Source organism: Canis lupus, chromosome 2 (genome assembly GCF_048164855.1).
Source record: "Canis lupus baileyi chromosome 2, mCanLup2.hap1, whole genome shotgun sequence".
NCBI classification, from domain to species: domain Eukaryota; kingdom Metazoa; phylum Chordata; class Mammalia; order Carnivora; family Canidae; genus Canis; species Canis lupus.
The window spans coordinates 920,196-1,064,374 of record NC_132839.1 but is presented as its reverse complement, the minus strand read 5'-3'; the positions used below and the strand labels follow the sequence as shown (position 1 = coordinate 1,064,374).

Below are 144,179 nucleotides of genomic sequence, written 5' to 3'. Positions count from 1 at the left end.
AAAAATCTAATAAAACAATCGAATCAAATCGAAAAGGATCAAATCGAATCAAATCGAATAGAAAAGAATCAGATCGAATCGAAAAGAATTGAACCGAATTGAATTGCAAAGAATCAAATCAAATCAAAAAGAATCGAATCGAAAAGAATCGAATCGAAAAGCATCGAATCCAAATGAATCAAACCGAAAAGACTCGAATCGAAAAGAATTGAATCAATTCAAAAAAAACCGAATTGAATCGAATCGAATCGAAAAGAATTGAATCGGGATCCCTGGGTGGCGCAGTGGTTTGGCGCCTGCCTTTGGCCCTGGGCGCGATCCTGGAGACCCGGGATCGAATCCCACGTCGGGCTCCTGGTGCATGGAGCCTGCTTCTCCCTCTGCCTGTGTCTCTGCCTCTCTCTCTCTCTCTCTCTCTGTGACTATCATAAATAAATAAAAATTTAAAAAAAGAAAAGAATCGAAAAGAATCGAATTGAATCGAATCGAAGAGAATCGAATCCAAATGAATCGAATCGAAAAGAGTCGAATCAAAAAGAATCGAATCGATTTAAAAAATGAATGAATCGAATGGAATCGAATCAAAAATAATCGAATCGAATCGAATCGAAAAGAATAGAAATGTATCGATTCAAATCGAAAAGAATAGACTCGAATCGAATCGAAAAGAATCAAATCGAATCAAATTGATAGAAAAGAATCGAATAGAATTGAATTGAAAAGAATCGAATCGAAAAGAAATCGAATCAAATCGAAAAGAACTGAATCGAATCAAATTGAAAAGAATCGAATTAAAAAGAATTGAAGAGAATAGATTCAAATTGAATCGAATCGAATAGAAAAAAATTGAATCGAAAAGAACCAAATCAAAAAGAATCAAATCGAATCGAATCGAAAAGAACTGTATCGAATCAAATAGAAAAGAATCGAATTGTAAAGAACTGAATAGAATAGATTCAAATCGAATCGAATCGAAAAGAATCAAATCGAATCGAGAAGGATCAAATTGAATCAAATTGAATATAAAAGAATCGAATCGAATAGAAATCGAATCGAATCAAATCGAATAAAAAAGAATCGAAAAAATCAAATAAAAAAGAATCAAATCGAATCGAAAATAATCGAATAGAATCAAATCGAATCGAATCGAAAAGAATCGAATCGAATCGATTTGAAAAGAATCGAATAGAATCAAATCGAAAAGAATCAAATCGAATCGAAAGAACTGAATCGAATTAAATCGAAAAGAATCGAATTGAAAGGAATCTAATCGAATAGATTCAAATCGAATCAAATCGAAAAGAATTGAATTGAATCGAAAAGAATCGAATCGAATTGAAAAGTATCGAATAGAATTGAAAAGAGTCAAATCTAATCTAAAAGAATCAAATCGAATCGAATCGAATTGAAAAGATCATATCGAATCGAGTAGAAAAGAATCGAATCGAATCAAATACATTAAAAAACAATCGAAACAAATCGAATCGAATTAAAAATAATTGAATCGAATCGTATCGAATCGAATCGAAAAGAATCGGTAAGAATCAAACCGAAACGAATAGAATCGAATCAAAAAGAATCGAATTGAATCGAATCGAGTAGAATCAAATCAAAGCTAGGCGAAAGAATCGAATCTAATAAAAAAATATCTAAACGAATCCAATTGAATCCAAAAGAATCAAATCGAATTTAATCGAAATGTAACAAATTGAATCCAAATGATCGAATCAAATCAAATCGAAAAGAATCGAATTGAAAAGAATCGAATCGAAAGGAAAAGAATCGAATAGAATCAAATTGAAAAGAATCAAATCGAATCAAATCGAACAGAAATGATTCGAACGAAAAGAATCTTATCGAATCGAATCAAAAGAATCAAATCGAATCGAATTGAAAAGAATTGGATCGAAAAGAATCGAATCGAAGAGAATCTAATTGAAACAAAAAGAATCAAATCGAGTCGAAAAGAATCGAATCGAAAAGAATCGAATCGAATAAAAAAGATCGAATTGAAAAGAATCGAATTGAATTGAATCGAATCAAATCGAAAAGAATTGAATCGAATCACATCGAATCGAAAAGAATCAAATTGAATCGAATCGAGAAAAATCGAATTGAATTGAATCGAATTGAATCGAAAAGAATCTAATCGAATCAAATCGAAAACAATTGAATCGAATGCAATCAAATCGAAAAGAATCGAATCGAATCGAATTGAAAAGAATCAAATCGAATTGATTGAATCGAAAAGAATCGAATCGAATCGCATCGAATCGAAAATAATTGAATTGAATTGAATAAAAACTAATCAAATCGAATCGAAAATAATTGGAATTGAATTGAATCGATAATCGAATCGAATCAAATCGAGTCGAATCGAAAATAATCGAATCGAATCAAATTGATTCGGAAAAAATCGAATCAAATTACGTCGAATCAAAAATAATCGAATCGAATCGTATTGAATCGATTCGAATTGAAAAGAATCTAATCGAATCGAATTGAAGTGAAAAGAATCGAATGAAATCGAAAAGAATCGAATAGAAACGAAAAGAATCGAATCGAATCGAAAAGATCGAATTGAATCGAATCGAAAAGAATCGAATTGAATCGAATCGAATTGAAGAGTCGAATCGAATCGAATCGAAAAGAATCGAAATGAATCGAATTGAAAAGAATAGAATCGCATAGAATCTAATCGAAAAGAATCGAATCGAATTGATTCGAAAAGAATCAAATCGAATTGAATCGAATCGAATCGAATCAAAAAGAATCAAATCGACTCGACTCGAAAGGAATCGAATCGAATCAAAAATTATCTAAAAGAATCCAATTGAATCCAAAAGAATTGAATTGAATCGAATTGAATAAAGAAGAATCGAATGGAACATTATCGAATTGAATCCAAAAGAATCGAATCGAGTCAAATCGTAAAGACTCGAATCGAATAGAATCGAATCGAAAAGAATCGAATCGAATGAAAATAATCTTATAGAAGCGAATTGAAAAGAATCGAATCGAATTGAAAAGAATAGAATCGAAGAGAATCGAATCGAAAAGAATCGAATCGAATCGAATCAAAAAGAATTGAATCGAAACGACAAGAGTCAAATCGAATCGAATCAAAAAGAATCAAATTGAAAAGAATCGAATCAAATTGAAAAGAATCAAATCGAAAAAATCGAATCGAAAAGAATCGAATTGAATTGAATCGAATTGAAAAGAATCGAATCGTATCGAATCGAAAAGAATCGAATTGAATTGAAACGAGAAGAATCGAATCGAATTGCATTGAATCGAAAGTAATTGAATCGAATTGAATAAAAAATAATCGAATCGAATCGAATCGAAAATAATTGGAATTGAATCGAATCGATAATTGAATCGAATCAAATCAAGTTGAATCGAAAATCATCGAATCGAATCAAATAGATTCAAAAACAATCGAAACGAATCGAATAGAAAAGAATTGAATTGAATCGAAAAGAATCAAACTGAGTCAAAAAGAATTGAATCAAAAAGAATCGAGGGATCCCTGGGTGGCGCAGCGGTTTGGCACCTGCCTTTGGCCCAGGGCATGATCCTGGAGACCCGGGATCGAATCCCACGTCGGGCTCCTGGTGCATGGAGCCTGCTTCTCCCTCTGCCTGTGTCTCTGCATTTCTCTCTCTCTCTGTGTGACTATCATAAATAAAAAAATAAGAATCGAATTGAAAAGAATCGAATCGAATCAAAAAGAATCAAATTGAATCGAAAAGAATTGAATCAAAAAGAATCATATCGAATCAAATCGATTGAAAAGATCGAATCAAAAAAATCAAAGAGAATCGAAACGAATCAAAACGAATCAAATCGAATTGAAAAGAATCATATTGAATCAAATCTAAAAGAATCGAATCGAATCGAATCAAATTGATTCGCATCGAAAAGAATCGAATCGAATCGTATCGAATCAAAAAGAATCAAATCGAATGGAATTGAATCAAAAAGAATAGAATCGAATCGAATTGAACCGAAAAGAATCAAATTGATTCGAATTGAAATGAATCGAAAAAAACAAAACTAATCGAATCAGATGGAGTGGAAAAGAATCGAATCGAATCGAACTGAATCGAAAAGAATCTAATAGATCGAATCAAAAAGAATTGAATCAATTCGAAATGAATCGAGTAGAATCGAATCGAAGTGAAAAGAATCAAATCGAATTGAAAAGAATCGAATCGAATCGATCGAAAAGATCGAATTGAAAAGAATCGAATTGAATCGAATCAAATCGAAAAGAATCGAATCTAATCACATCGAATAGAAAAGAATCTAATCTAATCGAAAAGAATAGAATCGTATAGAATCTAACTGAAAAGAACTGAATCGTATTGAATTGAATTGAAAAGAATCGATCAAATTGAATCGAAAAGAATCGAATCGAATCGAAAATAATCGAAACGAATCGAATCATAAAGAATCTAATTGAAAAGAATCTCATTGAAACAAAAACATTCGAATCAAATCAACTCGAAAAGAATCGAATCGAATCAAAAAGAATCGAATCGAATCGAAAAGAATCGAAACGAATCGATTCATAAAGAATCAAATTGAATGAAATCGAATCGAAAAGAATTGAATCAATTCGAATTGAAAAGAATCAAATCGAATTGAATTGAAACGAAAAGAATCGAATCGAATTGCAACGAATCGAAAATAATTGAATCGAATTGAATAAAAAATAATCGAATGGAATCGAATCGAAAATCATTGTAAAAAAAGAAAATGTAATTGAATCGAATCGATAATCGAATCGAATCAAATAAAATTGAGTCGAATCAAAAAGAATCGAATCGAATCAAATAGATTCAAAAACAATCGAAACAAATCGAATCGAATTAAAAATAATCGAATCGTATCGAATCGAATAGAAAAGAATCGAATTGAATCGAAAAGAATCGAACCGAAACTAAAAGAATCAAATAGAGTCGAATCGAAAATAATCGAATAGAATAGAATAGAATAGAACAGAATTGAATCGAACGAAAAGAATCTTATCGAATTGAATCGAAAAGAATCGAATCAAATCGAATGGAGAAGAATCAAATCGAATAGAATCGAAAGGAATTGAATCGAAAAGAATCGAATCGAAGAGAATCTAATCGAAATGAAAAGAGTCAAATCGAATCGAAAAGAATCGAATTGAAACGAAGAGTCGAGTCAAATCGAATCGAAAAGAATCAAATCGAATCGAATCGAAAAGAATCAAATAGAAAAAATATAATATAAAATATAAAAAATATAAGAGTCGAGTCGAATCGAATCGAAAAGAATCAAATCGAATCGAATCGAAAATGATTGGAATTGAATTGAATCGATAATCGAATCGAATCGAATCAAATCGAGTCGAATCGAAAAGAATCAAATCGAATCAAATAGATTCAAAAACAATCGAAACAAATTGAATCGAATTAAAAATAATCGAATCGTATCGAATCGAATAGAAAAGAATCGAATTGAATCGAAAAGAATCGAACCGAAACTAAAAGAATCAAATAGAATCGAATTGAAAATAATCGAATAGAATAGAATAGAATAGAATAGAACAGAATTGAATCGAACGAAAAGAATCTTATCGAATTGAATCGAAAAGAATCGAATCAAATCGAATGGAGAAGAATCAAATCGAATAGAATCGAAAGGAATTGAATCGAAAAGAATCGAATCGAAGAGAATCTAATCGAAATGAAAAGAATCAAATCGAATCGAAAAGAATCGAATCGAAACGAAGAGTCGAGTCAAATCGAATCGAAAAGAATCAAATTGAATCGAATCGAAAAGAATCAAATATAAAAAATAATCGAATTGAATCGAAAAGAATAGAATTGAAAAGAATAGAATCGAAAAATTCGAATCGAATCGAATAGAAATGAATCGAATCAAATCAAATCAATTGAAAAGATCGAATCAAAAAACATCAAAGAGAATCGAAACGAATCGAAAAGAATCGAATCGAATCGAATTGAAAAGAATCATATCAAATAAAATCTAAAAGAATCGAATCGAAAAGAATCAAATCGAAATGTAACAAATCGAATCCAAATGATCGAATCGAATCAAATCGAAAAGAATCAAATCGAAACAAAAAGAATAGAATAGAATCGAATTGAAAGAATCGAATCGAATCGAATTGAAAAGAATCGTATCAAATCAAATCTTAAAGAATCAAATCGAAAAGAATCGAATCGAAATGTAACAAATCGAATCCAAATGATCGAATCGAATCAAATCAAAAAGAATCGAATCGAAAAGAATCGAATCGAAATGCAAAGAATCGAATAGAATCGAATTGAAAAGAATCGAATCGAAGAGAATCGAATCGAATCGAATAGAATCGAACAGAATTGAATCGAACGAAAAGAATCTTATCAATCGAATCGAAAAGAATCGAACCTAATCAACTCGAAAAGAATCGAATCGAAAAGAATTGAATCAAAAAGAATCAAATCGAAGAGAATCTAATCAAAACGAAAAGAATCAAATCGAATCGAATCGAAATAAATCGAATAGAAAAAATCGAATCGAATCGAATCAAAAAGAATCGAATTGAAAATAATAGAATCTAAAAATTCGAATCGAATCGAATCGAAATGAATCGAATCGAATCAAATCGATTGAAAAGATCGAATCAAAAAACATCAAAGAGAATCGAAACTAATTGAATCGAATCGAATTGAAAAGAATCGTATCAAATCAAATATAAAAGAATCGAATCGAATCAAATCAAAAAGAATGGAATCGAATTGATTCGCATCGAAAAGAATCAAATCGAATCATATCGAATCGAAAAGAATAGAATCGAATCGAATCAACAAGAATCGAATCGAAAAGAATCGAATCGAGAATCTAATCGAAACGAAAAGAATCGAATCGAATCGAATCGAAATGACAAGAGTCAAATCGAATCGAATAAAAAAAAATTAAATGGAAAAGAATTGAATCGAATTGAAAAGAATCGAATTGAAAAAATCAAATCGAAAAGAATCGAGTTGAGTTGAATCGAATTGAAAAGAATCAAATCAAATCGTATCGAATGGAAAAGAATCGAATCGAATCGTATCGAATCAAAAAGAATCGAATTGAATCGAAAAGAATCGAATGGAATCGAACCGAATTGAATCGGAAAGAATCAATCGAATCGAATCGAATCGAAAAGAATCGAATAGATTTGAATCAAAACGAATCGAAAAAATTCGAAACAAATCGAATCATATCGAATGGAAAAGAATTGAATAGAATCGAAAAGAATCAAATCGAACTGAATCGAAAAGAATCGAATCGAACAGAATCGAAAAGAATTGAATCGAAATGTAACAAATCGAATCCAAATGATCAAATCGAATCAAATTGAAAAGAATCAAATCGAAATAATCGAATCGAAACGAAAAGAATCGAATAGAATCGAATTGAAAAGAATCGAATTGAATCAAATCGAATAGAATAGAAGCGAACAGAATTGAATCAAACCAAAAGAATCTTATTGAATCAAATCGAAAAGAATCGAATCGAATCGAATGGAGAAGAATCAAATCGAATCGAATCGAAAAGAATTGAATTGAAAAGAATCGAATCGAAGAGAATCTAATCGAAACGAAAAGATTCAAATCGAATAGAAAAGAATCGAATTGAAACGAACAGAGTCGAATCGAATCGAAAAGAATCGAATAGAAAAAAATCGAATCGAATCGAATCGAAATGAATCGAACCGAATCAAATCGAATGAAAAGATCGAATCAAAAAACATCAAAGAGAATCGAAACGAATTGAAATGAATCGAATCGAATCGAATTGAAAAGAATCATATCAAATCAAATCTAAAAGAATCGAATCGAAAAGAATCGAATCGAAATGTAACAAATCGAATCCAAATGATCGAATTGAATCAAATCGAAAAGAATCGAATCGAAAAGAATCGAATCGAAATGTAAAGAATCGAATAGAATTGAATTGAAAAGAATAGAATAGAATAGAATCGAAGAGAATTGAATCGAACGAAAAGAATCTTATCAATCGAATCGAAAAGAATCAAATCGAATGGAATCGAAAAGAATTGAATCGAAAAGAATCGAATAGAAACAAAAAGAGTCGAATCGAATCGAATCGAAAAGAATCAAATCGAATCGAAAAGAATCGAATAGAAAAAAACCAAATCGAATCGATTCGAAAAGAATCGAATTGAAAAGAATAGAATCTAAAAATTCGAATCGAATCGAATCGAAATGAATCGAATCGAATCAAATCGATTGAAAAGATCGAATCAAAAAACATCAAAGAGAATCGAAACGAATCGAAACAAATTGAATCGAATCGAATTGAAAAGAATCGTATCAAATCAAATCTAAAATAATCGAATCAAAAAGAATGGAATCCAATTGATTCGCATCGAAAAGAATCGAAACGAATCTTATTGAATCAAAAAGAATCGAATCGAATCGAAAAGAATCAAATCGAATGGAATCGAATCGAATTTAATTGAAAAGATTCGAATCGAATCGAATTGATTGAATCGAATAGATTCAAATAGAAACAAATCGGAAAAAATAGAAACGAATTGAATCAGATAGAATGGAAAATAATCTAATCGAATCAAAAAGAATCGAATCAAATCGAACTGAATCAAAAAGAATCGAATAGATTGAATCAAAAAGAATCAAATCAAATCGAACTGAATCGAAAAGAATCGAATCAAAGCAAATCGAATCGAATCGAATCGAAAAGAATCGAATCGAGGGGAGAGGGGCAAGATGGCAGAAGAGTAGGGTCTCCAAATCACATGTCTCCACCAAATTACCTAGAAAACCTTCAACTTATCCTGAAAATCTATTAATTCGGCCTGAGATTTAGAGACCAGCTGGAATGCTACAGTGAGAAGAGTTCGTGCTTCTATCAAGGTAGGAAGACGGGGAAAAAGAAATAAAGAAACAAAGGCCTCCAACGGGGAGGGGCCCCGCGAGGAGCCGGGCTGAGGCCAGGGCGAGTGTCCCCAGGACAGGAGAGCCCCGTCCTGGAGACGCAGGAGCTGCACCAACCTTCCCGGGCGGAAAGGCCTCACAGGGAGTTGGAGCAGGACCCAGGAGGGCGAGGATACCCTCGGGTTCCCTGGGACAGTAGCAGCAACTGCGCGCCCAGGAGAGTGCGCCAAGCTCCCTAAGGGCTGCAGCGCGCACGGCGGGGCCCGGAGCAGCTCGGAGGGGCTCGGGGGGGTCGGGGGCGGCTCCGCGGAGGGGGCTGCATGGCGCAGGAGCGCGAATCCAACAGCGCAGGCCGGGAGCACAGGGCGCCGGGACACAGCCCAGGATCCGGCCTCCCCCAGGACAGGCAGAGGCCAGGAGGGCCCAGGACAGCAAGGACGCTCCTGCCCCAAGCTGAGCAGATCAGCGGCCCCGCCCCGGAGCCTCCAGGTCCTACAGATGGACAGCTCCGGAGTTCCTGCCGGAGCTGAATCCAGGTTTCCAGACCTGGCCCCGCCACTGGGGTTGTTCCTCCTGCGGCCTCACGGGGTAAACAACCCCCAATGAGCCCTGCACCAGGCAGTGGCACAGCAGCTCCCCCAACTGCTAACACCTGAAAATCAGCACAGCAGGCCCCTCCCCCCAGAACACCAGCTAGACGGACAATTTCCAGGAGAAGCCAAGGGACATAAAATACACAGAATCAGAAGATACTCCCCCGTGGTTCTTTTGTTTTGTTTTGTTTTGCTTTTTGATTTGTTTCCTTCCCCCACCCCCTTTTTTTCTTCTTTCTTTTTCTTTCTCTTTTTCTTCTTTTTTTTCGTTTTTTTCTTCCTTTTTTTCTCTTTCTCTTTTCTTTCCTTCTTTTTCTCCTCTCTTTTTCTCCTTTTCCCAATACAACTTGCTTTTGGCCACTCTGCACTGAGCAAAACGACTAGAAGGAAAACCTCACCTTAAAAGAAAGAAACAGTCCTCTCTCCTAAGAATTACAAAATACGGATTACAATTCAATGTCAGAAAGCCAATTCAGAAGCACTATTATACAGCTACTGGTGGCTCTAGAAAAAAGCATAAAGGACTCAAGAGACTTCATGGCTGCAGAATTTAGAGCTAATCAGGCAGAAATTAAAAATCAATTGAATGAGATGCAATCCAAACTAGAAGTCCTAACGACGAGGGTTAACGAGGTGGAAGAACGAGTGAGTGACATAGAAGACAAGTTGATAGCAAAGAGGGAAACTGAGGAAAAAAGAGACAAACAATTAAAAGACCATGAAGATAGATTAAGGGAAATAAACGACAGCCTGAGGAAGAAAAACCCATGTTTAATTGGTGTTCCCGAGGGCGCCGAAAGGGCCAGAGGGCCAGAATATGTATTTGAACAAATTCTAGCTGAAAACTTTCCTAATCTGGGAAGGGAAACAACATTCAGATCCAGGAAATAGAGAGATGCCCCCCTAAAATCAATAAAAACCGTTCAACACCTCGACATTTAATAGTGAAGCTTGCAAATTCCAAAGATAAAGAGAAGATCCTTAAAGCAGCAAGAGACAAGAAATCCCTGACTTTCATGGGGAGAAGTATTAGGGTAATAGCAGACATCTCCACAGAGACCTGGCAGGCCAGAAAGGGCTGGCAGGATATATTCAGGGTCCTAAATGAGAAGAACATGCAACCAAGAATAATTTATCCAGCAAGGCTCTCATTCAAAATGGAAGAAGAGATAAAGAGCTTCCAAGACAGGCAGCAACTAAAAGAATATGTGACCTTCAAACCAGCTCTGCAAGAAATTTTAAGGGGGACTCTTAAAATTCCCCTTTAAGAAGAAGTTCAGTGGAACATTCCACAAAAACAAGAACTGAATAGATATCATGATGACACTAAACTCATATCTGTCAATAGTAACTCTGAACGTGAACGGGCTTAATGACCCCATCAAAAGGTGCAAGGTTTCAGACTGTATAAAAAAGCAGGACCCATCTATTTGCTGTCTACAAGAGACTCATTTTAGACAGAAGGACACCTACAGTCTGAAAATAAAAGGTTGGAGAAACATTTACCATTCGAATGGTCCTCAAAAGAAAGCAGGGGTAGCCATCCTTATATCAGATAAACTAAAATTTACCCCAAAGACTGTAGTGAGAGATGAAGAGGGACACTATATCATACTTAAAGGATCTATTCAACAAGAGGACTTAACAATCCTCAATATATATGCCCCGAATGTGGGAGCTGCCAAATATATAAATCAATTATTAACCAAAGTGAAGAAATACTTAGATAATAATACACTTATACTTGGTGACTTCAACTAGCTCTTTCTATACTCGATAGGTCTTCTAAGCACAACATCTCCAAAGAAACGAGAGCTTTAAATGATACACTGGACCAGATGGATTTCACAGATATCTACAGAACTTTACATCCAAACTCAACTGAATACACATTCTTCTCAAGTGCACATGGAACTTTCTCCAGAATATACCACATATTGGGTCACAAATCAGGTCTGAACCGATACCAAAAGATTGGGATCGTCCCCTGCATATTCTCAGACCATAATGGCTTGAAATTAGAACTAAATCACAACAAGAAGTTTGGAAGGACCCCAAACACGTGGAGGTTAAGGACCATCCTGCTAAAAGATGAAAGGGTCAACCAGGAAATTAAGGAAGAATTAAAAAGATTCATGGAAACTAATGAGAATGAAGATACAACCGTTCAAAATCTTTGGGATGCAGCAAAAGCAGTCCTAAGGGGGAAATACATCGCAATACAAGCATCCATTCAAAAACTGGAAAGAACTCAAATACAAAAGCTAACCTTACACATAAAGGAACTAGAGAAAAAACAGCAAATAGATCCTACACCCAAGAAAAGAAGGGAGTTAATAAAGATTCGAGCAGAACTCAACAAAATTGAGACTAGAAGAACTGTGGAACAGATCAACAGAACCAGGAGTTGGTTCTTTGAAATAATTAATAAGATAGATAAACCATTAGCCAGCCTTATTAAAAAGAAGAGAGAGAAGACTCAAATTAATAAAATCATGAATGAGAAAGGAGAGATCACTACCAAGGAAATACAAACGATTTTAAAAACATATTATGAACAGCTATACGCCAATAAATTAGGCAATCTAGAAAAAATGGACGCTTTCCTGGAGAGCCAGAAACTACCAAAACTGGAACAGGAAGAAATAGAAAACCTGAACAGACCAATACCCAGGGAGGAAATTGAAGCAGTCATCAAAACCTCCCGAGACACAAAAGTCCAGGGTCAGATGGCTTCCCAGGGAAATTTTATCAAACGTTTAAAGAAGAAACCATACCTATTCTCCTAAAGCTGTTTGGAAAGATAGAAAGAGATGGAGTACTTCCAAATTCGTTCTATGAGGCCAGCATCACCTTAATTCCAAAACCAGACAAAGACCCCACCAAAAAGGAGAATTACAGACCAATATCCCTGATGAACATGGATGCAAAAATTCTCAACAAGATACTGGCCAATAGGATCCAAAAGTACATTAAGAAAATTATTCACCATGACCAAGTAAGATTTATCCCTGGGACACAAGGCTGGTTCAACACCCGTAAAACAATCAATGTGATTCATCATATCAGCAAGAGAAAAAGCAAGAACCATATGATCCTCTCATTGGATGCAGAGAAAGCATTTGACAAAATACAGCATCCATTTCTGATCAAAACTCTTCAGAGTGTAGGGATAGAGGGAACATTGCTCGACATCTTAAAAGCCATCTATGAAAAGCTCACAGCAAATATCATTCTCAATGGGGAAGCACTGGGAGCCTTTCCCCTAAGATCAGGAACAAGACAGGGATGTCCACTCTCACCACTGCTGTTCAACATAGTACTGGAAGTCCTAGCCTCAGCAATCAGACAACAAAAAGACATTAAAGGCATTCAAATTGGCAAAGAAGAAGTCAAACTCTCCCTCTTCGCCGATGACATGATACTCTACATAGAAAACCCAAAAGTCTCCACCCCAAGATTGCTAGATCTCATACAGCAATTCGGTAGCATGGCAGGATACAAAATCAATGCCCAGAAATCAGTGGCATTTCTATACACTAACAATGAGACTGAAGAAAGAGAAATTAAGGAGTCAATCCCATTTACAATTGCACCCAAAAGCATAAGATACCTAGGAATAAACCTAACCAAGGAGGTAAAGGATCTATACCCTCAAAACTATAGAACACTTCTGAAAGAAATTGAGGAAGACACAAAGAGATGGAAAAATATTCCATGCTCATGGATTGGCAGAATTAATATTGTGAAAATATCAATGTTACCCAGGGCAATATACACGTTTAATGCAATCCCTATCAAAATACCATGGACTTTCTTCAGAGAGTTAGAACAAATTATTTTAAGATTTGTGTGGAATCAGAAAAGACCCCGAATAGCCAGGGGAATTTAAAAAAAGAAAACCATATCTGGGGACATCACAATGCCAGATTTCAGGTTGTACTACAAAGCTGTGGTCATCAAGACAGTGTGGTCCTGGCACAAAAACAGACACATAGATCAGTGGAACAGAATAGAGAACCCAGAAGTGGACCCTGAACTTTATGGTCAACTAATATTCAATAAAGGAGGAAAGACTATCCATTGGAAGAAAGACAGTCTCTTCATTAAATGGTGCTGGGGAAATTGGACATCCACATGCAGAAGAATGAAACTAGACCACTCTCTTTCACCATACACAAAGATAAATTCAAAATGGATGAAAGATCTAAATGTGAGAAAAGATTCCATCAAAATCTAGAGAAGAACACAGGCAACACCCTTTTTGAACTCGGCCACAGTAACTTCTTGCAAGATACATCCACGAAGGCAAAAGAAACAAAAGCGAAAATGAACTATTGGGACTTCATCAAGATAAGAAGCTTTTGCACAGCAAAGGATACAGTCAACAAAACTCAAAGACAACCTACAGAATGGGAGAAGATATTTGCAAATGACATATCAGATAAAGGGCTAGTTTCCAAGATCTATAAAGAACTTATTAAACTCAACACCAAAGAAACAAACAATCCAATCATGAAATGGGCAAAAGACATGAAGAGAAATCTCACAGAGGAAGACATAGACATGGCCAACATGCATATGAGAAAATGCTCTGCATCACTTGCCATCAGGGAAATACAAATCAAAACCACAATGAGATACCACCTCACACCGGTGAGAATGGGGCAAATTAACAAGGCAGGAAACAACAAATGTTGGAGGGGATGCGGAGAAAAGGGAACCCTCTTACACTGTTGGTGGGAATGTGAACTGGTGCAGCCACTCTGGAAAACTGTGTGGAGGTTCCTCAAACAGTTAAAAATAGACCTGCTCTACGACCCAGCAATTGCAGTATTGGGGATTTACCCCAAAGATACAGATGCAATGAAACACCGGGACACCTGCACCCCGATGTTTATAGCAGCAATGGCCACGATAGCCAAACTGTGGAAGGAGCCTCGGTGTCCAACGAAAGATGAATGGATAAAGAAGATGTGGTTTATGTATACAATGGAATATTACTCAGTTATTAGAAATGACAAATGCCCACCATTTGCTTCAACGTGGATGGAACTGGAGGGTATTATGCTGAGTGAAGTAAGTCGGTCAGAGAAGGACAAACATTATATGTTCTCATTCATTTGGGGAATATAAATAATAGCGAAAGGGAATATAAGGGAAGGGAGAAGAAATGTGTGGGAAATATCAGAAAGGGAGACAGAACGTAAAGACTGCTAACTCTGGGAAACGAACTAGGGGTGGTAGAAGGGGAGGAGGGAGGGAGGTGGGAGTGAATGGGTGACGGGCACTGGGGGTTATTCTGTATGTTAGTAAATTGAACACCAATAAAAATAAATTAAAAAAAGAATCGAATCAAATCGAAGCAAAAAGAATCGAATTGTATCGACTCGAATCGAAAAGAATCGAATCGAATCGAAAAGAATTGAATCGTATCGAATTGAAAAGAATCAAATCAAATAGAAAATCATTGAAAAGAATCAAATTGAATCGAATCGAAAATAATTCAATTGAATCGAATCGAATCAAATTGAAAATAAAAGAATCAAACCGAATCGAATCAAAAATAATCGATTCGCATCGTTTCGAATCGAAAATAATCGAATCGAATGGAAAATAATCGAATTGAAAAGAATAGAATTGATTCGAAAAGAATCGAATCGAAAAGAATCGAATCGAATCGAAAGGAATCGAATCAAATCCATTCGAATCGAATCGAAAATAATTGAATCTAATCGAATCAAAAATAATTGAATCGAATCGAATCGAAAATAATCGAGTCAAATCCAAAATTATCGAATTGAATCGAAAATAATCGAATTGAAACGAAAATAAAGGACTTGAAAGGAGGCCAATCGATTCGAATCGAAATGAATCGAATCGAATTGAAAAGAATCGAATCGAATCGAAAATAATTGAATAATATTGAATCGAATGGATTCGAAAATAATCGAATCGAATGGAATCGAATCAAATCGTAAAGAATTGAATCGAATTGAATCGAAAAAATGGATTCAAATCAAATAGAATAGAATCGAATAGAATAAAAAATAATAGAATCGAAAATAATCAAATCGAATTGAAAAAAATCGAATCGAATCGAAAATAATCGAATCGAATCAAATCCAAAATTATCGAATCGAATTGAAAAGAATTAAATCGAAAAGAATCGAATAGATTCAAATCGAAAATAATGAAATACAATCGAAAAGAATCAAATCGAATAGAAAATAATCGAATAGAATAGAAAATAATCGAATCGACTCAAATCAAATCGAAAATAATCGAATCGAATGGAATCGAATCGAATCGAAAAGAATCAAATCGAATTGAATAGAAAATAATGAAATCGAATCGAATATAATCAAATCGAATCGAAAATAATCGAAACGATTTGAATTGAAAATAATCGAATCGAATCGAAAAGAATTGAATTGAATCCATTTCAATTGAATCGAATCCATTTCAATCGAATCGAATCTAATAGAATCTAACCGAATCCATTCGAATCGAATCGAAAAAATTGAATCGATTCGAATCGAATCGAAAATAATCGATCGAATCAAAAATAAACGAATTGACTCGATCCGAATCGAAAATAATAGAACCGTATCGAGTTGAATCGAAAATAATTGAATCAAATCTAATTGAATCGATTAAATTGAAAATAATCGAATCGAATCGAATTGAATCGAAAATACTCATTTGTATCGAATCGAATCGAAATAATAGAATCGAATTGAATCAAAAATAAATGAATCGAATTGAAAATAATCGAATGGAATCGAATCAAAAATAATCGAATCGAATCGAATTAAAATGAAAATAATCAAATCAAATCGAATTGAATCACAAATAATCGAATCGATTCGAATCAAATTGAATCGAAAATAATCGAATCAAATGGAACCGAGTCGAATCGAAAAGACTCGATCGAATCGAAAATAATCAATTCGAATAGAAAAGAATCGAATCAAATAAAAAATAATCAAATCAAATTGAATCGAATCAAATATAATCGAACCGAATCGAATCGAAAATAATCGAATCGAATCAAATAGAAAATATCGATTCGTATCGAATCGAATGGAATCGAAAATAATCGAATCGAATTGAACGAAAAATGATCAAATCAAATCGAAAACGAATCGAATCGAAAATAATGGAATAGAAAAGAATGGAATGGATTCAAATCAAAAATAATCAAAACGAATAAAAAAGAATCAAATCGAATCGAAAATAAACGAATAGAATCGAAAATAAACGAATTGAATCGAAAATAATCGAATCGAATTGAATGGAATCGAATCGAAAATAATCGAATCGAATTGAATGGAATCTAATCGAAAATAATCGAATCGAATTGAATCGAATTGAATAGAAATGAATCGATTCAAAAATAATCGATTCATATCGAATCGAATCGAAAATAATGGAAACAAATAGAATCGAGTCGATTCGAATCAAAAATATTGAATCGAATCGAAAAGAATCGAATCGAAAAGAAAAGCATCGATTCGAATGGAAAAAATCGAATCGAATCGAAAGGATACTAATCGAATTTAAAAGAATCGAATCGAAACGAATCGAATCAAAAATAAGGGAATTGAATCGAATCTAATCGAATCAAAAATAATAGGTTTGCATTGAATCGAATCGGAAATAATCGAATTGAATTGAATTGAAAATAAGCGAATCGAATTGAAAAGAATCGAATCGAATCTAAAATAATCTATACGAATCCAATCGAATCCAATCGAAAATAATCGATTCGAATCGAATCAAATCGAAAATAATCGAACCGAATCGAACCAAATTGTATCTAAAATAATCGAATCGAATCAAACCGAATTGAATCGAAAATAATCGAATCGAATTGAACCGAATTGATTCGAATATAATCGAATCGAATCGAAAATACTCGAATCGAATCGAATCGAATTGAAAATAATCGAATTGAATCAAATTGAATCGAAAAAAATCGAATCGAATCGAAGACAATAGAATCGAATCGAGTATAATCAAATTGAATAGGAAATAATCGAATTGAAAAGTATTGAATTGATTTGAATCGAAAATAATAGAATCGAATCGAATTGAATTGAAAATAATTGAACCGAATCGAAAATAATTGAATCAATTTGAATTGAATTGAATCGAATAGAATTGAGTGGAATAGAATAATAATAGAATTGAGTGGAATCGATTGGAATCGAAAAGACTCGATCGAATCGAGAATAATCGAATCGAATCAAAAATTATCGATTCAACTCGAATCGAATAAAAAATAATCGAATCGAATCAAATCGAATCTCAAATAATGGAACTGAATTGAAAATGATCGAATCAAATCAAATCGATTCTAATCGAAAATAATCGAATTGAATCGAAAATAATCGAATTGAATCGAATTGAATCGAATCAAAAGTAATCGAATCGAATCAAATCGAAACTACTCGAATCGAATCGAATTGAAAATAATCGAATTGAAACGAATTGAATAAAAAACAATCGAATCGAATCGAAATTAATCGAATCGAATCAAATGGAAAATCATCAAATCGAATTGAAAAAAATCGAATCAAATCGAATTGAATCGAATTGAATTGAAACGAATAGATTCAAAAATAATTGATTCACATCGAATCGAATCGAAAATAATGGAAAAGAATAGAATTGAAAATAATCTAATCGAATCGAAAAAAATCGAATTGAATCTAAAATAATCGAATTGAAAAGAATCGAGGCAATACGAATAGAAAAGAATCGAATCGAATAGAATAGAATCAAAAAGAAAATAATCGAATCGAATCGAAAATAACCGAATCAAAACGAATCGAATCGAAAATAATCAAATCGAAAAAATAGAATCAAATCAAAAATAATCGAATCGAATCGAATTAAAAGTAATCGAATCGAATCAGAAAGAATTCATTATAATCGAATCGAATCAAATTGAAACGAAAATAATCATATAGAATCGAATTGAAAATAACCAAATTGAATCGAAAATAATCGAATCGAATCATATCAAAAAAATCAAATCGAATCGAATCGAATCGAATCTAAAATAATCCAATCGAATCCTTAGAATCGAAAACAATCAAATAGAATGGAAACGAAAACAATCGAATCGAATCGAAAATTATCAAATCGAATCGAAAATACCGAATCAAATCGAATCGAGCCAAAAATAATCGAACCAAATCGAATCGAAAATAATCGAATTGAATCGAATCGAATCGAAAATATCGATTCGTATCGAATAGAATTGATCTAAAATAATCGAATCTAATTGAATCCAAAATAATCAAATCAAATCAAAAATAATCGAATCGATTCTAAAATAATCGAATCAAAAAGAATGGAATCGATTGGAATCGAAAATAATCGAAACGAATCAAAAAGAATCTAATCGAATTGAAAATAATCGAATCGATTCGAAAATAATCGAATTGAATCAAATTGAATCAAAAATAATCGAATTGAATCAAATCGAATCGAAAATAATCGAATCGAATTGAATCAAATAGAATCGAATTAAGACGAATCGATTCGAAAATAATCGATTCACATCGAATCGAATCGAAAATAATGGAAACGAATAGAATAGAAAATAATCGAATCAAATTGAATAAAAATAATCAAATCGAATCTAAAATAATCGAATCGAAAAGAATCGAGTCGATTCGAATCAAAAATATTGAATCGAAGCGAAAAGATTCGAATTGAAAAGAAAAGAATTGGGATCCATGGGTGGCGCCAGCGGTTTGGCGCCTGCCTTTGGCCCAGGGCGCGATCCTGGAGACCCGGGATCGAGTCCCACGTTGGGCTCCCAGTGCATGGAGCCTGCTTCTCCCTCTGCCTGTGTCTCTGCCTCTCTCTCTCTCTGACTATCATAAATAAATAAAAATTAAAAAAAAGAAAAGAATCGATTAGAATTGAAAATAATCGAATCGAATCGAAAGGATTCGAATCAAATTGAAAAGAATTGAATCGAATCCAAAAGAATCGAATTGAATCGAATCAAATCAAATCGAAAATAATCAATTCGCATCAAATCGAATCAGAATTAATCGAATTGAATTGAAAATGAAAATAATCGAATCGAATTGAAAAGAATCGAATCGAAAATAATCTAAACGAATCCAATCGTATCAAATCGAAATTAATCTAATTGAAATGAATCAAATCGAAAATAATCGAACCAAATCGAACCGAATTGAATCTAAATTAATCGAATCGAATCGAATCGAACTGAATGGAATCAAAAATAATCGAATCGAATTGAACCAAATTGATTTGAAAATAATCGAATCGAATCGAATCAAAAATAATCGAATCAATTGAATTGAATCGAAAAGAATTAATTCGAATAAAAAATAATCGCATCGAATCGAAATTAATCGAATCGAATCAAATCGAATCGAATCGAAAATAATTGCATTGAATCGAAAATAATCGATTCGAAAAGAATCGAATCGAAAATAATCCAATCGAATTGAATCAAAAATAATCAAATCGAATCGAAAATAATCAAATCGAATCGAAAATAATCCAAACGAAAAGAATCGAATTGATTCAAATCGAAAATAATCGAATCAAATCAAAAAGAATCGAATCGAATCAAAAAGAATCAAATCGAATCAAATCCTTAACCCAACCCCTAACCCCTAACACCTAACACTAAACCTATCCAAACCCTAACCCTTAACCCTAACCCTAACCCTAAGTGTAACCCTAACCCTAACCCCTAACCCCTAACCCTAACCCTAACACTACCCAAACCCTAACCCTAACCCCTACACTAACCTTGACCCCTAACCATAACCATATCCCTAACACTAACCCCAACCCCTAAACCCTAACCCTAAACCTAAACCTAACCCTAACTCTAACCCTAAACACTCACCCTAACCCTAAAACTAAAGTTAACCCTAACCCTAACCCCTAACCAGTAACCCTAAACCCTAGCCCTAACCCTTAACCCTAACCCTAACCCTAATCCTAACAAAACCCAAACCCTAGCCCTAACCCCTAACCCTAACCTTAACCCCTAACCTTAACCCTAACCCTAACACCTAACCCCTAACCTTAACTCTAACCCTTAACACTAATAATTAACCCTAACCCCTAACCCTAACCCTATCCCTAACTCTTAAACCTAACACTTAGCCCTAACCCTAACCCTAACCCTAAACCTAACCATAACCCTAATCCTAACCCCTAAAACAAACCCTAACCCTAACCCTAACCCCTCACCCTAACCCTAACCCTAACACTAACCCTAACCCCTAACTCTAAAACTAACCCTAAACCTAACCCGAAACCTAACCCATAAACTAACCCGTACCCTAACCCTAACACTCACCCGTAACCTAACCCTAACCCTAACCTGTACCCTAACCCTAACCCGTATCCTAAACCTAACCCTAACCCTAACCCATAACCTAACCTGTACCCTAACCATAACCCTATCCCGTACAATAACCCTAACACTAACCCTTACACTAACCCTAACCCGTACCCTAACCCTAACCCTAAACCATACCCTAAACCTAACCCATACCCTAACACGTACCCTAACCCTAACCCAACCCTAACCCGTACACTAACCACTACACTAACCCTAACCCTAACCCGTTCCCTAACCCTAACCGTAACCCGTACCCTAACCCATACCCGTACCCTTACCCTATCCCGTACCCTAACTCTAACCCTAACCCGTACACTAACCCTAACCCTAACCCTTACCCTAACCCTAAAGAGTAACCTAATCGTAACCCGTACCCTAACCCTAACCCGTACCCTTACCCTAACCCTATCCCATACCCTAACTCTAACCCTAACCCGTACTCTAACCCTAACCCTAACCCTTACCCTAACCCTAAAGAGTAACCTAACCTTAACCCGTACCCTAACCCTAACCCGTACCTTAACCCTAATCTTACCGATACCCTAACCCTAACCTGTACCCTAACCCTAACCCGTACCCTAACACCAAACCATACCCTAACCCTAACCCGTAACCTAACCCTAACCCGTACCCTAACCCTAACCCGTTCCCTAACCCTAACGGTAACCCGTACCCTAACCCTAACCCGTACCCTAACCGTAACCCGTATCCTAACCATTAACCCTAACCCTAACCCTTACCCTAACCATAAACATAACCCTAACCCTAACCCCTAACCCTAAACCTAATCCTAACCCTAACCCGAAACCTAACCCATACACTATCCCGTACCCTAAACCTAACAGTCACCCGTAACCTAACCCTAACCCAAACCTGTACCCTAACCCTAACCGAACCCTAACCGTAACCTGTACCCTAACCCTAACCCTTACCCTAAACCTAACCCATAACCTAACCCATACCCTAACCCTAACCCTAACCCATGCCCTAACCCTAACCGAACCCTAACCATAACCCGTACCCTAACACTAACCCGTACCCTAGCCCTAAACCAGACTAACCCCAACCCTAACCGGTACACTACCCTAACCCATATCCTAACCCTAACCCATACCCTAACCCTAAACCGTAACCTAAACCTAACCCATACCCTAAACTTAACCCGTACACTAACACTAAACTTAACCTGTACCTTAACCTTAACCCATACCCTAACCATAACCCGTACCCTAAAACTAACTTGTACCCCAATTTTAACTCATACACTAAACCGTACCTTAAACCAAACCCGTACCCTAACCCATATACTAACCCATCCCCTAACCCTAACCCTAACCCTAACCCTAAAGAGTACCCTAACCCTAATCCGTACCCTAACCCATATCCTAACCCAAGGCCGTACCCTAACCATAACCCTAACCCTAACCCCTAACTCTAACCCTAACCGTAAACCCAACCCCAACCCCAACCCTAAACCTAACCCAACCCACTAAATCCTAACCCTAACCCTAAATCAAAACCTAACCCTAACCCCTAGCCCTAACCTTAACCCCTAACCCTAATCCGAACCCGAACCCCTAACCCCTAACCCCTAACCCTAACCATTAACCCTAACCCTTAACCCTAACCCTAACCCTAACCCCTAACCCTAACCATTAACCCTAACCCTTAACCCTAACCCTAACCCTAACCCCTAAGCCTAACCCTAAACCCTAACTTCTAACCCTAACCCTAACCCATAACCCATAAACCCTAACCCTAACCCTAACCAGTAAACCTAACCCTTAACTCTAACCCTAACCTTAACCCAAACCCTACCCTATCCCCTAATCCTAAACCGAACCCCTAACCCCTAAACCTAACCCTAACCCTTAACCCTAAACCTTAACCCTAACCCTAACCCTAAACCAAACCCTAACCCTAACCCCTAACCCTAACCTTAACCCCTAACCTTAACTTTAACCCTAACCCTAACACTACCCCTAATCCTTAACCCCAAACCCCTAACCCTAACCCCTAACCCTATCCGTAACACTTAACCCCAACACTTAACACTAACCCTAACCCTAACCCCAACCCTAACCCGCACACTAACCCTAACCTGTATCTGAATCCTAACCCGTACCCTAAACCTAACATGTAACCAAAATCTAACCCTGACCCTAACCCAAACAAGACCCTAACCCTAACCCGTTCCCTAACCCTTACCCTAACCCCAACCCTAAGGCAAACCCGTACACTAACACTAAATGGTACCCTAACCCGTACCCTAACCCTAAACCGTACCCTTCCCTAACCCTAACCATAACCCGTACCCTAACACTAAAACTACTCCTAAACCTAACCCTAACTCTAATCATAACCCTAAACCTATCTCTAAACCTAACCCTAACCCTAACCTAACCCTAACCCTCACCCTAACCCTATCCCTAACACGTAAACTAACCCTAACCCTAACCCTAACACGTAAACTAAACCTAACCCTAACCCTAACCCTAATTTGTACCTCAACCCTAACCCTAACCCTAAACCTAACCCTAAATCATTGGATTGGGCTAGGAGACACTTGCCTCTCACAAAACTTGTGTCCCGTATCGAACGACGTCCTTTCGAAGTGAAAGGTACAGGCGGTCAGCATGTGGGAGGAACAAGCCATAAGCTCATCCAAAGGAGTGTGCATCACGTGGAGGCAGGTGTCCGGTAGTCGCGAAATTGACAATGCAGACACTTGGTTCTCACTTGGCTACTGTCCTGCATAGAACGGAATGATGTGGAAGCGATCCGCACAGGCCGTCAGATTGTGGGAGGTACAGGCCATAAGCTCAACTCTGAGAAGCGTGTATGCCTTGCAGGCTCTGCTAGCCACTCTTTTATGGGAGTTAGAACCCAGCTACAGTTTAATTGAACAAGGCTGTTGGAAATCGCTGTATTGAACTCAGTTACACGTGACTACAAGCCTGAAACGTCTACATGCTTTTCACAACCTTTTCCAGCACCTAACATAAGGATGTTAGGACCTATGTCTACAGGCAGTTAGGTTGCGGGAGGGTCCCGCCCTCACCTCAACTCTCACAAGGAAGCATGTCTAGAAGCCAGCTTTCAACTAGCTGCATTCTTCTGGCCCTGAGAACACAGCAGTATTCTAACTCAGGAGGTTCCAAGAATACCACTCTACTCCACCTGGAGACACCTTCCAGGCCTGCATTATTCCACTTACGTCTCACAAGCTTCTGACAAGCGTCTCTGATGAAGACGTTGGAAAGACATTCTGCAGGCAGTGTGGAACTGTGAGGGACTGCGTGTGAGCCCAACTCTCGGATGTAAGTTGCCGTTGGATGCAGGGTTCAACTAGCTAGTATGGAACTTAAAATGTAGCACCAGTCTAAGACAGGTATTACTAGGAAATCGCGGGATTGACCTAGGAGGCACTACTCTTGTGGGCCTCACCTGGACGAGGTGACTGGTTCCCACAGAGACCTCACCTGGACCTGCTGAATCTGGTCCTCATATGGGCATCATGGGACCTGGTTACTCAGTTCCACATCGGGGCCTCACCTGGACCTAGTGACTCTTGTCCCACTCTGGGCCTCACCCCAAGGTGGTGACTCAGGTCCCCACCTGGATATCACCTGGACCGGGTGACCCTGGTCCCCCTCTGGGCCTCACCCAGAGCTGGGGACTCGGGTCCTCAACTGGGCCTCAACAGGACGTGGTGTATCTACTCCTCACTTAGGCCTCGTCTGGACCTTGTGACTGTGGTCCCACATGGGCATCAATGGGACATGGTTACTCTGTTCCCCACCTGGGACTCACCTGGACCTGATAACTTTGATCCACACTTTGGCCTCACCTTGCCCTGATGACTCTGGGCCACCCACCTAGGACTCAATCTGGACCTGGAGACTGTGGTCCCCACCTGGGTCTCACCTGGACCTGGTGACTCTCGTTCCCACATGAACCACACCTGGACCTGGTGACTGTGGTGTCCTTCTAGCCTAACATTTACCTGGTGACTCTGGTCCCCACCAGGGCCTCACCTGGATCTGGTGACTCTGGCCTGCAGGTGGGCCTCACATGGACCTGGTGAGTGGGGTTGCCACCTGTGCCTCACCCATACCTGGTGATTCTGGTCCCCACCTGGGCCTCACCGGGAACTAGTGAGTGTGGTTGCCACCTGCACCTCACCTGGACCTGGTGATTCTGGTCCCCACTGGAGCCTCACCATACCTGGTGACTTAGGTCCCCACGTGGACCTCACTTGGACCTGGTGAATCTGGTCCTTGCCTGGTCCTCACCCGGACCTGGTGACTCTGCCCGGGTGTTGGGCTCCGTTTCAGTGAGACGTTTCCGAAGCTCACAGGCCTCAGCTGGAGCCTGGAAGGAGGCAGTTTGGCCCCAGGGACGGAGATGCCTCTTCCTGCACGACCTCCTGCAGTGCGTAAGCGTTCTGAAGATGGCGCCCGACCCCAGTCCCCGCGCAAGGTGCACGCATGCGCAGTAAGCCTCCTCCGCCTGCACTAACAGGAGCCCGCCTGTGCTTGGGAGACCTGAGGAGGACGTGGGGTCACGTCCACGCTGATGACCCCAGCCTCCTCAGAACCCGCGGTGAGGCTTCAGGAGGACATTGGGCCGCGTTCACGCTGTCAGGAGCCCTGGTCTCCTTAGGACCTGCGGTGAGGCTTCAGGAAGATGTGGGCCCGCATCTACGCTGACAGGAGCCCCTGGGCCTCCTCAGGCCCCGCGGGGAGGCTTCAGGAAGATGTGGCGCCGTGTCCACTCTGGCAGGAGTTCCCGGGCTCCTCACAACCCAAGTTGAGGTTTCTGGAAGATGGGGGCCACATCCATGTTGACAGGAGCCCCGGCCTCCTCAGAACCCACGGTGAGGCTTTGGGAGGATGTGGGGCCACATCCACACTGACAGGACGCTGACCTTCTCAGGACCCCCGGTGTACACTTCGGGAAATATGGGGATGTGTCCATGCGGACAGAAGACCCCAGCCTTGTCAGGGCTCGTGGTGAGGCCTAAGAAAGATGTGGGGACTGCATCCACACTGACAGGTCTCCGGCCTCCTCAGGACCCACTCTGAAGTTTTGGGAAGATTTGGGGCCACGTCCATGCTGACAGGATTCCCCAACCTCCTCAGGTCTTATGATGAGGATTGAGGGAAATATGGGGCCACGTCAACACTGACAGGACCCCCGTCCTCCTCAGGACATGCACTTGGCTTCGGGACATATAGGGCTGCGTCTATGCTGACAGGAGCCCACAGCCTCCTCAGGACCTGCAGTGAGTTTTTGGGGGGACGGGGGGCCACGTCCAGGCTGACAGAAACCCCCGGCCTCCTGAGGACCTGCTGTGAGGCTTCCAGAAGATGTGAGCCATAGTCTACAGTGACAGGAGCCCCGTCGTCCTCAGGACCCACTGACTATGACTCAGGAGCACATGGGGCCCCGTCTGCACTCACAGGAGCCCGGCTTCCTCAGAACCCCCTGGAGGACTCTGGAGGCGCTGTTGGGGGCCACGTCCACATCAGAAGGGACTACTCAGAACCACAGGGTAAGTGAATGGGTAGAATGTATGGTAGGGTCAGTGGAGGGGAGGCAGTTAGTGGTTAGGGTTAAGTTAGATATTAGGGGTTAGTGATTAGGCTTATGGTTACAGATTAGAGGTTAGGGTGAGGGATAAGGGTAAGGGTCAGTGGTTAGGAGTTAGGATGGAGGTTAGGGATTAGGGAAAGGGGTTAGGGTTAGGGTTTAGGCTTTAGGGATTAGGGCAGGAGGTTAGGAGTTGGGGTTAGTGTTATGGTTAGAGTTAGGGTTGGGCTTAGGTTTGCAGTTAGGGTTAGGGGTAGAGACAGGCTCCCCAAAGGGAGGGCGATGTGGGACTTGATCCTGGGATCCCAGGATCACACCCTGAGCCAAAGGCAGATGCTCAACCACTGAGCCACCAGGTGTCCCCCAGGGTTTGTTTCAAATCTAGTTTGTCTGATATAAGTACGGGTCCTCCAGCTTTCTTTTGCTGTCCATTAGCGTGATAGATGATTTTCCATCCCCTGACTTTCAATCTGCTGGTGTCTATAGGTCTAAGGTGAGCATCTTGTAGGCAGCATACAGATGGATCTTGTTTTTTAAATAAAGATTTTATTTGAGGGGGGGGCAGAAAATTAGGCAGAGAGAGAAGCAGGCTCCCCACCAGGAGCCCAATATGGGACTCAATCCCAGACTCCAGGATCACACCCTGAGTCAAAGGCAGAGGCTCAACCCCTGAGCCACCCAGGCATCCTGGATCCTGTTTTTTAAGCCACTCTGATACCCTATATCTTTTGATTGGAGCATTTAGTCTATCAGCATTCAGAGTGATTATTGAAAGATATGAACTTAGTGCCTTTGTGTTACCTGTAGAGTTGGTGTTTCTTGTGATGTTCTCTGGTCCTTTCTAGTTTTTTGCTTTTGGTCTCTTTTTTTCCCCCACTAGAAGAGTCCCTCTTAAAATTCCTTACTGGACTGGTTTAGTGGTCATGAACTCCTTTATTTTTTGCCTGTCTGAGAAACTCTTTATCTCTCCTTCTATGCTGAATGACACCCTTGCTGAAGAGAGAATTCTTACAAATTGAACTCCAATTAAAAAAAATTTAAAAACATAAAATAAATTTTTGCTATTATGATTGAGGAAAATGGCATTTTATGTTCAGAAATTTTTAGTTTCTACCTAGGGAGATTAAATAAATTTTGATGATTATTCTTTAAAAAAAAAACAAAAGAAAGAATTCTTGGCTGCATACTTTTCCCATTCAGCATATTGAATATTTCCTTCCACTTCCTTCTGGCTTGCCACGTTTGTGGACAGATCTGCTGCAAACTGATTCATCTTCCCTTGTAGGTTAAGGACTACCTCCCCCAAGCCCCACCTCCACTGCTTTCAGGATTCTTTTCTTGTCTGTGTATTTTGTGACTTTGACTCTGAGGTGCCTGGGTGATGGTCAGCTTCTGTTGAATTTATTGGGAGTTCTCTGTCTCTCGATTTCAGTGTCTGTGTCCTTCCTCAGGTTATAGAAGTTTACATAATTCATTCAAATAAAACTTCTACCCCCTTTTCTCTCTCTTCATCTTCTGAGTCTCCTATGATATGAATGTTATTGTTTTAATAAGTGGCTGAGTTCCCTCAGTCTGCCTCTGTGGTCCATAACCTTTCTTGTTTTTAAGGCTTCCACTTGGGACTGCATCTCAGTTATAGCATTTTTAACGTTTGCCCGACTAGATTTTAGTTCTTTTATTTCTACAACAAGGGATTCTCTAATTTTCTTCTGTGCTCTTTTTCCAGCCCAGCTGCTATCTTTCTAATCATTGTTTTAAACTGTAGTTAGACATCATATATGTGTATTGATGAACTTCCTGGCTGTGAGTACTACCTCATGTTATTTTATGGAGGTGAATTTCTCCATCTCATTATTTTTCCCAGAAAAGAAAGAAGGAAGAAAAAGAAAACCAAGAAAAACAATAACAACTGCCCTCCCCCAAAAAACACAAGATTATTTTGGCCTGCTTCTTAAAAGATTCTAAATCCCAAAATAAGAAACACAATTAAAGTACCATGAAAGTAAAAATAAGAAATATATAAGGTACATACATAAAAATTAAAATAAGGCAATTAATAAAAAAGAATCAAAGAAAATAAATGAAAATAAAGCACAAAGTACAAAGGAAGCTAGACCCTACTTTCCAGGCAGAGCTGAAGCTCGGCAGCCTCTGTGGTCCGACAACTTGGTGGCAGCGAGTGGTCTGTGCGGGGTCTGGGGATGGGCCTTGGCGCTGATTCTCAGGTGCACATCTGCGGGGTCAGAGGCGGGGTGGGCGTCAGCGCCTCTGGCCTCCAGCGGGCAGTGCTGTGCTGCTCCCTGAGACTTGGCGCTGATGGGCGGGATATGGGTGGGGACGCTGGGTCCTCTGGCTCTGGGGCTGAGCATCCTGCCCCCCAGTCTGCATGGGCCTCCACAGAAGAGTCCCCAAGCCCCCGGGTCTCCGCCGCTTCTCTCAGAACCCTGCGTTCACTCTGCCTGCGTCCGAGCTTCTTTTGGTTTTGTTTTTTTATCTCAGATTGTTGTGCCCAAGATTGCGAATCCGAGAAACCACTGAGAAGCCAACACCGATGCAAACGCACGAGGGTTTATTTACAAGCTGGAGCTTGCATCCAACTACACCCGACACAGCGCAGCAGGGACTTGGACCCCGAAGTGGGTTTTAGCTTAGTTTTAAGGGCTGGTCTCAGGGACCTCCAGAAGAGCTGGAGCAATTCCTCAAGTTCTGTTTACATTTTGATATGGGGCCTTCAAGGGCATTGAGCTCTGTTCTCATTCTAATAGGGACTTCCTGCCCTAGGCCTGGGCCCAGTTCCTATGCTAATATGGGGCTTTCAAAGATATTAAGCTGTAAACTTTTGTTTTTTTGCTGTAACTGAAGTAATGGAAATTTCAGCTCTTCTTTGCAGGAGCCTGGGATGGCTGGACATGTGCTAACACTGGATTAAAGTGGAATGGCCTTAATTTTCTTGGCCTCCACGCATCCCGTCTTCCTATCTAGCTCCTTCCCCCTTCCAGGAGCTCCTAAGAGAGCAATTGCAAATGACCTCTGGTGGCAGCCTGTGTTGGGGGACAGGCCCAGGGATTTGGGATCAGGAAGACCTGGAGCGGGTGTCCCTGCTGTGCAGCCGGATTCAATGCTGCAGACTCTTATTCCCTAAGGCTATCTTGACAACTGACTTTGTACATAGAAAAGCTCTCCTTTGTCTTTAAAAATTGGAGAGCAAGTCAAAGCGGTTTTTCTCTGCCCATCTGATTGCTCAGATTCCAAACTGAGACGTATTTCCTGTTAATAAGGATAATTTACTATCCGTGGTACTATGGTTAAAATATTCTGACACAAGTAATTCAGAGGGATGAGGGTTTCTCATCTCTTTCTTCACAGCTCAGTCACTCATCAGGAAATGGATCTTTATGGATTTGGAAAGAACTGAGAGACATTATTACCAATGGTCATATTATTAGGTTAAGGATTCTTCTCTGAGATCCCATCATTGGGACCTGGATACTCTATTCCACACCTGGGCCTCACTTTGACCAGGGACCTCTGATCCCACTTTGGGCCTCAAACTAAACTGGTTACTCTGGTTCCCCCTCTGGTCCCCCACTGGGTTTCACTTGGACCTGGTGAATCTGGTCCTTACGTGGTCCTCACCTGGAGGACCTACGTCTACCGTGGGTCCCACCTAGACTTGGTGAATCTTGTTGCCACCTGGGCCTCACCTGGACCTTGTGACTGTGGTCCCCACCTGGACCTCACCTGGATCTGGTGGCTCTGGTTCCCATATGGGGCTCTCCTGGACCTGGTTCCTGTGGTCTCCTTCTGGCCTCACCTGCAACAAAACGACTCTGATCCATACTTGGGCCTCACCTGGACCTGGTGACTCTGGTCCTTACCTGGGCATCACTGGGACCTGGTTACTCTCTTCTCTACCTGGGCCTCACCTAGAGCTGGTGACTCTGGTCACCCTCTGGACCTCACCCTGACCTGGAGACTGTGGTCCCACCTGGGACTCACCTCAACGAGGTGACTGGTTCCCACAGGGACCTCACCTGGACCTGGTGAATCTGGTCCTCACATGGGCATCATGGCACCTGGTTACTCATTCCACATCGGGGCCTCACCTGGACCTAGTGACTCTTGTCCCACTCTGGGCCTGATGTGGTGACTCAGGTCCCCACCTGGATATCACCTGGACCAGGTGACTCTGGTCCCCCTCTGGGCCTCACCCGGAGCTGGGGACTCTGGTCCTCAACTGGGCCTCAACAGGACCTGGTGAATCTACTCCTCACTTAGGCCTCGTCTGGACCTTGTGACTCTGGTCGCACCTGGGCATCAATGGGACATGGTTACTCTGTTCCCCACCTGGGACTCACCTGGACTTGATAACTTGCTCCACGCTTTGGCCTCACCTGGCCCTGATGACTCTGGGACCCCACCTAGGCCTCAATCTGGACCTGGTGACTGTGGTCCCCACCTGGGTCTCACCTGGACCTGGTGACACTTGTTCCCACATAAGCCACTCCTGGACCTGGTGACTGTGGTGTCCTTCTAGCCTCACATTTACCTGGTGACTCCGGTCCCCACCAGGGCCTCACCTGGATCTGGTGACTCTGGCCTGCAGGTTGGCCTCACATGGACCTGGTCAGTGGGGTTGCCACCTGGGCTTCAATCACACCTGGTAACTCAGGTCCCTACGTGGGCCTCACTTGGACCTGGTAAAACTGGTCTTTACCTTGTCCTCACCCAGACCCGGTGACTCCGGTCACCACCTGGGACTCACATGGACCTGGTGAATCTGGACCCCATCTGGACCTCACCCAGTCCTGGTGACTTTGTTCCCCATGTGGACCTGATTGCTGTGGACTCCTTCTTGGCCTCACCTGGAACTGGTGACTCTGATCCTATCTGGGCCTCACCCATATCTGGTGACTCTGGTCCTCACCTGGGCATCACTGGGACCTGGTTACTCTGTTCCACACCTGAGCCTCACCTGGACATGATGACTCTGGAACCCCTCTGGACCTCACCCTGACCTGGTGACTCTGGTCCCCATCTGGATGTCACCAGGACCAGGTGATTCTGGTACCCTTCTAGGCCTCAACCCGACCGGGTGACTCTGGTCCTCAACTGGGCCTCACCTGGACCTAGTGAATATGCTCCCCACCTGGGTCTCATCTGGACCTGGTGACTCTGGTCCCTACCTGGGCATCATGGTTACTCTATTCCCCACTGGGACTCACCTGGACCTGGTAACTCTTATCCTCACTTTGGCCTCTTCTGTACCAGGTGACTCTGGCCCCACCTGGGCCTAACCTGGAATGGGTGACTATGATCCTCAGCAGCATGCCTCGAATGCACCTTTCCACTAGCTGCGTTCTTATGGCTGTGAGAATATATCTACAATGTAAGTCAGGAGGTTCCATGTATACCGCTCTACTACACCTAGAGACACAAGCATTGAAGCCTGCAGCTAGCTCCTTTTGTCCTATGAACTTCTGACAAACATGTCTAGTGAGGATGTTCAAAATTTCATCTGAAGGCTGTGTGGAACTGTGAGGGACTGGGGGTGAGCTCAAGTCTCAGAAGCAAGTACCCTTTGGACACTACGTTCCACTAGCTTCTCATGTATGGAACTTAGTATGTACCACCAATCTAAGTGAGCAATTCCTCACATATCTCTGGATTGGGTTGGAGACACTAGTCGTGTGGGCCGGCACCTTCCACCAACCTCTAACAACCCTTCTGTTACGCATCAAGCCTAGGCCTGATAGGAGCGAAGTGTACCTGCAGTCAGCATGTGGGAGGTACAGGGCATAAGCTCAACACTCAGAAGTTTGTATGCCTGGGTCGCAGATGTCTGCCACCCACTCGGACATGGGAATTAGAACCTAGCTACAATCTGATTGAAGAAGGCCTTTGGAAATCGCTGTATTCAACTGAGATACAGGTGAGTTCAGGACCGGCGCTTCCACATGCTTTTCTCACAACCTCTCCCAGGACCTAACATAAGGATGTTAGCAGCTACGTCTACAGGCAGTCAGGATGCCGGATGGTCCTGTCTTGAGCTCAACTCTCAAATGGAAACAAGCCTCGAAGGCACCATTCCACGAGGTGCGTTCTTATGGCCGTGAGAACATAGCTACATTGTACGTCAGGACGTTCTGTCAATACCGCTCTACCGCACCTGGAGACACAACCATTGAAGCCTGCAGCTTGCCCCTTGCGTCCCATGAGCTTTTGACAAACATGTCTAGTGAGGATGTTTGTAACTCCATATGTTGGCAGTGTGGAACTGGGAAGGACCACGTGTCAGCTCATCTCGCAGAAGGATGTCCCGCAGAGAGACAGCATTCAACTAGGTACTCAGGTTTCGAAGTTAGTATGTAGCTCCCTTCTGAGGGAAGAATTCCACAGAAGTCGCTGGATTGAGCTAAGAGACACTTGCCTCTCACAAAACTTGCATCCCGTATCGAACGACATCCTTTAGAAGCGAAGCGTTCAGGCGGTCAGCATGTGGTCGGTACAAGACATAAGCTCAATCCAAAGGAGTGTGCGTGCCTTGGAGGCAGCTGTCCCCTAGGAGCGAAATTGACAACACAGACACTTGGTTCTCACTCTGCTACTGTCCCGCATAGAACAAAATGCTGTGGAGGCGAATCGCACAGGCAGTCAGGATGTGAGAGATACAGGCCATAAGCTCAACTCTCAGAAGTGTGTATGATTTGCAGGCAGATGTCTGCTAGACACTTATTGACGGGACCTAGAACTGAGCTACACTCTAATTGAACAAGGATGTTGGCAATCGCTGTATTGAACTCAGATACACGAGAGTGCAGGCCTGTCACTTCCACAAGCTTTTCACACAACCTCTTCCAGCACCTAACATAAGGATGCTAGGACCTATGTCTACAGGCAGTCAGGATGTGGGAGGGTCCTGCCCTGACCTCATCTCGCACAAGGAAGCATGCCTAGAAGCCAGCTTTCAACTAGCTGCGTTCTTATGGCAGTGAGAATGTAGCAGTATTCTAAGTCAGGAGGTTCCAAGATTACCACTCTACTGCACCTGGAGATACCGTCCTGTTCTGCATTGTTCCACTTGCATCTCAGTAGTCTCTGAAACGTCTCTGGTGAAGACGTTCGAAACTCACTCTGCAGGCAGTGTGGAACTGTGAGGGACTGAGTGTGAGCTCAACTCTCAGAAGTAACATGCTTTTGGACAAGGCGTTCAGCTACCTTCTCACGTATGGAACTTAGTACGTAGCACCAGTCTAACACAGGAATTAAGAAGAAATCGCTGGATTGAGCTTGGAGGCACAAGTCTTGTGTGCCAGGACTTTCCACATACCACTCACAACACTTCAGTCCTGCATCGAGCCTAGGCCTGTTAGGAGCGACGTGTACCTGCAGGCAGGATGTGGGAGTTACAGGCAATAAGCTCAACACTCAGAAGTGTGTATGCCTGGAAGGCAGATGTCTGCTACCCACTCGTACATGGGAGTTAGAAACTACCTCCACTCTAATTGAAGAAGCAGTTGGATATCGCTGTTTCAACTCGGATACTCGTGAGAACAGGCCTCACGCTTCCACATACATTTCTCACAACCTCTCCCAGCACCTAACATAAGGATGTTAACAGCTATGTCTACAGGCAGTCAGGACCCGGAGGGTACTGTCTTGAGCTCACTTCTCAAAAGGAAGCATGCCTCGAAGGCACCTTTCCACTAGCTGCGATCTTATGGCCGTGAGAAGGTAGCTACATTGTAAGTCAGGAGGTTCCATGTATACCGCTCTACTGCACCTGGAGACACAAGCCTTGCATCCTGCAGCTAGCTCCTTGTGTCCTATGAGCTTCTGAAAAACATGTCTAGTGAGGATGTTCGAAATTCCATCTGAATGCCGTGTAAAAATGTGAGGGACTGGGGGTGAGCTCAAGTCTCAGAAGCAAGTTTCGTTTGGACACTGCGTTCAAATGGCTTCTCATGTATGGAACTTAGTTTGTAGCACTAATCTATGAGAGCTGTTCCTCACAAATCTCTGGATGGGCTTGAAGACACTAGTCGTGTGGGCCGGCACCTTCCACTATCCTCTCACAACCCTTCTGTCATGCATCGAGCCTAGGCTTGATAGGAGCGAAGTGTACCTGCAGTCAGCACGTGGGAGGTACAGGCCATAAGCTCAACTCTCATAAGTGTGTATGCTTTGCAGGCAGATGTCTGCTAGACACTTATTGATGGGAGCTAGAAACGAGCTACACTCTAATTGAACAAGGACGTTGGCAATCGCTGTATTGAACTCAGATACACATGAGTAGAGGCCTGTCACTTCCACATGCTTTTCACACAACCTCTTCCAGCACCTAACATAAGTTTGCTAGGACCTATGTCTACAGGCAGTCAGGATGTGGGAGGGTCCTGCCCTGACCTCATCTCTCACAGGGAAGTATGCCTAGAAGCCAGCTTTCAACTAGCTCCATTCTTATGGCAGTGAGAACATAGCTGTATTCTAAGTCAGGAGGTTCCAAGATTACCACTCTACTGCACCAGGAGATACCGTCCAGGTCTGCATTGTTCCACTTGCGTCTCAGAAGCCTCTGACAAACGTCTTTGGTGAAGACATTCGAAACTCACTCTGCAGGCAGTGTGGAATGGTGAGGGACTGAGTGTGAGCTCAAATCTCAGAAGTAAGATGCTTTTGGACAAGGCGTTCAGCTACCTTCTCACGTATGGAACTTAGTACGTACCACCAGTCTAAGACAGGAATTACAAGGAAATCGCTGGGTGAGCCTGGAGGCACTAGTCTTGTGTGCAGGACTTTCCACATACCACTCACAACACTTCAGTCACGCATCGAGCCTAAGCCTGTTAGGACCGATGTGTACCTGCAGGCAAGATGTGGGAGGTACAGGCCATAAGCTCAACTCTCAGAAGTGTGTATGCCTGGGAGGCAGATGTCTGCAACCCACTCGTACATGGGAGTTAGAACCTACCTACACTCTAACTGAACAAGGAGTTGCATATCCCTGTATTGAACTCAGATACAGGTGAGTACAGGTCTGACGCATCCACTTGAATTCCTCCAACCTCTCCCAACAACTAACATATGGATGTTAGGAGCTACGACTATGGGCAGGCAGGATGCGGGAGGGTCCTGCCCTGAGCTCAGCTTTCAAAAGGAGCCATGCCTCGAAGCCAGCTTTCTACTAACTGCGTTCCGATGGCCATGAGAACGTGGCAGCATTGTAATTCAGGATGTTCCATGAATACCGCTTTACTGCACCTAGAGACACTACCTTGAGCCTGCAGCTTGCCCCTTGCGTCCCTTGAGCTTATACAAACATGTCTAGTGAGGATGTTCGTAACTGTATCTGCAGGCAGTGTGGAACTGGGAAGGACCACGTTTCAGCTCATCTCCGAGAGGGATGTTCCCCAGAGAGAGAGCTTTCAGCTAGGTACTTAGGTTTGGAAGTTAGCATGTAGCTCCCATCTGAGGGAGGAATTCCTCAGAAGTTGCTGGATTGAACTAAGACACATTTGCCTCTCGCAAAACTTACGTCCCGTATCGAGCGAAATCATTTGGAAGTGAAGCGTACAGGCGGTCAGCATGTGGGAGGTTCAAATCCTAAGCTCAATCCAAAGGAGTGTGCATGCCTTGGAGGCAGCTGTCTGCTAGGCGCGAAATTGACAAGGCAGACACTTGGTTTTCACTCCGCTACTCTCCCGCATACAACGAAATGCTGTGGAAGCAGAACGTACAGGCAGTCAGGATGGGGGAGGTTCAGGCCATAAGCTCAACTCTCAGAAGTGTGTATGATTTTCAGGCCAATGTCTGCTAGACACTTATCGAGGCGCGGTATACCCGAACTACACTCTAATTGAACAAGGATGTTGGCATCGCTGTATTAACTCAGATACACGTGAGTACAGTTCTGACACTTCCATTCGCATTTCTCCAACCTCTCCCAGCACCTCAATTAAGGATGTTAGCAGCTATGACTATGGGCAGGCAGGATGCGGCAGGGTCCTGCCCTGAGCTCTGCTCTCACAAGAGACCATGCCTAGAAGCCAGCTTTCAACTAGCTGTGTTCCAATGGCTGTGAGACCATAGCAGTCTTCTAACTCAGGAGGTTCGAAGAATACCGGTCTACTGTACCTGGAGACACCTTCCAGGCCTGCATTATTCCACTTGCGTCTCACAAGCTTCTGACAAACTCTCTGGTGAAGATGTTCAAAACTCATTGTGTAGGCAGTGTGGAACTGTGAGGGACTGGGTATGAGCTCAACTCTTGGGAGAGAGATGCTTTTGAACTCGGGGTTCAGCTAGCTTCTCCCGTATGGCACTTAGTATGTAGCACTTGTCTAAGACAGGAATTACTAGGAAATCGCTGGATTGAGCTTGGAGGCAATATCTTGTGTGCTGGGACTTTCCACTTACCTCTCACAACACTTCAGTCACGCATCGAGCCTAGGTCTATTAGCACCGAAGTGTACCTGCAGGCAGGATGTGGGAAGTACAGGCCATAAGCTCAACTCTCAAAAGTGTGTATGCCTGGGAGGCAGATGTCTGCTACCCACACTTATATGGGAGTTAGAAACTAGCTACACTCTTTGAAGAAGGCCGTTTGAAATCGCTGTATTCAACTCAGATAACGTGAGTACAAGCCTGACACTTCCACATGCATTTCGCCACCCTCTCCCAGCACCTAACATAAGGGTATTAGCAGGATATGTTTACGAGCAGGCAGGATGCAGGAGGGTCCTGCCCAAAGCTCAGCTCTCAAAAGGAGGCATGCCTAGAAGCCAGCTTTCTACTAGCTCGTTCTGGTGGCCGTGAGAACGTAGCAGCATTGTAAGGCGGGATGTTCCATGAATACCGCTCTACTGCACCTGGAAACACAACTTTTGAGCCTGCAGCTGGCTCTTGCGTCCCATGAGTTTCTGACAAACATGTCTAGTGAGGATGTTCGTAACTGCATCTGCAGGCAGTGTGGAACTGGGAAGGAACGCGTGTCTGCTCATCTTGTAGAAGGAAATTCCCAGAGAGAGAACCTTCAGCTAGGTACTCAGGTTTGGAAGTTAGTATGTAGCTCCCATCTGAAGGAGGAATTCCTCAGAAGTCACTGGATTGAACTAAGAGACACTTGCTTCTCGCAAAACTTGCGTCCCGTATCGAACGAAATCCTTTGGAAGTGAATTTACTGGTGGTCAGCATGTGGGAGGTACAAGCTATCAGCTGAAGCCAAATGAGTGCGCATGCCTTGCAGGTAGCTGACCGCTAGGCGCGAAATTGACAAGGCAGACACTTGGTTTTCACTCCCCTATTGTCCTGCATACAACGAAATGTTGTGGAATTGGAAGGTACAGGCAGTCAGGATGGGGGAGGTACAGGCCATACACTCAACTCTCAGAAGTGTCTATGCTTTGCAGGCCGATGTCTGCTAAACACTTATCGAGGCGAGGTATACCCGAGCTACACTCTAATTGAACAAGGACATTGGCAATCGCTGTATTGAACTCAGATACACGTGAGTACAGTCCTGACACTTCTACTTGCATTTGTCCAAGCTCTCCCAGCACCTAACATAAGGATATTAGCCGCTACGACTAGGAACAGGCAGGATGCGGGAGGGTCCTGCCCTGAGCTCAGCTTTCAAAAGGAGGCATCCCTCAAAGGCAGCTTTCTACTAACTGCGTTCTGGTGGCCATGAGAATGTGGCAGCATTGTAATTCAGGATGTTCCATGAATACCGCTTACTGCACCTGGAGACACAACCTTGAATCCTGCAGCTTGCCCCTGGCGTCCCATGAGCTTCTGACAAACATGTCTAGTGAGGATGTTCGTAACTGTATCTGCAGGCAGTGTGGAACTGGGAAGGACCACGTTTCAGCTCAGCTCCAAGAGAGATGTTCCCCAGAGAGAGAGCTTTCAGCTAGGTACTCAGGTTTGGAAGTTAGTATGTAGCTCCCATCTGAGGGAGGATTTCCTCACAAGTAGATGGATTGAACAGAAGGAAAGAAAGAAAGAAAGAAAGAAAGAAAGAAAGAAAGAAAGAAAGAAAGAAAGAAAGAAAGAAAGAAAGAAAGAAAGAGTGGCACCTGGGTGGCTCTGTCAGTTAAGCTTCTGCCTTATGCTCAGATCATGATCCAGGTCCCAAGGCACACTCCCAGTTCAGCAGGGAACCTGCTTCTCCCTCTCCCTCTGCCCCTCTCGCTCATGCTTTATCTCTCCTCTCTCTCAAATAAATAAAAAACATCTTTGAAAAAGAAACAAACAAACAAACCCACAAGGAAGAGAAATCGCCCATGTAGAAGAATTTCAAACAATTTTTGAGGACATTCCACCTTCAAGTTCATGAGCATAGCTTCCCACTCTTAAGTGTGGAAGACACATAGTAACTTCCATCTACAAAATATAATATGAAAAACTTAAAATCATATTGATAATATAATAATAATAATTAATAATAATAATAATCAGTTTACTTCTGAGAAAGCTGACAAACACTACCTCAGCAAGATGATCAGATCGATACCAAGACTGATAAATCATGTTGATAGTATCTATCCTTTATATGATATAATGAAAATGGCAGTATGTCTCTGTATATAATCCACAAAAACAGTTCAGTCATGAGATAAACAACAGATATGTCCCAACTGAGGGAAATTTTACAAAATCTCTACTTCTCAAAGTGTTCCAGTTCAACAACAACAAGGAAAGGCAGAAAGACTGTCACAATCGAGAGAAGCCTAAGGAAACAGGAGGACAAATGGAATATGATATGAGGGATGGTAACTTAGCAAAAACTAAGGAAATCTGAATAAACTATGGTCTTTGTTTTTTTTTTTTTTGGTCTTTGTTTAATGCGAATTTTTTAATATTGATTCATTAGCCAATATTTGTACCGTAGTAATATAAGGTATCAATAATTGGAGAAATTTGGTGCAAGTGCATGTGAATGCTCTGTACTATCTTCTCAATTTCCCTATAAATCTTTTTTTTCCTAATAAATAAGATTCATTTTGAAAATTGACTTAAATGATTCAGTCTCCAAGTGTGAAGACATTTTAAGAATCGTTGAATTAACTTTTGCCTTATTCTTAAAGAGTTTCTTTGATGGGAACAAAGTAATTTTATATCAGAAGGAAAGAAAAACACTTATGAACACGTATAATGCCTCCTCAACCTGAAAAGCAGGAACGGATAATAAATAGCAAAAATCAGATAAGAATACTTGTATTATAATAGACACCATATTGCCAGGGCATTTAAAATTAGCAATGCATAACATTTATTTCCTTGACATTTGTCTTCCAGAGAGTTCAAAGTATTTCAGTGTCAGTTGAAATAGCAGAAGAATCTCAGGGAAGAATCCGTTGCATAATAATAGGACCATTGGTATTAATGCCTCTAAGTTGTTTCCAGATCTTTAAAGATGCATTTCCTGAGGAGTGACTGAGCTGTGAAGAAAGAGATGAGAAACCCTCATCCCTCTGAAATACTTGTGTCAGAATATTTTAAGCATAGTACTACGGATGGTAAATTATCCTTATTAACAGAAAATACATCTCAGATTGCAATCTGAGCAATCAGTGGAGCAGAGAAAAAAGGCTTTGACTCGCTCTTCATCTTTTATTTATTTTTTTTAATTTTATTTATTTATGATAGGCACACAGTGAGAGAGAGAGAGGAAGAGACACAGGCAGAGGGAGAAGCAGGCTCCATGCACCGGGAACCCGACGCGGGACTGGATCCCAGGTCTCCGGGATCGAGCGGTGGGCCAAAGGCAGGCGCTAAACTGCTATGCCACCCAGGGATCCCCATGCTCTTCATCTTTTAAAGAGAAAGGACAGTTTTTCTACCTACAAAGTCAGTTGTCAAGATAGCCTTGGGAATAAGAGTCTGCAGCATCGAATCCAGCTGCACAGCCGGGATGCCCACACCCCAGCTCTTTCTGATCCAAAATCTCTAGGCCTGACCCCCAACAAACACTGCCATGCTGAGGTCATTTGCAATTGCTCTCTCAGGAGCTCCGGGGAAGGTGAAGGAGCTAGATAGGAGGGGAGGGGATGCAATGAGGCTGAGAAAATGAAGGTCTTTCCACTTTAAGTTCAGCGTTCGAACAAGTCCATCCATCACAGGCCCCAGTGAAGAAGAGCTGAAATTTACATTACTTCAGTTACAGTAAAAAAAAAACAAAAGTTTACAGCTTAATGTCCTAGAAAGCCCCACAATCGAATAAGAACTGAACCCGCGCCAAGGGATGGAGGTGTCTATTAGAATGAGAACAGAGGTCAATGCCTTGAAGGCCCCATATCAAAATGTAAACAGAACTTGAGGAATTACACCAGCCTTTCTGGAGGTCCCCGAGACAAGCCCTTAAAACTAAGCAAAAACCCACCTCGGGGTCCAAGTTCCTGCTCTGCTGTGTCGGGTGTACTTGGACGCAAACTCGAGTTTGGAAATCAACCCTTGTGGGTTTGCATCAATGTCAGCTCCGTAGTGGTTTCTCGGATTCGCAATCTTGGTCACAACACCCCCATGTCACCTCCCACCTGGCTGAACCCCTTTCCCCTTCCACCCAGGGTGACACTCAGTCACATCCCTGCCCACAACAGCTGGGCACAGGCCCTCACACAGGTCCCACGGGTACAGTGGGCACTCCTGCCATGCCCGGACTCCCAGAGGAAGGAAGGAGGTTTCAGCAGGACACACTCCCATGGTGGCCACAGGGCTCCCTGCCCAGCATGGCAGCTCGTGACAGGTCGGGGTCTGTGTCCCTGACGCCTGCTCCTCCTCCCCCGTTTTCCCAAAGGAAATGAAGGAGGAGGCCCTGGTCTCCTCCAGGGACATCACGCAGGTAGACCTGGACGTCAGCAGGACGTTCGGCAGCCACACCATATTTTGGGATGGCTAGGGAGTCAGGTGAGGCTGCTGGACCAGGGGACTTTGGGGCCCTGAGGGAGGCCTGGGGCCTTCTGGGTAGGGAGAACTGAGCTTCTGAGGCCGAGGGGAGCAATAGCAGCCAAAAACACACTGCTCCATGGTAGGATGCTGGGGATGACTACCATGCCCACACTCCCAGTGCCTCGGGGATGAGGAGGCCACTAGGATGGGGCCTCCAGGGGTTGCCGTGGGAGCTGAACGCCAAAGGGGAGAGGGACGGCCCCATGAGAAGCAGGGGATGGGGTGGGGGTCGTGGGGGGAGGAACCAGACCTGGGGGCCAGGAGGCATGGCTACGGCTAGAGCAGGACACACATCATCCCATGAGGGTTGGACGGGTCAAAGTGACACCCACTCTCGGTGCTTTATATTATTCTAAATTCTATGCATTTAACTTGAGACAATTTGCAATTTGAAAACATACATATTATCATGACCCCCAGATGATGCCCCCGGTCCAGCCAGGGCCCTGCACTAACAACACGGTGCCCCAGGGGAGGTGTCACTGCAAACCCCAGACTAGTCGCCTTTAATTAAAGACGTCTCCTTGTGCATCTTAGAGGAAGGAGATGCCCTGTGTCCGCAGGCCCCCCACGACATCCCCCTTATTCCCCACTCCCACACCATCCCCCTACATCATCATTCCCAATGGCATCCCACATACACCATCCCCCTAACACTCACACAGCCCCACACAATTCCCACTCACACTATAGCCCAACACCATCACCCCTACACCTTCCCCCACACTCCACCACCTTCATACCCATGCCCCCACAACTTCCACCACCACACCATTGGCCCCCAGCAAGGACCTGGTGCAGGTACCCCTGTGGGACATGCTCAGACTCCCCGGGATTCTCTGGATACCCTGCTCCCATCAGAAGCCCGGGTGTCCCATAGAGTACCCAGGGGTTGCATGGAGGAGGGAAGAAACAGAGCCCTCAACAGGGTGGGTGCAGGTGAGTGGTGCAGAGGACCCACTGTGCTCTGCCTCCGCCCACTGTCCCTCATTTAGGGCGGCACACCCTGCACAGGACACCAGCCCCTAACCCATGGAGATCTGGGCTGGCCTGGCCCTGGGCTCTGTGAGGGCTGGGGTGATTTGAGCCCCCGCCCTAGGCCCAACACAAAGACCAATGGGATCCAGCCCACATGGCCCTGGCCAGCCCTGGATTCTGGTCCCGGGCTGAGCGAGCCCTCTCACAGCTGGATGTGGCCTGCTGGGCCCTGGGCATGCCCCACTGATCCAGGTCGCTGACCTAGGGCAGCCCTGGGGATCCCAGGACACCCCAGTGCGGGTTGTGGAGGGGTAAGCCGGTGGGCCCCACCTGCACCCACATCAGGATGCGGGTTCCTCCATGTGCTGGGGCCCAGAGGGCCCGAGGCCAGTGTACAGCTGCCCTGCAGGGACCCAGCACAGGTGCCCATGAGGTGCAGGTCCAGGTCAGCTCTGCTGTCCTCAGAACCATCACTAAGGCACTCAGGCTGAAACCTCAAGACACATATCCCCAACCGGATTCCACACATGCTCCCAGGTGGGGGACTCCAGCACCCACCTCCCACCCTGTGTGATTCTTGCCCCCTCTTAAAAGACAGAGAGGTCTCCCTCCCCAGGGGAAGGCACGCACCCATAGCTCTGAGCCCGTTTGCTGTAGAAAGTCAATAAAATGTTGTGGTGTGAAAATGCACAGCCAGCCCGTTTCTGTGTTTCCCAGAACTCTGTGCACGGGGCGTGGAGAGACCCCCAGAGAGGAGGAGGGGGAACCACCTAGGCCCCAACTAGCCCCTGCAGGGGCGCCGCCAGGCACACACAGCTGACGACCCCACGTGCCTTCCAGGGCGGCCAGACCCACTGCTGGACATGAGAATGTGGCAGAGCCGGAACATCCAGCTCAGCTGCCCTCCAGCTGAAAGTAACTGCACGAGCGAGCCCCGGGTCTGCCAGGATAGCCCAGCTAACCGCCCAGTGCAAACACCAGAAATGATGTTGTGCCAACCATTTTGGTGTTTTTTGGTGACCCAGCCAGCGGATCCGATAGCTGCATGTGATAGCTGCATGTGATAGACACACACACACACCTCAAAACCAACAAAAGTCGGAATCCCCCCAATGTTGTCAAACAGCAGCCAGATGCTTACATACACAAAACTGTGGTCTCCAATAGGATACATGGATAACGCTATAAGCCATGACTGCAGAGGTGCTGGAGGCACGGAGATGTGCCTGCTGTGTTCCAACAAGGAGGGCAGAGGGGCAGGAAGCATCTTCCGGAGGGGGGGCCCCACCTTGGAAAGGACACCAGGTTCCTGTGAAGGCTACGGAGGGTGAAATCTGTCCTCCTCTCTTTCTGCTTCTGGTTTTCCTCCTAAATGCCATTTTCCTCAATCATATTAGAAGAATTTATTTTATGTTTTTAAATTTATTTTTATTGGAGTCCAGTTTGTATGAATACTTTCTTCAGCAAGGGTGTCATACAGGACAGAAGGAGAGATAAAGATTTTCCCAGACAGGCTACATATAAAGGAGTTCATGACCACTTAACCAGTCTAGTAAGGAATTTTAAGAGGGACTCTTCTAGTGGGGGAAAAAAAGAGACCAAAACCAACAAAGACCAGAAAGGCCCAGAGAATGTCACCAGAAACACCAACTCTACGGGTAACACAAAGGCACAAAGTTCACATCTTTGAATAGTCACTCTGAATGCTGATAGACTAAATGCTCCAATCAAAAGATATAGGGTATCAGAGTAGCTTAAAAAGTGGATCCGGGATGCCTGGGTGGCTCAGGGGTTGAGCCTCTGCCTTTGACTCAGGGTGTGATCCTGGAGTCTGGGATCGAGTCCCATATTGGGCTCCTGGTGGGAAGACTGCTTCTCTCTCTGCATAATTGTCTGCCTCTCTCTCTCTCTCTCTCTCTCTGATAAATAAAATTATTATTAAAAAAACAACATCCATCTGTACGCTGTCTACAAGATGCTCACCTTAGACCTATAGACACCAACAGATTGAAAGTCAGGGAATGGAAAATCATCTATCACGCTAATGGATATCAAAAGAAAGCTGGAGGACTCATACTTATATCAGAAAAACGAGATTTGAAACGAAACCCTGGGGGACACCTGGTGGTTCAGTGGTTGAGCATCTGCCTTCGGCTCAGGGTGTGATCCTGGAATCCCAGGATCGAGTCCCACATCAGCCTCCCTTTGGAGAGCCTGCCTCTCACTCTGCTATGTTTCTTCCTCTGCTCCTCTGTGTATCTCTCATGAATAAATAAATAAAATATTTAAATTTCAAACAAGAAAGAACAAATACTGTAAGAAGAGATGAAGAAGGGCATTATTTCATAATTAAAAAGACTCTCTATCAAGGTCAAACAACAAAATATTTATGCTGCCAACATGGCAGTATCTAAATATAGAAACAAATTAACAACAAACGTACAAGAACTCACTGATAATAATACAATGACAGGGGATTTTAACACTTATGGCAATGGACCAATCGTCTATGCAGAAAATCAAGAGGGAACAATAGCCTTGACACACCGGACCACAGGGACTCAACAGATATATTCTGAACATTTCATCCTAAAGCAGAATGCACATGCCTTTCAAGTGCACATGGGACATTCTCTAGAACAGATCATATCATGGTCCACAAATCAGCCCTCAACAGGTACAACAGGTAGAAGAAGGTTGATATCACACGCTGTACATTTTTGGAACACGACGCTATTAAACTTGAAGTCGACAGTAAAAAAAAATTTGGACAGACCAAAAATATGTGGAGATTATTAATATCCTACTAGAGAATGAATGGAGCAACCAGGAAATTAAAGAGGAAATTTAAAACAAATGAAAATGAAAACATGTTTCTCCAAACGTCTGGGATGTAGCAAAGGCAGTCGTACGAGGGAAGTACATAGCAATAGAGGCCTACCTCAAGAAACAAGAAGTCTCCAATACACACCCTAACCCTACACCTAAAGGAGCTGGAAAAGGAATAGGAAACAAAGCCTAAAGCCTACAGAAGAAGGGAAAGAATAAAGATGAGAGCAGAAATAAACAATACAGAAACAACAAAACAGTAGAATGGAATAAGGAAACTAAGAGCTGGTTCTTCAAAATAATTAATAAAATGGATCAAGCCCTAGCCAGCCTTATCAATGAGAAGAGAAAATACCGAGCAGCCCTGGTGGTGTGGTGGTTTAGTGCTGCCTGCAGCTCAGGGCGTGATCTGGAGACCCTGGATCGAGTCCCATGTCGGGCTCTCTGCATGGAGCCTGCCTCTCCCTCTGCCTCTGTCTCTGCCTCTTTCTCTCTCTCTGCATCTCTTTGAATAAATAAATAAAATCTTAAAACTAAAGAGAGAAAAGAGAAAAGACCTAAAGAAATAAAATCACAAATGAGAGAAGAGAGATCACAATCAACACCAGAAAAATTAGACAATTAAAAGGGAATACATGAAATTATATGCTAACAAACTGGGAGACCTGGAAGAAATGGACAAAATACTAGAAATGTGCAAACAAGCAAAACTGAAATAAGAAGAATTAGAAAATGTGAAGAGACCCATAACTAGCAAAGGAATTGAATCAGCAAGGCACTTGGTTGCCTCAGTGATTGAGAATCTGATTTGGCTCAGGTCATGAACCCGGGGACATGGGGGATAACGTCCCACATCAGGCTCCCCGCATGGAGCCTCATTTTCCCTCTGCCTATACATCTGCCTCTCTGTGTCTCTCATGAATACATAAATAAAATCTTTAAAAAAGAAAAAATAAAAAGATGAGAAAGGACCCAAATAAAATCACGAATGAGAAAAGAGAAATAACAACCAACCCTAGAGAAATACAAACGATTATAAGAGAACATTATGAAAAATTATATGCCAGCAACCAAGAACCTGGAAGAAATAGATCAATTCCAGGAAATATATAACATAGCAAAAATGAAGAAGGAAGAAATAAGAAACTTGAAGCGACATATAACCAGCAGAGAAATTGAATCAGCAATCAAGGATCTCCCAACAGGAGACGCTTGTCAATAGAACAGAATGGAAGGCCAAAACAAGATACAAACCTGTAACTCTATGATCCATTAATCGACAACGAGGCAGGAAGGAATATCCAAAGCACAAAGACAGTCTCTTCAACAAACCCTAACCCTGATCCCAGGATAAGAACAAATGGTGTTGGGAAAACCAGGCAGCCACATGCAGAAGAATCAAACTGGACCACTTTCTTATACGATATATATAAAAAATAAATTCAAAATGGATGAAAGACCTAAATGTGAGACCTGAAACCATACAAAGAAGAAAAGATAGGCAGCAACGTCTTTGACATTGGCCATTGGATGTTCTTTCTAGATATGCCTCTGAGGTGGGTGAAACAAAAGCAAAAATACTATTGGGACTTCATCAAATTGAAAAGCTTCTTCAAAGTGAAGGAAACAACCAAAGCTAAAAGGCAACATAGAGGAGGAGGGGCAAGATTGTGGAAGTTTAGTGTCCCCAAATCACCTGTCCCCACGAAATTACCTAGATAACCTTCAAATCATCCTGAAAATCTACGAATTTGGCCTGAGATTTAAACAGAAACGAGATCGAATGCTACAGTGAGAAAAGTTCGTGAGTCTATCAAGGTAGGAAGATGGGAAAAATAAAGAACAAAAGACATCCAAGGGTGAGGGGCCCTGCAAGGAGCCGGGCTAAGGCCGGGGCGAGTGGCCACAGGACAGAAGAGCTCTGTCCTGGGAGAAGGAGGAGCTGCACTAATCTTCCAGGGTGGAATGGCACCTTCAAGGAGTCAGAGAAGGACCCCAGGAAAGCGGAGATGCCCTCGGGCTCCCTGGGACACTAACAGACACAGCACTCCCAGAAGAGTGCACCGAGCTCCCTAAGGGCTGCTGGGCACATGCATTGACCCCGGACCAGCTCTGAGGGGCTTGGGAGGTGACTCTGTGTGGAGGGGTTTGCATGGCCCCAGGCGCAGCTTAGTGGCAGCGCCTGCTGCAGAGGAAGAGGCTCCATGCGGAGGGGGCTGCGGGGCTCCGGGAGCAACTCAAGAGGCAACCCAAGAGGGGCTTGGGTGGTGGCTCTGCAGTGAGGCGGCTTTGCGGCCGGGAGTGAGAATCCAACAGGGCAGGCCCTGGAGCACAGGGCGCCGGGAAACAGCCCAGGATTCACCCCGAGAAAGGAAGTGGCCCGGAGGGCCCAGGACAGCAAGGACGCTCCTGCCCAGAGCTGAGCAGATCAGCGGCCCTGCCCCAGAGCCTCCAGGCCCTGCAGATGGACTGCTCCCAAGTTACTGCGGGGGCTGAATACAGGTTTCCAGAGCTGGTCGGTGCCACTGGGATTGTTCCTCCTGGAGCCTCATGGGTTAAACTACCCACACTGAGCCCTGCACCAGGCAGGGGACAGAGCAGCTCCCCCAAGTGCTAACACCTGAAAATCAGCACAACAGGCGCCTCTCCCAGAAGACCAGCTAGACGGATAATTTCCAGGGGAAGTCAAGGGACTTAAAGTATATAGAATCAGAAGATACTCCCCCATGTTTTTTTTTTCATTTCTGTTTGCTTCCCCACCCTTTTCCCCCCTTTCTTTTTCTTTCTTTTTGTTCTCTTTTCTCCTTCTTTCTTCCTTTATTCTTTTTCGTTTTTCTCTTTTCTTTCCTTCTTTCTCTCCTCTCTTTTTCTCCTTTTCCCAATACAATTTGTTTTTGGCCACTCTGCACTCAGAAAAATGACTAGAAGGAAAACCTTACCTCAAAGAAAGAATCAGAAACAGGCCTCTCTCCCACAGAGTTACAAAATCTGGATTACAATTCAATGTCAGAAAGCCAATTCAGAAGCACAATTATACAGCTACTGGTGGCTCTAGAAAAAAGCATAAAGGACTCAAGAGACTTCATGACTGCAAAATTTAGATCCAATCAGGCCGAAATTAAAAATCAATTGAATGAGATGCAATATAAACTAGAAGTCCTAACGACGAGGGTTAAGGAGGTGGAAGAACGAGGGAGTGACATAGAAGACAAGTTGATGGAAAGAGGGAAACTGAGGAAAAAAGAGACAGACAACTAAAAGACCAGGAACAGATTAAGGGAAATAAATGACAGCCTGAGGAAGAAAAAGCAACGTGTAATTTGGGTTCCCGAGGGCGCCGAAAGGGGCAGAGCGCCAAAATAAGTATTTGAACAAATCCTAGCTGAAAACTTTCCTAATCTGGGAAGGGAAACAGGCATTCAGATCCAGGAAATAGAGAGATCCCCCCCTAAAATCAATAAAAACCGTCCAACACCTCGACATTTAAAGTGAAGCTTGCAAATTCCAAACATATAGAGAAGATGCTTAAAGCAGTAAGAGAAAAGAAATCCCTGACCTTTATGGGGAGGAGCATTAGGGTAACAGAAGACCTCTCCACAGCGACCTGGCAGCCCAGAAATGGCTGGCAGGATATATTCAGGGTCCTAAATGAGAAGAACAAGCAACCAAGAATACTTTATCCAGCAAGGCTCTCATTCAAAATGGAAGGAGAGATAAAGAGCTTCCAAGACAGGCAGGAACTGAAAGAATATGTGACCTCCAACCAGCTCTGGAAGAAATTTTAAGGGCGACTCTTAAAATTCCCCTTTAAGAAGAAGTTCAGTGGAACAATCCACAAAAACAAGGACTGAAGTGATATCATGATGACACTAAACTCATATCTGTCGATAGTAACTGAACGTGAACAGGCTTAATGACCCCATCAAAAGGCACAGGGTTTCAGACTGGATAAGAAAACAGGACCCACCTATTTTCTGTCTACAAGAGACTCATTTTAGACAGAAGGACACCTACAATCTGAAAATAAAATGTTGGAGAACCATTTACCATTTAAATGGTCCTCAAAAGAAAGCAGGGGTAGCCATCCTTATATCAGATAAACTAAAATTTAACCCAAAGAGTGTAGTGAGAGTTCAAGAGGGACACTAAGTCATACTTAAGGGATCTATCCCACAAGAGGACTTAACAATCCTCAATATATGCCCCGAATGCGGGAGCTGCCAAATATTTAAACCAATTAATAACCAAAGTGAAGAAATACTTAGATAATAATTATCTTATACTTGGTGACTTCAATCTAGCTCTTTCTACCCTCGATAGGTCTTCTAAGCACAACATCTCCAAAGAAACGAGAGCTTTAAATGATACACTGGACCAGATGGATTTCACAGATATATACAGAACTTTACATCCAAACTCAACTGAATACACATTCTTCTCAGGTGCACATGGAACTTTCTCCAGAATAGACCACATACTGGGTCACAAATAGGGCCTGAAGCGATAACAAAGGATTGGGATCATCCCCTGCATATTCTCAGTCCATAATGCCTTGAAATTAGAACTAAATAACAACAAGAAGTTTGGAAGGACCTCAAACACGTCGAGGTGAAGGATCATCCTGCTAAAAGACGAAAGGGTCAACCAGGAAATTAAGGAAGAATTAAAAAGATTCATGGAAACTAATGAGAATGAACATACAAGCATTCAAAATCTTTGGGATCAGCAAAAGCAGCCTTAAGGTGGAAATACATCACAATACAAGCATCCATTCAAAAACGGGAAACTACTCAAATACAAAAGCTAACGTTACACATAAAGGAGCTAGAGAAAATACAGCAGATAGATCCTACACCCAACAGAAGAATAGAGTTAATTAACATTCGAGCAGAACACAAGGAAATCAAGACCAGAAGAACTGTGAAACAGATCAACGGAACGAGGAGTTGGGTCTTTGAACGAATTAATAAGATAGATAAACCATTAGCCAACCTTATTAAAAAGAAGAGAGAGAATATTCAAATTAATAAAATCATGAATCAGAAAGGAGTGGTCACTACCAACACCAAGGAAATAAAACGATTTTTAAAACATACTATTGGCTATAATATTATTATATTATTGGCTATAATTATTATTATATTATTGGGTATACACCAATAAATTAGGCATTCTAGAAGAAATGGACGCATTCCTGGAAAGCCAGAAACTACCAAAAAATGGAACAGGAAGAAAGAGAAAAAATGAACGGGCCAATAACCAGGGAGGAAATTGAAGCAGTCATCCAAAATCTCCCAAGACACAAGAGTCCAGGGCCAAATGGCTTCCCAGGGGAATTCTATCAAACGTCTAAAGAAGAATTCATACCTATTCTACTAAAGCTGTTTGGAAAGATAGAAAGAGATGGAGTACTACCAAATTCGTTCCATGAAGCCAGCATCACCTTCATTCCAAAACCAGACAAAGACCCTGCCAAAAAGGAGAATTACAGACCAATATCACTGATGAATATGGATGCAAAAATTCTCCACAAGATCCTAGCCAATAGGATCCAACAGTACATTAAGAAAATTATTCACCATGACCAAGTAGGATTTATCCCCAGGACACAAGACTGGTTCAACACTCATAAAACAATCAATGTGATTCATCATATCAGCAAGAGAAAAACCAAGAACCATATGATCCTCTCATTAGATGCAGAGAAAGTATTTGACAAAATAGAGCATCCATTCCTGATCAAGACACTTCAGAGTGTAGGGATGGAGGGAACATTCCTCGACATCTTACAAGCCATCTACGAAAAGCCCACAGCAAATATCATGCTCAATGGGGAAGCACTGGAAGCCTTTCCCCTAAGATGAGGAACAAGACAGGGATGTCCACTCTCACCACTGCTATTCAACATAGTACTGGAATTCCTAACCTCAGCAATCAGACAACAAAAAGACATTCAGGGCATTCAAATTGGCAAAGAAGAAGTCAAACTCTCCCTCTTCGCCGATGACATGATACTGTACCTAGAAAACCCAAAAGCCTCCACCCCAAGATTGCTACAACTCATACAGAATTTGGTAGCGTTGCAGGATACAAAATCAATTGCCAGAAATCAATGGCATTTCTATACACTAACAATGAGACTGAAGAAAGAGAAATTAAGGAGTCAATCTCATTTACAATTGCACCCAAAAGCATAAGATACCTAGGAATAACCCTAACTAAGGAGGTAAATGATCTATACCCTAAAAACTATAGAACACTTCTGAAAGAAATTGAGGAAGACACAAAGAGATGGAAAAATATTCCATGCTCATGGAATGGCAGAATTAACATTGTGAAAATGTCAATCTTACCAAGGCAATGTACAGGTTTAATGCACACCCTATCAAAATACCATGGACTTTCTTCAAGATTTAGAACAAATTATTTTAAGATTTGTGTGGAATTGGGATCCCTGGGTGGTGCATCGGTTTGGCGCCTGCCTTTGGCCCAGGGCACGATCCTGGAGACCTGGGTTTGAATCCCATGTCAGGCTCCTGGTACATGGAGCCTGCTTCTCGCTTTGCTTGTGTCCCTGCCTCTCTCTCTCTCTCTCTCTCTCTGTGTGACTGTCATAAAAAAAGACTTATGTGGAATCAGAAAAGACCCTGAATAGCCAGGGGAATTTTAAAAAAGTCAACCATATCTGGGGGCATCACAATGCCAGATTTCAGGGTGTACTACAAATGTGGTTCAAGACAGTGTGGTACTGGGACAAAAACAGACAAATAGATGAGTGGAACAGAAAAGAGACCCCAGGATTGGACCCTGAACTTTATGGTCAACTAATATTCGATAAAGGGGTAAACTATCCATTGGAAGAAAGACAGTCTCTTCAATACATGGTGCAGGTATAATGGACATCCACATGCAGAAGAATGAAACTAGACTACTCTCTTTCACCATAAACAAAGATAAACTCAAAATGGATGAAATATCTAAATGTGAGACAAGAGTCCATCAAAATCCTAGAGGAGATCAGAGGCAACATCCTTTTTGAACTTGGCCACAGTAACTTCTTGCAAGATACATCCAAGAAGGCATAAGAAACAAACGCAAAGGGGGATCCCTGGGTGGCGCAGCGGTTTGGCGCCTGCCTTTGGCCTAGGGCGCGATCCTGGAGACCTGGGATTGAATCCCATGTCGGGCTCCCGGTGCATGGAGCCTGCTTCTCCCTCTGCCTATGTCTCTGCCTCTCTCTCTCTCTCTATCATAAAAAAATAATAATAAAAAAAATTTTTTTTAAAAAGAAACAAAAGCAAAAATGAACTATTGTGATTTCATCAAGATAAGAAGCTTTTGCACAGCAAAGGATACAGATAACCAAACTAAAAGACAACCTACAGAATGGGAGAAGATATTTGCAAATGACGTATCAGATAAAGGGCTAGTTTCAAAGATCTATAAAGAACATCTTAAAATCAACACCAAGAGACAAACAATGCAATCATGAAATGGGCAAAAGACATGAAGAGAAATCTCACAGAGGAAGACATTGATATGGCCAACATGAACATGGAAAAATGCTCTGTATTACTTGCCATCAGGGAAATACAAATCAAAACCACAATGAGAACCACCTCACACCACTGAATGGGGATAATTAACAAGGCAAGAAACAACAAATGTTGGAGAGGATGCACAGAAAAGGGAAGAGTCTTACACTGTTGGTGGGAATGTGAACTGGTGCCGCCACTGTGGAAAACTGTGTGGAGATTCCTCAAAAAGTTAAAAATAGACCTGCCCTACGACCCAGCAATTGCACTGTTGGGGATTTACCTCAAAGATTCAGATGCAATAAAACGCTGGGACACCTGCACCCTGATGTGTATAGCAGCAATGTCCACAATAGCGAAACTGTGGACCGAGCCATGGTGTCCATCGAAAGATGAATGGATAAAGAAGATGTGGTTTATGTATACAATGGAATATTACTCAGCCATTAGAAACGACAAATACCCACCATTTGCTTCAATGTGGATGGAACTGGAGGGTATTATGCTGAGTGAAGTAAGTCAATCAGAGAAGGACAAACGTATGTTGTCATTCAATGCGTTAATATAAATAATAGTGAAAAGGAATATAAGGGAATGGAGAAGAAATGTGTGGGAAATATCAGAAATGGAGACAGAACATAAAGACTCCTAACTCTGAGAAAGTAACTAGGGATGCTGGGAGGGGAGGAGGACAGGGAGTGCGGGTGAATGGGTGACGGGCACTGAGGGCGGCACCTGACGGGATGAGCACTGGGTGTTTCTGTATGTTGGCGACATGAAAACCAATAAAAAATAAAATTATTATTAAAAGAAAAAGAAAGAAAGAAAGAAAGAAAGAAAGAAAGAAAGAAAGAAAGAAAGAAAGAAAGAAAGGGAAAGGAAGGAAGGAAGGAAGGAAAGAAGAGTGGCACCTGTGTGGCTCAGTTAGTTAAGCTTCTGCGTTAGGCTCAGATCATGATCCAGGTCCCAAGGCAGGCTATCTGTTCAGCAGGAAACCTGTTTCTCCCTCTCCCTCTGCCCCTCTCGCTCATGCTTTTTCTCTCCACTCTCTCTCAAATAAATAAAAAATATATTTGAAAAAGAAACAAACCCACAAGGAAGAGAAATCTCCCCTGTAGAAGAATTTCAAACAATTTTTGCAGACATTCCACCGTCAAGTTCATGAGCATAGCTTCCCACTCTTATGTGTGGAATACACATAGTAACTTCCTTCTACAAAATATAATGTGAAAAACTTAAAATAATATTGATAATATAATAATAATAATAATTAATAATAATAATAAAGGATCAGTTTACTGCGGAGAAAGGTGACAAACACTACCTCAGCAAGATCATCAGATTAATACCAAGACTGATAAATCATGTTGATAGTATCTATCCTTTATATGATATAATGAAAATGGCAGTATATCTCTGTATATAATCCACAAAAACTGTTCAATCATGAGATAAATGAGACATGTCCCAACTGAGGGAAATTTTACAAAATACTCTACTTCTCAAAGTCTTCCAGTTCAACAACAAAAAGGAAAGGCTGAAAGACTGTCACAATCCAGAGGAGCCTAAGAAAACAGGAGGACAAATGGAATGTGATATGAGGGATGGTAACTTAGCAAAAACTAAGGAAATCTGAATAAAGTATGGTCTTTAGTTATTGTGACTATTTTAATATTGATTCATTAGCTAATATTTGTACCGTACTAATATAAGATATCAATAATTGGAGAAATTGAGTGCAAGTGCATGTGTATGCACTGTACTATCTTCTCAATTTCCCTATAAATCTTTGTTTTTTTCCTAATAAATAAGATTTATTTTGAAAATTGACTTAAATGAATCAGGCTCCAAGTGTGAAGACATTTTAAGAATAGTTGAATTAACTGTTGCCTTATTCTTAAACAGTTCCTTTGATGGAAACATAGTAAGAATTTTAGATCAGAAGGAAAGAAAAACACTTATGAACATGTATAATGCCTCCTCAATCTGAAAAGCAGTAAAGGATAATAAATAGCAAAAATCAGATAAAAATACTTCTAGTACAATAGACACCATATTGCAAGTGCATTTAAAATTAGCAATGCATAACATTTATTTCCTTAACATTTGTCTTCCAAAGAGTTCAAAGTGTTTCAGTGTCAGTTGAAACAGGGGAAGAATCTCAGGGAAGAATCCTTCACATAATAATAGGACCATTGGTAATAATGTCTCTCAGTACTTTCCAAATCCATAAAGATGCATTTTCTAATGAGTGAATGAACTGTGAAGAAAGAGATGAGATACCCTCATCCCAAGGGGATCCCTGGGTGGCGCAGCGGTTTGGCGCCTGCCTTTGGCCCAGGGCGCAATCCTGGAGACCCGGGATTGAATCCCACGTCGGGCTCCTGGTGCATGGAGCCTGCTTCTCCCTCTGCCTGTGTCTCTGCTTCTCCCTCTGCCTATGTCTCTGCCTCTCTCTCTGTGACTATCATAAATAAAAAATAAAAAAAAGAAAAGAAACCCTCATCCCTCTGAACTACTTGTGTCAGAATATTTTAACCATAGTACTACGGATAGTAAATTATCCTTATTAACAGGAAATACGTCTCACATTGGAATCTGAGAAATCAGATGGGCAGAGAAATAACACTTTGACCCGCTCCTCATCTTTTAAAGACAAAGGAGAGTTTTTCTATGTACGAAGTCAGTTGTCAAGATAGCCTTAGGGAATAAGAGTCAGCAGCATCGAATCCTGCTGCACAGCTGGGACACCCACACACCAGGTCTTCCTGATCACGATCACTGGGCCTGTCCCCCCAACACAGGATGCCACGCTGAGGTCATTTGCAATTGCTCTCTTAGGAGCTCTTGGGAAGGGGGAAGGAACTAGATAGGATGGGACAGGACACATGGAGGCCGAGAAAATTAAGGGCATTCCAATTTAAATTCAGCATTCGCACACGCCCAGCCATCCCAGGCCCCTGTGAAGAAGAGATGAAATTTACATTACTTCAGTTACAGGAAAAAAAAAAAGTTTAAAGCTTAATGTCCTAGGAAGCCCCACAATAGAATCAAAACAGAGCCCAGGCCAAGGGCAGGAAGCCCCTATTAGAATGAGAGCAGAGCTCAATGCCCTTGAAGGCCCCATATCAAAATGTAAACAGAACTTGAGGAATTGCTCCAGCCCTTCTGGAGGTCCCTGAGACCAGCCCTTAAAACTAAGCTAAAACCCAACTCCGGGTCCTAGACCCTGCTCCGCTGTGTTGGGTGTACTGGGACGCAAACTTGAGTTTGGAATTCAACCCTTGTGTGTTTGCATCGGTGTCAGCTCCTTAGTGGTTTCTCGGATACGCAATCTTGGGCACAATACCCCCATGTCCCCTCCCACCTTGGCTGCACCCCTATCCCCTCCCAACCAGGCTGACACTCAGTCACCTCCCCGCCCACAACAACTGGGCACAGGCCCTCACAAAGGTCCCACGGGCACGGTGGGGACTCCCCCATCCCTGGCATCCCAGAGGAAGGAAGGAGGTTTTGGCAGGACACACTCCCATGGTGACCACAGGGCTCCCTGTCCAGCACGGCAGCTCGTGAGAAGTCGGGGTCTGTGTCCCTAATGTCTGCTCCTCCTCCCCGGTTTTCCCACAGGAAATGAAGGAGGAGGCCCTGGTCTCCTCCAGGGACACCATGCAGGTAGATCTGGACATCAACAGGACGTTCGGCAGCCACATCATATATTAGGACTGCTAGGGGTCGGGTTAGGCTGCTGGGCCAGGGGGCTTTGGGGCCCCGGGGGCTTCTGTGTAGGGAAAACGGGGCCTCTGACACCAGGGGGAGCAACAGCAGCCAACAACACACCACTCCATGGTAGGGTGATTGGGATGACCACCGTGCCCACCCCTCTGGGCCTCAGGGATGAGGAGGCCACTAAGATGGGGCCTCCAGGGGTTGCCATGGGAGCTGAACACCAAAGGGGAGAGGGACGGCCCCATGAGAAGCAGGGGATGGAGTGGGGGATATGGGGGGCAGGAACCGGACCTGGGGGTCAGGTGGCATGGCCGCGGCTGGAGCAGGATACACATCGATCCCATGAGGGTTGGACGGGTCAGAGTGACACCCACTCTCGGTGCTTTGTATATTTCTAAATTCTATGCATTTAATTTGAGACAATTTGCAATTTGAAAGCATGCATATTATGTTGACCCCCAGATAATGCTCCCGGTCCAGTCACGGCCCTGCACTGACCACACCGCGCCCCAGGGGCAGGTGTCACAACAAACCCCAGACTGGGGTCGCCTTTAACTGTAGACATCTCCTTGTGCATCTTAGGGGAAGGAGATACCCTGTGTGCACAGGCCCCCCATGACATCCCCCTCATTCCCCACTCCCACTCCATCCCCCTACATCATCATCCCCAAAGGCATTCCACCTAAATGATCCCCCTCACACCCACACAGCCCCACACAATCCCCACCCACACTATACCCCAACACCATCCCCCCTACACCATCCCCCACACTCCACCACAATCATACCCCTGCTCCCATAGGATCCACCCCCACAACATTTATCCCTAGCAACGACCTGGTGCAGATGCCCCCTGTGGGACATGCTCAGCCTCCATGAGTTTCTCTGTATACCCTGATCCCATCAGAAGCTCGGGTGTCCCATAGAGTACCCAGGGGTTTCAGGAAGGAGGGAAGGCAGGGAGCCCCAGACAGGGTGGGTGCAGGTGAGTGGTACAGAGGACCCACTGTGCCCTGCCTCCACCCACTGTCCCTCCTGGAGGGCGGCACACCCTGCACAGGACACCAGCACCTAACCCATAGGAATCTGGGCTGACCTGGCCCCGGGCTCTGTGGGGGCTGAGTTGATTTGAGCCCCCCCAGGCCTAACACAAAGACTAATGGGATCCAGCCGCCCATGGCCCTGGCCCGCCCTGGATTCTGGCCCCGGGCTAGGCAAGCCGTCTCACAGCTGGATGTGGCCTCTTGGGCCCTGGGTGTACCCCACCGATCCAGGTCGCTGACCTAGGGCGCCCTTTGGATCCTGGGACACCCCAGTGTGGGGAGAGCAGGGGTAGGCTGGTGGGCCCCACCCATACTCACACCAGGAGGCAGGCTGCTCCAGGTGCTGGGGTACCTGGGAGCCCGAGGCCGGGGTCCAGCTGCCCTGCGGGGACCCAGCACAGGAGCCCATGAGCTGCAGGTCCAGGTCAGCTCTGCTCTCCTCAGAACCGTCTCTCAGGCTGAAACCTCAGGACACGCCCCCACCCGGATTCCACACATGCTCCCAGGTGGGGGACTCAGCACCCGCCCCCCCAACCCGTGTCATTCTTTCCCTCCCCTAAAGGACAGAAAGCTCTCCGTCCCTAGGGGAAGGCGTGCACCCTCGGCTCTGAGGCCATTTGCTGTAGAAAGTCAATAAAGTGTTGTGGTGCGAAAATGCACAGCCAGCCCGTTTCTGTGTCTCCCAGAACACTGTGCATGGGGCTTGGAGAGACCCCCAGGGAGGAGGAGGGGGCACCACCCAGGCCCCACCAGCCCCTGCAGGGGCGCCACCATCCACACCCAGCTGACCTCCCCATGTGACTTCCAGGGGTGGCCGGATGCCAGGTTCAGGACCTGACAGACTTTACTGGGACTCAGGCTGTGCCCCGCAGGCCAGGAGGGGCTGGGACAGAGTGACAGCCAGGAAGCCTCAGGTCACCAGTTTCTGTGCAAAGCCACCCAGATGTCTGTGCTCCCTCTGTCAAGAGGGCCGGGGCAGGCCGTGTTCCGGGGCCCCTCCTCCACCCATCATCCCCGTGCCTGTATGCCTGGGGATCCCAGGACCGAGTCCCACATCGGCCTCCATTTGGGAGCCTGCCTGTACTACTGCCTATATTTCTACCTCTGCTTCTCTGTGTATCTCTCATGAATAACTAAATAAAATATTTACATTTCAAAAAAGAAAGAACAAATACTGTAACAAGCGATGAAGAAGGGCATTATTTCATAATTAAAAAGACTCTCTATCAAGATCAAACAACTATATATTTATGCTGCCAAAATGGCAGTACCTAAATATAGAAACCAATTAACAACAAACGTACAGGAACTCACTGATAATAATTCATTGAGAGGGGATTTTAACACCCACTTATGACAATGGACCGATCGTCTATACAGAAAATCAACAAGGGAAAAATAGCCTTGACACACTGGACCACAGGGACTCAACAGATATAGTCTGAACATTTCTTCCTAAAGCAGAATACACATTCCTTTCAATTGCACATGGGACATTCTCCAGAACAGGTCATATCATGGGCCACAAATCAGCCCTCAACAGGTACAACAGGTACAAGAATGTTGATATCACACCCTGTACACTTTCGGACCACGACGGTATGAAACTCGAAGTCAACAGTAAGAAAAAATTTGGACAGACCAAAAATACGTGGAGATTATGAACATCCTACTAGAGAATGAATGGAGCAACCAGGAAATTAAAGAGGAAATTTAAAACAAATGAAAATGAAAACATGTTTCTCCAAACATCTGGGATGTAGCAAAGGCAGTCGTACGAGGGAAGTACATAGCAATACAGGCCTACCTCAAGAAACAAGAAGTCTCCAATACACAGCCTAACCCTACACCTTAAGAAGCTGGAAAATGATTAGTAAACAAAGCCTAAAGCCTATAGAAGAGGGGGAAAAAAAAGATGAGAGCACAAATAAACAATACATAAACAACAAAGCAGTAGAATGGAATAACGAAACAAAGAGATGGTTCTTCAAAATAATTAAGAAAATGGATCAAGCCCTAGCCAGCCTTATCAATGAGAAAAGAGAAAAGACCTAAATAAATAAAATCACAAATGAGAGAAGAGAGATCAAATCAACACCAGAAAAATAAGACAATTATAAGGGAATACTGTGAAAGATTATATGCTAACAAACTGGGAGACATGGAAGAAATGGACAAATCCCTAGAAATGTGCAAACGAGCAAAACTGAAATAGGAAGAAATAAAAAATGTGAACAGACCCATAACTAGCAAAGGATTTGAATCAGCAAGGTACCTGGGTGCCTCAGTGGTTGAGCATGTGCTTTGGCTCAGGTCATCATCCAGGGGTCTTGGGGGAATCAAGTCCCACATCAGGCTCCCCGCATGGAGCCTCAATTTCCCTGTGTCTATACCTCTGCCTCTCTGTGTCTCTCATGAATCTATAAATAAATCCTTAAAAAAGAAAAAAGATAAAAAGATGAAAGGACCCAAATAAAATCTCAAATGAGAAAAGAGATATTACAACCAACACTAGAGAAATACAAACGATTATAAGAGAACATTATGAAAAATTATATGCCAGCAACCTAGAACCTGGAAGAAATAGATCAATTCCTAGAAATATATAACATAGCAAAAATGAAAAAGGAAGAAATAAGAAACTTGAACAGACAGATAACCAGCAAAGAAATTGAATCAGCAATCAAGAATCTCCCAACAGGAGACGCTTAGATCAACAGAACAGAATGGAAAGCTGAAACAAGATACAAACCTGTAACTCTATGATCCATTAATCGACAACAAGGCAGGAAGGAATATCCAAAGCACAAAGACAGTCTCTTCAACAAACCCTAACCCTGACCCCAGGATAAGAACAAATGGTGTTGGGAAAACCAGGCAGCCACATGCAGAAGAATGAAACTGGACCACTTTCTTACACCATATATATAAAAAATAAATTCAAAATGGATGAAAGACCTAAATGTGAGACTTGAAACCATACAAAGAAGAAAAGATAGGCAGCAACGTCTTTGACATTGGCCATTGGATCTTCTTTTATATATATATATATACAAATTTGTTTTTTTAATTTTTATTTATTTATGATAGTCACACACACACACAGAGAGAAAGAGACATAGGCAGAGACAGAGCAGGCTCCATGCAGGGAGCCTGACGTGGGACTCGATCCCAGGTCTCCAGGATCGGGCCCTGGGCCAAAGGCAGGTGCTAAACCGCTGCGCCACCCAGAGATCCCTGGATCTTCTTTCTAGATATGCCTCTGAGGTGAGGAAACAAAAGCAAAAATACTATTGGGAATTCATCAAATTGAAAAGCTTCCGCAAAGTGAAGGAAAAAACCAAAGCTAAAAGACAACATACAAAATGAAAGGAGTAATTGGTAAACAACACATCCAATGAAGAGTTAGTGTGCAAAACACATAAAGGAAATATAAATCTCAAGATCCTAAAAACAAATTATGCAACTGGAGATGGGCAGAAAAATGAATGGACTTTGTCTCTGACAAGACAGCCAGATGGCCACCGCTCACGGAAAGACACTAAGCGTCACCCATCATCAGGGAAATGCAAACCAAAGCCACAATTATATGTCACCTGACAACCATCATAATGGCTAATATTAACAACACAAGAAACAACAGGTGTTGGTGAGGCTATGGAGAAGGGGTAGCACCTTTACACTCCTGGTGGGCATGTAAAAAGATGTAGCCACTGTGGAAAACAGTGTGGATGGTCCTCGAGAAGTTAAAAAAAGGGGATCCCTGGGTGGTGCAGTGGTTTGGTGCCTGTCTTTGGCCCTGGGCGCGATCCTGGAGACCCGAGATGGAATCCCACTTCGGGCTCCCAGTGCATGGAGCCTGCCTCTCCCTCTGCCTGTGTCTCTGCCTCTCTCCTTGTGACTATCATAAAAAAAATTTTTTTAAAAAGAAGTTAAAAATAGAGCTACCCTACGATTCCAAAATTGCAGAGCTAGGTATTTACCCCGTGGATACAAAAGTACTTTAGTAGATTCTAAACACGCAGCACAGTGTTTGTAGCAGCGTAATCAACAACAGCCAAACTGTGGATACAGCCCAGATGTCCATCGGCAGATGAATGGGCAGAAAGATGTGGTAAATATACACACTGCGACATCACTCGGTCATCAGAAGGGATGAAATGAAGCCATTTACAATGACGTGGAAGGAGTGGAAAGGATTTATGCTAAATGAACTCAGTCAGAGAAAGACAGATACCAAATACCATACAATTGCATTCACAGGTGAATTTTAAGAAACCAAACAAACTGGCAAAGGGGCTCAGGGGGGATGAGAGAAGCAAACCAAGAGACACACTCTTAGTCACAGATAATAAACTAATAAATACCAGAGGAAGGTGGGGGGATGGGGAATCAGGGGATAGGGACAGTGGAGGGCACCTGTGACTAGTACCAGGCGTTGTATCCAAGGGTTGAATCACTATGTGGTAAACCGGAAGCTATATCATACTGTGTTTACAAACAGGAATTCAAGTAAAACTTTAAAATAATAATTGGTAGTATTGATGAAACATGGGCGCAGTAGAGATAATATCAGAAAGACAACTGAAAATCCAAATAAAGATTCTTTAGACCCACAAATCCCCTCCTTAGCTCAGCTCGGGAGAAGCCTGCCATGTCTATTGTGACCCCAGCAGAAGCCTGTATTTTGATTCTCCGGGGAGGCCACTGACTTGGTGGAGTCATGCTATCTTTGAACCCAAACCCTGAGTGCATAAAACTAAACTGCCCAATACTAGGAGTCCCAGTGCAGGCACATGCCAAGACCCAAACTCTAACCATACACAGACATTACCCTAACCCTACACTTAAGCCTAATGTTAACCTAACCCTTAAACAAAACCCATCACTAATCGAAAACCAAACACAAATCCCAAGACCAAAACACATTCACTGAACCTTTCTGCCAACCCTCACCCTAAATCCTAAACCTATTCTAAACCCTTAAGCCTGACCCCTACCTTAAATCTAACCCTAACCTCTAACCCTAACCTTAACTTAATATACTCAAATCCTATTCCTAACCTTAACCTGTACCCTAACCTTAACCCTCTAATACGAATCCTATCACATACCCCAAACTGTACTCTAACCTGTACCCTAAAACTAACTCTTAATTACACCCTAAACCTATCTCTTACCCTTTTCCAAAACCATACCCTGACCCTGACCTGACCCTAATCCCTAACTAAACACTAACCCTAAACCTAGCACTAAACCCTATCCTAAACCTAACCCTCGCCCTAACCCTAAACATAGCCTTTTACCCTAACCCCTAACCCTTATCCCTAACCCTAACTCACACCCTAACCCCTAACCCTAAATGGAAACCTAAGCCCAACCCTAACTGTAACCATAACCCTAACCCCACCTCCAAACCTCCTGCCCTAATCCCTAAAGCATAAACCCTAACCCTAACTCTAAATCCTATCGCTAACCCTAACCCTGTTCCCTAATCCCTAACACCCATCCTAACTCCTAACCACTGACCCTTACCCTTATCCCTCACCCTAACCTCTAATCCATAACCATAAGCATAATCACTAACCCCTAACATCTCACCTAACCCTAACCACCAACTGCCTCCCCTCCCCTGACCCTACCATTATTCTACCCATTCACTTACCCTGTGGTTCTGAGTAGTCCCTTCTGATGTGGACGTGGCCCCCAACGGCACCTCCAGAGTCCTCCAGGGGGTCCTGAGGAAGCAGGGCTCCTGTGAGTTCGGACGTGGCCCCACGTGTTCCTGAGTCATAGTCAGCGGGTCCTGAGGACGCTGGGTCTCCTGTCACTGTGAACTATGCCTCACATCCTCTGGAAGCCTCAAGCAGGTCCTCAGGTGGCCGGGGGCTCCTGTCAGCCTGGACATGGCCCCACATCCCCCAGAAAACTCACGGCGCATCCTGAGGAGGCTGTGGGCTCCTGTCAGCATAGTCGCAGCCCCATATTTCCAGAAGCCAAAGTCCAGGTCCTGTCAGGATTGACGTGGCCCCACATTTTCCTCAGCCTCACCGTAAGACCTGAGGAGGCTGGGGGCTCCTGTCAGCATAGATGTGGCCCCAAATCTTCCAAAAACTTCACAGTGGGTCCTGAGGAGGCTGGAGACTCCTGTCAGTGTGGATTGGCCACCCACATTTTTCTTAGGCCTCACCACAGGCCCTGACAAGGCTGGGGTCTTCTGTCCACATGTACGTATCCCATATTTCCCCAAGTCAACACCGGGGTTCCTAAAGAAGTCAGCATCCTGTTGTGTAGATGTCACCCAATGTCCTCCCGACCATCACTGAGGGTTCTGAGGAGACCCGGGCTCCTGTCACCGTGAATGCGGACCCCAACTTCCAGAAGCCTCAACTTATGTCCTGAGGTGGCCCAGGGGCTCTTGTCAGCGTGGATGTGGGCCCATATCTTCCTGAAGACTCCCCGTGGGTCCTGAGTGGCCCAGGGGCTCCTTTCAGCCTGAATGCAAGCCCACAATTTCCTGAAGCTGCGGCTCATCAGCGTGGACGCTTCCCCACGTCCTCCTCAGGCCTACCCCAGCACAGGCTGGCTCCTGTTATTGCAGGCAGATTAGGCCTACTGCCCATTCATGCCCCCTGGGTGGGGCCTGGGCTCGGGCGCCCCCTGCAGGACGCTCAGGCGCTGTAGGAGGCTGTGCAGGAGGCAGCGGGCGCTTCAGGGACAGCACCTGCCTCCTTTCAGGCTCCAGCTGTGGCCTGTTAGCTTCGGAAACGTCTCACTGAAACGGAGCCCAACACCCGGCTTCCCCAGAAATACTAAAGGAGAAGGAATTGGAGCCAACAGGACACGAAATGAAATGTGGACCAGACTTTTACCACATCCCACAAAACTCACTCAACCCTCTTCCACTGTGGGCGGGACTGCGGGCTGGTACAGCCACCCTGGAAACAGTGTGGAGCCTCCTCAGGAAGTTACAAATAGAGCCGCCCTGCGACCAGCAGGTGAACGGCCTGAGCTCACTCTGAAGATACAGATGCAGTGAGAATCGGGACACCTGCATGTCCTGATGTTCACAGTATCCGGGTCAACAGTAGCCACACTGTGGGAGGAGCCTCGGTGCCCTCGGGCAGATGATGGATAAAAAGGATGGGAGATAAATGATGGTCATAGAGAGAGGAATGGAACTCAGCTATCAAAGAGAAAGAAATCTTGCCATTTGCAATGACGTGGATAGAACTAGAGGGATCATGTTAAGTGAAATAAGTCAGTCAGGAAAGAGAATGACCGTGTGGTGTCATTCATAGGTGGGATTAAAGAAGCAAAGCATATAACAACTGTGAAGGGAAGGAAAAACAAGATGAAAACAGTTGCAGGAAATACAGACTCTTAATGATAGGAAACAAACTGAGGGTCGTTGGAGGCGGGGGGGTGGGTTAACAGGAGACCGGCATGAAGGAGGGCATGTGATGTCATGAGCACTGCTGTTATCTCCAACTGGTGAATCCCTGAATTCTTCCTCTGAAAGTATAATACACTATCCGTTAATTAATTGGGTTTAAATTAAATTAAGTTAAAAAATCAGTTGTATCACAGCACATTTCCTTCTGGACTCTCTGTTTTGCTCATTCAGCTTATACTGGGGCCACCCGCCGTGGGACTGGTTTGCCTACATAGGCTCCATGCCTCGTCCATGGCCCAGCACAGGGCTAGAACTCACCACCCCTAATATCCGGAGAGGAGGTGTGGTCAGGAGTCGGATGCTTAACCAACGGAGCCAGGTGGGGGCCCGAAAACCACACTGCTTTATCCTGTGTCTCTGTGACATCATTTGAAATCGGAAAGTGCTGCATCCCGCTCTGTCCTGCTTCTCAAATATTGATTGGCTGTCCCGGGTCATTTGTGGGGGCGGATGGATGTTATGGATTTTTTTTTCCTATTTCTAAGACCTGCCACCATGATTTTGATAGGAATGACATTGAAACTGAGGGTGCCTACAGGAACTGCAGACATTTTCACAAGATGAGGCTCCCACCTCACGAGCCCAGGACGGCCTCCCAGAGCCTGGTATGGCTCAGTGCACAAGTCTTGTGCTCCTTTGGTTCAGTCTCATTATTTATTCTCCTTGATGCTCCTGAGAAGGCCTTCACGTCCTTCCTTTCCTTCCTGAGTGCTCATTGTCGGGACACAGCAAGGCTACTCTGCTCTGTAGGGTCAGTTTGTGTCCGTGACTTTACTGAACTCACTCCTTAGTTCTAACACGTTTTGGTGGAGGCTCACGGGTTTCCTGTTTCCAGTACCGCATTTTCAGCATATAGCAACAGTGTGACATACCCCTTCCAGTTGTGGAACCTTTGCTGTTTACAGCTTAATGTCCTAGAAAGCTCCACAATAGAATCAAAACTGAGCCCAGGCCAAGGGCGGGAAGCCCCTATTAGAATGAGAACAGAGCTCAATGTCCTTGAAGGCCACATATCAAAATGTAAACAGAACTCGAGGAATTCCTCTAGCCCTTCTGGAGATCCCTGAGACAAGCCGTTAAAACTAAGCTAAAACCCACCTCGGGGTCCAAGTCCCTGCTCCGCTGTGTCGGGTATACTCGGACACCAGCTCGAGCTTATAAATAAACCGTCGTGTGTTTGCTTCGGTGTGGGCTTCTTGGTGGTTTCTCGGATTCGCAATCTTGGGCACAACAGTCTGAGATAAAAAAACAAAACCAAAAGCAGCTTGGACGTAGGCAGAGTGAAAGCAGGGTTCTGAGAAATGAGCTTGGGGGCTCTTCTGTGGAGTGCCTGCAGACTGGGGGTGGGATGCTCAGCCCCAGACCCAGAGGACCCAGCATCCCCACCGGCATCATGCCAAACAGCGCTGAGTCTCAGGGAGCAGCACAGTGCCACCCGCTGGAGGCAAGAGTCACTGAAACCCACCCAGCCCCTGACCCTGCAGGTGCATCACCTAGGCAGATGTGCACCTGACAATCAGCACCATGGGCCATCCCCAGACCCCGCACAGACCACTCACTGCCAACAAGTTGTCGGACCACAGAGGCTGTAGAGATTCAGCACTGCCTGGAAAGTAGGGTCTAGCTTCCTTTGTAATTTGTGCTTTATTTTCATTTATTTTCTTTGATTCTATTTTATTAATTGCCTTATTTTAATTTTTATGTACGTACCATATATATTTCTTATTTTTACAGTCATGGTACTTTAATTGTGTTTGTTATTTTGGGATTTAGAATCTTTTCACAAGGAGGCCAAAATAATCTGGTGTTTTCTTTTTGGGGGGGAGAGGGAAGTTGTTATGGTTTTTCTTGGTTTTTCTTTTTCTTCCTTCATTCTTTTCAGGAAAAAATAATGAGATGTAGAAATTCAACTCCATAAAATAACATGAGGTAGTACTCACAGCCAGGAAGTCCATCAATACAAATATATGATGTCTAACTACAGTTTAAAACAATGATTATAAATATAGCATCTGGGCTAGAAAAAGAGCACAAAAGAAAACTAGAGCATCCCTTACTGTAGAAATAAAAGAACTAAAATTTAGTCAGGCCAACGTTAAAAATGCTATAACTGAGATGCAGTCCCAAGTGGAAGCCTTAAAAACAACGAAAGTTATGGACCACAGAGGCAGACATAGGGAACTCAGCCACTTATTAAAACAATAACATTCATATCTTAGGAGACTCAGAAGATGAAGAGAGAGAACAGGTGGGCCTTGCTCATCCATTAGAAACGACAAATACCCACCATTTGCTTCAACGTGGATGTAACTGGAAGGTATTATGCTGAGTGAAGTAAGTCAATTGGAGAAGGACAAACATTGTATGTTCTCATTCACTTGGGGAATATAAATAATAGTGAAAGGGAATATAGGGGAAGGGAGAAGAAATGTGTGGGAAATATCAGAAAGGGAGACAGAACATAAAGACTCCTAACTCTGAGAAACGAACTAGGGGTGATGGAAGGGGAGGAGGGCAGGGGTGGATGTGAATGTGTGACGGGCACTGAGGGGGGCACTTGACGGGATGAGCACTGAGTGTTATTCTGTATGTTGGCAAATTGAACACCAATAAAAAGTAAATTTATTATTTGAAAGAAGAAAGAAAAAGAAGAAAGAAAGAAAGAAAGAAAGAAAGAAAGAAGAAAGAAAGAAAGAAAGAAAGAAAGAAGAAAGAAAGAAAGAAAGAAAGAAAGAAAGAAAGAAAGAAAGAAAGAAAGAAAGAAAGAAAGAAAGAAATAGGGGCACCTGAGTGGCTCAGTCAGTTAAGCTTCTGCCTTAAGTCAGATCATGATCCAGGTCCCAATGTAGGCTCCCTGTTCAGCAGGGAATCTGCTTCTCCCTGTCCATCTGCCCCTCTCACTCATGGTTTTTCTCTCCTCTCTCTCTCTCTCAAATAAATAACATCTTTGAAAAATAAAAAAAAAAAAACCAAACACACAAGAGAAATTTCCCATGTAGAAGAATTTCAAACAATTTGTGCAGACATTCCACCCTCAAGTTGGTGAGCATAGCTTCCCACTCTTACGTGTGGAATACATATAGTAACTTCCCTCTACAAAATATATTATGAAAAACTTAAAATAATAATGATAATAATAATAATAATAGGAAGAAGAAGAAGAAGAAGAAGAAGAAGAAGAAGAAGAAGAAGAAGAAGAAGAAGAAGAAGAATCAATTAACTATGGAGAAAGCTGACAAACACTACCTCAGCAAGATGATCAGATCGATACCAAGACTGATAAATCATGTTGATAGTATCTATCCTTTATATGATATAATAAAAATGGCAGTATATCTCTGTATATAATCCACAAAAACAGTTCAATCAGGAGATAAACAACAGACATGTCTCAACTGAGGGAAATTTTACAAAATTTCAAAAAAATTACAAAAAATTTCAAAATTACAAAAAAAACTTTTGCCTTATTCTTAAAGAGTTCCTTTGGTGGAAACAAAGTAAGAATTTTATATCAGAAGGAAAGAAAAACACTTATGAACACGTATAATGCCTCCTCAACCTGAAAAGCAGGAACAGATAATAAATAGCAAAAATCAGATAAAAATACTTCTATTATAATAGACACCATATTGCAAGGGCATTTAAAATTAGCAATGCATAACATTTATTTCCTTGACATTTGTCTTCCAAAGAGTTCAAAGTGTTTCAGTGTCAGTTGAAACAGGGGAAGAATCTCAGGGAAGGATCCTTCACATAATAATAGGACCATTGGTAATAATGTCTCTCAGTTCTTTCCAAATCCATAAAGATGCATTTCCTGAGGAGTGACTGAGCTGTGAAGAAAGAGATGAGAACCCCTCATCCCTCTGAATTACTTGTGTCAGAATATTTTAACCATAGTACTATGGATAGTAAATTATCCTTATTAACAGGAAATACATCTCACATTGGAATCTGAGCAATCAGATGGGCAGAGAAAAAAGGCTTTGACTGGCTCTTCATCTTTTAAAGATAAAGGAGAGCTTTTCTATGTACAAAGTCAGTTGTCAAGATAGCCTTAGGGAATGAGTCTGCAGCATCAAATTCCTATGCACAGCCGGTATGCCCGCACCCCAGGTCTCCCTGATCCCAAATCCCTGGGCCTGTCCCCCAACAGACCCTGCCAAGCTGAGGTCATTTGCAATTGCTCTCTCAGGAGCTCCGGGGAAGGGGGAAAGAGCTAGATAGGATGGGAGGGGACGCAAGGAGGCCAAGAAAATGAAGCTCTTTCCTCTTTAAGTTCAGGGTTCGAACAGGTCCATCCATCCCAGGCCCCTGTGAAGAAGAGGTAAAATTTACATTACTTCAGTTACAGGAAAAAAACAAAAGTTTGCAGCTTAATGTCCTAGAAAGCCCCACAATAGAATAAGAACTGAGCCCACCCCAAGGGCTGGAAGCACCTATTAGAATGAGAACAGAGGTCAATGTCCTTGAAGGCCCCATATCAAAATGTAAACAGAACTTGAGGAATTGCTCCAGCCCTTCTGGAGGTCCCTGAGACAAGTCCTAAAAACTAAGCAAAAACCCACCACGAGGTCCAAGTCCCTGCTCCGCTGTGTCGGGTGAACTTGGACACAAACTCGAGTTTGGAAATCAACCCTTGTGTGTTTGCATCAGTGTCAGCTCCATAGTGGTTTCTCGGATTCACAATCTTGGGCACAACACCCCCATGTCCCCTCCCACCTGGGCTGAACCCCTATCCCCTCCCACCCAGGCTGACACTCAGTCACCTCCCCGCCCACAACAGCTGGGCACAGGCCCTCACACAGGTGTCACGGGCATGGTGGGCACTCCTGCCATGCCCGGCCTCCCAGAGGAAGGAAGGAGGTTTCGGCAGGACACACTCCCTTGGTGGCCCCAGGGCTCCCTGCCCAGCACGGCAGCTCGTGAGAAGTCGGGGTCTGTTTCCCTGACGCCTGCTCCTCCTCCCCAGTTTTCCCACAGGAAATGAAGGAGGAGGCCCTGGTCTCCTCCAGGGACATCACGCAGGTAGACTTGGACGTCAACAGGACGTTCGGCAGCCACACCATATTTTGGGATGGCTAGGGGGTCAGGTGAGGCTGCTGGGCCAGGGGGATTCGGGGCCCTGAGGGAGGCCCGGGTCCTTCTGGGTAGGGAAAATGGGGCTTCTGAGGCCGGGGGAGCAATAGAAGCCAAAAACACACTGCTCCATGGTAGGATGTTGGGGATGACTCCCGTGCCCACACTCCCGATGCCTCGGGGATGAGGAAGCCAGTAGGATGGGGCCTTCAGGTGTTGCCATGGGAGCTGAACACCAAAGGGGAGAGAGACGGCCCCCTGAGAAGCAGGGGATGGGGTGTGGGATGTGGGGGGAGGAACCGGACCTGGTGGCCAGACTGCATGGCCGCTGCTGGAGCAGGACAAACATCGATCCCATGAGGGTCAGACGGGCCAGAGTGACACCCACTCTCGATGCTTTATATTATTCTAAATTCTATGCATTTAATTTGAGACAATTTGCAATTTGAAAACATACATAGTATAATGATCCCCAGATAATGCTGCTGGTCCAGCCAGGGCAGGGGCAGGTGTCACTGCAAACCCCAGACTAGTCGCCTTTAACTGTAGACGTCTCCTTGTGCATCTTAGAGGAAGGAGATGCCCTGTGTCCGCAGGCCCCCCACGACATCCCCCTCATTCCCCACTCCCACACCATCCCGCTACATCATCATCCCCATTGGCATCCCACCTACACCATCCCCCTCAAACCCACACAGCCCCACACAATCCCCACTCACACTATACCCCAACACCATCACCCCTACACCATCCCCCACACTCCACCACCATCATAACCTTGCTTCCACACCATCCACCACCACACCATCAGCCCTCAGCAAGGACCCGGTGCAGGTGCCCCCTGTGGGACATGCTCAGCCTCCCCGGGTTTCTCTGGATACCCTGCTCCCATCAGAAGCCTGGGTGTCCCATAGAATACCCAGGGGTTACAGGGAGGAGGGAAGACAGGGAACCCCCAACAGGGTGAGTACAGGTGAGTGGTGCAGAGGACCCACTGTGCCCTGCCTCCGCCCACTGTCCCTCATTTAGCGTACACACCCCACAGGACACCAGCCCCTAACCCATGGGGATCTGGGCTGGCCTGGCCCTGGGCTCTGTGAGGGTTTGGGTGATTTGAGCCTCCGCCCCAGGCCCAACACAAAGACTAATGGGACCCAGCCCACATGGCCCTGGCCAGCCCTGGATTCTGGCCCTGGGCTGAGCGAGCCCTCTCACAGCTGAATGTTGACTCCTGGACCCTGGGGTAGGATGGTGGGCCCCACCCACACCCACACCAGGAGGCAGACTCCTCCAGGTGCTGGGGCACCAGGGAGCCTGAGGCCGGGTTCCAGCTGCCCTGTTGGGACCCAGCGCAGAAGCCCATGAGTTGCAGGTCCATGTCAGCTCTGCTGTCCTCAGAACCATCTCTCAGACTGAAACCTCAGGACACACGCCCCCACCCAGAGTCCACACATGCTCCCAGGTGGGGGACTCCAGCACCCGCCCCCCAACCCATGTCATTCTTGCCCTCCCATAAAGGACAGAAAGGTCTCCCTCCCCAGGGGAAGGCTCTGAGCTCTGAGCCCGTTTGCTGTAGAAAGTCAATAAAGTGTTGTGGTGCGAAAATGCACAGCCAGCCCGTTTCTGTGTCTCCCAGAACACTGTTCATGGGGCATGGAGAGACCCCCAGAGAGGAGGACGGGGTACCACCTAGGCCCCACCAGCCCCTGCAGGGGCGCCGCCAGCAACACCCAGCTGACATCCCAACGTGCCTTCCACTGGACCAGATGCCGGGGTCAAGACGCAACAGACTTTACTGGGACTCAGGCTACGCCCCGCGGGCCAGGAGGGCCTGGGACAGAGTGACAGCCAGGAAGCCTCAGGTCACCAGGGTCTGTGCAAAGCGACCCGGGGGTCTGTGCAAAGCGACCCGGAGGTCTGTGCTCCCTCTGTACAGGAGGCTGTGGCTGGCTGGGTGTGGGGCACTTCCTCCCCTCACTGCATTCACTTGACTGTGTGCCTGGGGCAGAGAGGGCCTGCAGGGCGGTCAGCATGGCCCTAGAAGGGATGTCAGGACAGTAGGCCCTTGTGTTGTGCCCAACATTGTGAATCTGAGAAACCACTGAGGAGCCAACACCATTACAAACTCCCAAGGATTTCTTTGCAAGCTGGAGCTTGTGTCCAAGTGCACCCGACACAGCAGAGCAGGGACTTGGACCCCGAGACTAAAAGGCGTAGCAGCTTTATAGGGGCCAGTGGCCCATGGGATATGCAGAAAGTTGCACAGTCATGTCAGTTCACATGCAGGTGGCCGATTGAATTACACCTTACCCTATAGTATCCACTTGAGCTGGCCTATTACTTTGGTCAGAATCGGCGCACAGATTTGGCGGGCACAAAGCGGGGTTACATTGTTATGAGCTGATTTCTGATTAGGGTGTGTTGAGCAGCCTGACTAGGGTGGGGCAGCGCCTTAAGCAACAATCAGGTCATGTCAGGGTCATAGGGGAAGTGCGGGTGTAGCACAAAATGGAATCAGTCCTGCTCTGTGTGCCCAGGGGTAGGAGATTTTTGTTAAATTTCCTGGGTCCCACACTTGCAGCTCATGCACCTGGGCCACCCGCACCAGGTGGACTCAGCCTGCACACCTTGTGGTGCTGGATAACTCACACCAGCATATGGAGGGCATCCTCCTCACCCTAGTGAGTAGGGGCTGGGTGAGCATGGGTCTCGGCCTGAAGGCCAGGCAGCACAGCAGACTGAAGAACCCCAGCCCCATCCCCACCCCGACTCCCACACACAGGCAGCCCCAGGGCTCCCGCCATGGGCAACCGGCTCCTCAGGAGCTCCCCCCAGAGCGTCCTGAAGGTCTGGCTCCCTGCTGGCGAGGCATCAGGGAGAATAGAAGCACCCGGCGCCTGGCGGGACCCACTGCAGGTCATGAGAATGTGGTTGAGCCGGAATTTCCAGCTCAGCTGACCCTCCAGCTGAAAGTCATTGCACCAGCGAGCACAGGGTCAGCCAGGAGACCCCAGCTAGCCGCCCAGATCCAGCACCAGAAATGATGTTGTGCCAACCATTTCGGCATTTGGGTGACCCAGCCAGAGGATCCGATATCTGCACGTGATAGCTGCATGTGATAGACACACACACACCCTAAAACCAACAAAAGTCAGAATCCCCCCAATGTTGTCAAAAAGTAGCCGGATGATTCCATACACGATGCTATGGTCCCCAAAAGGATACATGAAAGATGGTATAGGGGATCCCTGGGTGGCGCAGCGGTTTGGCGCCTGCCTTTGGCTCAGGGCGCGATCCTGGAGACCAGGGATCGAATCCCACATCGGGCTCCCGGTGCATGGAGCCTGCTTCTCTCTCTGCCTGTGTCTCTGCCTCTCTCTCTCTCTCCGTGACTATCGTAAATAAATAAATAAATAAAATTAAAAAAAAAAAGAAAGATGGTATAAACCACGACTGCAGAGGTGTCAGAGGTACGGAGATGTGCCTGGTGGGTTCCAACAAGAGGCCCAGAGGGGAAGGAAGCATCCTACGGAGGGGGGGGGGCCCTCCTTGGAAAGGACACCAGGTCCCTGTGAAGGCTACGGAGGGTGAAATCTGTCCTCCTCCCTTTCAGCTTCTGGTTTTCCTCCTAAATGCCATTTTCCTCAATGAAAATAGCAAAAATTTATTTTATGTTTTTAAATTTCTTTTTACAGGTGTCCAATTCATATGAATTCTTTCTTCAGCAAGGGTGTCATTCAGGAAAGAAGGAGAGATAAAGATTTCCCAGACAGACAAAGTATAAAGGAGTTCATGACCACTAAACCAGTCCAGTAAGGAATTTTAAGAGGGATTCTTCTAGTGGGGGGAAAAAATGAGACCAAAAGCAACAAAGACTAGAAAGGACCAGAGAACGTCACCAGAAACACCAACTCTACCGGTAACACAAAGGCAATAAGTTCATATTTTTCAATAATCACTCTGAATGCTGATAGAAAAATTGCTCCAATCAAAAGATATAGGGTATCAGAGTAGCTTAAAAAAAAGGATCCGGGATGCCTGGGTGGCTCAGGGGTTGAGCCTCTGCCTTTGACTCAGGCTGTGATCCTGGAGTCTGGGATCCAGTCCCATATTGGGCTCCTGGTGGGGAGCATGCTTTTCTCTCTGCCTAATTTTCTGCCTCTCTCTCTCTCTCACTCCCTCATAAATAAAATCGTTATTAAAAAAACAAGATCCATCTGTATGCTGCCTACAAGATGCTCACGTTAGACCTATAGACACCGGGAGATTGAAAGTCAGGGGATGGAAAACCATCTATCACAGTAATGGATACCATACGAAAGCTGGAGGACCCATACTTATATCAGTCTAACTAGATTTGAAACCAAACCCTGGGGGACACCTGGTGGGTCAGTAGTTGAGCATCTGCCTTCGGCACAGGGTGTGATCCTAGGATCCCAGGACCGAGTCCCACATCGGCCTCCCTGTGTGGAGCCTGCCTCTCCTTCTGCCTATGTTTCTGCCTCTGCTGCTCTGTGTGTCTCTCATGAATAAATAAATAAAATATTTACATTTCAAAAAAGAAAGAACAATTACTGTAAGAAGAGATGAAGAAGGGCGTTATTTCATAATTAAAAAGACTATCAAGATGAAACAACTAAATATTTATGCTGCCAACATGGGGGTACCTAAATATAGAAACCAATTAACAACAAACTTACAGGAACTCACTGATAATAATACAATGACATCGGATTTTCACACCCACTTATGGCAATGGACCGATCATCTATACAGAAAATCAACAAGGGAACAATAGCCTTGACACACTGGGCCACAGGGACTCAACAGATATAGTCTGAACATTTCAACCTAAAGCAGAGTACACATTCCTTTCAAGTGCACATGGGACATTCTCCAGAACAGATCACATCATGGGCCACAAATCAGCCCTAAACAGGTACAACAGGTACAAGAAGGTTGATATAACACCCTGTACATTGTCGGACCACGACGCTATGAAACTTGAAGTCGACAGTAAGAAAAAATTTGGACAGACCAAAAATACGTTGAGTTTATGATCATCCTACTAGAGAATGGAGCAACTAGGAAATTAAAGAGGAAATTTAAAACAAACGAAAATGAAAACATGTTTCTCCAAGCCTCTTGGATGCAGCAAAGGCAGTCCTAAGAGGGAAGTACATATCAATACAGGCCTACCTCAAGAAACAAGAAGTCTCCAATACACAGCCTAACCCTACACTTTAAGGACCTGGAAAAGAAATAGAAAACAAAGCCTAAAGCTTATAGAAGAGGGGAAAAATAGAGATGAGAGCAGAAATAAACAATACAGAATCAACGAAGCAGTAGAATGGAATAACGAAACAAAGAGCTGGTTCTTCAAAATAATTGATAAATTGAATCAAGCCCTAGCCAGCCTTATCAACAAGAAAAGAGAAAAGACCTAAATAAATAAAATCACAAATGAGAGAAGAGAGATCACAATCAACACCAGAAAAATAAGACAACTATAAGAGAACACTATGAAAGATTATACGCTAACAAACTGGGAGACCTGGAAGAAATGGACAAATCCCTAGAAATGTCAAACGAGGAAACCTAAATAGGAGGAAATAGAAAATGTGAACAGACATATAAAAGCAAAGGAATTGAATCAGCAAGGCACCTGGGTGCCTCAGTGGTTGAGCATCTGCTTTGGCTCAGGTCATGATCCTAGGGTCCTGGGGGATCACGTCCCACATCAGGCTCCCTGCATGGAGCCTCATTTTCTCTCTGCCTATACCTCTGCCTCTCTGTGTCTCTCATGAATACATAGATAAAATCTTTAAAAAAGAACAAAGATAAAAAAGAGAATGGTCCCAAATAAAATCACAAAGGAAAAGAGAAATAACAACCAACACTAGAGAAATACAAACGATTATAAGAGAACATTATGAAAAATTATATGCCAGCAACCAAGAACCTGGAAGAAATAGATCAATTACTGGAAATATATAACATAGCAAAAATGAAGAAGGAAGAAATAAGAAACTTGAACAGACAGATAACCAGCAAAGAATTTGAATCAGCATTCAAGGATCTCCCAACCGTAGATGCTTAGATCAATAGAACAGAATGGAAAGCTGAAACAAGATACAAACCTGTAACTCTATGATCCATTAATCGACAACAAGGCAGGAAGGAATATCCAAAGTCACACAGACAGTCTCTTCAACAAACCCTAACCCTGACCGCAGGATAAGAACAAATGGTGTTGGGAAAACCAGGCAGCCACATGCAGAAGAATGAAACTGGACCACTTTCTTATACGATATATATAAAAAATAAATTCAAAATGGATGAAAGACCTAAATGTGAGACCTGAAACCATACAAAAAAGAAAAGATAGGCAGCAACATCTATGACATTGGCCATTGGATCCTCTTTCTAGATATGCCTCTGAGGTGAGGGAAACAAAAGCAAAAATACTATTGGGACTTCATCAAATTGAAAAGTTTCTGCAAAGTGAAGGAAACAACCAAAGCTAAAAGGCAACATACAGGAGGAGGGGCAAGATGGCGGAAGAGTAGGGTCCCCAAGTCACCTGTACCCACCAAATTACCTAAGTAACCTTCAAATCATCCTGAAAATCTACGAATTCGGCCTGAGATTTAAAAAGACACCAGATCGAATGCTACAGTATGAAAAGTTCGCACATCTATCAAGGTAGGAAGACGGGGGAAAAGAAATAAAGAAACAAAGGGCATCCAAGGGGAGGGGTCCTGCGAAGATCCAGGCTATGGCCACAGCGAGTGCCCCCCAGTCAGGAGAGTTCTGTCCCAGAGAAGCAGGAGCTGAACCAACCTTCCAGGGTGGAATTGGGCCCGCAGGGAGTCAGCGCAGGACCTTGGAGGGCGGGGATGTCCTCGGGCTCCCTGGGACACTAACAGACACCTGCATTCCCAAGAGAGTCCACTGAGCTCACTAAGGGGTACACGGCACATGCATTGACCCTGGAGCAGCTCCAAGGGGCTGGGGCGGTGGCTCTGTGCCGAAGGGGCTGCACGAACCTGGGAGGGGCTTGGCTGCGGCGCCTAGGGCAGAGGAAAAGGCTCCGGGCAGAGGGGGCTGTGAGGCTCCAGGAGCAGCTCAGTGGGGCTGGGGAGGCGGTTTGGTGGAGAGGTGGCTGCACGGCCGGGAGCTCGAATCCAACAGTGCAGGCCCCGGAGGACAGGACTCCGGTACACAGCCTAGGATCTGGCCTCGCACGAGACAGGCAGAGGCCGGGGGGGCCCAGGACCGCAAGGACCCTCCTGCCCAGAGCTGAGCAGATCAGAGGCCCTGCCCCGGAGCCTCCTGGACTGTCAGACAGACTGCTCCGGAGTAACTGGGGGGGCTGAATCCAGGTTTCCAGAGCTGGCCTCTGCCCCTGGGATTGTTCCTCCTGGGGCCTCACAGGGTTAACAACCCCCACTGAGCCCTGCAACAGGCAGGGGGCAGATCAGCTCCCCAAAGGGCTAACACCTGAAAATCAGCATAACAAACCCATCCCCCAGAAGACCAGCTAGACGGACAAGTTCCAGGGGAATTCAAGGGACTTAAAGTATACGGAATAAGAAGATACTCCCCCATGTTTTTTTTTTTTTCATTTCTGATTGCTTCCCCCAACCTTTTCCCCCTTTCTTTTTCTTTCTCTTTTTATTCTCTTTTTTCCTTCTTTCTTCCTTTATTCTTTTTTCTTTCTCTTTTCTTTCCTTCTTTCTCTCCTCTATTTTTCTCCTTTTCCCAATACAACTTGTTTTTGATCACTGTGCACTGAGCAAAATGACTAGAAGGAAAACCTCACCTCAAAAGAAAGAATCAGAAACAGTCCTCTCTCCCACAGAGTTACAAAATCTGGATTACAATTCAATGTCAGAAAGCCAATTCAGAAGCACTATTATACAGCTACAGGTGGCTCTAGAAAAAAGCATAAAGGACTCAATAGACTCATGACTGCAGAATTTAGATCCAATCAGGCAGAAAGTAAAAATAAATTGAATGAGATGCAATCCAAACTAAAAGTCCTAACGACAAGGGTTAACGAGGTGGAAGAAAAAGTGAGTGACATAGAAGACAAGTTGATGGCAAAGAGGGAAACTGAGGAAAAAAGAGACAGACAATTAAAAGACCAGAAAGACAGATTAAGGGAAATAAACGACAGCCTGAGGAAGAAAACCCTACGTTTAATTGGGGTTCCAGAGGGCGTCAAAATGGACAGAGGTCCAGAATATGTATTTAAACAAATCCTACCTGAAAACTTTCCTAATCTGGGAAGGGAAACAGGCATTAAGATCCAGGAAATAGAGAGATCCCCTCTAAAATAAATAAAAACCGTCCAACACCTCCACATTTAATAGTGAAGTTTGCAAATTTCAAAGATAAAGAAAAGATCCTTAAAGCAGCAAGAGACAAGAAATCCCTGACATTTATGGGGAGGAGCATTAGGGTAACAGAAGACCTCTCCACAGCGACCTGGCAGGCAAGAAAGGGCTGGCAGGATATATTCAGGATCCTAAATGAGAAGAACATGCAACCAAGAATACTTTATCCAACAAGGATCTCATTCAAAATGGAAGGAGAGATAAAGAGCTTCCAAGACAGGCAGGAACTGAAAGAATAAGTGACCTCCAAACGAGCTCTTTAAGAAATTTTAAGGGGGACTCTTAAAATTCCCCTTTAAGAAGAAGTTCAGTGGAACAATCCACAAAAACAAGGGCTGAATAGATATCATGATGACACTAAACTCATATCTGTTGATAGTAACTATGAATGTGAACAGGCTTAATGACCCCATCAAAAAGCGCAGGGTTTCAGACTGGATAAAAAAGCAGAACCCATCAATTTGCTGTCTAAAAGAGACTCATTTTAGACAGAAGGACACCTACAGCCTGAAAATAAATGTTTGGAGAACCATTTACCATTCAAATGGTCCTCAAAAGAAAGCAGGGGTAGCCATCCTTATATCAGATAAACTAAAATTTACCCCGAAGACTGTAGTGAGAGATGAAGAGGGACACTAAATCATACTTAAAGGATCTATCCAACAAGAGGACTTAACAATCCTCAATATATTGCCCCATATGTGAGAGCTGCCAAATATTTAAAACAATTAATAACCAAAGTGAAGAAATACTTAGATAATAATACACTTATACTTGGTGACTTCAATCTAGTTCTTTCTACCCTCGATAGGTCTTCTAAGCACAACATATCCAATGAAACGAGAGCTTTAAATGATACACTGGACCAGATGGATTTCACAGAAATCTACAGAACTTTACATCCAAACTCAACTGAATACACATTCTTCTCAAGTGCACATGGAACTTTCTCCAGAATCGACCACATACTGGGGCACAAATCGGGTCTGAACCGATACCAAAAGATTGGGATTGTCCCCTGCATATACTCAGACCATAATGCCTTGAAAGTAGAACTAAGGTATTCCTGAGTGGTGCAGCAGTTTGGCGCCTGCCTTTGGCCCAGGGCGTGAATATGGAGACCCGGGATTGAATCCCATGTCGGGCTTCCGGTGCTAGAAGCCTGCTTCTCCCTCTGCCCGTGTCTCTGCCTCTATTCTCTCTCACTGTGTGACTATCATAAATTAAAATTAATAATAAAATAATGAAAAAAAGAAATTAGAACTAAATCACAACAAGAAGTTTGGAAGGAGCTCAAACACATGGAGGTGAAGGATCATCCTGCTAAAAGACAAAACGGTCAACCAGGAAATTAAGGAAGGATTAAAAAGATTCATGGAAACTAATGAGAATGAACATACAACCGTTCAAAATCTTTGGGATGCAGCAAAAGCAGTCCTAAGGGGGAAATACATCACAATACGAACAGGTGCAGCCAATGTGGAAAACACTGTGGAGGGTCCTCGAGAAGTTAAAAAAAGGGGATCCCTGGGTGGTGCAGTGGTTTGGCACCTGCCTTTGGCCCATGTCGCAATCCTGGTGACCCGGGATGGAATCCCATGTCGGACTCACAGTGCATGGAGCCTGCTTCTCCCTCTGCCTGTGTCTCTGCCTCTCTCTCTGTGACTATCATAAAAAAAATTTATAAAAGATGTTAAAAATAGAGCTACCCTACGATTCCAAAATTGCAGAGCTAGGTATTTACCCCGAGGATACAAAAGTCGCTTAGTAGTTTCAAAGAGGGACACGCAGCCCAGTGTTTGTAGCAGCATTATCAACAAGAGCCAAACTGTGGATACAGCCCAGATGTCCATCGACTGATGAATGGGCAGAGACGATGTGGTAAATATACCCACTGCGACATCACTGGGTCATCAGAAGGGATGAAATGAAGCCATTTACAATGAAGTAGGAGAAGTGGAAAGGACTTATGCTAAATGAACTCAGTCAGTCAGAGAAAGACAGATACCAAATACCATACAATTGCATTCAAATGTGAATTTTAAGAAACCAAACAAACTGGCAAAGGGGCAGAGGGGGGGATGACAGAAGCAAACAAACAAAAAAAAACCACACTCTTAACCACAGAGAATAAACTAATAAATACCAGAGATATGTGGGGGGGGTGGGGAATCAGGGGATGGGGATAGTGGAGGGCTCCTGTGACCAGTACCAGACATTCTATCCAAGGGTTGAATCACTATGTGGTAATCCTGAAACTATATTATACTGTGTTAGAAACAGTAATTCAAGTTAAACTTTAAAATACTAATTGGTAGTATTGATGAAATATGTGTGCACTAGAGATAAAATCAGAAAGGCAACTGAAAATCCAAATAAAGAGTCTTTAGAGCCACAAATCCCCTCCTTAGCTCAGCTCGGGAGAATCCTACCATGTCTATTCTGACCCCAACAGAAGCCTGTATTTTGATTCTCTGGGGAGGCCACTGACTTGGTGGAGTCAGGCTATCATTGAACCCAAAACCTAAATAAAGTGCATAAATCTAAACTGCGCAAGAGGGATCCCTGGGTGGCGCAGCAGTTTGGCGCCAGCCTTTGGCCCAGGGCGCGATCCTGGAGACAGGAGATCGAATCCCACATCGGGTTCCCGGTGCATGGAGCCTGCTTCTCCCTCTGCCTATGTCTCTGCCTCTCTCTCTTTCTCTCTCTGTGACTATCATAAATAAATTTAAAAAATTTAAAAAAAATTTAAAAAAATAAACTGCACAAGATACTAGGAGTCCCAGGGCAGGCACATGTCAAGATCCAAACTCTAACCATACACAGACATAACCCTAACCCTACACTTAATCATAATGTTAACCTAACCCTTAAACAAGACCCATCACTAATCGAAAACCAAACACAAACCCCAAGACCAAAACACATTCACTGAACCTTCCTGCCAACCCTCACGCTAACTCTTAATCCTATTATGAACTCTTCACCCTGACCTCTAACTTAAATCTAACCCGAACACTAACCTCTAACCCTAACCTTAAAATAAGGTATTCAAATCCTATTCCTAACCTTAACCTGTACCCTAACCTTAACCCTCTAATACTAATCCTATCTCATACCCCAAACTGTACCCTAACCCGTACCCTAAAACCAACCCCTAACCCACTCCCTAACCCTATATCTTACCCTTTTCCAAAACCGTACCATGACCCTGACCTGACCCTAACCCTAACCCCTAACCAAACACTAACCCTAACCCTAGCCCTAACCCCTATCCTAAACCTAACCCTTGCCCTAACCCTAAACCTAGCACTAACTTTAACTCTAACTCTTAACTCTAACCCCTAACTCTAACCCCTAACCCTAACTTACACCCTAACCCCTAACCCTAACTGCAAACCTAAGCCCAACACTAACTCTAACCATAACCCTAACCCCAACTCCAAAACTCGTGCCCTAATCCCTAAAGCCTAAACCCTAACCTAACTCTAAATCCTATCCCTACCCCTAACCCACATCCTAACTCCTAGCCACTGACCCTTACCCTTATCCCTCACCCTAACCTCTAATCCATAACCATAAGCATAATCACTAACACCTAACATCTAACCTAAGGCTAACCACCAACTGCCTCCCCTCCCCTGACCCTACCATTCATTCTACTCATTCACTTACCCTGTGGTTCAGAGGAGTCCGTTCTGATATGGACGTGGCCCCCAACGACACCTCCAGAGTCCTCCAGGGGGTCCTGAGGAAGCCAGGCTCCTGTGAGTGCGGACATGGCCCCAAGTGTTCCTGTGTCATAGTCAGTGGGTCCAGAGGACGCCGGGTCTCCTGTCACTGTGGACTATGCTTCACATCCTCTGGAAGCCTCACAGCAAGTCCTCAGGAGGCCGGGGGCTCCTGTCAGCCTAGACATGGCCTCACATCCCCCAGAAAACTCACTGTGGGTCCTGATGAAGCTGTGGGCTCCTGTCAGCATAGATCCAGCCCCATATTTCCCGAAGCCAAAGTGCAGGTCCTGAGGAGGACAGGGGTCCTGTCAGTGTTGACGTGGCCCCACATTTTCCTCAAGCCTCACCATAAGACCTGAGGAGGCTGGGGGCTCCTGTCAGCATTGACAGGGCTCCAAATCTTCCCAAAACTTCACAGTGTGTCCTGAGGAGGCCGGAGACCTGTCAGTGTACATGCGGCACCCACATCTTTCTTAAGCCTCACCAGAGGCCCTGACAAGGCTGGGGTCTTCTGTCCGCATGGACGCATTCCCATATTTCCAAAAGGCTAGACCAGGGGTCCTGAGGAAGTCAGCGTCCTGTTGTGTGGACATGACCACACGTACTACCAAAATGTCACTGAGGGTGCTGAGGAGGCCGTGGCTCCTGTCACTCTGAATGCGGCCCCCAGCTTCCAGAAGCCTCAACTTATATCCTGAGGGGTCTGGGAGTTTCTGCCAGAGTGGACACGGTGCCACATCTTCCTGAAGCCTCCCCGCGGGTCCTGAGGTAGCTCAGGGTTTCCTATCAGGGTGTATGTGGGCCAACATCTTCCTGAAGCCTCACCGAGGGTCCTGAGAGGACCGGGGCTCCTGTCAGCGTGAACACGGCCCAATATCCCCCTTTAGACTCCCTGCGCGTCCTGAGGAGGCTGTGGCTGATCAGGGTGGACGCGTCCCCATGTCTTCATCAGGCTTCCCCAGCACAGGCTGGCTCCTATTAGTGCAGGCAGACGAGGCCTACTGCACATGTGGGCACCCTGGGTGAGGCCTGGGCTTGGGCGCCCCCTTTGCGATGCTAGGCGCTGCAGGAGGCTGTGCAGGAGGCGGCTTGTTGGTGCAGGGGGCCGCACCTGCCTCCTTCTAGGCTCCAGCTGTGGCCTGTTAGCATTGGAAACGTCTCACTGAAAAGGAGCCCAACACCCGGCTTCCCCAGAAATACTTAAGGACAAGAAATTGGAGCCCACAGACTGCAAAATGAAATGTGGACCAGACTTTAGCAAGTCCTGCAAAATTCACTCAACTCCCTTCCACTGTGGGCGGGACTGCGGGCTGGTGCAGCCGCCCTGGAAACAGTGTGGAGGCTCCTCAGGAAGTTACAAATACAGACGCCCTGCGACCAGCTGGTGCAGGGCCTGGAGCTGACTCCGAAGATACAGATACAGTGAGACTCAGGGCACCTGCACCCCAATGTCCACAACAGCCAGGTCCACAGTAGCCACACTGTGTAGGGTATCTCGGTGCCCTCAGGCAGATGATGAATAAAGAGGATGGGAGATAGATGATGGTCATAGAGAGAGGAATGGTGCTCAGGTATCAAAGAGAAGGAGTTCTTGCCATTTGCAATGATGTGGATAGAACTAGAGAAATCATGTTAAGTGAAATAAGTCAGTCGGGAAAGAGAATGACTGTGGGGTGTCATTCATAGGTGGAATTAAAGAAGCAAAGCAGATGAACATCTGTGAAGGGAAGGAAAAACAAATAAGATGAAAACAGATGCAGGAAATACAGACTCTTAATTATAGGAAACAAACTGAGGGTCGCTGGAGGGTAGGGGACGGGTAGGGGATCACAGGGGACCGGCATGAAGGAGGGCATGTGATGTCACGTGCACTGCTGTTATCTCCAACTGGTGAATCCCTGAATTCTTCCTCTGAAAGTATAATACACTATCCATTAATTAATTGGGTTTAAATTAAATTAAGTTAAAAAAATCAGTTGTATCAGAGCACAATTCCTTCTAGAATCTCTGTTCTGCTCCTTCAGCTTATGCCGGGACCACCTCCCTTGTGTCTGGTTTGTTTAAGTAGTCTCCACGCCTCATCCATGGCCCAGCCCCCGGCTAGAACTCACGACCCCGACCCCGAGATCAGGATGGGAGGTGAGGTCAGGTGTCGAATGCTTAACTGACAACCAGCCAGGGGTGCGAGAACAACACTGCTATATCCTGTGTCTCTGTGACATCGTTTGAAATAGGAAAGTGCCATGTCCCTCTCTGGCCTGCTCCTCCAATACTGATTTGCTGTCCGGGGTCATTTTGGGGGGCGGATGGATGTTATGGTTTTTTTTTTTCCTATTTCTAAGATCTGCCACCATGATTTTGATTGGAATGACATTGAAACTGAGGGTGGCTTCAGGAACTGCGGACATTTTCACAAGATGAAGCTCCCACCCCCGAGCCCAGGAAGGCCTCCCAGAGCCTGGTATGGCTCAGTGCACAAGTCTTGTGTTCCTTTGTTTCTGTCTCATTATTTATTCTCTGTGATGCTCCTGAGAAGGGAGTCACGTCCTTCCTTTCCTTCCTGAGTGCTCATTGTAGGGATACAGCAAGGCTATTCTGCTCTGTAGGGTCAGTTTGTGTCCCCTGACTTTACTGAACTCACTCCTTAGTTCTAACAGGCTTGGTGGAGGCTCTCGACTTTCCTGTTTCTAGTACCACGTCTTCAGCATACAGGGACAGTGTGATTCCCCTTCCAGTTGTGGAACCTTTGCTGTTTACAGCTTAATGTCCTAGAAAGCCCGACAATAGAATAAAAATTGAGTCCAGGCAAAGGGCAGGAAGCCCCTATTAGAATGAGAACAGAGCTCAATGCCCTAGAAGGCCCCATATCAAAATGTAAACAGAACTTGAGGAATTGCTCCAGCCCTCCTGGAGGTCCCGAGACCAGCCCTTAAAACTAAGCTAAAACCCACCTCGGGGTCCAAGTCCCTGCTCCGCTAAGTCGGGTGTACTTGGACACAAGCTCGAGCTTGTAAATAAACCCTCGTGTGTTTGCATTGGTGTCGGCTTCTCGGTGGTTTCTCGGATTCGCAATCTTGCGCAAAACAGTCTGAGAAAAAAAAACAAAACCAAAAGAAGCTCGGACGCAGGCAGAGTAAAAGCAGGGTTCTGAGAGAAGCAGTGGAGACCCGGGGTGTTGGCAGGTCTTTTGTGTAGGCCCTGGCAGATGGGGGGTGGGGTGGGGGGGGTGGGGGGATGCTCAGCCCCAGAGCCAGAGGACTCAGCGTCCCCACCCACATCTCGCCCATCAGGAGAGTCTCAGGGAGCAGCACAGCGCCGACCACTGGAGGCCAGAGGCGCTGACGCCCACCCTGCCTCTGACCCCAGAGTTGCATCTCCCAGGCAGATGTGCACCTAAGAATCAGCGCCATGGCCCATCCCGAGACCCTGCACAGACCACTCACTGCCACCAAGTTGTCGGACCACAGAGGCTGCAGAGCTTGAGCTCTGCCTGGAAAGTAGGGTCTAGCTTCCTTTGTACTTTGTGCTTTATTTTCATTTATTTTCTTTGATTCTTTTTTATTAATTGCCTTATTTTAATTTTTATGTATGTACCTTATATATTTATTATTTTTACTATTATGGTACTTTAATTGTGTTTCTTATTTTGGAATTTAGAATCTTTAACAAGCAGGCCAAAATAATCTGGTGTTTTTTATTTTGGGAGGGTAGTTGTTATTGTTTTTCTTGGTTTTCCTTTTTCTTCCTTCTTTCTTTTATGGAAAAAATAATGATATGGAGAAATTCAACTCCATAAAATAACTGAGGTAGTACTCACAGCCAGGAAGTTCATCAATACACATATATGATGTCTAATTACAGTTTAAAACAATGATTATAAAGGTAGCAGCTGGGCTGGAAAAAGAGCACAGAAGAAAACTAGAGAATTTCTACTGTAGAAATAAAAGAACTAAAATCTAGTCAGGCCAATGTTAAAAATGCTATAACTGAGATGCAGTCCCAAGTGGAAGCCTTCAAAACAAGAAAGGTTATGGACCACAGAGGCAGACATAGGGAACTCAGCCACTTATTAAAACAGTAACATTCATATCATAGGAGACTCAGATGATGAAGAGAGAGAAAAGGTGGGCCTTGCTCAGCCATTAGAAAAGACAAATGGCCATCATTTGATTCAACGTGGATGGAACAGGAAGGTATTATGCTGAGTGAAGTAAGTCAATCGGAGAAGGACAAACATTGTATGTTCTCATTCACTTGGGGAATATAAATAAGAGTGAAAGGGAATATAAGGGAACGGAGAAGAAATGTGTGGAAAATATCAGAAATGGAGACAGAACATAAAGACTCCTAACTCTGAGAAATGAACTAGGGGTGATGGAAGGGGAGGAGGATGGAGGTGGGGGTGAATGGGTGATGTGTACTGAGGGGGGCACTTGACGGGATGAGCACTGGGTGTTATTCTGTATGTGGGCAAATTGAACACCAATAAAAAGTAAATTTATTATTAGAAAGAAAGAAAGAAAAAGTGGCATCTGGGTGGCTCAGTCAGTTAAGCTTCTGCCTTAGGCTCAGATCATGATCCAGGTCCCAAGGCAGGCTCCCTGAAGCAGGGAACCTGCTTCTCCCTCTCCATCTGCCCCTCTCACTAATGGTTTTTCTCTCCTCTCTCTCTCAAATAAATAAATAACATCCTGAAAAAGAAACAAACAGAAGGAAGAGAAATCTCCCATGTATTAGAATTTCAAAGAAGTTGTCCAGACATTCCACCCTCAAGTTGATTAGCATAGCCTCCCACTCTTATGTGTGGAATACACATAGTAACTTCCTTCTACAAAATATAATATGAAAATCTTAATATAAAAATAAAAATAAAAATAATAATAATAATAAAATCACTTTATGGAGAAAGCTGACAAACACTACCTCAGCAAGATGATCAGATCAATACCAAGACTGATAAATCATGTTGATAATATCTATCCTTTATATGATATAATAAAAATGGCAGTATATCTCTGTATATAATCCACAAAAACAGTTCAATGATGAGATAAACAACAGACATGTCCCAACTGAGGTAAATTTTACAAAATACTCTACTTCTCAAAGTGTTCCAGTTCAACGACAACAAGGAAAGGCTGAAAGACTGTCACAATCCAGAGGAGCCTAAGAAAACACGAGTACAAATGGAATGTGATATGAAGGATAGTAACTTAGCAAAATCTAAGGAAATCTGAATAACGTATGGTCTTTGGTTAATGCGACTATTTTAATATTGATTCATTAGCTAATATTTGTACCGGACTAATATAACACCACAATCATATCCCTGCCCCACACCATCCACCACCACACCACCGGCCTCCAGCAAGGACCCAGTGCAGCTGTCCCCCTGTGGGACATGCTCAGCCTCCCCAGGGTTCTCTGGATACCCTGCTCCCATCAGAAGCCCGATTGTCCCATAGAGAACCCAGGGCTTGCAGGGAGGAGGGAAGGCAAGGATCCCCGAAATGGTGGGTGCAGGTGAGTGGTGCAGAGGACACATTGGGCCCTGCCTCTGCCCACTGTCCCTCCTGGAGTTCGGCACACCCTGCACAGGACACCAGCCCCTAACCCAAAGGGACCTGGGCTGACCTGGCCCCGCGCTCTGTGGGGGCTGAGGTGATTTGAGCCCCACCCAGGCCCAAAACAAGGACTAATGGGATCCAGGCCCCCATGGTCCTGGCTAGCCCTGGATTCTGGCCCCAGGATGAGTGAGCCCTCTCACAGCTGGACGTGGCCTCTTGGGCCCTGTGTGTGCCACACAGATCCAGGTCACTGACCTAGGGCAGGCTGGGGGATTCCGGGACAACCCAGGGTGGGGAGAGGATGGATAGGCCGGTTGGCCCCACCCGACCCCACACCAGGAGGCAGGCTCCAGGTATTGGGTATTGGGGCCACAGAGGGCCCAAGGCCGGGGTCCAGCTGCCCTGTGGGTCCCAGTGCAGGAGCCCATGAGCTGCAGATCCAGGTCATCTCTGCTGTCCTCAAAACAGTCACTCAGGCTGAAATCTCAGGACACACGCCCCCACCCGGAGTCCACACATGCTCCCACAATGTGGACCCTAGCACCCGCCCCCCCCCACACTGTGTGATTCTTGCCCTCCCCTAAAGGACAGAAAGGTCTCCCTCCCCAGGGGAAGGCTCACATTAGGCTCTGAGCCCGTTTGCTGTAAAAAGTCAATAAAGTTTGTGGTGCGAAAATGCATACCCAGGCCATTTCTGTGTCTCCCAGAACTCTGCATGGGACATAGAGAGATACCCAGAGAGGAGGAGGGGGCACCATCCAGGCCCCAAACAGCCGCCACCAGGTACACACAGCTGACGTCCCCACGTGCCTTCCAGGGGCGGCCAGATGCCAGGGTCAGGACCCACAGACTTTCCTGGGACTCAGGCTCTGCCCACTGGGCCAGGAGGGGCTGGGACAGAGTGACAGCCAGGGCGCTTCAGGTCACCAGGGTCTGTGCACAGCGACCTGGGAGGTCTGTGCTCCCTCTGTCCTGATGAACGAGGATGGCCGAGTTCCGGGGCACTTATTCCCGTCCCCACATCCCTGTGCCTGTGTGCCTAGGGCACAGAGGGCCTGTGGGGCGGTCAGCGTGGCCCTGGAAGGGATGCCAGGACACCAGGCCTTGGTGTTGTGCCCAAGATTGTAAATCAGGGAAACCACCAAGGAGCCCACACCGATGGAAACTCCCGAGGGTTTCTTTATAAGCTGGAGCTTGGGTGTAATTGCACCCAACACAGCGGAGCAGGGACATGGATCCCGAGACTAAGAGGCATAGCAGCTTTATAGGTGCCAGTGGCACATGGGATTCGCAGAAAGTTGCACGATCATGCCGGTCCACAAGCTGGTGGCTGATTGAATTACACCTTACCCTATAGTATCCAATTGAGCTGGCCTATTACTTTGGTCAGAATCGTCGCACAGTTTTGGGGGACACAAAGCAGGGTTACATTGTTATAAGCCGATTTCCGATTAGGGTGTGCCCAGCGGCCTGACTAGGGTGGGGCAGCACCTTAAGCAATAAGCAGGTCATGTGGGGGTCATAGGGGAGGTGACGGGTGTAGCACAAAATGGAATCAGTTCTGCCCTGATTGTCCAGGAGTAGGGGATTTTTGTTAACTTTCCTGGGTCCCACACTTGCAGCTCATGCACCTCGGCTACCCTGACCAGGTGGACTCAGCCTGCACACCTTGTGGTGCTGGATCTCTCACACCAGCGTGTGGAGGGCACCCTCCTTGCCCTAGTGAGTAGGGGCTAGATGAGCATGGGGCTCGCCACAAGGCCAGGCAGCACAGGGGACCGAGAACCCCAGCCCTCACCCCAACTTGACTCCCACACACAGGCAGCAACAGGGCTCTCCGCCATGGGCAGCTCCTCAGGATCTCCCCCAGGCAGCGCTGAGGTCTGGCTCCCTGATGGAGAGGCATCAGGGAGAAGAGAAGCAGCCTGCGCTCAGCGGGACCCCCTGCTGGACATGGGAATGTGGCGGAGTCGGAACTTCAAGCTCAGCTGACCCTCCAGAGGAAAGTCACTGCAGGAGCGAGCCCCGAGTAAGCAAGGAGAACCCAGCTATCTGCCCAGCGCCAGCACCAGAAATGATGTTGTGCCAACCATTTCGGCATTTGGGTGACCCAGCCAGAGGATCAGATAGCTGCACGTGATATCTGCATGTGATAGACACACACACAACCCAAAACCAACAAAAGTCGGAATCCCCCCAATGTTGTCAAACAGCAGTCAGATGGTTACATACATGACGCTGTGGTCCCCAATAGGATACATGGAAGACGCTATAAACCATGACTACAGAGGTACTGGAGGCACGGAGATGTGCCTGCTGGGTTTCAAAAAGGAGCACAGAGAGGTTGGAAGCATCCTACGGAGGGGGTGCCCCTCCTAGGATAGGACACCAGGTCCCTGTGAAGGCTACGGATGGTGAAATCTGTCCTCCTCTCTTTCAGCTTCTGGTTTTCCTCCTCTTTTGTTCTTCCTAATTCTAGTTTAGCCTCGACCCTGCATCCAAGACTATGACCAAAGAGGCTTCGTTATGACATCACGTCCTAAAGGAGGCCGAGCTCTGGCTACCGGGTTCAGAAATGGTCATTGCCTAGGTGTATGCTGATCCCCCGAAGTCGTGGCTTCACGGCTCTTCTCTCCCTGCAGAACGAGGGGAACCACAGGTCTTACAATGAAAGACGCCCACTAACACTGAGGCAGGACTATCCCTTGTGGAGGACGTCATCTGGGCTAAGTAGGACAAGTGGGGTGATCAAGAATAGTTCGCAGGTGAGACATAAGCAAACACTTACCTTTGATGTCATGCTTTATTTGTTCATCCATTTATTATTTGTTAAATATTTTCGTTTCATGTCCTCTCTATACCCAACATGGAGTTCAAACTCACAACCCTGAGATCAAGATCCCCCAACCAGGCCAGCCAGGTACCCCAGTGCCATGTTTCATAACTCTTTGCTTCCTTGCCTATCTCTGCATCGAACTGGAACATTAAGTCCTGGACGGGAAGCTTTAGTTACCTCCGAATCCTAGAATGTTCTCACTGTATCCCAATCCTAGATTGACATTTACCATTGAATAGCACTTTAAATAAATAGTCAGTAAAATAACTACTACAGTAAAGGAAATTATCAACTATTCACGTGTGTGGGCCCTGCTCCCTGGGCTCCCAGGGAAGCTATGGTTTCTTTCACATTGATCAGGTCCAAATGACTCCACCACACCTCAAAGCGTGGGCTCAGTTTCTGCCCTGACACATGCAAGACCCCTGCTTCAATTAACATGTATCAATCAATCAAAGAGAGCCTGACCGGCTCAGTGTGGTTCGTAAGAACATGGGACTCTTGTTCTTGGGGTAGCAAGTTCAAGCCCCATGTTGGCTGTAGAGATTACAGAAAAATAAAATCTTAAAAAAATCAATCAGTTGATCTTGGAGAGACATAGCCCGGATCCCACAAGGGCAGAGAGCCAACCTACGAGTCTACTCACAATATTATAAGCAGCAGTGCACAAAAATTGTACTTTCAGAAGTCTCCTAGAGTGGGGGACACACCAGCCTTAAGGTGTTCAAGTGGAGAAGTGGGGGGCAGTCCCTGGAGCGACAGGGTGGGCTCAGGATCCCAGGGGTCCCAAGGACAGTGGCGCCAACTGTTCCCAGGCACAGGAGCAGGAATCCGGCTGAGAGCAGTGGGGCTCGGGCCAGCTGTCTGCCCTGTGTGGCCATAAGCTGCAAACCCCTGTGCAGTTATGGGACCAAGTTCCTGGGACAGAGCAGCAAAGGCCAGGAGTGTGTGGACACCCTCCCGGGCAGGAAGAGAACAGGTCTCCACCAGGGCAGCCCCTAAAATTTGGAGTTTTAAACTTCAGTCACTTGTCTGTGGGGAGGCTGAGAAAATTGAGGCCGTTCCACTTTAAGTTCACTGTTAGCACAAGTATTGCCATCCCAGGACCCTGTGTATAAGAGCTAAAATTTACATTACTTCAGTTACAGGAAAAAAAGAAAAAAATCTTACAGCTTAAGGTCCCAGAAAGCCCCATATTAGAATGAGAACAAAGCTCAATGCCCTTGAAGGCCTCATATCAAAATGTAAACAGAACTTGAGGAATTGCTCCAGCCCTTCTGGAGGACCCTGAGACGAGCCCTTAAAACTAAGCTAAAACCCACCTCGGGGTCCAAGTCCCTGCTCCGCTGTGTGGGGTATACTTGGACCCAACCTTGAGTTTGTAAATCAACCCTCGTGTGTTTGCATCGGTGTCTGCTTGGACAATCTTGGGCACAACACCCCCAAGTGTTGGGCACTTGCAATCTTGGGCACAACACCCCCAAGTCCCCTCCCCACCTGGGCAGATACCCTGTCCCCTCCCACCCAGGCTGACCCTCAGTCACCTCCCGCCCACAGCGGCTCACCACAGCCCCTCACAGAGGTCCCACAGCCACGGTCGGCACTCTGGCCATCCCCGGCCTCCCAGGAGAAGAAAGGAGATTTCAGCAGGACACACTCCTATGGTGGTCCCAGGGCTCCCTGCCCAGGATGGCAGCTGGTGACTGGCCGGTGTCTGTGTCCCTGACGCCGGCTCCTCCTCCCTGGTTTTCCCGCAGGAAATGAAGGAGGAGGCCTCGACTCCTCCAGGGACATCACGCAGATAGACCTGGACATCAACAAGATGTTTAGCAGCCAAATTAAGTTTTGGGATTGCTAGAGGGTGGGGAGAGGCTGTTGAATCAGGGGGCTTCTAGGCCCCGGGGGAGGCCCAAGGGCTTCTGGGTAGGGAACACAGGGCTTAAGAGGCCGGGGAAGCAACAGCAGCCAGCAACACACCACTGTATGGTTGGGTGCAGGGGATGACACCCATGCCCCAACCCCCGGGGCTTCGGGGTTGAGGGGGTCACTAGGTCGGTGCCTCTAGGGGTTTCCATGGGAGCTGGACCACACAGGGGCGAGGGATGGCCCCTTGAAAAGCAGGGGGCTGCGGTGGGGCCCCTGGAGGGCAGTAACCGGACCTGCGGGCCAGGCGGCATGGCCGTGGCTGGAGCAGGACACACATTGTTCCCATGAGGGTCGGACGGGTCAGGGTGACACCCACACTCGATGTTTTATATATATCTAAATTCTATGCATTTAATTTGAGACAATTTGCAATTTGTAAGCATACATAGTATGATGACCCCCAGATAATGCCCCCGGTCCAGCCAGCGCCCTGCACTGACCACACGGGGCCCCAGGAGCAGGTGTCACAGCAAACCCCAGACTGGGATCGCCTTTATCTGTAGACGTATCCATGTGCGTCTGAGAGAAAGTGGATGCCCTGTGTCGGCAGGCCCCCCATGTCATCCCCTCTTTCCCCACCCCCACAGCATCCCCCTTCATCATCATCCCCAATGGCATCCCACCTATATCATCCCCCTCACATTGACACAGCCCCACACAATCCCCACCCACACTATACCCCAACACCATCCCCCCTGCACCATCCCCCACACTCCACCACCATCATGCCCCTGCCCCCACAACATCCACCCCCACAGCATCTGTCCCCAGCAAGGACCCTGGGCAGCTGCCCCCTGTGGGACATACTCAGCCTCACCGGGGTTCTCTGGATACCCTGCTCCCATCAGAAGACCGGGTTTCCCATAGAGTACCCACGGGTTGCAGGAAGGAGGGAAGGCAGGGAGCCCCAGACAGGGTGGGTGCAGGTGAGTGGTGCAGAGGACCCACTGTGCCCTGCCTCCACCCACTGTCCCTCCTGGAGGGCGGCACACCCTGCATAGGACACGCCCCTAACCCAGAGGGACATGGGCTGGCCTGGCCCCAGGCTCTGTGGGGTTGGGGTGATTTGAGCCCCCCCAGGCCCAACACAAAGACTAATGGGATCCAGCCCCCCATGGCCCTGGCCAGCCCTGGATTCTGGCCCCAGGCTGAGAGAGCACTCCCACAGCTGGATGTGGGCTCTTGGGCCCTGGGTGTGCCCCACAGATCCAGGTCGCTGACCTAGGGCAGCCCTAGGAATCCCGGGACACCCAATGTTGGGGAGAGAAGGGGTAGGCCGGTGGGCCCCACCCACACCCACACTAGGAGACAGGCTCCACCAGGTTCTGGGGCCCCAGTGCCCCGAGACCGGGGTCCAGCTACACTGCGGGGAACAGTGCAGGAGTCCATGAGCTCAGGTCCAGCTCAGCTCTGCTGCCCTCAGAACCGTCTCTCTTGCTGAAACCTCAAGACACGTCCCCACCCGGAGTCCAAACATGCTCCCAGGTGGGGGACTCCAGCACCCGTCCCCACTCCACATGTGATTCTTGCCCTCCCCTAAAGGACAGAAAGGTCTCCCTCCCCAGGGAAAAGCACGTGCCCTCGGCTCTGAGCCCCATTGCTGTAGATCGTCAATAAAGTGTTGTGGTGAGAAAATGCACAGCCAGCCCATTTATGTGTATCCCAGAACTCTGAGCAGAGGGCGTGGAGAGACCCCGAGAGAGGAGGAGGGGCTACATCCATGCCCCAAACAGCCCCTACAGTGGCGCTGCCAGTCACACCCAGCTGACATCCTCACATGCCTTCCAGGGGCTGCCAAACACCAGGGTCAGGCACCATAGACTTTACTGGGACTCAGCCTGTGCCCAGCAGGCCAGGAGGGGCTGGGACAGAGTGACAGCCAGGGAGCCTCAGGGTACCAGTGTCTGTGGAAGAGACCTGGGTGGTCTGTGCTCTCTCTGTCCAGGGGGCCAGGGCTGGCTGGGTTCCGGGGCACTTCCTCCCCTCCCCGTATCCCCGTGCCTGTGTGCCTGGGGCACAGAGGGCCTGCGGGGCGGTAGCGTGGCCCTGGAAGGGATGTCAGGACAACAGGCCCTTGTGTTGTGCCCAAGATTGCTAATCCGAGAAACCACCAAGGAGCCCACACCGATGCAAACTCCCGAGGGTTTCTTTACAAGCTGGAGCTTGGGTCCAAGTGCACCGGACACAGAGGTGTAGGGATTTGGACCCCGAGACTAAGAGATGTAACAGCTTTATAGGAGCCAGTGGCACATGGGAATGCTGAAAGATGCGTAGTCATGTTTGTCCACACGCAGGTGGCTGGTTGAATTATACTTTACCCTATAGTATCGACTTGAACTGGCCTATTACTTTGGTCAGAATTGGGCGCAGCTTTGTGTGGCACAATGCAGGGTTACAATGTGATGACCCGATTTCAGATTAGGGTGTGCCCAGCGGCTTGAGTCGGGTGGGGCGGCGCCTTAAGCCATAAGCAGGTCACGTGGGGTCATAGGGGAGATGGCTGGTGGAGCACAAAATGGAATCAGTCCTGCTCTGCTTGTCCAGGGGTAAGGGATTTTTGTTAAATTTACTGGCTCACGCACGTGGGCCACCCTCACAAGGTGTACTCGGCGTGCACACCTTGTGGTGCTAGATCTCTCACACCAGCATGTGGAGGGCACCCTCCTCGCCTTAGTGAATAGGGGCTGGGTGAGCATGGGGCTCAGCCTGAAGGCCAGGCAGCACAGGGGACCAAAGAACCCCAGCCCCATCTCCACCCAGACTCCCAAACACAGGCAGTCCCAGGGCTCCCCACCCATGGGCAGCTGGCTCCTCAGGAGCTCCCACCAGGATGGCCCCGAGGTCTAGCTCCCTGCTGGAGAGGCATCAGGGAGAAGATAAGCAGCCAGCGCATGGCAGGACCCACTTCCGCACATGGGAATATGGCCAAGCCGGACCTTCCAGCTCAGCCTACCCTCCAGCGGAAAATCACTGCACGCGCGAGCCGTTGGTCTGCCATGAGAGCCTAGCTAGCCGCCCAGCGCCAGCACCAGAAATGATGTTGTGCCAACCATTTCGGCATTTGGGTGAGCCAGCCAGAGGATCCAATAGCTGCACGTGATAGCTACATGTGATAGACACACACACACCACACAACCAACAAAAGTTGGAATCCACCCAATGTTGTCTAACAGCAGCTGGATGGTTACATACACGACGCTGTGGTCCCCAATATGATACATGAAAGAAGCAATAAACCATGACTTCAGAGGTGCTGGAGGCACAGAGATGTGCCTGCTGGGTTCCAACAAGGAGCACAGAGGGGCAGGAAGCATCCTACGGAGGAGAGGCCCCTCCTTGGAAAGGACATCATGTCCCTGTGAAGGCTACGGACGGTGAAATCTGTCCTCCACTCTTTCAGCTTCTGGTTTACCTCCTACATGCCATTTTCCTCAATCATAAGACCAAAAATTTATTTTATGTTTTTAAATTTCTTTTATTGGAGTCCAATTTGTATGAATTCTTCCTTCAGCAAGGGTGTCATTCAGGAGGAGAGGAGAGATAATGATTTTCCCAGACAGGCAAAATATAAAGGAGTTCATGACCATTTAACCAGTCCAGTAAGGAATTTTAAGAGGGACTCTTCTAGTGGGGGAAAAAAAGAGACCAAAAACAACAACTCTAGAAAGGCCCAGAGTACGTCACCAGAAACACCAACTCTTCCGGTAACACAAAATCACAAAGTTCATATCTTTGAATAATCACTCTGAATGCTGATAGACTAAATGGTCCAATCAAAAGATATAGGGTATCAGAGTGGCTTAAAACACAGGATCTGGGATGCCTGGGTGGCTCAAGGTGTTGAGCATCTGCCTTTGACTCAGGGTGTGATCCTGGAGTCTGGGATCGAGTCCCATATGGGGCTCCTGGTGGGGAGTCTGCTTCTCTTTCTCCCTAATTTTCGGCCTCTCTCTCTCTCTCTCTCTCTCATAAATAAAATCGTTATTAAAAAAACAAGATCCATCTGTATGCTGCCTACAAGATGCTCACCTTAGACCTAGACACACCAGCAGATTGATAGTCAGGGGAGGGAAAATCATCTACCGCGCTAATGGATATCAAACGAAAGCTGGAGGACCCATACTTATATCAGACAAAAGAGATTTGAAACCAAACCCTGGGGGACACCTGGTGGCTCAGTTGTTGAGCATCTGCCTTCGGCTCAGGGTGTGATCCTGGGATCCCAGGATCGAGTCCCACATCGGACTCCCTTAGGGGAGCCTGCCTCTCCCTCTGCCCATGTTTCTGCCTCTGCTTCTCTGTGTATCTCTAATGAAAAAATAAATAAAATATTTAAATCTCAAAAAGGAAGAACAAATACTGTAAGAAGAGATGAAGAAGAACATTATTTCATAATTAAAAAGACACTCTATCAAGATCAAACAACTAAATATTTATGCTGCCAACATGAGAGTACCTAAATATAGAAACCAATTAACAACAAACATACAGGAAATCACTGGTAATAACACTGACAGGGGATTTCAACACCCACTTATGGCAATGGACCGATCATCTAGCAGAATCAACAAGTGAACAATAGCCTTGACACACTGGACCACAGGAACTCAACAGATATAGTCAGAATATTCGATCCGAAAGCAGAATACACATTCCTTTCAACTGCACATGGGACATTCTCCAGAACAGATAATATCAAGGCCCACAAAACAGCTCTCAACAGGTACAACAGTTACAAGAAGGTTGATATCACACCCTGTACATTTTTGGACCACAACGCTATGAAACTTGAAGTCGACAGTAAGAAAAAATTTGGACAGACCAAAAATATGTTGAGTTTATGATCATCCTACTAGAGAATGAATGGAGCAACCAGGAAATTAAAGAGGAAATATTAAAAAAACGAAAATTAAAACATGTTTCTCCAAACCTCTGGGATGTAGCAAAGGCAGTCCTAAGAGGGAAGTACATAGCAATACAGGCCTACCTCAAGAAACAAGAAGTCTCCAATACACATCGTAACCCTACACCTGAAGGAGCTGAAAAAGAAATAGCAAACATAGCCTAAAGCCTACAGAAGAAGGGAAAAAATAAAAAAGAGAGCAGAAATAAACAATATAGGAACAACAAAACAGTAGAATGGAAAAACAAAACTGAGAGCTGGTTCTTTAAAATAATTAATAAAATGGATCAAGCCATAGCAAGCCTTATCAACGAGAAAAGAGAAAAGACCTAAATAAATAAAATCACAAATGAGAGAAGAGAGATCACAATCAACACCAGAAAAATAAGACAATTATAAGGGAATACTATGAAAGATTATACGCAAACAAACTGGGAGACCTGAAAGAAATGGACAAATCCCTAGAAATGAGCAAATGAGCAGAACTGAAATAGGAAGAAATAGAAAGTGTGAACAGACCCATAACTAGCAAAGGAATTGAATCAGCAAGGCACCTGGGTGCCTCAGTGGTTGAGCATGTGCTTTGGCTCAGGTCATGATTCTGGGGTCCTGGGGGATCAAGTCCCACATCAGGCTCCCCACATGGAGCCTCATTTTCCCTCTGCCTATAACTCTGCCTCTCTGTGTCTCGCATGAATACATAAATAAAATCTTTAAAAAAGAGAACAAATACAAAGATGTGAAAGGACCTAAATAAAATCACAAATGAGAAAAGAGAAATAACAACCAACACTAGAGAAATACAAACGATTATAAGAGAACATTATGAAAAATTATATGCCAGCAACCTAGAACCTGGAAGAAATAGATCAATACCTGGAAATATATAACATAGCAAAAATGAAAAAGGAAGAAATAAGAAACTTGAACAGAAAGATAACCAGCAAAGAAATTGAATCTGCAATCAAGAATCTCCCAACAGGAGATGCTTAGATCAATAGAACAGAATGGAAAGCCGAAACAAGATACAAACCTGTAACTCTATGATCCATTAATCGACAACAAGGCAGCAAGGAATATCCAATGGCACAAAGACAGTCTCTTCAACAAACCCTAACCCTGACCCCAGGATAAGAACAAATGGTGTTGGGAAAACCAGGCAGCCAAATGCAGAAGAATGAAACTGGACCACTTTCTTACTCCATATATATAAAAAATAAATTCAAAATGGATGAAAGACCTAACTGTGAGACCTGAAACCATACAAAGAAGAAAAGATAGGCAGCAAAGTCTTTGACATTGGCCATTGGATGTTCTTTCTAGATATGCCTCTGAGGTGAGGGAAACAAAAGCAAAAATCCTATTGGGACTTAAGAAATTGAAAAGCTTCCGAAAAGTGAAGGAAACAACCAAAGCTAAAAGGCAACATACAAAATGAAAGGAGATATTGGTAAACAACACATCCACTAAAGAGTTAGTATGCAAAACACATAAAGCAAATATAAATCTCAAGATCCTAAAAACAAATTATGCAACTGGAGATGGGCAGAAAAATGAATGGACTTTCTCTCTGAAAGACTGCCAGATGGCGACCAGACACAAGGAAAGACACTAAGCATCACCCATCATCAAGGAAATGCAAATAAAAACCACAATGATAGTTCACCTGACAGCCGTCATAATGGCTAATATTAACAACACAAGAAAAAACAGGTTTTAGTGAGGCTATGGAGAAGGGGTCGCTCCCTTACACTCCTGGTGGGCATGCGAACAGAAGTAGTCACTGTGGAAAACAGTGTGGAGGGTCCTCTAGTAGTTAAAAATAGGTGATCCCTGGGTGGTGCAGTGGTTTGGTGCCTGTCTTTGGCCCAGGGCATGATCCTGGAGACCGGGGATCGAATCCCACATTGGGCTCCCGGTGCATGGAGCCTGCTTCTCCCTCTGCCTGTGTCTCTGCCTCTCTCTCTGTGACTATCATAAAAAAATTCTTTTTAAAAAGTTAAAAATAGAGCTAACCTACGATTCCAAATTTGCAGAGCTAGGTATTTACCCTGAGGACACAAAAGTACTTTAGTAGATTCGAGGGGGACACGCAGCCCAGTGTTTCTAGCAGCGTTATCAACAACAGCCAAACTGTGGATACAGCCCTACGTCCATCGGCAGATGAACGGGCAGAGACAGTGTGGTAAATATACACACTGCGACATCACTCGGTCATCAGAAGGGATGAAATGAAGCCATTTACAATGATGTGGAAGGAGTGGAAAGGATTTATGCTAAATGAACTCAGAGAAAGACAGATACCAAATACCATACAATTGCATTCACAGGTGAATTTTAAGAAACCAAACAAACTGGCAAAGGGGCTCAGGGGGGATGAGAGAATCAAGCCAAGATACCCACTCTTAACCACAGAGAATAAACTAATAAATACCAGAGGAAGGTGGGGGGATGGGGAATCAGGGGATGGGGACAGTGGAGGGCACCTGTGACCAGTACCAGGCGTTGTATCCAAGTGTTGAATCACTAAGTGGTAAACCTGAAACTATATCATACTGTGTTTACAAACAGGAATTCAAGTAAAACTTTAAAATAATAATTGGTAGTATTGATGAAACATGTGCGCACTAGAGAAAAAATCAGAAAGGCAACTAAAAATCCAAATAAAGAGTATTTAGAGCCACAAATCCCCTCCTTAGCTCAGCTTGGAAGAAGTCTGTAATGTCTATTCTGACCCCATCAGAAGCCTGGATTTTGAGTCTCTGGGGAGGCCACTAATTTGGTGGAGTCAGGCTATCTTTGAACCCAAAACCTAAATAGAGTGCATAAAACTCAACGGCCCAAGATACTAGGAGTCCCAGTGCAGGCACATGCCAGGACCCAAACTCTAACCATACACAGACATAAGCCTAACCCTACACTTAATCCTAATGTTAAACTAACCCTTAAACAAGACCCATCACTAATCGACAACCAAACACAAACCCCAAGACCAAAACACATTCAGTGAACCTTCCTGCCAACCCTCACCCTAAATCCTAAACCTATTTGAAACCCTTATCCCTGACCCCTGTCTTAAATCTAACCCTAACCTCTAACCCTAACCTTAACTTAATGTACTCAAATCCTATTCCTAACCTTAACCTGTACCCTAACCCTAACCCTCTAATACTAATCCTATCTCATACCCCAAATGGTACTCTAACTTGTACCCTAAAACTAACTCCTAAACCACTCCCTAAACCTATCTCTTACCCTTTTAAAAACCCGTAACCTGACCCTGACCTGACCCTAATCCCTAACTAAACACTAACCCTAACCCTAGCCCTAACCCCTATCCTAAACCTAATCCTCGCCCTAACCCTAAACGTAGCCATAACTTTTACCCTAACCCCTAACACTTACCCCTAACCCTAACTCACACCCTAACCCCTAACCCTAAATGCAAACCTAAGCCCAACCCTAACTGTAACCATAACCCTAACCCCACCTCCAAACCTCCTGTCCTAATCCCTAAAGCCTAAACCCTAAGCCTAACTCTAAATCCTGTCACTAACCCTAACCCCGTTCCCTAATCCCTAACCCCCATCTTAACTCCTAACCACTGACTCTTAACCTTATCCCTCACCCTAACCTGTATTCCGTAACTATAAGCTTAATCACAAACACCTAACATCTAACCTAAGCCTAACCACCAACTGCCTCCCCTCCCGACCCTACCATTCATTCTACCCATTCACTTACCCTGTGGTTCTGAGTAGTCCCTTCTGATGTGGACGTGACCCCCAACAGCGCCTCCAGAGTCCTCCAGGGGGTCCTGAGGAAGCAGGGTTCCTGTGAGTATGGACGTGGCCCCAATTGTTCCTGAGTCATAGTCAGAGGGTCCTGACAGGACGCTGGGTCTCCTGTCACTGTGGACTATGCCTCACATCGTCTGGAAGCCTCACAGCAGGTCCTCAGGTGGCCCGGGGCTCCTGTCAGCCTGGACATGGCCACACGTCCCCCAGAAAACTCACCACACGTCCTGAGGAGCTGTGGGCTCCTGTCAGCATAGACGCAGCCCCATATTTCCCGAAGCCAAAGTGCATGTCCTGAGGAGGACGGGGGTCCTGTCAGTGTTGAGGTGGCCCAACATTTTCCTCAAGCCTCATCAGAAGACCTGAGGATGCTGGGGGCTCCTGTCAGCATAGATGTGGCCCCAAATCTTCTCAAACCTTCACAGTGGGTCCTGAGGAGGCTGGAGACTCTTGTCAGTGTGGATGCGGCACCCACATTTTTCTTAGGCCTCACCACAGGCCCTGACAAGCCTGGGGTCTTCTGTCCGCATGGATGCATCCCATATTTCCCCAAGTCAACACCAGGGGTCCTAAGGATTCAGCATCCTGTTGTGTCGATGTGACACAACGTCCTCCCGAAGCATCACCGAGGGTTCTGAGGAGGCCGGGGCTCCTGCCACCATTAATGCGGCCCGCAGCTTCCAGAAGCCTCAACTTATGTCCTGAGGTGGCCCAGGGGCTCCTGTCAGCGTGGATGCGGGCCCACATCTTCCTGAAGCTTCGGCTCATCAGTGTGGACTTGCCCCCACGTCCTCCTCAGGCCTCCCCAGCACAGGCTGGCTCCTGTTAGTGCAGGCAGAGGAGGCCTACGCACATTCATGCCCGCTGGGTGGGGCCTGGGCTCGGGCGCCCCCTGCAGGACGCTCAGGAGCTCCAGGGGCCGCACCTGCCTCCTTTCAGGCTCCTGCTGTGGCCTGTTAGCTTTGGAAACGTCTCACTGAAACGGAGCCCAACACCTGGCTTCCCCAGAAATACTTAAGGACAAGGAATTGGAGCCCACAGGACGCGAAATGAAATGTGGACCAGAGTTTTACCACGTCCCGCAAAACCCACTCAACCCTCTTCCACTGTGGGCGGGATTGCGGGCTGGTGCAGCCACCCTGGAAACAGTGTGGAGGCTCTGCAGGGCGACTCTATTTGTAACATCCTGTGAACAGCAGGTGAACGGCCTGATTTCACTCCGAAGATACAGATGCAGTGAGACTTGGGACACCTGCACCCCAATGTATACAGCAGCCGGGTCCACAGTAGCCACACTGTGGGAGGAGCCTCGGTGCTCTGTGGCAGATGATGGATAAAAAGGATGGGAGATAGATGATGGTCATAGAGAGAGGAATGGAACTCAGCTATCAAAGAGAAGGAAATATTGCCATTTGCAATGACGTGGATAGAACTAGAGGGATCATGTTAAATGAAATAAGTCAGTCAGGAAAGAGAATGACCGTGTGGTGTCATTCATAGGTGGAATTAAAAAGCAAAGCATATAACAACTGTGAAGGGAAGGAAAAACAAATAAGATGAAAACAGTTGCAGGAAATACAGACTCTTTTTTTTAATTTTTATTTATTTATGATAGTCACAGAGAGAAAGAGAGAGGCAGAGACATAGGCAGAGGGAGAAGCAGGCTCCATGCACCAGGAGCCCGATGTGGGATTCGATCCCGGGTTTCCAGGATTGCGCCCTGGGCCAAAGGCAGGCGCCAAACCGCAGCGCCACCCAGGGATCCCCAAAATACAGACTCTTAATGATAGGAAACAAACTGATGGTCGTTGGAGGCGGGGAGGTTAACAGGGGACCTGCATGAAGGAGGTCACGTGATGTCACGAGCATTGCTGTTATCTCCAACTGGTGAATCCCTGATTCTTCCTCTGAAAGTATAATACAATATCCATTAATTAATTGGGTTTAAATTAAATTAAGTTAAAAAAATCCATTGTATCAGAGCACATTTCCTTCTGGACTCTCTGTTTTGCTCCTTCAGCTTATGCCGGAACCACCCCCCATGGGACTGGTTTGCCTAAGTAGGCTCCACGCACCGTCCATGGCCCAGCCCAGGGCTAGAACTCACGACCCCTGAGATCAGTACCGGAGGTGAGGTCAGGAGTCAGATGCTTAACCAACGGAGCCAGCTGGGGGCCCGAGAACCACACTGCTTTATCCTTTGTGTCTGTGACATCGTTTGAAATAGGAAAGTGCTGCGTCCCACTCTCTCCTGCTCCTCCAGTACTGATTTGCTGTCTGGGGTCATTTGTGGGGGCAGATTGATGTTATGGTTTTTGTTTTGTTTTGTTTTGTTTTTTTTGCTATTTCTAAGATATGCCACCATGATTTTGATAGGAATGACTTTGAAACTGAGGGTGGCTTCAGAAACTGTGGACATTTTCACAAGATGAGGCTCCCACCCCTCGAACCCAGGACGGCCTCCCAGAACAGAGCCATGTATGGCTCAGTGAACAAGTCTTGTGCTCCTATGGTTCAGTCTCATTATTTATTCTCCTTGATGCTCCTGAGAAGGGAGTCACGTCCTTCCTTTCCTTCCTGAGTGCTCATTGTCAGGACAGAGCAAGGCTACTCTGCTCTGTAGGGTCAGTTTGTGTCCCGTGACTTTACTGAACTCACTCCTTAGTTCTAACAGGTTTTGGTGGAGGCTCCCAGGTTTCCTGTTTCCAGTATCGCGTCTTCAGCATATAGGGACAGTGTGACGTCCCCCTTCCAGGTGTGGAACCTTTTCTGTTTACAGCTTAATGTCCTAGAAAGCCCCACAATAGAATCAAAACTGAGCCCAGGCCAAGGGCAGGAAGCCCCTATTAGAATGAGAACAGAGCTCAATGCCCTTGAAGGCCCCATATAAAAATGTACACAGAACTTGAGGAATTGCTCTAGCCCTTCTGGAGGTCCCCGAGACCAGCCCTTAAACCTAAGCAAAAACTCACCTCGGGGTCGAAGTCCCTGCTCCGCACTGTCAGGTATACTTGGACACAAGCTCGAGCTTGTAAATAAACCCTCGTGTGTTTGCTTCGGTGTGGGCTTTCCATGGTTTTTCAGATTCACAATCTTGGGCACAACAGTCTGAGATAAAAAAACAAAACCAAAAGCATTTCGGACGCGGGCAAAGTGAAAGCAGGGTTCTGAGAGATGCGCTTGGGGGCTCTTCTGTGGAGGGCTTGCAGACTGGGGGGTGGGATGCTTAGCCCCAGAACCAGAGGACCCAGTGTCCCCTCCCAAATCACGCCAAACAGCGCCAATCTCAGGGAGCACCACTGCGCCACCTGCTGGAGGCCAGAGGCGCTGAAGACCACCCCAACCCTGACCCCGCAGGTGCATCTCCCAGGCAGATGTGCACCTGATAATCAGCACCATGGGCCATCCCCAGACCCCACACAGACCATTCGCTGCCACCAAGTTGTCAGACCCAAGAGGCTGCAGAGCTTCAGCGCTGCCTGGAAAGAAGGGTCTAGCTTCCTTTGCATTTTGTGCTTTATTTTCATTTATTTTTTTATTCTATTTTATTAATTGCCTTATTTTATTTTTTATGTATCTACCTTATATATTTCTTATTTTTACTTTCATGGAACATTAATTGTGTTTCTTATTTTGGGATTTAGAATCTTTTTACAAGGAGGCCAAAATAATCTAGTGGTTTTTTTGGGGGAGGGCAGTTGTTATTGTTTTTCTTGGTTTTTCTTTTTTTCTTACTTTCTTTTCTGGAAAATATAATGAGATCGAGAAATTCACCTCCATAAAATAACATGAGGTAGTATTCACAGCCATGAAGTCCATCAAAACAAATATATGATGTCTAAATACAGTTTAAAACAATGATTATAAAGATAGCAGCTGGGCTGGAAAAAGAGCACAGAAGAAAACTAGAGAATCCCTTACTGTAGAAATAAAAGAACTAAAATTAAGTCAGGCGAATGTTAAAAATAGTATAACTGAGATGCAGTCCCAAGTGGAAGCCTTAAAAACAAAGAAAGTTATGGACCACAGAGGCAGATTTAGGGAACTCAGCCACTTATTAAAACAATAACATTCATATCATAAGAGACTCAGAAGATGAAGGGAGAGAAAAGGTGGGCCTTACTCATCCAATAGAAACGACAAATACCCACCATTGCTTCAATGTGGATGTAACTGGAAGGTATTATGCTGAGTGAAGTAAGTCAATCAGAGAAGGACAAACATTGTATGTTCTCATTCACCTGGAGAATATAAATAATAGTGAAAGGGAATATAGGGGAAGGGAGAAGAAATGTGTGGGAAATATCAGAAAGGGAGACAGAACATAAAGACTCCTAACTCTAGGAAGCTAACTAGGGGTGATGGAAGGGGAGGAGGTCAGGGATCTGTATGAATGGGTGACGGGCACTGAGGGGGGCACTTGACAGGATGAGCACTGAGTGTTATTCTGTATGTTGTCAAATTGAACACCAATAAAAAGTGAATATATTATTTAAAAAAAAAGAAAGAGGGAAAGAAAGAAATAGTGGCACCTTGGTGGCTCAGTCAGTTAAGCTTCTGCCTTAAGTCAGATCATGATCCAGGTCCCAAGGAAGGCTCCCTGTTTAGCAGGGAACCTGCTTCTCCCTCTCCCTCTGCCCCTCTCACTCATGGTTTTTCTCTCCTCTCTCTCTCAAATAAATAAAAAACATCTTTGAAAAAGAAACTAAAAAAAACAAAGCCACAAGAAGAGAAATCTCCCATGTAGAAGAATTTCAAACAATTTGTGCAGACATTCCACCCTCAAGTTGATGAGCATAGCTTCCCACTCTTACGTGTGGAATACACATAGTAACTTCCTTCTACAAAATATATTATGAAAAACTTAAAATAATAATGATAATAATAATAAGAAGAAGAAGAAGGAGGAGGAGGAGGAGGAGGAGGAGGAGGAGGAGAAGGAGGAGAAGAAGAATCACTTAACTACGGAGAAAGATGACAAACACTACCTCAGCAAGATGATCAGATCGATACCAAGACTGATAAATCATGTTGAAAGTATCTATCCTTTATATGATATAATGAAAATGGCAGTATATCTCTGTATATAATCCACAAAAACAGTTCAATCATGAGATAAACGAAAGACATGTCTCAACTGAGGGAAATTTTCAAAATACTCTACTTCTCAAAGTATTCCAGTGCAACAACAAGGAAAGGCTGAAAGACTGTCACAATCCAGAGGAGCCTAAGAAAACAGGAGGACAAATGGAATGTGATATGAGGGATGGTAACTTAGCAAAAACTAAGGAAATCTGAATAAAGTATGGTCCTTGGTTAATGCAACTATTTTAATATTGATTCATTAGCTAATATTTGTACCATACTGATATAAGATATCAATAATGGGAGAAATTGAGTGCAAGTGCATGCGAATGCTCTGTACTATCTTCTAAATTTCCCTATAAATCTTTCTTTTTTTTTCCTAATAAATAAGATTTATTTTGAAAATTGACTTAAATGAATCAGGCTCCCAGTGTGAAGACATTTTAAGAATAGTTAAATTAACTTTTGCCTTATTCTTAAAGACTTCCTTCGATGGGAACAAAGTAATAATTTTATATCAGAAGGAAAGAAAAACACTTATGAACACGTATAATGTCTCCTCAACCTGAAAAGCAGGAACGGATAATAAATAGCAAAAATCAGATAAAAAATACTTCTATTATAATAGACACCATATTGCAAGGGCATTTAAAATTAGCAATGTATAACATTTATTTCCTTGACATTTGTCTTCCAAAGAGTTCAAAGTGTTTCAGTGTCAGTTGAAACAGGGGAAGAATCTCAGGGAAGAATCCTTCACAGAATAATAGGACCACTGGTAATAATATATCTCAGTTCTTTCCAAATCCATAAAGATGCAATTCCTGAGGAGTGACTGAGCTGTGAAGAAAAAGATGAGAAACCCTCATCCCTCTGAATTACTTGTGTCAGAATATTTTAACCATAGTACTACGGATAGTAGTAAATTATCCTTATTAACAGGAAATACGTCTCAGATTGGAATCTGAGCAATCAGAAGGGCAGAGAAAAAACACTTTGAATCGCTCTTCATCTTATAAAGAGAAAGGACAGCTTTTTTATGTACGAAGTCAGTTGTCAAGATAGCCTTAGGGAATAAGATTCTGCAGCATCGAATCCCGCTGCACAGCTGGGACGCCCACGCCCCAGGTCTTCCTGATCCCAAATCCCTGGGCCTGTCCCCCACACACGCTGCCAGGCTGAGGTCATTTGCAATTGCTCTCTTAGGAGCTCCGGGGAAGGGGGAAGGAGCTAGATAGGATGGGAAGGGATGCAAGGAGGCCAAGAAAATGAAGGCCTTTCCACTTTAAGTTCAGCGTTCGAACACGTCCAGCCATCCCAGGCCCCCGTGAAGAAGAGATGAAATTTACATTACTTCAGTTACAGGAAAAAAACAAAAGTTTACAGCTTAATGCCCTGGAAAGCCCCACAATAGAATAAGAACAGAGCCCACGCCAAGGGCTGGAAGCACCTATTAGAATGAGAACAGAGCTCAATGCCCTTGAAGCCCCCATATCAAAATGTAAACACAACTTGAGGAATTGTTCCAGCCCTTTTGGAGGTCCCCAAGACAAGCCCTTAAAAGGAAAACACCACCTTGGGATCCAAGTCCCTGCTCTGCTGTGTCGGGTGTACTTGGACGCAAGCTCGAGTTTGGAAATCAACCCTTGTCTGTTTGCATCAGTGTCAGCTCCATAGTGGTTTCTCGGATTCACAATCTTGGGCACAACACCCCCATGTCCCCTCCCACCTGGGCTGAACCACTATCCCCTCCCATCCAGGCTGCCACTCAGTCACCTCCCCGCCCACAACAGCTGGGCACAGGCCCTCACACAGGTGTCACGGGCACGGTGGACACTTTCATCATGCCTGGCCTCCCAGAGGAAGGAAAGAGGTTTCGGCAGGACACACTCCCATGGTGGCCCCAGGGCTCCCTGCCCAGCACAGCAGCTCGTGACAGGTTGGGGTCTGTGTCCCTGATGCCTGCTCCTCCTCCCCGGGTTTCCCACAGGAAATGAAGGAGGAGGCCCTGGTCTCCTCCAGGGACATCTTGGAGGTAGACTTGGATGTCACCAGGATGTTCGGCAGCCACACCATATTTTGGGATGGCTAGGGGGTCGGGTGAGGCTGCTGGGCCAGGGGTCTTCGGGACACCAAGGGAGGCCCGGGGCCTTCTGGGTAGGGAAAACGGGGCTACTGAGGCCGGGGGAGCAATAGCATCCAACAACACACTGCTCCATGGTAGGATGCTGGGGCTGACACCCGTGCCCACACTCCCGGTGCCTCGGGGATGAGGAGGCCACTAGGATGGGGCCTCCAGGGGTAGCCATGGGAGCTGAAGACCAAAGAGGAGAGGGACGGCTCCCTGAGAAGCAGGGAATGGGGTGGGGGATGTGGGGGGCAGGAACCGGACCAGGGGGCCAGGCTGCATAGCCGCGGCTGGAGCAGGACCACATCGATCCCATGAGGGTTGGACGGGTCAGAGTGACACCCACTCTCGGTGCTTTATATTATTCTAAATTTTATGCATTTAATTTGAGACAATTTGCAATTTGAAAGCATATATAGTAAAATGACCCCCAGATAATGCCCCCGGTCCAGCCAGGGCCCTGCAATGACCACACGGAGCCCCAGGGGCAGGTGTCACTGCAAACCCCAGAGTAGTCGCCTTTAACTGTAGATGTCTCCTTAGCATCATAGAGGAAGGAGATTTCCTGTGTCCGCAGGCCCCCCACGACATCCCCCACATTCCCCACTCTCACACCATCCTCCTACATCATCATCCCCAATGGTATCCCACCTACACATCCCCCTCACACCCACACAGCCCCACACAATCCGCACTCACACTATACCCCAACACCATCACCCCTACACAATCCCCCACACTCCACCACCATCATACCCCTGCCCCCACACCATCCACCACCACACCATTGGCCCCCAGCAATGACCCGATGCAGGTGCCCCCTGTGGGACATGCTCAGCCTCCCCGGGGTTCTCTGGATACCCTAATCCCATCAGAAGCCCGGGTGTCCCATAGAGTACTCAGGGGTTGCAGGGAGGAGGGAAGACAGGAAGCCCCCGACAGGGTGGGTGCAGTTGAGTGATGCAGAGGACCCACTGTGCCCTGATTCTGCCCACTGTCCCTCATTTAGGGCGGCAAACACTGCACAGGACACCAGCCCTTAACCCATGGGGATCTGGGCTGGCCTGGCCCTGGGCTCTGTGAGGGCTGGGGGTGATTTGAGCCCCCACCATAGGCCCAACACAAAGACTAATGGGATCCAGCACACACAGCCCTGGCTAGCCCTGGATTCTGGCCCCAAGCTGAGCCAGCCCTCTCACAGCTGGATGGTGGGCCCCACCTGCACCCACACCAGGAGGCTGGCTCCTACAGGTGCTGGGGACCCAGGGAGCCTGAGGCCGGGGTCCAGCTGCCCTGTGGAGACCCAGCGCAGAAGCCCATGAGCTGCAGGTCCAGGTCAGGTCAGCTCTGCTGTCCTCAGAAGCGTCTCTCAGACTGAAACCTCAGGACACACGCCCCCACCCAGAGTCCACACATGCTTCCAGGTGGGGGACTCCGGCATCCGTCCTCAACCCATGTCATTCTTGTCCTTCCCTAAGGGACAGAAAGGTCTCCATCCCCAGGGGAAGGCGTGCACCCTCGGCTCTGAGCCCGTTTACTGTAGAAAGTCAATAAAGTGTTGTGGTGTGAAAATGCACAGCCAGCCCGCTTCTGTGTCTCCCAGAACACTGTTCATGGGGCATGGAGAGACCCCCAGAGAGGAGGAGGGGGTACCACCTAGGCCCCACAAGCCCCTGCAGGGGCGCCGCCAGGAACACCCGGCTGACGTCCCCACGTGACTTCCACAGGTGGCCAGATGCCGGGGTCAGGACCCAACAGACTTTACTGGGACTCAGGCTGTGCCCCGCGGGCCAGGAGGGCCTGGGACAGAGTGACACCAGGAAGCCTCAGGTCACCAGGGTCTATGCAAAGCGACCCAGAGGTCTGTGCTCCCTCTTTCCAGGAGGCCGTGGCTGGCCGGGTATGGGGCACTTCCTCCCCTCCCCGCATCCCTGTGCCTGTGTGGCTGGGGCAGAGAGGGCCTGCCGGGCGGTCAGCATGGTCCTAGAAGGGATGTTAGGACAGTAGGACTTTGAGTTGTGCCCAAGATTGTGAATCCAAGAAACCACTGAGGAGTCAACACCGATGCAAACTCCCAAGGGTTCCTTACAATCTGGAGCTTGTGTCCTAGTGCACCCGACACAGCGGAGCAGGGATTTGGACCCTGAGACTAAGAGGTGTAGCAGCTTTATAGGGGCCAGTGGCCCATGGGATACACAAAAGTTGCACAGTCGTGTCAGTCCACATGCAGGTGGCCGATTGAATTACACCTTACCCTATAGGATCCACTTGACCTGGCCTATTTCTTTGGTCAGAATCGGCGTGCAGTTTTGGCGGGCACAAAGCAGGGTTACATTGTTATGAACTGATTTACAATTACGGTGTGCCCAGCGGCTTGACTGGGTTGGGGCAACGCCTTAAGACATAAGCAGGTCATGTGGGGGTCATAGGGGAGGTGGCGGTTGTAGCACAAAATGGAATCAGTCCTGCTCTGCTTGTCCAGGGGTAGGCGATTTTTGATAAATTTCCTGGGCCTCACACTTGCAGATCATGCACCTGGGCCACCCTCACCAGGTGGACTCACTGTGCACACCTTGTGGTGCTGGATCTCTCACACCAGTGTGTAGAGGGCACCCTCCTCGCCCTAGTGAGTAGGGGCTGGGTGAACATGGGGCTTGGCCTGAAGGCCAGGCAGCAGAGGACCGAGGAACACCAGCCCCATCACCACCCCTACTCCCACACACAGGCTGCCCCATGGCTCCCCGTAATGGGCACCCGGCACCTCTGGAGATCCACCTAGGGTGGCCCCGAGGTCCAGCTCCCTGCTGGAGAGGCATTGGAGAGAAGAGAAGCAGGCGGCGCTCAGGGAGACCCACTGCTGGACATTGGATTGTGGCCGAGCCAGACCTTCCACCTCAGCTGACCCTCTGGCTGAAATTCACCTCAGGAGCGAGCCCTGGGTCAGCCAGGAGAGCCCAGCTAGCCACCCAGCATCAGCACCAGAAATGAAATTGTACCAACCATTTCGGCATTTGGGTGACCCAGCCGGAAGATCTGATAGCTGCATGTGACAGCTTCATGTGATAGACACACAAACACCCCAAAACCAACAAAAGTCAGAATCCCCCCAATGTTGTCAAACAGCAGCTGGATGGTTACATACACAACGCTGTGGTCCCCAGTAGGATACCTGGAAGACGCTATAAACCATGACTGCAGAGGTGTTGGAGGCACGGAGATGTGCCTGCTGTGTTCCAAAAAGGAGCGCAGAGGGGCAGAAAGCATCCTACAGAGGGGGGGGGGCCTCCTAGGAAAGGACACCAGGACCCTGTGAAGCCCACGGATGGTGAAATCATTCCTCTTCTCTTTCAGCTTCTGCTTTTCCTACTAAATGCCATTTTCAACAATCATAATAGCAAAAATTTATTTTATGTTTTCATATTTCTTTTTATTGGAGTCCAATTTGTATGAATTCTTGCTTCAGCAAGGGTGTCATTCAGGATAGAAAGAGAGAGAAAGATTTTCCCAGACAGGCAAAGTATAAAGGAGTTCATGACCACTAAACCAGTCCAGTAAGGAATTTTCAGAGGGACCATTCTAGTGGGGGAAAAAAGAGACCAAAAGCAACAAAGACTAGAAAGGACCAGAGAACGTCACCAGAAACACCAACTCTTCTGGTAACACAAAGGCACAAAGTTCATATTTTGAATAAGCACTCTGAATGCTGATACTAAATGCTCCAATCAAAAGATATAGGGTATCAGAGTGCCTTAAAAAACAAGATCCGAGATGCCTGGGTGGCTCAGGGTTTGAGCCTCTGCCTTTGAATCAGGATGTGATCCTAGAGTCTGGGATTGAGTCCCATATTGGGCTCCTGGTGGGAAGCCTGCTTCTCTCTGGGCCTAATTTTCTGCCCCTCTCTCTCTCTCTCTCTCATGCTCTCAAAAATAAAATCGTTATTAAAAAAACAAGGTCCATAGGTATGCTGCCTACTAGATGCTCACCTTAGACCTATAGACACCAGCAGATTGAAAGTCAGGGATGGAAAATCATCTATCACGCTAATGGTTATGAAAAGAAAGCTGGAGGACCAATGCTTATATTAGAAAAACTAGATTTGAAACCAAACCCTGGGGGACACCTGGTGGCTCAGTGGTTGAGCATCTGCCTTTGGCTCAGGGTGTGTTCCTGGGATCCCAGGATCGAGTCCCACATCGGCATCCCTTTAGGGAGCCTTTCTCTCCCTCTGCCTATGTTTCTGCCTCTGCTTCTCTGTGTATCTCTCATGAATAAATAAATTAAATATTCAATCTCAAAAAAGAAAGAACAAATACTATAAGAAGTGATGAAGAAGGGCATTATTTCATAGTTAAAAAGACTCTCTATCAGGATCAAACAACTAAATATTTATGCTGCCAACATGGGAGTACCTAAATATGGAAAACAATTACCAACAAATGTACAGGAACTCACTGATAATAATACAATGACGGGATTTTAACACCCACCCACTTATGGCAATGGACCGATTGTCTATGCAGGAAATCAACAGGGGAACAATAGCCTTGACACACTGGACCACAGGGACCCAACAGATATAGTCTGAACATTTCTTCCTAAAGCAGAATACACATTACTTTCTTTTTTTTAAAAATATTTTATTTATTTATTCATGATAGTCACACAGAGAGAGAGAGAGGCAGAGACATAGGCAGAGGGAGAAGCAGGCTCCAAGCAGGGAGCCCGATGTGGGATTTGATCCCGGGTCTCCAGGATTGCGCCCTGGGCCAAAGTCAGGCGCCAAACTGCTGCGCCACCCAGTGATCCCAGAATACACATTCCTTTCAAGTGCACATGGGACATTCTCCAGAACAGATCATATCATAGGCCACAAATCAGCCCTCAACAGGTACAACAGGTTCAAGAAGTTTGATATCATACCCTGTATATATATATTTTTAATTTTTATTTATTTATGATAGTCAGGGAGAGAGAGAGGCAGAGACATAGAGGGAGAAGCAGGCTCCATGCACCGGGAGCCTGACGTGGGATTTGATCCTGGGTCTCCAGGATCGCACCCTGGGCCAAAGGCAGGTGCCAAACTGCTGCGCCACCCAGGGATCCCCACCCCGTATATTTTTGACCACGATGCTATGAAACTTGAAGTCGGCAGTAAGAAAAAATTTGGACAGACCAAAAATACGTGGAGATTATGAACATCCTACTAGAGAATGAATGGAGCAACCAGGAGATTAAAGAGGAAATTTAAAACAAATGAAAATGAAAACATGTTTCTCCAAACCTCTGGGATGTAGCAAAGGCAGTCCAAAGAGGGAAGTACATAGCAATACAGGCTTACCTCAGGAAACAAGAAGTCTGGGATCCCTGGATGGCGCAGCGGTTTGGCACCTGCCTTTGGCCCAGGGCGCGATCCTGGAGACCCGGGAACGAATCCCACATCGGGCTCTTGGTGCATGTAGCCTCCTTCTCCCTCTGCCTATGTCTCTGCCTCTCTCTCTCTCTGAGACTATCATAAATAAATAAAAATTAAATAAAATGTTTAAAAAAAAGGAAACAAGAAGTCTCTAATACACAACCTAACCCTACACCTAAAGGAGCTGGAAAAGGCATAGCAAACAAAGCCTAAAACCTACAGAAGAAGGGAAAAAATTAAGATGAGAGCAGAAATAAATACAGAAATAAAAAAACAGTAGAATGGAATAACGAAACTAAGAACCGGTTCTTCAAAATAATTAATAAAATGGATGAAGCCCTATCCAGGCTTATGAATGAGAAAAGACCTAAATAAATAAAATCACAAATGAGAGAAGAGTGATCACAATCAACAACAGAAAAATAAGACAATTATAAGGGAATACTATGAAAGAATATATGTTAACAAACTGGGAGACCTGGAAGAAATGGACAAATCTCTAGAAATGTGCAAATGAGCAAAACTGAAAGAGGAGAAATAGAAAATGTGAACATACCCATAACTAGCAAAGGAATTGAATCAGCAAGGCACCTGGGTGCCTCAGTTGTTGAGCATGTGCTTTGGCTCAGGTCATGATCCTGGGGTCCTGGGGAATCAAGTCCCACATCAGGCTCCCCGCATGGAGCCTCATGTTCCCTGTGCCTATACCTCTGCATCTCTGTGTCTCGCATGAATCATAAATAAAATCTTTAAAAAAGAAAAAAGATAAAAAGATGAGAAAGGACCCAAATAAAATCAGAAATGAGAAAAGAGAAATAAAAACCAACACTAGAGAAATACAAAAGATTATAAGAGAATATGATGAAAAATTATATGCCAGCAACCTAGAACCTGGAAGAAATAGATCAATTCCTAGAAATATATAACATAGCAAAAATTAAAAATGAAGAAATAAGAAATTTGAACAGACAGTTGACCAGCAAAGAAATTGAATCAGCAATCAGGGTTCTACAAATAGGAGATGCTTAGATCAATAGAACAGAATGGAAAGCCAAAACAAGATACAAACATGTATCTATGACCCATAATGGACAACAAGGCAGGAAGGAATATCCAATGGCACAAAGACAGTCTCTTCAACAAACCCTAACCCTGACTGCAGGATAAGAACAAACGGTGTTGGGAAAACCAGGAAGCCACATGCAGAAGAATGAAACTGGACCACTTTCTTACACCATATATATAAAAAATGAATTCAAAATGGATGAAAGACCTAAATGTGAGACCAAAAAACATATAAAGAAGAAAAGATAGGCAGCAATGACTTTGACATTGGCCATTGGATCTTCTTTCTAGATATGCCTCTGAGGTGAGGGAAACAAAAGCAAATATCCTATTGTGACTTCATCAAATTGAAAAGCTTCTGCAAAGTGAAGGAAAGAACCAAAGCTAAAAGGCAACATACAGGAGCAGGGGCAAGATGGCGGAAGAGTAGGGTCCCCAAGTCACCTGTCCCCTCCAAATTACCTAGATAACCTTCAAATCATTCTGAAAATCTTCGAATTCTGCCTGAGATTTAAAGACAGACCAGCTGGAATGCTACAGTGAGAAAAGTTTGCGCTTCTATCAAGGTAGGATGATGGGGGAAAAAGAAATAAAGAAACAAAAGGCATCCAAGTGGAGGGTCCCCACGAGGAGCCGGGCTAAGGCCAGGCGGTGTGCCCCCTGGTCAGGAGAGCTTTGTCCCAGAGAAGCAGGATCAGCACCAATCTTCCTGGGCAGAATGGCGCCCACAGGGATTCAGAGCAGGACCCCAGGAGGGCGGGGATACCCTCGTGCTCCCTGGGACACTAAGAGACACCTGCACTCCCAGGAGAGTGCACCAAGCTCCCTAAGTGCTGCAGGGCAAGTGCACTGACTTGGGAGCAGCTCAGAGGGGTTCGGGCAGGGCTCTGCGTGGAGCGGGTTGCATGCCCCGGGAGCAGCTTGGTGGCAGTGCCTCAAGCAGAGGAAGTGGCTCCGTGCAGAGGGGGCTGTGCGGCTCTGGAAGTAACTCGGAGGTGCTCAGGCGGCGGCTCCCTGAGGGGGCTGCCCGACCAGGAGCAGCTCAGAGGGGCTGGGCGGCAGCTGTGGGGAGAGACGGCTGCGCAGACAGGAGCGTGAATCCAACAGCGCAGGCCCCAGAGCACAAGGCGCCAGGACACAGCCCAGGATTTGGCCTCCCCTGGGACAGGCAGAGGCCCGGATGGCCCAGGACAAGGATGCTCCTGCCCAGAGCTGAGCAGATCAGCAGTCCCGGCCCAGAGCCTCCAGGCCCTGCAGATGGACTGCTCTGGAGTTACTGTGGGTGCTGAATACAGGTATCCAGAGCTGGCCGCTGCCACTGGGGTTGTTCCTCCTGAGGCCTCACGGGGTAAACTACGCCCACTGAGCCCTGCACCAGGCAGTGGACAGAGCAGCTCCCCCAAGTGCTAACATCTGAAAATCAGCACAACAGGCCCCGCCCCAGAAGTCCAGCTAGACGGACAAGTTCCAGGGGAAGTCAAGGGACTTAAAGTATACAGAATCAGAAGATACTCCCCCATGTTTTTTTTTTTATTTCTGATTGCTTCGCCCTCCCTTTTCCCCCTTCTTTCCTTTTCTTTCTCTTTTTATTCTCTTTTTTCTTCTATCTTCCTTTATTCTTTTTTCTTTTTCTCTTTTCTTTCCTTCTTTCTCTCCTCTCTTTTTCTCCTTTTCCCAATAAAATTTGTTTTTGGCCACTGCACTGAGCAAAATGACTAGAAGGAGAAGCTCACCTCAAAAGAAAGAATCAGAAACAGTCCTCTCTCCCACAGAGTTACAAAATCTGGATTAGAATTCAATGTCAGAAAGCCAATTCAGAAGCACTATTATACAGCTACTGGTGGCTCTAGAAAAAAGCATAAAGGATCAAGAGACTTCATGACTGCAGAATTTAAATCCAATCAGACAGAAAGTAAAAATCAATTGAATGAGATGCAATCCAAACTAGAAGTCCTAACGATGAGGGTTAACAAGGTAGAAGGACGAGGGAATGACATAGAAGACAAGTTGATGGCAAAGAGGGAAACTGAGGAAAGAAGAGACAGACAATTAAAAGACCAGAAAGACAGATTAAGGGAAATAAACGACAGTCTGAGGAAGAAAACCTACGTGTAATTGGGGTTCCCGAGGGCGCCAAAATGGACAGAGGGCCAGGATAAGTATTTAAACAAATCCTAGCTGAAAAATTTCCTAATCTGGGAAGGGAAACAGGCATTCAGATCCAGGAAATAGAGAGATTCCCCCCTAAAATCAATAAAAACCGTCCAACACCTTGATATTTAATAGTGAAGCTTCCAAGTTCCAAAGATAAAGAGAAGATCCTTAAAGCATCAAGAGACAAGAAATCCCTGACCTTTATGGGGAGGAGCATTAGGGTAACAGCAGACCTCTCCACAGCGACCTGGCAGGCCAGAAAGGGCTGGCAGGATATATTCAGGGTCCTCAATGAGAAGAACATGCAACCAAGAATACTTTATCCAGCAAGCTCTCATTCAAAATGGAAGGAGAGATAAAGAGTTTCCAAGACAGGCAGGAACTGAAAGAATATGTGACCTCCAAACCAGCTCTGCAAGAAATTTTAAGGGGGACTCTTAAAATTGCCCTTTAAGAAGAAGTTCAGTGGAACAATCCACAAAAACAAGAACTGAATAGATATCATGATGACACTAAACTCATATCTATCGATAGTAACTCTGAACATGAACGGGCTTAATGACCGCGTCAAAAGGCCCAGGGTTTCAGACTGGATAAAAAAGCAGGACCCATCTATTTGCTGTCTACGAGAGACTCATTTTAGACAGAAGGACACCTACAATCTGAAAATTAAATGTTGGAGAACCATTTACCATTCAAATGGTCCTCAAAAGAAAGCAGGGGTAGCCATCCTTATATCAGACAAACTAAAATTTACCCCGAGGACTGTAGTGAGAGATGAAGAGGAACACTAAATCATACTTAAGGGATCTATCCAACAAGAGGACCTAACAATCCTCAATATATGCCCCGAATATGGGAGCTGCCAAATACTTAAACCAATTAATAACCAAACAAAGAAATACTTAGATAATAATTATCTTATACTTGGTGACTTCAATCTAGCTCTTTCTACCCTCGATAGGTCTTCTAAGCACATCTCCAAAGAAACGAGAGCTCTAAATGATACACTGGACCAGATGGATTTCACAGAAATCTACAGAACTTTACATCCAAACTCAACTGAATGCACATTCTTCTCAAGTGCACATGGAGCTTTCTCCAGAATAGACCACATACTGGGTCACAAATAGGGTCTGAACCGATACCAAACGATTGGGATCGTCCCCTGCATATTCTCAGACCATAATGCCTTGGAATTAGAACTAAATCATAACAAGAAGTTTGGAAGGAGCTCAAACATGTGGAGGTGAAGGATCATCCTGCTAAAAGATGAAAGGGTCAACCAGGAAATTAAGGAAGGATTAAAAAGTTTCATGGAAACTAATGAGAATGAACATACAACCATTAAAATATTTGGCTTGCAGCAAAAGCAGTCCTAAGGGGGAAATACATCACAATATAAGCATCTATTCCAAAACGCGAAACTACTCAAATACAAAAGCTAACCTTACACATAAAGAGGCTAGAGCAAAAAAAAAGCAGATAGATCCTACACCCAACAGAAGAATAGAGTTAATTAACATTCGAGCAGAACTCAAGGAAATTGAGACCAGAAGAACTGTGGAACAGATCAACGGAAGGAGGAGTTGGTTCGTTGAATGAATTAATAAGATAGATAGACCATTAGCCAACCTTATTAAAAAGAAGAGAGAGAATATTCAAATTAATAAAATCATGAATGAGAAAGGAGAGATCACTACCAACACCAAGGAAATACAAAGGATTTTAAAAACATATGACCAGCCATACACCAATAAATTAGGCAATCTAGAAGAAATGGACGCATTCCTGGAAAGACAGAAACTGCCAGAACTGGAACAGGAAGAAATACAAAACCTTAACAGGCCAAAAACCAGGGAGGAAATTGAAGCAGTCTTCCAAAACCTCCCAGGACACAAACGTCCAGGGCCAGATGGCTTCCCAGGGGAATTCTATCAAACGTTTAAAGAAGAAACCATACCTATCCTACTAAAGGTGTTTGGAAAGTTAGAAAGAGATAGAGTACTTCCAAAATCATTCCATGAGGCCAGCATCACCTTAATTCCAAAACCAGACAAAGACCCCACCAAAAAGGAGAATTACAGACCAATAGCCATGATGAACATGGATGCAAAAATTCTCAACAAGATACTAGCCAATAGGATCCAAAAGTACATTAAGAAAATTATTCACCATGACCAAGTAGGATTTATCCTCGGAACACAGGCTGGTTCAACACTCGTCAAACAATCAATGTGATTCATCATATCAGCAAGAGACAAACCAAGAACCATATGATCCTCTCATTAGATGCAGAGAAAGCATTTGACAAAATAGAGCATCTATTCCTGATCAAAACACTTCAGAGCATAGGGAGAGAAGGAACATTTCTCGTCATCTTAAAAGCAATCTAGGAAAAGCCCACAGCAAATATCATTCTCAGTGGGGCCGCACTGGAGGCCTTTCCCCAAAGATCAGGAACAAGACAGGGATGTCCACTCTCCCACTGCTATTCAACATAGTACTGGAAGTCCCAGCCTCAGCAGACAGCAAAAAGACATTAAAGGCATTCAAATTGGCAAAGAAGTAGTCAAACACTCCCTCTTCTCAGATGACATAATACTTTACCTAGAAAACCCAAAAGCCTCCACCCCAAGATTGCTAGAACACATACAGCAATTTGGTAGCGTTGCAGGATACAAAATCAATGCCCAGAAATCAATGGCATTTCTATACACTGACAATGAGACTGAAGAAAGAGAAACTAAGGAGTCAATTTCATTTACAATTGCACCAAAAAGCTTAAGATACCTAGGAATAAACCTAACCAAGGAGGTAAAGGATATACCCTAAAAACAATAGAACACTTCTGAAAGAAATTGAGGAAGACACAAAGAGATGGAAAAATATTCCATGCTCATGGATTGGCAGAATTATCATTGTGAAAATGTCAATGGTACCCAGGCAATGAACACGTTTAATGCAAGCCCTATCAAAATACCATGGACTTTCTTCAGAGAGTTAGAGCAAATTATTTAAGATTTGTGTGGAATCAGAAAAGACCCCGAATAGCCAGGGGAATTTAAAAAAGACAACCTTATATGGGGACATCACAATGCCAGATTTCAGGGTGTACTACAAAGCTGTGGTCATCAAGACAGTGTGGTACTGGCACAAAAACAGACAAATAGATCAATGGAACAGAATAGAGAACCCAGAAGTGGACCTTGAACTTTATGGTCAACTAATATTCGATAAAGGAGGAAAGACTATCCATCCATTGGAAGAAAGACAGTCTCTTCAATAAATGGGGCTGGGAAAATGGACATCCACATGCAGAAGAATGAAACTAGACCACTCTCTTTCACCATACACAAAGATAATCTGAAAATGGATGAAAGATCTAAATGTGAGACAAGATTCCATCAAAATCCTAGAGGAGAACACAGGCAACACCCTTTTTGAACTTGGCCACAGTAACTTCTTGCAAGATACATACACGAAGGCAAAAGGAACAAAAGCAAAAATGAACTGTTGTGATTTCATCAAGATAAGAGGCTTTTGCACAGCAAAGGATACAGTCAACCAAACTAAAAGACAACCTACAGAATGGGAGAAGATATTTGCAAATGATGTATCAGATAAAGGGCTAGTTTCAAAGACCTATAAAGAACTTCTTAAAATCAACACTAAAGAGACAAAGAATCCAATCATGAAATGGGCAAAAGACATGAAGAGAAATCTCACAGAGGGAGACACTGACATGGCCAACATGTACATGAGAAAATGCTCTGCATCACTTGCCTCAGGGAAATAGAAATCAAAACTACAATGAGATACCACCTCACACCAGTGAGAATGGGGAAAATTAACAAGGCCGGAAACCACAAATGTTGGAGAGGATGCGGAGAATAGGGAACCCTCTTACACTGTTGGTGGGAATGTGAACTGGTGCAGCCACTCTGGAAAACTGTGTGGAGGTTCCTCAAAGAGTTAAAAATAGACCTGCCCTATGACCCAGAAATTGCACTCTTCCCTATTTACCCAAAATATTCAGATGCAATGAAACGCCAGGACACCTGCACCCCGATGTTTTTACCAGGAATGTCCACAATAGCGACACTGTGGACGGAGCCATGGTGTCCATTGAAAGATGAATGAATAAAGAAGATGTGGTTTATGTATACAATGGAATATTCCTCAGCCATTAGAAACGACAAATACCCACCATTTGCTTCAACGTGGATGGAACTGGAGGGTATTATGCTGAGTGAAGTAAGTCAATCGGAGAAGGACAAATGTATGTTGTCATTCAATGCGTTAATATAAATAATAGTGAAAAGGAATATAAGGGAATGGAGAAGAAATGTGTGGTAAATATGAGAAATGGAGACAGAACATAAGGACTCCTAACTCTGAGAAAGTAACTAGGGATGCTGGCAGGGGAGGAGGGCAGGGGGTGCGGGTGAATGGGTGACGGGCACTGACGGGGGCACTTGCCGGGATGAGCATGGGTGTTATTCTGTTTGTTGGTAAACTGAACACCAATAAAAAATAAATTTACTAAAAAAAAAAAGTTCAAACAACTAAACATTTATGCTGCCAACATAGGAGTACCTAAATATAGAAACCAATTAACAACAAACATACAGGAAATCACTGATAATAATACAATGACAGGGGATTTTAACACCCACTTATGGCAATGGACTGATCGTCTATGCAGAAAATCAACAGTGGAACAATAGCCTTGACACACTGGACGACAGGGACTCAACAGATATAGTCATTTCTTCCTAAAGCAGAATACACATTCCTTTCAAGTTCACATGGGACATTCTCCAGAAAAGATCATATCATGGGCCACAAATCAGCCCTCAACAGGTACAACAGGTACAAGAAGGTTGATATCACCCCTTGTACATTTTCGGACCACAACTCGAAGTCGACAGTAAGAAAAAAAATTGGACAGACCAATAATACATGGAGATTATGAACATCCTACTAGAGAATGAATGGAGCAACCAGGAAATTAAAGAGGAAATTTAAAACAAATGAAAATGAAAACATGTTTCTCCAAACCTCTGGGATGTAGCAAAGGCAGTCCTAAGAGGGAAGTACATAGCAATACAGGCCTAAAGAAACAAGAAGTCTCCAATACACAACCTAACCCTACACCTAAAGGAGCTGGTAAAGGAATAGGAAACAAAGCCTAAATCCTACAGAAGAAGGGAAAAAATAAAGATGAGAGAAGAAATAAACAATGCAGAAAAAACAAAACAGTAGAATGGAATAACGAAACTAAGAGCTGGTTCTTCAAAAATTAATTAATAAAATGGATCAAGCCCTAGCCAGCCTTATCAATGAGAAAAGAGAAAACCTAAATAAATAAAATCACAAATGAGAGAAGAGAGATCACAATCAACACCAGAAAAATAAGATGATTATAAGGGAATACTATGAAAGATTATACACTAACAAACTGGGAGACCTGGAAGAAATGGACAAATCCCTAGAAATGTGCAAACGAGCAAAACTGAAATAGGAAGAAATAGAAAATATGAACAGACCCATAACTAACAAAGAAATTGAATCAGTAAGGCACTTGGGTGCCTCAGTGGTTGAGCATCTGCTTTGGCTCAGGTCATGTTCCCGGGGTCCTGGGGGATCACGTCCTACATCAGGCTCCCTGCATGAAGCCTCATTTTCCCTCTGCTTATAACTCTGCCTCTCTGTGTCTCTCATGAATACATAAATAAAGGTGAAGCCACTGCGGAAAACAGTCTGGAGGGTCCTCAAGAAATTAAAAATAGGGGATCCCTGGGTGGCGCAGTGGTTTGGTGCCTGCCTTTGGCCCAGGGCGTGATCCCTGAGACCCGGGATCGAATCCCACGTCGGGCTCCCAGTGCATGTAGCCTGCTTCTTTCTCTCCATGTGTCTCTGCCTCTGTCTCTGTGACTATCATAAAAAAAATTAAAAAAAGACGTTAAAAATAGAGCTACCCTACGATTCCAAAATTGCACAGCTAGGTATTTACCCCGAGGATACAAAAGTAGTTTAGTAGATTTTAAGAGGAACATGCAGCCCAGTGTTGGTAGCAGCGTTATCAACAACAGCAAAACTGTGTATAGAGCCGACATGTCCATCGACAGATGAATGGGCAGAGACGATGTGTTAAATATACACACTGCAACATCACTGGGTCATCAGAAGGGATGAAATGAAGCCATTTACAATGACGTGGGAGAAGTGGAAGGGACTTATGCTAAATGAACTCAGTCAGCCAGAGAATACAGATTCCAAATACCATACAATTGCATTCACATGTGAATTTTAAGAAACCAAACAAACTGGCAAAGGGGCAAAGGGTGGGATGAGAGATGCAAACCAAGAAACACACTCTTAACCACAGAGAATAAACTAATAAATACCAGAGGAAGGTGGGGGGGTGGGAAATCAGGGGATGGGGATAGTGGAGGGCACCTCTGACCAGTACCAGGCGTTGGATTCAAGGGTTGAATCACTATGTGGTAAACCTGAAACTATATCATACTGTGTTTACAAAGAGGAATTCAAGTAAAACTTTAAAATAATAATTGGTAGTATAGAGAAAACATGTGCACACAAGAGATAAAATCAGAAAGGCAACCAAAAATCCAAACAAAGAGTTTTTAGAGCCACAAATCCCCTCCTTCGCTCAGCTCACGAGAATCCTGCCATGCCTATTCTCACCCCAGAGAAGACTGGATTTTGATTCTCTGGGGAGGCCACTGACTTGGTGGAATCAGGCTATCTTTGAAACCAAAACCTAAATAGAGTGCATAAAACTAAACTGCCCAAGACGCTAGGAGTCCCAGTGCAGGCACATGCCAAGACACAAACTCTAACCATACACAGACATAACCCTTACCCTACACTTAAGCCTAATGTTAACCTAACACTTAAACAAGAACTATCACTAATCAAAAACCAAACACAAACCCCAAGACCGAACCACATTCACTGAACCTACCTGCCAAGCCACACCCTAACTCCTAAACCTATTCTGAGGTTTCCTTAACCCTCACCCTTACCTTAAATCTAATCGTAACCCTAACCTCTAACCCTAACCTTAACTTAATGTACTCAAATCCTATTCCTAACCTTAATTTGTACCCTAACCCTAACCCTCTAATACTAACCCTATCTCATACCCCAAACTGTACACTACCCATACCCTAAAACTAATCCCTAACCCACTGCCTAACCCTATCTCTTACCCTTTTCCAAAACCATACCCTGACCCTACCCTGACCCTATCCCTAACCCCTAACCAAACACTAACCCTAACACTATCACTAAACCCTATCCTAAGCCTAACCCTCGCCCTAACCCTAAACCTAGGCCTAAATTTAACTCTAACCCTTAACGTTAACCCCTAACCCTAACTCACACCCTAACCCCTAACCCTAACTGCAAGCCTAATCACAACCCTAACACTAACCATAACCCTAACCCAAACTCCTAACATCCTGCCCTAATCCCTAAGCCTAAACCCTAACCCTAACTCTAAATCCTGTCCCTAACACTAACCCTAACCCCTTTCCCTAATCCCTAACCCCCAGCCTAACTCCTAACCATTGACCCTTACCCTTATCCCTCACGCTATCCTCTAATCTGTAACCATAAGCATAATCACTAAACCCTAACATCTAACCTAACTTAACCACCAACTGCCTCCCCTCCCCTGACCCTACCATTCATTCTACCCATTCACTTACCCTGTGGTTCTGAGTAGTCCCTTCTGATGTGGATGTGGCCCCCAACGGCACCTCCAGAGTCCTCCAGGGGGTCCTGAGGAAGCCAGGATCCTGTGAGTGTGGATGTGGCCCCACGTGTTCTTGGGTCATAGTCAGTGGGTCCTGAGGACACGGGTCTCCTGTCACTGTGGACTATGCCTCACATCCTCTGGAAGCCTCACAGCAGGTCCTCAGGAGGCCGAGGGCTCCTGTCAGCCTGGACATGACTCCATGGCCCCCAGAAAACTCACTGCGGGTCCTGAGGGGGCTGTGGGCTCCTGTCAGCATAGACGCAGCCCCATATGTCCTGAAGCCAAAGTGCTGATCCTAAAGAGGCTGGAGACTCCTGTCAGTTTGGATTCGGCACCCACATTTTTCTTACGCCTCACCACAGGCCCTGATAAGGCTGGGGTCTTCTGTCTGCATGGAAGCATCCCCATATTTCCCGAAGTCTACACCGGGGGTCCTGAGGACGTCAGCGTCCTGTTGTTTGGGCGTGGCCCCCAGTCCTCCCATAGCCTCACTGCAGATTCTGAGGAGGCCAGGGCTCCTGACACCATGGATGCGGCCCCCACCTTCCAGAAGAGTCAAATTATGTCCTGAGTGGCCCGGGAGCTCCTGCCAGAGTGGACGCAGCACCACAGCTTCCTGAAGCCTCCCTGCAGGTCCTGAAGCGGCCCAGGTGTTCCTGTCAGGGTGGATGTGGGCCCACATCTATCCTGGGAATCTGAGCAATCAGATGGGCAGAGAAAAAAACACTTTGACTCGCTCTTCGTCTTATAAAGAGAAAGGACAGCTTTTCTATGTACAAAGTCAGTTGTCAAGATAGCCTTAGGGAATAAGAGTTGCAGCATCAAATCCCGCTGCACAGCTGGGACGCCCGAGCCCCAGGTCTTCCTGATCCCAAATCCCTGGGCCTGTCCCCCAACACAATCTGCCAGGCTGAGATCATTAGCAATTGCTCTCTTAGGAGCTCTGGGGAAGGGGGAAGGAGCTAGATAGGATGGGAAGGGACACAAGGAGGCCGAGAAAATGAAGGCCTTTCCACTGTAAGTTCAGCATTCCACAAGTACAGCCATCCCAGGCCCCTGTGAAGAAGAGCTGAAATTTACATTACTTCAGTTACAGGAAAATAACAAAAGTTTACAGCTTAATACCCTGGAAAGCCCCACAATAGAATAAAAACTGAGCCCAGGCCAAGTGCAGGAAGCCCCTATTAGAATGAGAATAGATCTCAATGCCTTTGAAGGCCCCATATCAAAATGTAAACAGAACTTGAGGGGGATCCCTGGGTGGCACAGTGGTTTGGCGCCTGCCTTTGGCCCAGGACGCGATCCTGGAGACCCGGGATCGAATCCCACGTCAGTATCCCGGTGCATGGAGCCTGCTTATCCCTCTGCCTGTGTCTCTGCCTCTCTCTCTCTCTCTCTCTGTGACTATCATAAAAAAAATAAAATCTTAAAAAAAAAAAAGAAGTTTAAAAAAAAAAAGAACTTGAGGAATTGCTCCAGCCCTTCGGGAGTACCCCGAGACCAACTCTTAAAACTAAGCTAAAACCCACCTCAGGGTCCAAGTCCCTGCTCTGCTCTGTCGGGTATACTTGGACACAAGCTCAAGCTTGTAAATAAACTCTCATGTGTTTGCCTTGGTGTCAGCTTCTCGGTGGTTTCTCGGATTAGCAATCTTGGGCATAACAGTCTGAGATAAAAAAACAAAACCAAAAGAAGCTCGGACACAGGTAGAGTGAACGCAGGGTTCTGAGAGAAGCCGCGGAGACCTGGGGGCTTGGCCGCTCTTCTGCGGAGGTCCCAGCAGACTGGGGTGGGGGATGCTCTGCCCCAGAGCCAGAGGACCCAGAGACCCCACCCGCATCCCGCCTATCAGGGCCAGGTCTCAGGAACAGGGCAGCACAGCCCACTGAGCCCAGAGGCGCTGACGTCCACCCCGCCTCTGACCCGCGCAGGTGCATCTCCCAGGCAGATGTGCACCTACCTGACAATCAGCGCCATGGCCCATCCCCAGACCCCACACAGAGCATTTGTTGCCACCAAGTTGTTGGACCACAGTGGCTGCAGAGCTTAAGCTCTGCCTGGAAAGTAGGGTCTAGATTCCTTTGTACTTTGTGCTCTTTTTTCATTTATTTTCTTTGATTCTTTTTTATTAATTGCCATATTTTAATTTCTATGTATGTACCTTATATATTTCTTATTTTTGCTTTCATAATACTTTAATTGTGATTCTTTTTTTTAATTTTTTTTCAATTTATTTATGATAGTCACAAACAGAGAGAAAGAGAGAGAGAGAGAGAGAGGCAGAGACACAGGCAGAGGGAGAAGCAGGCTCCATGCACTGGGACCCCGACGTGGGATTTGATCCAGAGTCTACAGGATTGTGCCCTGGGCCAAAGGCAGGCACTAAACCACTGCGTCACCCAGGGATCACTTTAATTGTTTCTATTTTGGGATTTAAAATCTTTTAACAAGCAGGCCATAATAATCTGGGTTTTATTTTGTTTTGTTTTGTTTTTTGGGGGGGGAGGGCAGTTGTTATTGTTTTTCTTGTTTTTTCTTTTTCTTCCTTCTTTCTTTTCTGGAAAATATAATGAGATGGAGAAAATCACCTCCATAAAATAACATGAGGTCTACTCACAGCCAGGAAGTTCATCAATACACATATATGATGTCTAAATACAGTTTAAAACAATGATTATAAAGACAACAGCTGGGCTAGAAAAAGAGCACAGAAGAAAACTAGAGAAACCTTTACTGTAGAAATAAAAGAACTAAAATCTAGTCAGGCCAATGTTAAAAATGGTATAACTGAGATGAAGTCCCAAGTGGAAGCCTTCAAAACAAGAATGGTTATGGACCACAGAGACAGACGTAGGGAAGTTATCCAGTTATTAAAACAATAACATTCATGCCATAGGAGACTCAGAAGATGAAGAGAGAGAAAAGGTGGGCCTTTCTCAGACATTAGAAACAACAAATACCCACCATTTGCTTCAAAGTGGATGGAACTGGAAGGTATTTCGCTGAGTGAAGTAAGTCAATCGGAGAAGGACAAACATTGTATGTTCTCATTCATTTGGGGAATATAGATGATAGTGAAGGGAATATAAGGGAAGTGAGAAGAAATGTGTGGGAAATATCAGAAAGGGAGACAGAACATAAAGACTCCTAACTCTGGGAAATGAACTAGGGGTGATGGAAGGGGAGGAGGGTGGGGGTGGGGGTGAATGTGTGACGTGTACTGATGGGCTGAGCACTGGGTGTTATTCTGTATGTGGGCAAATTGAATACCAATAAAAGTAAATTTATTACTAAAAAAAGAAAAAGAAAGAAAAAGTGGCATCTGGGTGGCTCAGTCACATAAGCTATTGTCTTAGGCTCAGATCATGATCCAATTCCCAAGGCAGGCTCCCTGTTTGCAGGGAACCTGCTTCTCCCTCTACATCTGCCCCTCTCGCTCTTGGTTTTTCTCTCCTCTCTCTTTCAAATAAATAAATGACATCTTTAAAAAGAAACAAACAAACCCAGAAGGAAGAGAAATCTCCCATGTAGAAGAATTTCAAAGAAGTTGTACAGACATTCCACCCTCAAGTTGATTAGCATAGCCTCCCACTCATATGTATGGAATACACATAGTAACTTCCTTCTACAAAATAGAATATGAAAATGTGTATATAAAAATGATAATATAATAATAATAATAATAATAATCACTTTACTACGGAGACAGCTGACAAACACTACCTCAGCAAGATGATCAGATTGATACCAAGACTGATAAATCATGTTGATAATATCTATCCTTTATATGATATAATTAAAATGGCAGTATATCTCTTTATATAATCCACAAAAAGAGTTTAATCATGAGATAACAGACATTTCCCAACTGAGGTAAATTTTACAAAATACTCTACTTCTCAAAGTGTTCCAGTTCAACGACAACAAGGAAAGGCAGAAAGACTGTCACAATCCAGAGGAGCCTAAGAAAACATGAGGACAAATGGAATGGGATATGAGGGATGGTAACTTAGCAAAAACTAAGGAAATCTGAATAAAGTATGGTCTTTGGTTAATGAGAATATTTTAATATTGATTCAAGGCTAATATTTGTACCTTCCTAATATACCACCAACATCATATCCCTACCCCACAACATCCACCCCCACACCATGGGCCCCCAGCAAGGACCCAGTGCAGCTGCCCCCTGTGGGACATGCTCAGCCTCCCTGGGGTTTTCTGGATACCCTGCTCCCATCGGAAGCCTGATTGTCCCATAGAGAACCCAGAGGTTGCAGGGAGGAGGGAAGGCAGAGATCCCCGAAAGGCTGGGTGTAGGTGAGTGGTGCAGAGGATACATTGGGCCCTGCCTCCGCCTACTGTCTGTCCTGGAGGGCGGCACACCCTGCACAGGACACCAGCCCCTAACCCAGAGGGACCTGGGCTGACCTGGCTCTGTGCTCTGTGGAGACTAGGTTGAATTGAGCCCCTCCCAGGCCCAACACAAAGACTAATGGGATCCAGGCCTCCATGGTCCTGGCCAGCCCTGGATTCTGGCCCCAGGCTGAGCGAGCCCTCTCACAGGTGGATGGGGCCTCCTGGGCCCTGGGCATGCTCCACAGATCCAGGTCGCTAACCTAGGGCAGACTGGGGGATCCCGGGACACCCCAGGGTAGGGAAAGGATGGATAGGCCGGTTGGCCCCACCCAACCCCACACCAGGAGGCAGGCTCTTGCAGGTATTGGGGCCCCAGAGGGCCCAAGGCAGGTGTCCAGCTGTCCTGCGGGGCCCCAGTACAGGAGCCCATGAGCTGCAGGTCCAGGTCATCTCTGCTGTCCTCAGAACAGTCACTCAGGATGAAATCTCAGGACAAACGCCCCCACCCGGAGTCCACACATGTTCCCACAATGTGGACTCTAGCACCCGCCTCTCCACACCGTGTGATTATTGCCCTCCCCTAAAGGACAGAAAGGTCTCCCTCCCCAGGGGAAGGCGCGCATTAGGCTCTGAGCCCCTTTGCTGTAAAAAGTCAATAAAGTGTTGTGAAAAAATGCACAGCCAGCCCGTTTCTGTGTCTCCCAGAACTCTGTGCATGGGGCGTGAAGAGACACCCAGAGAGGAGGAGGAGGCACCATCCAGGCCCCAAACAGCCCCTACAGGGGCGCCACCAGGTACACAGAGCTGACGTCCCCACTTGCCTTCCAGGGGCAGCCAGACGTCAGGGTCAGGACCCCACAGACTTTACTTAGACTCAGGCTGTGTCCCCCGGGCCAGGTGGGGCTGGGACAGAGTGACAGCCAGGGAGCTTCAGGTCACCAGGGTCTGTGCACAGCAACCTGGGAGGTCAGTGCTCCCTCTGTCCTGAGGGCCACTTCCTCCCGTCCTCGCATCCCCGTGCCTGTGTGCCTGGGGCACAAAGGGCCTGTGGGGCTGTCAGCGTGGCCCCGGAAGGGATGTCAGGACACCAGGCCCTGGTGTTGTGCCCAAGATTGTAAATCAGGGAAACCACCAAGGAGCCCACACCGATGGAAACTCCCGAGGGTTTCTTTATAAGCTGGAGCTTGGGTGTAATTTCACCAAACACAGCGGAGCAGGGACGTGGATCCCGAGACTAAGAGGCATAGCAGCTTTATAGGGGCCAGTGGCCCATGGGATATGCAGAAAGTTGCACAGTCATGATGGTCCACACGCAGGTGGCCAATTGAATTACACCTGACCAAATAGTATCCACTTGAACTGGCCTATTACTTTGGTCAGAATCGTCGCACAGTTTTGGGGGGCACAAAGCAGGGTTACATTGTTATGAGCCGATTTCCGATTAGGGTGTGCCTAGCGACCTGACTAGGGTGTGGCAGCGCCTTAAGAAAAAAGCAGCTCATGTGAGGGTCATAGGGGAGGAGGCGGGTGTAGCACAAAATGGAATCAGTCCTGCTCTGCTTGTCCAGGGGTAGGGGATTTTTGTTAACTTTCCTGGGTCCCACACTTGCAGCTCACGAACCTGGGCCACCCTCACCAGGTGGACTCACTGTGCACAGCTTGTGGTGCTGGATCTCTCACACCAGTGTGTAGAGGGCACCCTCCTCACCCTAGTGAGTAGGGGCTGGGTGAGCATGGGGCTCGCCAGAAGGCCAGGCAGCACAGGGGACTGAGAACCCCAGCCCAGACCCCAACTCGACTCCCATACACAGGCAGCAACAGGGCTCCCCGCCATGGGCAGCCAGCTCCTCAGGATCTCCCCCCAGGGCGGCACTGAGGTCTGGCTCCCTGCTGGAGAGGCATCTGGGAGAAGAGAAACAGCAGGTGCTCAGTGGGACCCCCTGAGGACATGGGAATTTGGCCGAGTTGGACCTTCCAGCTCAGCTGACCCTCCAGTGGGAAGTCACTGCAGGAGCGAGCCCCGAGTCGGCAAGGAGAGCCCAGCTATCTGCCCAGCGCCAGCACCAGAAATGATGTTGTGCCAACCATTTCGGCATTTGGGTGACCCAGCCAGAGGATCAGATACCTGCATGTGATATCTACGTGTGATAGACACACACACACCCCAAAACCAACAGAAGTCGGAATCCCCCCCAATGTTGTCTAACAGGAGCCAGATGGTTACATACACGACGCTGTTGTCACCAGTAGGATACATGGAAGATGCAATAAACCATGACTGCAGAGGTGCTAGAGATACAGAGATGTGCTTGCTGGTTTCCAACAAGGAGCACAGAGGTGCAGGAAGAATCCTACGGAGGGAGGGGAGGCCCCTTCATGGAAAGGACACCATGTCCCTGTGATGGCTACAGATGGTGAAATCTGTCCTCCTCTCTCTTAGCTTCTGGTTTTCCTCCTAAATGCCATTTTCCTCAATCATAAGACCAAAAATTTATTTTATGTTTTTAAATTCCTTTTTATTGGAGTCCAATTTGTATGAATTCTTGCTTCAGCAAGGGTGTCATTCAGGAGAGAAGGAGAGAGAAAGATTTTCTGGAATGTCAACATATCAAGGATTTCATGACCACTTAACCAGTCCAGTAAGGAATTTTAAGAGGGACTCTTCTAGTGGGGGAAAAAAAGAGACCAAAAGCAAAAAACTAGAAAGGACCAGAGAACGTCACCAGAAACACCAACTCTTCTGGTAACACAAAGGAACAAAGTTCATATCTGTGAATAATCACTCTTAATGCTGATAGACTAAATTTTCCAATCAAAAGATATAGGGTATCAGAGTGGCTTAAAACACAGGATCCGGGATACCTGGGTGGTTCAAGGGGTTGAGCATCTGCCTTTGCTCAGGCTGTGATCCTGGAGTCTGGGATCGTGTCCCATATTGGGCTCCTGGTGGGGAGTCTGCTTCTCTCTCTCCCTAATTTTCGGCCTCTCTCTCTCTCTCTGATAAATAAAATCATTATTAAAAAAACAAGATCCGGGATCCCCGGGTGGTGCAGCGGTTGGGCGCCTGCCTTTGGCCCAGGGCGCGATCCTGGAGACCCGGGATCGAATCCCACGTCGGGCTCCCAGTGCATGGAGCCTGCTTCTCCCTCTGCCTGTGTCTCTGCCCCTCTCTCTTTCTCTCTCTGTGACTATCATAAATAAATAAAAATTAAAAAAAAAACAAAAAAAAAACAAAAAAAAAACAAACAAAAAAAAAAACAAGATCCATCTGTATGCTGCCTACGAGATGCTCACCTTAGACCTATAGACACCAGCAGATTGATAGTCAGGGGAGGGAAAATCATCTACCACGCTAATGGATATCAAAAGAAAGCTGGAGGACCCATACTTATATCAGACAAACGAGATTTGAAACCAAACCCTGGGGGACACCTGGTGGCTCAGTGGTTGAGCATCTGCCTTCGGCTCAGGGTGTGATCCTGGGATCCCAGGATCGAGTCCCACATCACCCTCCCTTTGGGGAGCCTGCCTCTCCCTCTGCCTATGTTTCTGCCTCTGCTGCTCTGTGTATCTCTCAAAAATAAATAAATAATATATTTAAATCTCAAAAAGAAACAACAAATATTGTAAGAAGAGATGAAGAAGAGCATTATTTCATAATTAAAAAGACTATCAAGATCAAACAACTAACTATTTATGCTGCCAACATGAGTACCTAAATATAGAAACTGATTAACAACCAACGTACAGGAAATCACTGATAATAATACACTGACAGAGGATTCCAACACCCACTTATGGCAATGGACCGATCGTCTATGCAGAAAATCAACAAGGGAACAATAGCCTTGACACACTGGGCAACAGGGACTCAACAGATATAGTTAGAATATTAGTTCCAAAAGGAGAATAAACATTCTGTTCAATTGCATATGGGACATTCTCCAGAACAGATCATATCAGGGCCCACAAATCAGCCCTCAACAGGTACAACAGGTACAAGAATGTTGATTTCACACCCTGTTCATTCTCAGACCAAGGCGCTATGAAACTGGAAGTCGACAGTAAGAAAACAATTGGACAGACCAAAAATACGTGGAGTTTATGATCATCCTACTAGAGAATCAATGGAGCAACCAGAAAATTAAAGAGGAAATTTAAAACAAATGAAAATGAAAACATGTTTCTCCAAACCTCTGGGATGTAGCAAAGGCAGTCCTAAGAGGGAAGTACATAGCAATACAGGCCTACCTCAAGAAACAAGAAGTCTCCAATACACAACCTAACCCTACACCTGAAGGAGCTGAAAAAGGAATAGCAAACAAAGACTAAAGCCTAAAAAAGAAGGGAAAAAATTAAGATCAAAGGAGAAATAAACAATACAGAAACAACAAAACAGTAGAATGGAATAACAGAACTAAGAGCTAGTTCTTTAAAATAAGTAATAAAATGGATCAAGCCCTAGCCAGCCTTATGATGAGAAAAGACCTAAATAAATAAAATCACAAATGAGAGAAGAGAGATCACAATCAACACCTGAAAAATAAGACAATTATAAGGGGATACTATGAAAGATTATACGCTAACAAACTGGGAGACCTGGAAGAAATGGACAAATCCCTAGAAATGTACAAATGAGCAAAACTGAAATAGGAAGAAATAGAAAATGTGAACAGACCCATTACTAGCAAAGGAATTGAATCAGCAAGGCACCTGGGTGCCTCAGTGGTTGAGCATGTGTTTGGCTCAGGTCATGATCCCAGGGTCCTAGGGGTTCAAGTCCCACATCAGGCTCCCCCCATGGAGCCTCATTTTCCCTCTGCCTATACCTTTGCATCTTTGTGTCTCTCATGAATACATAAATAAAATATTTTTTTAAAAAAAAGAAAAAAAGTTGAGAAAGGACCCAAATAAAATCAGATGAGAAAAGAGAAATAAAAAACAACACTAGAGAAATACAAACGATTATAAGAGAATATGATGAAAAATTATATGCCAGCAACCTAGAACCTGGAAGAAATAGATCAATTCCTAGAAATATATAACATAGCAAAAATTAAAAATGAAGAAATAAGAAATTTGAACAGACAGATAACCAGCAAAGAAATTGAATCAGCAATCAGGGTTCTCCCAACAGGAGACGCTTAGATCAATAGAACAGAATGGAAAGCCAAAACAAGATACAAACCTGTATCTATGACCCATAAAGGATAACAAGGCAGGAAGGAATATCCAATGGCAGAAAGACAGTCTCTTCAACAAACCCTAACTCTGACCCCAGGATAAGAATAAATGGTGTTGGGAAAACCAGGCAGCCACATGCAGAAGAATCAAACTGGACCACATTCTTACACCATATATATAAAAAATAAATTAAAAATGGATGAAAGACCTAAATGTGAGACCTGAAACCAATCAAAGAAGGATAGGCAGCAACATCTTTGACATTGGCCACTGATTTTTCTTTCTAGATATGCCACTGAGGTGAGGGAACAAAAGCAAAAATGCTACTGGGACCTCATCAAAATGAAAAGCTTCTGCAAAGTGAAGGAAACAACCAAAGCTAAAAGACAACATACAAAATGAAAGGAGATATTGGTAAACAACACATCCAATAAAGAGTTAGTATGCAAAACACATAAAGGAAATATTAATCTCAAGATCCTAAAAACAAATTATGCAACTAGAGATGGGCAGAAAAATGAATGGACTTTGTCTCTGACAAGACAGCCAGATGGCCACCAGACTCATGGAAAGACACAAAGCGTCACCTATCATCAAGGAAATGCAAACCAAAACCACAATGATATGTCAGCTAAGAGCCGTCATAATGGCTAAAATTAACAACACAAGAAACAACAGGTGTTGGTGAGGCTTTGGAGAAAGGGTAGCCTCCTTACATTCCTGGTGGGCATGTGAACACATTTAGCCACTGTGGAAAACAGTGTGGAGGGTCCTAGAGAAGTTAAAAAAATTGGATCCCTGGGTGGTGCAGTGGTTTGGTACCTGTCTTTGGCCCAGGGTGCGAACCTGGAGACCCGGGATTGAATCCCACTTTGGGCTCCAGGGCATGGAGCCTGCTTCTCCCTCTGCCTGTGTCTCTGCCTCTCTCTCTGTGACTATCATAAAAAAATTTTAAAAAAGAAGTTAAAAATAGAGCTACCCTACGATTCCAAAATTTCACAGCTAGGTATTTATCCCGAGGATAGAGAAATACTTTAGTAGATTCGAGGAAGGACACGCAGCCCACTGTTTGTAGCAGCGTTATCAACAACAGCCAGACTGTGGATACAGCCCAGATGTCCATCGACTGATGAATGGGCAGAAAGATGTGGTAAATATACACACTGCGACATCACTCGGTCATCAGAAGGGATGAAATGAATCCATTTACGGTGACGTGGAAGGAGTGGAAAGGATTTATGCTAAATGAACTCAGTCAGAGAACGCAGATACCAAATACCATACAATTGCATTCACATGTGAATTTTGAGAAACCAAACAAACTGGCAAATGGGCGGAAGAGGCATGAGAGAAGCAAACCAAGATACACACTCTTAACCACAGAGAATAAACTAATAAATACCAGGGGAAGGTGGGGAGGATGGTGAATTAGGGGATGGGGATAGTGGAGGGCACCTGTGACCAGTACCAGACGTTGTATCCAGGGGTCTAACCACTATGTGGTAAACCTGAAACTATATCATACTGTGTTTACAAACAGGAATTCAAGTAAAACTTTAAAATAATAATTGGTAGTATAGAGGAAACATGTGCACACAAGAGATAAAATCAGAAAGGCAACTGAAAATCCAAATAAAGAGTCTTTAGAGCCACAAATCCCCTCCTTAGCTCAGCTCGGGAGAAACCTGCCATGTCTATTCTCACCCCAGCAGAAGCCAGGATTTTGATTCTCTGGGGAGGCCACTGACTTGGTGGAGTCAGGCTATCTTTGAACCCAAAACCTAAATAGAGTGCATAAAACTAAACTGCCCAAGATGCTAGGAGTCCCAGTGCAGGCACATTCCAAGACCCAAACTCTAACCATACACAGACATAAGTCTAATCCTACACTTAATCTTAATGTTAACCTGACCCTTAAACAAGACCCATCACTAATCGAAAACCAAACACAAACCCCAAGACCAAAACACATTCAGTGAACCTTCCTGCCAACCCTCACCCTATATCCTAAACCTATTCTAAACCCTTAACCCTGACCCCTACCTTAAATCTAACCCTAACCTCTAACCCTAACCTTAACTTAATATACTCAAATCCTATTCCTAACCTTAACCTGTACCCTAACCCTAACCCTCTAATACTAATCCTATCTCATACCCCAAACTTTACTCTAACCTGTACCCTAAAACTAACTCCTAAACCACTCCCTATACCTATCTCTTACCCTTTTCCAAAACCGTACCCTGACCCTGACCCTGACCTGACCCTAAACCCTAAATAAATACTAATCCTATCCCTATCCCTAACCCCTATCCTATACCTAACCCTTGCCCTAACCCTAAACCTAGCCCTAAATTTTACCCTAACCCCTAACCCTTACCCCTAACCCTAACTCACACCCTAACACCTCACCCTAACTGCAAACCTAAGCCCAACCCTAACTGTAACCATAACCCTAAACCCACCTCCAAACCTCCTGCCCTAAACCCTAAAGCATAACCCTAACCCTAACTCTAAATACTGTCACTAACCCTAACCTCATTCCCTAATCCCTAACCCCCATCCTAACTCCTAACCACTGACCCTTACCCTTATCCCTCACCCTAACCTCTAATCCGTAACCATAAGGTTAATCACAACACCTAACATCTAACCTAAGCCTAACCACCAACTGCCTCACCTCCCCTGACCCTACCATCCATTCTACCCCTTCACTTACCCTGTGGTTCTGAGGAGTCCCTTCTGATATGGACGAAGCCCCCAATATCTTGTGCTCTTTTTGTTCAGTCTCCTTATTTATTCTCTGTGATGCACCTGAGAAGGGAGTCACATCCATCATTTCCTTCCTGAATGCTCACTGTCAGGACACAGCAAGCCCCACAATAGAATAAAAACTGAGCCCAGTCCAAGGGCAGGAAGCCCCTATTAGAACAGATCTCAATGCCCTTGAAGGCCCCATATCAAAATGTAAACAGAACTTGAGGAATTACTCCACCCTTCAGGAGTTCCCCGAGACCAACTCTTAAAAATAAGCTAAAACCCACCTCGGGGTCCAAGTCCCCGCTCCACTGTGTTGGGTATACTTGAACACAAGCTCGAGCTTGTAAATAAACCCTCATGTGTTTGCATTGGTGTTGGCTTCTCGGTGATTTGTGATTTCTCAGATTCACAGATTCACAATCTTGGGCACAACAGTCTGAGATAAAAAAAGAAAACCAAAAGAAGCTTGGGTGCAGGTAGAGTGAACGCAGGGTTCTGAGAGAAGCCGCGGAGACTCGGGGGCTTCGGGGTTCTTCTGTGGAGGCCCCAGCAGACTGGGGGGTGGGATGCTCAGCCCCAGAGCCAGAGGACCCAGCGTCCCCACCGGCATCCCGCCCCTCAGGGCCAGGAATCAGGGAGCAGCACAGTGCCGCCCGCTGGAGCCCAGAGGCGCTGACGCCCACCCCGACTCTGACCCCCACAGGTGCAACTCCCAGGCAGATGTGCACCTGACAATCAGCGCCAAGGCCCATCCCCAGACCCCACACAGACCATTCGCTGCCACCAAGTTGCCAGACCACAGAGGCTGCAAAGCTTCAGCTCTGCCTGGAAAGTAGGGTCTAGATTCCTTTGTACTTTGTGCTCTATTTTTAATTATTTTCTTTGATTCTTTTTTATTAATTGCCTTATTTTAATTTAATGTATGTACCTTATATATTTCTTATTTTTACTTTTATGGTAGTTTAATTGTGTTTCATATTTTGGGATTTAGAATCTTTTAACAAGCAGGCCAAAATAATCTGGTGGGTTTTTTTGGAGGGCAGTTGTTATTGTTTTTCGTGGTTTTTCTTTTTCTTCCTTCTTTTTTTCTGGAAAAAATAATGAGATGGAGAAATTCTCCTCCATAAAATAACATGAGGCAGTACTCACAGCCAGGAAGTTCATCAATAAACATATATTATGTCTAACTACGGTTTAAAACAATGATTATAAAGATAGCAGCTGGGCTGGAAAAAGAGCACAGAAGCAAACTAGAGAATCCCTTACTGTAGAAATAAAAGAGCTAAAATCAAGTCAGTCCAACGTTAAAAATGCTATAACTGAGATGCAGTCCCAACTGGAAGCCTTCAAAACAAGAAAGGTTATGGACCACAGAGGCAGACGTAGGGAAGTCAGCCACTTATTAAAACAATAACATTCATATCATAGGAGACTCAGAAGATGAAGAGAGAGAAAAGGTGGGCCTTACTCAGGCATTAGAAACAACAAATACCCACCATTTGCTTCAAGGTGGATGGAACTGGAAGGTATTATGCTGAGTGAAGTAGGACAATCGGAGAAGGACAAACATTGTATGTTCTCATTCATTTGGGGAATATAGGTAATACTTAGAATATAAGGGAAGGGAGTAGAAATGTGTGGGAAATATCAGAAAGGGAGGCAGAACATAAAGACTCCTAACTCTTGGAAATGAACTAGTGGTGATTGAGGGGAGGAGGGCAGGGTTGAGGGTGAATGGGTGACGGGCACTGAGGGGTCACTAGATGGGATGAGCACTGGGTGTTATTCTGATTTGGCAAACTGAACACCAATAAAAAATTAATTTATTATTTAAAAAAGAAAGAAAGAAAGAAAGAGTGGCACCGGGGTGGCTCAGTCAGTTAAGCTTCTACCTTAAGTCAGATCATGATCCAGGTCGCAAGGAAGGCTTCGTTTTCAGCAGGGAACCTGCTTCTCCCTCTCCCTCTGCTTCTCTCACTCATGCTTTTTCTCTCTTCTCTCTCTCAAATAAATAAATAACACCTTTGAAAAAGAAACAAAAAAAAGAAACCCACAAAGAAGAGAAATCTCCCTTGTAGAAGAATTTCAAACAATTTGTGCAGACATTCCACTCTCATGTTGATGAGCATAGCTTCCCACTCTTACGTGTGGAATACACATAGTAACTTCCTTCTACAAAATATATTATGAAAAACAAAATAACATGATGATGATAATAACAATAATTAATAATAATGAAAAGAATCACTTAACTATGGAGAAAGATGACAAACACTACCTCAGCAAGATGATCAGATCGATACCAAGACTGATAAATCATGTTGATAGTATCTATCCTTTATATGATATAATAAAAATGGCAGTATATCTCTGCATAAAATCCACAAAAACAATTCAATCATGAGATAAACAACAGACATGTCCCAACTGAGGGAAATTTTACAAAATACTCTACTTCTCAGAGTGTTCCAGTGCAACAACAAGGAAAGGTTGAAAGACTGTCACAATCCAGAGGAGCCTAAGAAAACAGGAGGACAAATGGAATGTGATATGAGGGATGGTAACTTAGCAAAAACTAAGGAAATCTGAATAAACTATGGTCTTTGGTTAATGCGACTATTTTAATATTGATCCATTAGCTAACATTTGTACCGTACTAATATAAGATATCAGTAATTGGAGAAATTGAGTGCAAGTGCATGCGAATGCTCTGTACTATCTTCTCAATTTCCCTATATATCTTTGTTTTTTTCCTAATAAATAAGATTTATTTTGAAAATTGACTTAAATGAATCAGGCTCCAAGTGTGAAGACATTTTAAGAATAGTTTAATTAACTGTTGCCTTATTCTTAAAGAGTTCCTTTGATGGAAACAAAGTAAAAATTTTAGATCAGAAGGAAAGAAAAACACTTATGAACACGTATAATGCCTCCCTAACCTCAAAAGCAGGAACGGATAATAAATAGCAAAAATCAGATAAAAATACTTCTAGTATAATAGACACCATATTGCAAGTGCATTTAAAATTAGCAATGCATAACATTTATTTCCTTGACATTTGTCTTCAAAAGAGTTCAGTGTTTCAGTGTCAGTTGAAACAGGGGAAGATTCTCAGGGAAGAATCCTTCACATAATAATAGGACCATTGGTAATAATGTCTCTCAGTTCTTTCCAAATCCATAATGATGCATTTCCTGAGGAGTGACTGAGCCAGGAAGAAAGAGACGAGAAACCCTCATCCCTCTGAATTACTTGTGTCAGAATATTTTAACCATAGTACTATGGATAGTAAATTATCCTTATTAACAGGAAATACATCTCAGATTGGAATCTGAGCAATCAGATGGGCAGAGAAAAAAGCCTTTGACTAGCTCCTCATCTTTTAAACATAAAGGACAGCTTTTCTATGTAAAAAGTCAGTTTTCAAGATAGCCTTAGGGAATAAGAGTCTGCAGCATCGAATCCCACTGCACAGCCGGGGTGCACGCAACCCAGGTCTTCCTGATCCCAAATCCCTGGTCCTGTCCAACACACGCTGCCACGTTGAGGTCATTTGCAACTGCTCTCTCAGGAGGTCCGGGGAAGGGGAAAGGAGCTAGATAGGATGGGATGGGACGCAAGGAGGCTGAGAAAATGAAGGCCTTTCCGCTTTAAGTTCAGTGTTCGAACATGTCCAGCCATCCCAGGCCCCTGTGAAGAAGAGATGAAATTTACATTACTTCAGTTACAGGAAAAAAACAAAAGTTTACAGCTTCATGTCCTAGAAACCCCCACAATAGAATAAGAACTGAGCCCACGCCAAGGGATGGAGGCGCCTATTATAATGGGAACAGAGGTCAATGCCCTTGAAGGCCCCATATCAAAATGTAAACAGAACTTGAGGAATTACTCCAGCCCTTCTGGAGGTCCCCGATACAAGCCCTTAAAAATAAGCAAAAACCCACCTCGTGGTCCAAGTCCCTGCTCCGCTGTGTCGGGTGTACTTGGACGCAGGCTCGAGTTTGGATTTCAACCCTTGTGGGTTTGCATCAGTGTCAGCTCCGTAGTGGTTTCTCGGATTTGCAATCTTGGGCACAACATCCCCATGTCCCCTCCCACCTGGGCTGAACCCTTATCCCCTCCCACCCAGGCTGACCCTCAGTCACTTCCTCGCCACAACAGCTGGGCACAGGCCCTCACACAGGTCCTACGGGCATGGTGGGAACTCCCGCCATGCCCGGGCTCCCAGGGGAAGGAAGGAGGTTTCGGCAGGACACACTCCCATGGTGGCCCCAGGGCTCCCTGGCCAGCATGGCAGCTCGTGACAGGTGGGGGTCTGTGTCCCTGATGCCTACTCCTCCTCCCCAGTTTTACCACAGGAAATGAAGGAGGAGGTCCTGGTCTCCGCCAGGGACATCACCCAGGTAGACTTGGACGGCAACAGGACATTCGGCAGCCACACCGTATTTTGGGATGGCTAGGGGGTCGGGTGAGGCTGCTGGGCCAGGGGGCTTCGGGGCCCCGAGGGAGGCCCGGGGCCTTCTGGGTAGGGAAAACGGGTTTCTGAGGCCGGGGGGAGCAATAGCAGCCAACACACACTGTTCCATGGTAGGATGCTGGGGAGGACTCCAGTGCCCACAATCCCGGTGCCTCGGGGATGAGGAGGCCAGTAGGATGGGGCCTCCAGGGGTTGCCATGGGAGCTGAATGCCAAAGGGGAGAGGGACGGCCCCCTGAGAAGCAGGGGATGGGGTGGGGGACGTGGGGGGCAGGAGGGCCTGGGACAGAGTGACAGCCAAGGAGCCTCAGGTCACCAGGGTCCTTGCAAAGCGACCCGGATGTCTGTGCTCCCTCTGTCCAGGAGGTCGTGGCTGGCCAGGTATGGGGCACTTCCTCCCCTCCCCACATCCCCTTGCCTGTGAGCCTGGGGCAGAGAGGGCCTGCAGAGCAGTCAGCATGGCCCTAGAAGGGATGTCAGGACAGTAGTCCCTTGTGTTGTGCCCAAGATTGTGAAACCGAGAAACCACTGAGGAACCAACACCGATGCAAACTCCCAAGGCTTTCTTTACAAACTTGAGCTTGTGTCCAAGTGCACCCGACACAGCGGAGCAGGGACTTGGACCCTGAGACTAAGAGGCATATCAGCTTTATAGGGGCCAGTGGACCATGGGATATGCAGAAATTTGCACAGTCATGTCAGTTCACACGCAGGTGGCCGATTGAATTGCACCCTACTGTATAGTATCCACTTGAGCTGCTCTATTACTTTGGTCAGAATCGGCGCACAGATTTGGTGGGCACAAAGCGGGGTTCACTGTTATGAGCTGATTTCTGATTAGGGTGTGCCCAGCAATCTGACTAGGGTGGGGCAGCGCCTTAAGCCATAATCAGGTGATGAGGGGGTCATAGGGGAGTTGGTGGGTGTAGCACAAAATGGAATCAGTCCTGCTCTGCTTGTTCAGGGGTAGGAGATTTTTGTTAAATTTCCTGGGTCCCACACTTGCAGCTCATGCACCTGGGCCACCTGCACCAGGTGGACTCAGCGTGCACACCTTACGGTGCTGGATCTCTCACACCACCGTGTGGAGGGCACCCTCCTTGCCCGAGTGAGTAGGAGCTCGGTGAGGATGGGACTCAGCCTGAAGGCCAGGCAGCACAGGGTCTGAGGAACCCCATCCCCGTCCCCACCCCGACTCCCACACACAGGCAGCCCCAGGGCTCCCCTCCATGTGCACCCTTCTCCTCAGGAGCACCCCCCAGAGCGTCCCTGAGGTCTGGCTCCCTGCTGGAGAGACATCAGGGAGAAGAGAAGCACATGGTGCTTGGCAGGACCCACTGCAGGACCTAGGAATGTGGTCAAGCCAGAACTTCCATCTCAGCAGACACTCCACTGGAAAGTCATTGCATGAGCCAGCACAGGGTCGGTAGGAGACCCCAGTAGCTGCCCAGCTCCAGCACCAGAAATGATGTTATGCCCACCATTTTGGCATTTGGGTGACCCAGCCAGAGGATCCGATAGCTGCACATGATAGCTGCATGTGATAGACACACACACACCCCAAAACCAATAAAAATCAGAATCCCCCCAATGTCAAACAGCAGCCAGATGATTCCATACACGACGCTGTGGTCCCCAAAAGGATACATGGAAGATGTTATAAACCATGACGACAGAGGTATCAGAGGTACAGAGATGTGCCTGCTGGGTTCCAACAAGGAGTGCAGAGGAGCAGGAAGCATCCTATGGAGGGGGGGCCCTCCTAGGAAAGGACACCAGGTCCCTGTGAAGGCTACGGAGGGTGAAATCTGTCCTCCTCCCTTTCAGCTTCTGGTTTTCCTCCTAAATGCCATTTTCTTCAATCATAACACCAAAATTTTATTTTATGTTTTTAAATTTCTTTTTATAAGAGTCTAATTTTTATAAATTCTTTCTTCAGCAAGGGTGTCATTCAGGATAGAAGGAGATATAAAGATTTCCCATACAGGCAAAATATAAAGGAGTTCATGACCACTTAACCAATCCAATAAGGAATTTTAAGAGGGACTCTTCTAGTGGGGGAAAAAAAGAGACCAAAAGCAACAAAGACTAGAAAGGACCAGAGAATGTCACTGGAAACACCAACTCTACCGGTAACACAAAGGCAGTAAGTTCATATCTTTCAATAATCACTCTGAATGCTGATAGACTAAATGCTCCAATCAAAAGATAGAGGGTATCAGAGTGGCTTAAAAAACAGGATCCGGGATGCCTGGGTGGCTCAGGTGTTGAGCCTCTGCCTTTGACTCCGGGTGTGATCCTGGAGTCTGGGATTGAGTCCCATAGTGTGTTAGTAGTGGGGAGCATGCTTCTCTCTCTGCCTAATTTTCTGCCTCTCTCTCTCTCTCTCTCTCTCTCTCTCATGCTCTCAAATATAAAATCGTTATTAAAAGAACAAGATCCATCAG

At 45.3% G+C, this 144,179-nt stretch overlaps 1 long non-coding RNA gene across 1 annotated transcript; it reads right to left on the bottom strand.

Annotated features, from left to right (window-relative positions):
* Positions 1 to 68,908: 68,908 nt before the first annotated feature.
* On the bottom strand, positions 68,909 to 137,332 carry LOC140609742 (uncharacterized). The gene is made up of 5 exons (XR_012011479.1): positions 137,215 to 137,332; positions 124,906 to 125,650; positions 104,291 to 104,426; positions 101,266 to 103,225; positions 68,909 to 69,388 (listed from the first exon to the last, which is right to left on the bottom strand). It is a non-coding gene; the product is annotated as an uncharacterized lncRNA (long non-coding RNA).
* Between the last annotated feature and the right edge of the window lie 6,847 nt (positions 137,333 to 144,179).